General features: G+C 51.5%; 6 protein-coding genes across 15 annotated transcripts; 4 read left to right on the top strand and 2 right to left on the bottom strand.

Annotated features, from left to right (window-relative positions):
* The first annotated feature begins 2,450 nt into the window (after positions 1–2,450).
* On the top strand, positions 2,451–11,877 carry PRSS56 (serine protease 56). Its single transcript, XM_031968762.1, is given in 15 exon segments — positions 2,451–2,751; positions 3,332–3,413; positions 4,105–4,199; positions 4,584–4,637; positions 4,748–4,937; positions 7,428–7,527; positions 7,616–7,724; positions 7,727–7,753; positions 8,040–8,182; positions 8,555–8,717; positions 9,383–9,565; positions 9,750–9,902; positions 10,470–10,523; positions 11,088–11,194; positions 11,647–11,877. Coding segments are annotated over 15 exon segments (1,947 nt in total). The 3' UTR covers positions 11,833–11,877.
* Positions 11,878–13,267: 1,390 nt separating this feature from the next.
* Positions 13,268–19,764, top strand: CHRND (cholinergic receptor nicotinic delta subunit). The gene is made up of 11 exons (XM_031968139.1): positions 13,268–13,347; positions 13,536–13,681; positions 15,066–15,110; positions 15,258–15,367; positions 15,654–15,946; positions 16,471–16,671; positions 16,939–17,050; positions 17,189–17,303; positions 17,710–17,911; positions 18,169–18,284; positions 19,312–19,764. Exons 1-11 carry the CDS (start codon positions 13,296–13,298, stop codon positions 19,492–19,494), a joined length of 1,575 nt encoding a protein of 524 aa, XP_031823999.1. The 5' UTR covers positions 13,268–13,295; the 3' UTR covers positions 19,495–19,764.
* An 8,194-nt stretch (positions 19,765–27,958) lies between these two features.
* Positions 27,959–37,082, top strand: CHRNG (cholinergic receptor nicotinic gamma subunit). Its single transcript, XM_003770274.3, has 12 exons — positions 27,959–28,007; positions 28,609–28,748; positions 28,963–29,007; positions 29,247–29,356; positions 30,022–30,177; positions 30,929–31,026; positions 31,264–31,464; positions 32,387–32,501; positions 32,972–33,086; positions 34,807–35,023; positions 35,297–35,430; positions 36,100–37,082. The coding sequence occupies exons 1-12, from the start codon at positions 27,959–27,961 to the stop codon at positions 36,262–36,264; spliced, it is 1,545 nt and encodes a 514-aa protein (XP_003770322.1). The 3' UTR covers positions 36,265–37,082.
* A 3,177-nt stretch (positions 37,083–40,259) lies between these two features.
* EIF4E2 (eukaryotic translation initiation factor 4E family member 2) lies at positions 40,260–84,322 on the top strand. Of its 10 annotated transcripts, XR_004234101.1 has the most exons (10): positions 40,264–40,363; positions 41,154–41,231; positions 42,920–43,034; positions 43,512–43,646; positions 47,252–47,356; positions 48,149–48,301; positions 48,403–48,539; positions 55,262–55,341; positions 59,648–60,137; positions 83,229–84,322. XR_004234101.1 is itself a non-coding variant. In XM_031968132.1 (9 exons), the coding sequence occupies exons 2-8, from the start codon at positions 41,203–41,205 to the stop codon at positions 55,305–55,307; spliced, it is 720 nt and encodes a 239-aa protein (XP_031823992.1). In that variant the 5' UTR covers positions 40,264–40,363; positions 41,154–41,202; the 3' UTR covers positions 55,308–55,341; positions 59,648–62,253. The 10 variants fall into 10 exon arrangements, 9 of the variants coding, with proteins under 9 accessions (XP_031823994.1, XP_031823996.1, XP_031823998.1 ...); XM_031968132.1 differs by lacking the exon at positions 83,229–84,322 and having other exon boundaries at positions 59,648–62,253; XM_031968134.1 differs by lacking the exons at positions 41,154–41,231; positions 83,229–84,322 and having other exon boundaries at positions 40,260–40,363; positions 59,648–62,253.
* Positions 84,323–84,333: 11 nt separating this feature from the next.
* Positions 84,334–100,330, bottom strand: CAPN10 (calpain 10). The gene is made up of 13 exons (XM_031968127.1): positions 99,831–100,330; positions 98,740–98,936; positions 97,064–97,195; positions 93,640–93,836; positions 92,551–92,768; positions 90,837–90,978; positions 89,716–89,882; positions 89,152–89,438; positions 87,898–88,100; positions 87,555–87,810; positions 86,006–86,205; positions 85,712–85,757; positions 84,334–84,948 (listed from the first exon to the last, which is right to left on the bottom strand). The coding sequence occupies exons 2-13, from the start codon at positions 98,890–98,892 to the stop codon at positions 84,919–84,921; spliced, it is 2,031 nt and encodes a 676-aa protein (XP_031823987.1). The 5' UTR covers positions 98,893–98,936; positions 99,831–100,330; the 3' UTR covers positions 84,334–84,918.
* Positions 100,331–101,165: 835 nt separating this feature from the next.
* Positions 101,166–111,979, bottom strand: LOC100929504 (cytochrome P450 2J2-like). Its single transcript, XM_031968128.1, has 9 exons — positions 111,527–111,979; positions 110,150–110,312; positions 109,013–109,162; positions 108,068–108,228; positions 105,520–105,693; positions 105,000–105,141; positions 102,524–102,711; positions 101,544–101,685; positions 101,166–101,457 (listed from the first exon to the last, which is right to left on the bottom strand). The coding sequence occupies exons 1-9, from the start codon at positions 111,695–111,697 to the stop codon at positions 101,240–101,242; spliced, it is 1,509 nt and encodes a 502-aa protein (XP_031823988.1). The 5' UTR covers positions 111,698–111,979; the 3' UTR covers positions 101,166–101,239.
* Between the last annotated feature and the right edge of the window lie 11,702 nt (positions 111,980–123,681).

Here is a 123,681-nt window from a genome sequence, read left to right as displayed (position 1 = left end):
GTGATTCAGTTGGGGAATGGCCGAATAAGTTCTGGTCTTTGAATGCTGTGGAATATTATTGTTCTATAAGAAACGATCAATAGGATGATTTCAGAGAGGCCTGGGGAGATTTATAAGACCTGATGCTAAGTGAAATGAGAAGAATCAGGAGATCCCTGTACACAGAAACAAGATTCTGTGATGATCAATTCTGATGGACGTGGCTCTTTTCAACAATGACATGATTCAGACCAGTTCCAGTGGTTTTGTGATGAAGAGAGCCATCTGCATCTAGAGAGAGGATTGTGGGAAATGAGTGTGGATCACAAGGTAACATTCTCACTCTTTTTGTTGTTCATTTTATATTTTGTTTTCTTTCTCATTGTCTTTCCTTTTGATCTGATTTTTCTTGCGCAGTAAGAGAATTGTATAAATATGTTTATATACATTGGATTTAACATATATTTTAATATGTTTAACATATATTGGATTGCTTGCCATCTAGGGGAGGTGATGGGGGAAGGAGGGAAAATTTGGAATACAAAGCTGTGTTTTCACTGTTGAAAAATGATTCATGTATCTGTTTTGAAAATAAAAAGCTTTAGAAAATGAATGTGCGATTCAGTCATCCATTCCTGGGTGCTAGTGAACTCCCCCTAAAAAACATCTTGCACATATTTTATATTTCATTATGTGGCCCCTCCCTGTGGGACTCGCTCTCCCAAGCTGTCTCTCCTATGGGTGGGCTCTGTTTTCCAAGGGACAGCTGACTCCTTTCCTTGGGTCTCGGGGAGGTTCCAGTTCTGCTGCTCCCCAGCCCCCATCAGTGTGGTTTGCTTTATCAGTAAGTGCACTGAAATGAATCAGTTTGTAGAAAAGCTATTTCCTGAGGAGGGGTAGCCAGAATAAACTCCCACGACCCAGAACGCCCGCTCCCCTGCATAAAAAGCAGGTTCAAACTGAAAGTACAGATGGTGCACAGCAGCTGAGGAGAAGTTGGGGTTCCCCCCTCCCGGCCTGGGAGGTCCTGGCTCTGAGTAGGTCTCAGCACGTTTGCAGCAGGGCCCGACTCAGGGGGTTTGGACCAGTCTGTTTCTGAGCCGGTCCGTTTCTGAGCCAGGCCACTTCTCCTCTGAGGCTGGCGCTCCCTCTCTCCCGGGCAAAGCCCTCGGGTCACTGCCTGGGCATCCTGGGACCTGCTCTGTTACCCACACCACCTCGGCAGCTACAGAACTCACAAGTTGCCTGGACGCATATCATCACCTGGAACCAGGGAAGAACAGGCCTGAGGAAGCAGGTACCCGGGCTCCCCGAGGTTGGGGACCGGCCGGAACCGCCCCACACCCTTCCAGGCCGGGCCTCTGAATTATGAGGGGCTGCAGAGTCTGAGTCCCATAAATGGCACCTGCTATGGTCCTCCTCTCTCCAAGGGAAGGGACTTGGAGAGCACGAGGAGCTCCTACCTTCCCTGCTCAGGCTGGGAGCCCCGGAAGTCCAACGTCCTCCCCCAGGGCCTGGTAAACCAGGACTCGGTGCTCCCGTCTGCAGCTTCTGGAGCCTCTGCCCAGAGCCTTTCTTCTAGTTCACTCCCATGAGTGAGCCCCCATCCCCTGGTTACCCCGGCAGCTTTAGGCTTGCCTCCCCTGATGCCCAACAAGGGGCCGAGCTGCCCCCAAGGTCCCCCTGGGAAGGAGGGTGCCCCCTGAAACCGGACTCCCCAGGAAGAAAGGGCGGTTGGGCAGGGAGAGGGACCAGGAAGCCCCATCTGGGAGCGCGGTGGCTGCTGCCAGCTCAGGTCCTCCCAAGAGCCTTTCGTGTCCCTCTCCCCCTCAGTGCCCGGACCTGCTGCCAGCGGCCTCCCTGGCCTCCCTTCCCTGCAGTAATTACTGCGCTAATTACAGCCCTTTGATCTGGCCTTTTGAAGTGGTAACAATTGTCCGGGAAGGGGCCCGGCAATTGGGGGACTCCTGGGGCCCGGGGACACCGGGATCCGCGCCAGAGGGGCCTCCAAACCATCAACATCGCAGCTCCCGAGGGGACGTCGGGGAACCAGGCCCCTAAACGGTCAGTCAAAAAGCTCTTGGTCCGGTTCTGCCGCTTTGGGCCGCTGGACCAGGCGGGAGGCCCGGGGGACCCTGGGGCCGGGCCCGGGCCAAATTCCCTTGGCCCGAAGCTCATGAAGGGTGCCGGGGGGGCCGGTCCCCCCTCCCCCGGCCCCCCAGCTGGCCTCCATGGGCCGCTCCGGGCTGGGAAGCTGCCGGCCCCCCCCCTCCCACTCACTTCCAGGGCCACCAGCCCAACCGTTAGCCCCGCTTCCCCCCTTTGATACCCCCTTTGATGGGCCTGGGGAAACAAGGGCCCTTTTCACACAGAGCCCTGAGGACAGGACTTCAAAGGCCGGGCCTGGGGGGGAGAGGGGGCCCATCCCCACCCACTCCCTTCCCTCCCCGGCATCTTGGAGGGCCCCATTTATGACCCCGAGCCGGACTCTGGGGCTGCGGGAGAAGGGCTCGTCCTGCAGCCCTCGGTGCCAGGGCCCTTCTGGCTCTGCCAGGGCAGGCGAGTCCGGCCAGATAGCGTGGCCAGCGAGGTCGGAGTGGGGCCCGGCTGGGGGACCTGGGGAGGGGGCTGCTCATCCGCTGCTCCCCGAGCCCTCGGGCGCGATGCTGCCTGTGGTGCTGGGGCTCCTGGGCCTCCTGTCCCCCTGGGCCGCGGCCGGAGTGGGGGCCGCAGCCCCTCGCCAAGAGTGCCTGGACAGGCCCACACTTCGAGGTGAGGGGTCCCTGAGTGCGGGGGAGGGGGCTTGGAGGGAGAATCCCTGGGTGAGGGGGGTAAGTGGGAAGAAGTGGGGGGGGGGGCTGAGGAGCTCAGGTGGTTTTTCAGCCATGACCCCCCTAGGATTTTCTTGGCAAAGACTCTGGGGTGGCCATCGTCTCCTCCAGCTCCTGGCACAGAGAAGGAAACTGAGGCAAACGTGCTCGGGCTCCCACAGCCGGGTGGGGTGGGAGGGTTTGAATTCAGGTCCTTCCCAGGGCAGGCCTGGGCCTCCGGCTGCCCAGTGGGAGGTGGGGGCAGGAGTCCCGAGGGTAGGAGAAGGAGTGGGGGCCGTTCAGGGCCGAGTTCATTGAGAAACTAAGGTCAGTGCGCCCGGGGGCGGGCAAAGGCCCCTTCGATCCCGCTGTGGGAGGGGGGGCCGGGGTCCCAAAGAGAGCACAAGAAGGGAGAAGGGCCCACGCGGGCGTGTGGTGGCCCCTTGTGGAGTGTCGAGGACTGGGATCCGAGGGGGGCGTCGGTGGGGAAGGGCTGAGAAAGTTCTGGCCTGTGAGTGTCAGGGAACATTGTTCTGTAAGAGACGGGGAGGCCGGCGGCGGAGCCGAGGCCGAGGGGGGTGAGCGGGACCTGGAGGTAGCCGGGCAATGGCGAGATATACAACGGTCAGTTCTGGTGGGTGGCTCTCCGGCACTGAGAGGTGCAAGCCGGGCCCCAGGGTCTTGTGAGGGAGAGCGGCTGCCCGGAGGGGCCTGAGGGCGGCCCCAGCTCAGCGTCCTCGCCCTTTCCCCCGTTCTTCGCTCGCTTTTTGTTTTCTTTCTCAGTTTTTCCCCTTTTCGGTCTGATTTTTCTCCGCACGCAACAAGAGAACTGTGGGAACGTTCGGAAGATGGCACACGTTTGGCTTATACTGGGTCACTTGCCGTGGGGGGGGGGGGGGAGAGAAAAACCATTCAGAGCACGAGGTTTCCGAGGGTGAACGTTGAGAAGGATCCTGCGCGTGTTGAAAATAAAAGGATAAATAAAATAAAAATAAAATAAAAAATAATAAAAAATAAGAGGAAAAGAAAAGAAAGGAATTAAGGCTGGGGAGGAGGGTGGGAAGCCTGAGCCCCAGCTCTGTTCCTGCTTGGGGGGCTCGGAAGCTGGAGCTGGCTCTTCTCTGGGGTGCACGGCCGGCCCTTGGAAGAGGCCCGTGGGCAGTGGGTCTGGCACTCACTTTCTGTGGGGCCTTGGGCAGGCCCCGGCCTTCCGGCAGGCCCCGGCCTTCCCTGTGCCTGGAGGAAGGGGGGCACGGCCCTGATCTTTCCCCGTCCCCGCCTGCTAAAGGCAGGGGCTCTCCTGCAAGGCCTGAAGGAAGGCTTCCCTGGCCGTGGAGAGGGCGGCACGGGAGTATAGCCGCCGGCTCCTGGGCTGCCAGGCCTGTGCCAACCACACCCGGCCTTGCCCCGGTGAGCATCGCGCTGCCTCGCCGGCTGTCCCGGGGCTGCGGCCCTCAGGGCCCCTCCTAAGCCCGCTCTTCCCTCTGAGTCCCCTTCTCTCCTCCTGCTCTGAACAGGAGCCCAGGACAGGTCTTCACCGATCCTTGGCACCTGGTGTCCCCCCCTCCTCCCCAGCTGGACCCCTCTCTTCGGCGGAGGGATCCCCAGGGCCCTTCTCCCCTCCCTTAGCCCAAGGACAGGGTCAGAGGCCCCGGGGGAGGGGCTGGGCTGGTACAGGGGGGATCCTGCTCGGGGCCAGGAGGGATCCAGTGGTCTTGGAGACCTCAGGGATGCCAGGATCCTGAGAGCCTGGGGTTGGGCAGAGGTGATGGCCGTGCCCTCCCCCATCCCCAGGGCTTCGGAGCCAGCAGCCTCACGGCCACAACCTTCCTGGACAAGAGCAGCCAGGTGAGGGCTCCAGGGATGGGCAGGGGGCGGGAGGGAGGTGGGGGCAGCGGGACCCCCAGGCAGCGCCCACAGGGCTGGAGACCCTCCCGACCCCCTTCCCTCCCTGCCAGTGACTTGTGGCCTTCGGAGCCGCGGAGCCGCCAACGTGACGTGGGCCCGGGGCAGAATCGTGGGGGGCAAGGCGGCCCCCCCGGGCTCCTGGCCCTGGCTGGTGTCTCTGAGGATGAACGGGCAGCCCATGTGTGGGGGAGTCCTGGTGGGGGACACCTGGGTCCTCACTGCCGCTCACTGCTTCGCAAGGTGGGTCCCTGCGGGTGTGGGGGAGGGGGGAGGAACAGGCCCAGGCCCACCTCCCCAAACCTCCCCCTCCCCCCAAGCTCCCCCCCTCCCACCTCAGGGCCTTAAAAAGACCACAGCACTACGGCCTCCACTAGATGGCGGTCTTTCCCGCCCCACCTGGGCCCCCTCCTCCCAGGGACCCCCCTTGGGGAGGGACCCCAGGAGGGCCTCCCCCAAGGGAAGGGACAGGGCAGAAGGGGCCCCGGGGGAGGGCCTGGAAAACTTTTACAGGGGAACCCTGGGGCCAGGAGGAGGGTTTCCTTGGCTTAATGGGATAAGGATCCGGACCTGGGGTTGGGGAGAGGGAGGGCCCCCCACCCAGGGCCCTTGGAACCCGAGTTCCGGAAACCCCGGGCAAGGGGCCAAGGGCTTCCAGGGATCCGGGGGCGGGGAAGGGAGGGTTTCCCACGGGCCCCAGGCGCGCCCACCGGGCTGGGCCCTCCCCCCCCTTCCCCTCCCTCCCTTCCTTTCCTTGGCTGGCCCTTCCTTCTTCCCCTTTCCTTCCCCCCCTCCTTCCCTTCCTTTCCTTCCCCCCCTTTTCCTTTTCCCCCTTTCCTTCCTTCCCCTCCTCCTTCTTTCCCTTCCTTCCCCCCCCCCTTCCCCCTTCCCCTTCCCCCTTCCCCCCCCTTCCCACCCTTCCCCTTCCCCCTTCCCTCCCTTCCTTCCTTTCCTTCCCCCTTTTCCTCCCCTCCCCCTTCCCTCCCCCCTCCCCAAAATTCCCCCTTCCTTCCTTCCTTCCTTCCCTTTTCTCTCCTTTTCCCTCCCTTTAAAATTCCCTCCCCTTCTTCCCCCCCCTTTTCCAATTTTCCCCCCTTTCCCCCCCCCCCTCCACCCCCCCTTTTCCCTCCTCCCCTTTCTTCTTCCTCACCCTCTCCTTCCTTCCTCCCTTCCTTCCTTCCCTCCCTTCCCTTCCTTCCCTTCCCTTCCTTCCTTTTCCTTCCCTTCCTTCCTTCCTTCCCTCCTTTCCCTTCCCTTCCCCTTCCCCTTCCTTCCTTCCTTCCTTCCCTTCCTTCCTTCCTTCCCTTTTCCTTCCCTTCCCTTTTTCCTTCCTTCCCTTCCCTCCCTCCTTCCCTTCCTTCCTTCCCTCCCTTCCTTCCTTCCTTCCTTCCTTCCCTTTCTTCCTTCCTTCCTTCCTTCCTTCCTTCCCTTCCCTTCCTTCCTTCCCTTCCTTCCTTCCCCTTTCCTTCCTTATTCCTTCCTTTCCTTCCCTTCCTTCCTTCCTCCCTCCTCCCTCCTTATTCCTCCCTTCCTTCCTTTCCTTCCTTTCCTTCCTTCCTTCCCCTCCTCCTTCCTTCCTTCCTCCCTTTCCCTCTTTCCCCTTTCCCTTCCTCCTTCCTTCCTTCCCTCCTTCCCTATTCCTTTTCCTTCTTCCTCCTTTCCTTTTTTCTTCCTTCCTCTTCCTTCCTTTCCCCCCTTTCCTTTCCTCCTTCCTTCTTCTCCTTTTCCCTTTTCCTTTTCTTCTTCCCTTCCCTCTTCCTTCCATTTATTTCTCCTTCCTTCCTTCCCTTCCCTTCCCCTTCCTTCCTTCCTTCCCTTCCTTCCTTCCTTCCTTCCTTCCTTCCCTTCTTTCCTTCCTTCCCTTCCTTCCCTTCCTTCCTCCCTCCCTTCCTTTCCCTTCCTTCCTTCCCTTCCTTCCTTCCCCCTTCCTTCCTTTTCCCTTCCTTCCTTCCTTCCTTCCTTCCTTCCTTCCTTCCCTTCCTTCCCTCCTTCCTTCCTTCCTTTTTCCTTTTATTCCCTTCCTCCCTCTCCTTCCTTTCCTCCCTTCTTCTTCCTCATTCCTTCCTTCACCCACTTCCTTCTTCCACCTTCCCTTCCTTCCTTTATTCCACCTTTTCCTCCCTCCCTTCCTTCCCTTCCTTCCTTCCTTCCTTCCTTCCACCTTCCCTTCCATTCCTTCCTTCCTTCCATTCCACCATTTTTCCCCTTCCTTCCTTCCTTCCTTCCCTTCCTTCCTTCCTTCCCTTCCTTCCTTCCTTCCTTCCTTCCCTCCCTTCCTTCCTTCCTTCCTTCCTTCCTTCCTTCCTTCCTTCCTTTCCATTCCCTTCCCCTCCCTTCCTTCCTCCTTCCCTTCCTTCTTCCTTCCCTCCTTCTTTCTTCCTTCCCTTCCCTTCTTCCCTTCCTTCCTTCCTTCCTTCCTTCCTTCCCTTCCTTCCTTCCTTCCTTCCTTCCTTCCTTCCCTTCCTTCCTTCCCTTCCCTTCCTTCCCTTCCTTCCTTTCCTTCCTTCCTTCCCTCCCTTCCCTTCCTCCCTTCCTTCTTCCTTCCTTTCCCTTCCCTTCCTCCTCCCTCCTTCCCCTTCCTTCCCTTCCTTCCTTCCTTCCTCCCCTCCTTCCTTCCTTTCCCTCCTTCCTTCCCTCTCCCTTCCTTCCCTCCTCCTCCCTTTCTTCCTCCTTCTTCCTTTCCTTCCCTCCTTCCTCCTTTCCTTCCTCCCCCCCACCCACGTCCCTCCACAGCCATCAGAACGAGCTCCTGTGGTCAGTGGCCCTGAGCAAGGCCCCCGGGGAGGGCCAGGAGGAGGGCATCCCTGTTAACCGCATCCTGCCGCACCCCCAGGTAAGCCCCGAGCCCCCCACACACACCGCAGGCGGCCCCGGGGCCCCCAGAGCCCTGCCCCCACTGACTCCTCCCGTGTCGCTCATAGTTTGACGCCAAGACCTTCCGGAGCGACCTGGCCCTGGTGGAGCTGGGGGCCCGGGTGCCCAAGGGCAGCCCGTCTGCCCCCGGGGCCCAAAGGGCCCCGGCGAGTGGCCCATTGCTGGCTGGGGAGCCGTCTACGAAGGTGGGACAGAGGGGGGGGGGGGCCCTGAGCTGGGGGGACGGGGGGGCCCTGAACTGGGGGGGGGCCTGAGCTGGGGGGGGCCCTGAGCTGGGGGAAGCCTGAGCCTGGGGGGCAGGGGGGCGGGGAAGGCCCTGAGCTGGGGGGCGGGGGCCTGGCTGGGGGCGGGGGGCCCCTGAGCTGGGGGAGGCGGGGCTCACACTCACGCCGCCCGCTGGGAAGGGAGCGGAAGGGGGCGGGGCCCGGAGGGCGGAGCCCCCTGGCCCACGGAGTCTGTCCCTGCCCCCAGACGGGCCCGCGGCCCCGGCGGTGAGGGAGGCCAGGGTGCCGCTGCTTAGCCTGGGCGCCTGCCGGGCGGCCCTGGGCTCGGCGCTGCACCCCGGCACCATGCTCTGCGCGGGCTTCCCGGCCGGAGGAGCGGACTCCTGCCAGGTAGGGGGCGGGGCCGAGGGGCGGGGCTTCGGGCGGCCCCGCCTCAGATTCTCCCCATGACCCTCCCCTGCTCCGGGCCCGGCGCCTTCCCCGTAACTGAGGGGTGGACCAGGAGGTTCCCTTCAGCATCGGACCCCACGAACCCCAGCGAACCCCTGAGACCCTGTGATTGGGTCTCAGGACCCGCCCCCGGTGGGTCCCCGCTTGTGGAAGGGCCCGGAACCTTCTGGCCCCGCCCCCTGTGTAACGGGGGACCCAGGGAAGCCCGGTGAGGGGCGGGGCTGGGAGCCCCCGGTGGTCCCCCGCGGGGAGGAGGAGGGACGGGCCTCGCGGCGGCCCAGGGCCCCCAGCTCCTCCTCCCTGTGCCCGCAGGGTGACTCGGGGGGCCCTCTGACGTGCTCGGTGCCGGGGCCCCCCCTGAGGGAGGCCCTCTATGGCATCACCTCCTGGGGGGACGGCTGCGGGGAGCCGGGCAAGCCCGGGGTCTACACCCGCGTGGCCGCTTTCGGGGCCTGGATCCGCCAGCAGATGAGTGGTGAGCGCGGCGCCCCTCCCTCCTCCCCGGCCTTTCCTGGGGGCTTCGGCCTGGGGGTTTCCTGCACCTTCCACCTTGCGGGTGGCCAGGAATGGGACAGAGGGGAAAACCTTCACTCATTTATTAGACCCTACTGTGTGCTTAGGTGTTAAGTGCTGGGCCACAGAGACATGAGAGGAATCATTTTTCCCCCAAAAAACTTCCATTCCATTGGCGCATTGAACAAGCAGCTATTAAGCGCCTACTGTCTGCCAGGCTCTGGTAGATACGGGATACGCAGACAAGGACCCTGGTTCTAGGCCGGAAATTCAGCCTCGGGCTTTGTTCCCCTCGGCCCCTGCGGGACAAAGCCCCCCTCCCCCGGTGGGATCACGGCTAGGAGCAAAAAGGGCCTGGGAGACCGCGGAGCCCCCATTGTACAGATGTGGAAACTGACGGCGGAGAGCTGTCCGGGCTCGTTAAGTCACCGCCGGAAAACGGCCGCGGGCCCGGAGCCGGTCTCACCGGCTCCTCGGGTGCATTTAGGGGCGCGCTGCCCCCCCAGGGGATCATAGGCAGGAACCTCCGGGGCGTACAGAAAGCCGGGGGCGGGGCGAGGGCCTGGGCCGGGCCCCAAGGTGCTGGCTCCGAGGAGGGCCCGGCCCAGCCCCCTCTGCCCCCTGCAGCCCCTGCCTCCAGCCGCGAGCCCAGCTGCCGGGAGCTTCTGGCCGCCGACGCCCAGCGGGACCCTTCGGCGGAGCTGCGCCGCCTCTGCTCCTTCTACGAGCGCCCCTGCCCCGCGCGGGCCGCGTCCGGAGCCTGTGCGCGCCTGTCCCGGAACAAGTGCCGGCTGCACAGGAGGCGATGTGGTCAGCAGCCCTGGCTGCTGGGGGCGGGGCGGAGGGGCGGGGCAGAAGGGGGCGGGGTCAGAGGGAGCTGCGGGCGGGGGGACAGAGGGGGGGGGGGGGCGGGGGCAGAGGGGGTGCTGCGACCAGGCCCTCGGGGGCACCTTGGAGGCCCCCTCCCACCTGTCCCATCCTGTGTCCCCTCCAGAGCTGCGCTCCCTGGTCCAGACCCTGCTGAGCCTGCTCCGGGACGCTCAGGGCTTCTTCTCGCGCCCCTTGGGCCTGCTTCGTCTCGCCCCCGCGCCGCCTCCGCTGGGTCCCGCGCTTCCTCCGGGGGCTCCGGGGCGGGGCCAGGGCACAGGTAGCTCCGCCCCCGGCGCCGGGGGCCCCGCCTCCTTGGTCCTTTACCTTCCTTTTCTCTGGCATCTCGTCATGCGTAGGGACCCTCAGTCTTGCCTTCCCCAGGGAGTGACCGAGCCCCCCCCTCCTCCTCGCCGGGACCAGAGCCTTACCTAGGGCAGGGCCGCAGGGGCTTTACCTCAGGGCCCCGACCTGCTTCCTCTCTTTCCGAACCCCTTCCCCATCCCTTCCCAGCTTTCCCCTTTGGCCGTCCCCCTCGCAGTAGCCAAGAGACAGGACCTCAGGGTCCTGTCCCCCCGAGACGGGTGAGGAGCATCCCCTTCCCCGAATAACTTTCCTGCCTCTGGCCGTGAGCTTGGTCTGTGGGGCTCGGCCACTGAGGATGGATCTGCCCTTCCCTCCTCCCACGAGCAGCTGCCTTTTCTCTCTGCCTCTCTCTCTCCATGTCTCTCTGTCTCTCCCTCTCTCTCTCTCCCTCTCTCTCTCTCTCTCTCTCTCTCTCTCTCTCTTCCTCTGTCCTCCCCCCACTTTCGGACAAAGTCTTCCCACCATTTTTCTTCTCCCTCAGCTCCCCAAGGAGAAGCCCCCCTATCCCAGGGGGAGCCGGAGGCAGGGGTGAAAGGTAAGGGGATGGCCCCTCCTCGGCCCCCCCTGAAATCCAGCACGTCCCCCGGGATCCTTTCCCAGCAGAAAGCTGTGGGGGGGAGGAGAAAAGGGGGAGAGACATGAAGTCGGGGGAGCCTTGAGTTGGAGCCCCGGCTGAGACTCATTAACGTGTCCCTGGGCAGGCCCCTTCCCTCAGGTACCACAGGGTAGATCTCACCCTGAGCTCCCTAAACCTCAGCTTCCTTAACTGTAAAATGGGCCCATCTATGTCAGAGAGTTGTGGGAAGGAAAACCCTGGGTGATCTTAGAAATGTCAGAAAGGAAAGGGGCGGGATGGGGGGGGGAGCAGCCGAGTGAAGGGGTGGGAGACAATGGCCTCAGAGGCCCCTCCTCGGCTCTGAGCCTCTGAAGCTCGAGCCCTCGGGCTCTCTGGGTCTCCCCTTCCCCATCTGTAAAACAAGGGACTGGGCTAACCAACCCCCAGCAGCTTTCTCCGCTCCGGAGCCCGTAGAAGTGTCTCTGGGCTGGGGGAGGCGGCGTTCTGAAGGCCTTTCTAAGTTGGCCTGCCCCCCCCCCCCAGGCTGCCCTGGGCTGGAGGCTCTGAGCCAGAAACTGGCCGGGCTTCGAGGGTCCTACACCTGGATCCTGCAAGTGCCCCACGACCGGCTGGCCATGGACTTCCAGGAGGTAGGGACAGAGCCTCGGGCCCCAGGCTGCCCCTCTCCTTGCCCAGGCTGCTCCCTCCTTGCCCCAGGCTGCCCCTCTCCTTGCCCAGGCTGCTCCCTCCTTGCCCAGGCTGCCCCCTCCTTGCCCCAGGCTGCCCCTTCCTTGCCTCAGGCTGCCCCTTTCTGTGCCCAGGCTGCCCCCTCCTTGCCTCAGGCTGCCCCTCTCCTTGCCCCACACGGCCTGAGCTAGCTCAGAACTAGAGGCTGGGGGAAAACCAAGGGGAAAGAAAGTCTTCCCTTCTCTGGTGTAAGCCAGCCCCCTCCCCTCAGAGGACAGGCTCTGGTCACCCTGCCCAAGACCCCACACTAGTCCTGGGGGCCCCTCAAAAAAGAAGGGGCTAAGAGAGGGGGAGGGAGGAGAACACTGGGCAGGGGGGGGCTCTGCCTTCCTGACGTGCCCTTTGCCCCGAGCAGATCCTGGCTGACCTGGGCTCCGAGACCGAGCAGGGGCTGTTCCAGGCCCGAGTCAGGGCGGCGGTGGGGGGCCGGAGGGTGCTCTTTGCCGCCATGATCGGGCGGGAGCCGGCCACCCTGGCACGAAGCCTCCCAGGCCTTTTGGCCCAGGCCCTGAGGGCCTTCCGAGCCGTGCCCCCAGCCTAGCCGAAGGCCTCGGGCCAGGGGCCCCTGGGACTGAGCGGGGGCGAGGAGAGCAGGCCTTGGGAAGAGCCCTAAGATGGGGCAGAGATTCCAGGCCCGGGAGCCCCCCCCCCATCTTCCCAAGCTCCGGGTGCGGGGGTGCCCTGGGCCTTGGGGGGAGGCTGTGGCCCAGGGGCCTTAGCTAGCAGTGGCAGGGCTGCTATTTAAAAGCCGATTTGCGGGGGAGGGCGGGGGGGGGTGGATAGAGACATGATGCCCAGTCACCCTCCCTCACCACCACCTTCCCCCGGCAGCTTCACTATGTGGCAAGTGGGTATAACGGGTTAAATGGGGATTTGGGGGGATGACCGAGAAGGCCGGCAGACAGCCAGAAAGTGTCCCAAAACTCAGAGATGCACAGACTGTGGGCATAGTAGCGGCAGATTTCTTTTTTATTTTCCCCCTGAGGCAGTCGGGGTTCAATGACTTGCCCAGGGTCCCACAGCCAGGAAGGGTCAGTGTCTGGGGCCGGATTTGAGCTTGGGCCCTCCCGGCTCGGGGCATATTTCATCTTTTAATGCCATAATCGTTCAGGCTGCTCTGGCTCAGAGAAGGGGCCTTTTATGTGGACCAAAGGTGCCCTGTGACCCCCTCGCCTCCCCCACCCCAGATGGGAAGGGAGGACTGTGCAGTCTGAGAACTTCCATGGGAAATCCCACCCCCCTCTCCCCTGGAACCGGCCCCACCCCCCCGGGGGGCTCCCCCTGGGCTGGGAGAGCCCCCAACTCCATCCAAAAGCAGAAGGAAGCGGTCTCTGAGGAGCCGCTGGGTGGGAGCCTGGGGGGGGGGCGCCCGGCCCTCGGGCCGTGCCGGTAGTTCTGGGGGCGGGTCCCCAGGCACTCTGGTCTCTGTCGCGAGGGGGGCTCTGGGGGCAGAAGGGACGGCGCCGGGGGAAGGGCCGGTGGGAAACGGGCCACGTTTTAGCTGCAGATGGCGAGGCTCCAGGCCTTCGTGGCCAACGGGGTGTCTAGGAACATTGGCTCCTCTCCCTCCCTCCCAATAAACGATCCTACAACCTGCGTCTCTGCTCGTCTGTGTCAGGGCCGGCCCATCCCAGGCGTCTAAGGGAGTCGGGTCCCCGAGGTCGGACGGGTCGGGGGCTTGGGGCTGGCCCTTGGGGAAGGGCGCCCCCTCGAGGGGTCCCCGGGTCCCGCCCGGGCGCGCAGCTGTCCCGCATGCATGAGTGACTGCCCCAGCTGGCCTGGCCCTCTCCCCGGCCTCCGGCTCTGAGGCTAGCCCCTGCCGCCCCCCCTTCCTCCCTCTGCCCCCCCCCCCAGCCTCCCGGGTATCTGGTTGCGGCTCTAATCCCTTCCTTTCCTCTGCCCCTCCTCCCCCCGGCCCCCGCCACCTGTTGCTGGCTTCCTCCCCCCCAGTCCCTCCGCATTCGACAGTGGGGGTCAGTCCGGGGCTGTGGACGGACGGACGGAATGGGGGGCTGGATCCTGGGGCTGGGGCTGCTCGTGGCTCTGGCCACCTCCGGTAAGGACCCGGCCCCTCGCTGATCCCCGTCCCCCCAGCACTTTCCCAGCCAGGGGGGGCGGCCCCCCATCCCCCACTCCAGCCCTGACACCCCCTCCCCCCAGTCCTGCTCAAGGACCCGACCTTAGCCCCCCCCCTCCCGGGCCCCCAGCCCCCGCCCCCAGCCTCCCAGCCCCTGCCTTCCCCAGGAGCCCGGGCCCTGAACGAGGAGGAGCGGCTCATCCGCTACCTCTTTGAGGAGAAGGCTTACAACAAGAACCTGCGGCCGGTGGAGCGCCAGGGGGACAGGGTGGACATCTCCTTGGCCCTCACCCTCTCCAACCTCATCTCCTTGGTGAGTCCCGGGGGTCCCTCTCCGAGCCAGGGGCAGGGAGCGGGGGGCCCCCCAACCCCACCCGGCCACCGCCGCCCGTTGGGGGCTCTGCCGTTGGCTCCGATGGAGCGGGAGCTCCTGGGGCCCAGCCCAGGCCCGGCACCGGGGAGGGCGGAAACACTGAGCCAGAGTGGGGGAGGGAAGGGGAGGGAGAAGGGGGGGCAGGAGCTTGGGAAGAGCCAAGGAGGAGCCCTGGCTTTGGCAGCTTCTGTGACATTCGACCCGCCAGTGGCTCAAATGGATGGAACGAATAATAACAACAATAACGAAAAGATGAAATAGCGGATTAGCCCACAAGGAGAGGGGAGGGGGCAGGACGGAGACGCCTGCTCCCTGACTAGGGGGGGAGAAGTTCTTTAAGGAAAAATGTCCCCCCTTCCCGGCTCAGGCAGGAGTGGGGGCTGTGGGGGCAAAACTGTGCAGGCGCCATCAGATCCGGGCCCTTGTTATGGGGGGAGGGGAGAGGGAAAGCCCACGGGAGGGGGGGTTCGGGGAATTATGGGTCACATGACAATCAATCCTAGCCCTACGTGCTATAAGTGCCTGAACCAATGAGTCAGAAGTAAAGTCGGTGCATCCATGGATGGAGAACACGGGCTCTTGAGTCAGGCCTTAAGTTTCCCGGGCTGGTGGCTCCGGCCTTAGTTTCCCCCTCTGTAGAATGGGGGTTCTTTTCCCACAGGAGGTTCTAGTGCAAAGACTCCCTGGGTCTGGAGCCCAAAACCATGATTCGAATCCCAGGATTCCGGCTCCCCCCTCCCCCCGGGCAAGGCTGAGGGAGGCGGTTCTGGAGCTAAATTCCCCAGCAAGTGAAATGTCACCTTGGGCCGCTGTTGCTATCATCATTTCACCTGGTCTGGGGTAGAGGGGCCTGGGCGGGCAGCCCAGCCCCGGGCACTGGTGGGAAACGCAGCCAAGAGACAGGCCTGTGCCTTCTGGGCCACGTGAGTGTGCTCACACAGATCATGGCCCAGCCCTGTCCCAGGCCTCCCCCCTTGGCTCTTCCATTGCTGTAGGTTCTGAGGGCTGTGGGTGGGACCCCTGGATCATAGCCCCCGAACAATCCCCCCCGCAGTCTGGGACCGGGGACCCAGACCCCCCCTCTCAGACCCAATTAGGGGCAGAGGCCCTGGACCCAAATGTGCCCTGAGACACTGACCGGCTGCGGGACTCTGGGAGACTCATCCACCGCCAGTTATGTCCCAGAGAAGGCCTCAGACCTGGGCCCTCAGACCCGGGTCCCTCAGACCTGGGCCTCCCAGACCTGGGCCCTCAGACCTGGACCCTTCAGACCTGGGCCCTCAGACCTGGGTCCCTCAGACCTGGGCCCCTGCTCTCCTTGCAGAAAGAAGTGGACGAGACCCTCACCACCAACGTATGGATTGAGCATGTGAGTCTGACTCCTGGGGAGGTTGTAAGGGGGGGGTCCTTTCTCAAGGGGGGACCCTTTCCAGGCCCTGCCATCCCTGGGCTTTCCTGGGGAGAGGGGCAGGCCCAGGGGTGGGGGTTGGGCCTCCATGGTCCTCTGGCTCTCTAGGGCTGGATGGACAGCCGGCTCCAATGGGAGATGGCCGAGTTCGGAAACATCAGCGTCCTGCGCCTGCCTCCAGACATGCTGTGGCTCCCAGAGATCGTCCTGGAGAACAAGTTAGGCTGGAGACTCCTCCCCCTCCCCAACACTCATCTCCCCCCTCCTCGGAGCCCCCCTAGCCCTCCCCATTCTCAACTGGCCGGGGATGCAGTCAGGGAGTCCAAGGCTCCGGAGCCACCTCAGGCGCTCTGCCTTCTCAGCCCCCACAATAGCGCTTACCCCCCAGGGTCCCCATGACCTGTCCCTGTTGCCCCACCAGTGACCTCACATTTCTCCCCGTGACCTCCCTCTTGCCCCCCTCCCTCTGTGACCCCGCTCTCCTCCTCCTCTCCCCTTCCGCAGCAACGACGGCACCTTCCAGATCTCCTATTCCTGCAACATCCTCCTCTACCCCTCTGGCTGGGTCTACTGGCTGCCCCCTGCCATCTTCCAGTCGTCTTGCCCCATCTCCGTCACCTACTTCCCCTTTGATTGGCAGAACTGTTCCCTCAAGTTCAGGTTGGACCCCTGGGCCTCCGGCCTCCGACCCCGGCCCCTTTTTCTGGCCAGGAGCCTCCCTGCCCGGGAAGGAGCAGCGTGGCCCTGGGGGGCGAGGGAAGGGGGGACCGCACTCGCACACTTTGGGGGGGCCCAGAGTGCTGGGAAGGGAGCAGAAAGGGACAAGGCCCGCCCTCCCTCAGGAGAGACTCCCCACTCCCCCCCAATCCCTCTGCTCTGGGGGAAGAGTCGGCCCTGACCCCCCTCCCTTCCCGCCTCCCCGCCGCCGACTCTGGCCTAAGGGAGACCCTAGCGGCCTCACCCGGGAGTGGATTGAGGCGGCTTCACCCCGGCCCTCCTCCCCCCAGACCAGGCCCCCCTCCCCCTGCCCCCAGCCGCTCTTTGGCCCTACTTTGTCCTCCCCCAATTTGCTTCCGGCTCCCATTTCCTTCAACCTTCCCGACTCCTGTTTTCCTTCCCTCTTTTCCCTCCTGACCCGTTCCTTACCCTCCTTACCCTCTTTCCTTTCCCATTTCCCTTTTCCTCACCCCCCTTCCTCCTCCCGGCACCCCTTGCACCTTCCTCCCGCACCCCCCCCTCCCCGGCACCTCCCCTCCTCCCTGGCCCTCCTCCCCAGCACCCCCCGGCCCTCCTCCCCAGCCCGGCTCTCTGTCACTTCCAGAAAACGGGGAGTGGGAAATCATTCACCGGCCCGCCCGGAAAAACATCGACCAGAGCGTCTCCCCGGCCAGCACCAGCCACCAGGACATCACCTTCTACCTCATCATCCGCAGGAAGCCCCTGTTCTACATCATCAACATCCTGGTGCCCTGCGTGCTCATCTCCTTCATGATCAACCTGGCCTTCTACCTGCCTGCCGACAGTGAGGGAGGGGCTCCCGCCCCAGCCCCGCCCCCAGCCCTCCCCTCCCCCCCGGCCACGCCCCTCAGTTTGCCCGGAAGGAGGCTCCGATGGGCCCCGTCCTGAGCTCGCAGCCCCCGTCCCCGGTCCCGGAGGGGCCCGGGCTGGATCAGCCCTTTTATCTTCTAGATGAGGAAGCTGGGGCGCAGGGAAGTCCCTTGTGGGGTCGGGTTAAAGGTCACAGGTCAGGGGGTGGGGGGTCAGAGCCTAAGGCCAGGCTTTGTCCCAGGTGGCGAGAAGACTTCGCTGACCATCTCGGTCCTGCTGGCCCAGTCTGTCTTCCTGCTGCTCATTTCCAAGCGTCTGCCCGCGACTTCCCACGCCATCCCCCTCATTGGCAAGTGAGTGGGACCCTGCCCCCTGCCCCCTGCCCCCTGCCCTCTGCCCCCTGCCCTCCGCCCACTGCTCTTTTCCCCTCCCCCATCCTCCCCGTGGCTGAGGTCAGGGCTCGGGTTCGAGGCGGGCTCTCCCCACGGCAGGTTCCTTCTCTTCGGCATGGTCCTGGTCACCATCATCGTGCTCATCTGCGTGGTCACCCTGAACATCCACCACCGCACCCCCAGCACCCACGTGCTCTCGCAGGGGGTCAGGAAGGTGGGTCCGCGGGAGCGGTCGGAGGGGGAGACGGCCCGGTCACGTGATTGTGCGCGGCCCTGGCGCGGTGCCGGCCCCGCCCCCGGCGCGTGCCCGTCACCGCCCCCGTGCGCGCCCCCGCCCCACGCGCGCGCCCGTCACCGCCCTCGAGGAGCTTACATTCTAGGGGGGAAAATGGTGGGGGGTGAGGTTCATGGGGGGGGGGGGGGGGGGGGGGGGGGGGGGGGGGGGGGGGCCTGGAAAAATCTGAAGGCAGAGGAGGGGCCGGGAAGGCCAGGCGCGCCAGGGCCCAAGAGAAAAACGGAGGGAAATCTGCATGAAAAAAAGGGGGCATGGGAGGAGGCCCGGGCCGGGCGAGGGGCGGAGGAAGAAGAGCCGGGGGTCTGAGCCGCGCTCCCGCCCCCAGATGTTCCTGGAGACGCTGCCGCGCTTGCTGCACATGTCCCAGCCCGAGGCGGAGCCCGCGCCCGGCTCCCAGGTGCGCCGCAGCAGCTCCCTGGGCTACATCTCCAAAGCGGAGGAGTACTTCACGCTCAAGTCCCGCAGCGACCTCATGTTCGAGAAGCAGTCGGAACGCCACGGGCTGGCCAGCCGGGTCACCCCCGCACGTGAGTGTCTGTCGGGGGCGGGGCTAAACGAGGGGAGGAGCTCCGCAAGGGGCGGGGCTCTGTGAGGGGAGGGGCTCCGTGAGGGGCGGGGCTCTCCATGGGGCGGAGCTCTGTGAGGGGGAGGGGCTCCGTGAGGGGGAGGGACTCCACGAGGGGCGGGGCTCCGTGCGAGGAGGGCCTCCGTGGGGAAAGGAGAGGGACGGGCCTGCCCTTGCTCCTGGCAGCCTGGCAGAGCCCCCGGGCGCGTCTCCCTGCAGGGCAGCCCCCGGAGTCTGAAGAGTCCCAGCAGGAGCTGCTGAATGAGATCCGGCCGGCCGTGGACGGGGCCAACTTCATTGTCAACCATATAAGAGACCAGAACAACTACAACGAGGTGAGGAGGGGCCAAGTTCCCTGGGGCTGGAGAATGTGGGGGAGACGCGCTGGAGAGGCTGTGCTCTGGGCCGCCTTCCCGCCCCGCCCCCCGTTCCTCCCCCCGCTCCTCCCCTCCCCCCCCTCTGGTCACCCAGCCGCAGGGGCCGTGCTCCCGGCGCCCCAAAGGGCGGCCTCCCGACTCACCCCGGGCTGGGGAGGGGGACCCTGCGCCCCCTGCTGGGCTGGGAGCCGAATGGCCCCCCAGGCAGATGGGGCCTGGAGGGGGAGGGGAGGGCGGGAAGATCTGCCCATCAGGAGCACCGCGGCTCGGGGGTTTGCGGGGAGGCTGAGGCAGCGCCGGCCCGGCAGAGGCTGCGGGTCGGGCAGAAAAGGCCCAGGGGCGCCGGCGGCAGCTCCCTTCTGCCATCTCCTCGCAGCCCCGGGGCCGGCCATCCCCTGCTCCCACGCCCCCGTCCCAGCCCCAGAGTTAGAAGGAAACGGAGGCCGAGGGGTTAGAGGCCCGCCTGTAGCTGGGGGTCCTGTCTCCCTCCCGGAACGCGGGACTCGGGCCAGCTGCGCCCCGGGCTTGGAGCCCACCCTCCAGGCCTGGAGAGCAGGAGCAGGGGGCGTGTCATATCTGCGCTCCCCCATTCGTGGGCGACAGCCCCTCCTCTCTCTCGGGCTGGTAAAAAAGTCCTTCTGTCGGCCTTGGAGTCACTTTACTGCCTTAAGACTCCACTTCCTCATCTGTAGAATGGGTGTGTGGGCCTCTGCAGCCCCGTCCAACTCAGAAATCAGGGCCCCCGAGCTGGCCGAGGAAAGAAGGAAGCTTAAGGAGGAGCAGCGGGGAGGGTTGGCCCGGGAAGGGGAGCCTGCTCAGGGGCGCCCGAGAGGCCGAGTCCTCAGTGGCCCCTGGGGGTGCGGGTCAGGGACGCCAGGCCCGGGTCTCGGAGACGAGGCCGCTCGGGAGGCCGTGGGGACGCCGTGCTCAGCGGGTGGAATTGGAAGGGGGGTCTCAGCCCGCTGGTCCCACCGCTGTCCCCCAGGAGAAGGACAGCTGGGGCCGAGTGGCCCGGACCGTGGACCGCCTCTGCCTCTTCGTGGTGACCCCGCTGATGGCGCTGGGGACGGCCTGGATCCTCCTGCAGGGCATGTACAACCAGCCCCCGCGACATCCCTTCCCCGGGGACCCCTTCACCTACGCCGAGAAGGACAAACGCTTCCTCTAGGAGCCGCCCACCTGGTGGTCCCAGGCGGTCCCACGGCCCCTGCCTGGGGGGGAGGGGAGGGGCATACCGCCCTGAAGTACCGGAGTCGGGGAGAGGGGCAAGGGCAACATCCCGCCTCCTGCTGGGGTCCGGAAGGGCCGCCCTTCTCAAAGGGCCCAACTCAGCCCAGGGGGAGGAGGGCACGAAGGCCGCAGTCTGTCCGCTGAGGACTGAAGAGCCACTAACTGTGGCAGGCAGGGCTTCTTTAGCTAGGAAATGAAGGAAGGAAAAGAGGGAGGGAGGGAGGGGGGGGGAAGGAAGGAAGGAAGGAAGGAAGGAAGGAGGGAAGGAAGGAAGGAAGGAAGGAAGGAAGGAAGGAAGGAAGGAAGGAAAGGAAAGGAGGGAGGGGCAGTGTGAATAAATAGTCATTAAATTAAGTCCTGATTGACACACCACGTACCCAGCTCTGCTTGATTCTGGAGTGGGAGAAAGTACCATTTCTGGAGCATACGAGAGTTTGCAAATAGGTTTGCAGCCATTCTCTCATTTGGAGATAAATTAAATCATATTTCAAACCAAGAGTCAAATCAGAAAATTGCCTTTGAGTCTCTATAAGCCTTTCAATATTGGTGCTGCTGTTATACCCATTGGAAGATAAGAAGACTGAGGTTTCTGGGAGGAAAATAACGTATGCAGGTCCTCCAGGCAGGAGCTGTCCGAGGCACATTCACACTCAGGTCCTGGCGCCAGGTGCCTGGGTAGGCAGTGAAGCCTAGTGGAGAGCGCACCCCGGCTCACCTCCTGGATTTGAGGGTCCGAGCTGGGAAGCTGACCTTCCATCTCTGGGCCTGTTTCTTTCTTTGTAAAATGAGTGAGTTGGATGGGCCGGAGGCCCCTTCTAGCTCAGGAGTCCATGAGTCCACAGGATGTGGCTCCAGATCCTGGCCCTCGCTTCCAGCTGCTTCCAGCAGCCCCAGAAATAAGCTATCCTGGGGCCTCAGTTTCCTGGACTGTCATTGAGAGGGCCGGGCTAGGTGGCCTCCAAGGTTCTTGGCAGCTCTAATCTAGGCTCCGCAGCATGATCCCGATCGGGCTCCCAGCTCTCCTCATCCTCTGGGACAGGAATGAGCAGGGCTCCCAGCCTCCTCTCTTCCCTTGTTTCCCCTCCTTATATATCCCCCACACAAAACAAAGGGACGGGATTGGAGCAGGGCAATGAGGGTCGCCATGGTCTAGCATCCCCAGCTTCAGGGTCCCTACTGGTCCGGGGAGCATCTCCGCTGGTCCTCTGGGCCTTCTTCCAGCCCTTCAATGCCATTGGGCCACCCATACCCTTCCCTGGTTGAGCTCCCACTCCTGGAGGAGCCCTGTGATCGCTCCCGCCTTTCTCTGATTTGCCCATCATGGCCACTGCTCCCCTCCAGTGGTCCCCTCCTCTCATGTCCGTGGCTGACCGAGTCTAGAACCCTGCTATCAGGGAGGCGGAAGGAGCTCCAAGGCCACGCTGGGACCTCCTAGCATTAGAACAGAGAGGGCCCTTTAAAGTCCTCCAACCCCTCATCTAGAGAGCAGGAAACCCAAGCCCAGCAAAGTGGAGGATTTACCCACAGCCACAGAAAGGTGGGATTTGGATCCAGAGCCAGTGTCCTTTATTCACACTTCAAATTGTCTCCCACCCCATGCCTGAGCAAAATGTCACCAGTCATGGCTTTCTGGGCCCTTCCTGAAGCTCCTAGACTTGCATTACTCACCTCCAGCCTTCTGGGTTCTCCTGGAAGAGCTCCGTAGTCAGAGAACCCACTACGGAACCCCATTTCAACTCTTAATCTAAAGGTTGTTTTTTTTTTTTTTAACTGAAAACACACATCAGTTTCTCTGCAAATTCTGCCCGTTGCGGCTGGTTTTGCCCTCTGAGCCAGGCCTTCCTTTTGTTCATAGGGCTCTCCCAGAATCCCCAGAGCAACGAATGGTGTCTTTTTAAAGGATTTGCTTAGAATAACCAAGGGGAAGGATCAGAGTTGGAAGGAACCTTAGCATCCATTTAGTCCGACCTCTCTGTTTTTTAAGTTGAGTAAAACTAAGCCTTGAGTGGTTGAATCACACAAGATCACATCAGAGAAAGGACTTGAACCAAGTGAAAGAGGAAAATTCTGCAAAGTGGCTGTGACTGATCTAGATCCTAATCAAGGCTAGAACCACTATTCACATTGCTGCTCAGATTTTTTCCCATCCCTTGCCCCCACAATATTTTTTTTGTTTCGTTAAATATTTGGATGTAAAAAATTTTAACATTTGTTTTTCAAAATTTCAAAATTCAATCCCCTTTTCCCTGCTCCCTCCGTAAGAAGGCTAGCAATTTGATGTCACACGTGTGCAATTGCTGTTTCCATAAACGTGTTAGCCACGTTGCAGAAGAAAACAGAGACAAAAACCCCAAGAAAATTTAAATTTAAAAAAGTATGCTTCGATCGATATTCAGACTCCATTAGTTCTTTCTCTGGCAGTGGGCAGCATTTGTGATCCTCGTCCTCAGATCATCAAATTGCTCAGAATAGCAAAGTCTTCCACAGTGGATCTTTATACAGTAGCGCTGTCGTAGTGTACAATGTCCTAGTTCTGCTCACTTCCCTTCATGTATGTCTTCGTGGATTTTTCTGAAATCACCCTGCTTGTCACACCATTTCGATTTTTTTCTAGTATATTTTTGATACACATCGCTTTATGAATCATGTTGGAAGAGAAAAATCAGAGCGAAAGGAAAAAACCATGGGAGAGATTAAAAAAAAAAAAAAAGAAATGAACGCAGCATGTGTTTGTTGATTTACATTCAGTCTCCTTAGTTCTTTTTCTGGACACATGGTGTTTTCTAATCCCAAAGTCTATTGGGATTGCTTTGGATCACGGAACCATTGAGAAGAACCAAATGGCTGTCACTGTATACACTGTATTCCCGGTTCTGCTTGTTTACCTCAGCATCAGTTCATGTAAATCCTCCCAGGCCTTTCTAAAATTAGCTCAAAAAACATTTTTTATAGAACAGTAATATTCCATTACCTACATTTGCCACAGTTTATTCAGCCATTCCCCAATTGAGGGACATCCACTCCTTTTCCAATCCTTCACCACAAACCTTTTGGCACATGTGGGTCCTTTTCCCTGCCCTCCTTTATGATTTCCTTGGGATATAGACCCTGGTAGTGACTCTACTGGGTCAAAGGACATGCACAGTGTGACAGCCTTTGGGCTGAGTTCCAGATCGCTCTCCAGAATGGTTGGATCATTTCACAACTCCACCGGCAATGTATCAGTGTCCCACTTTTCCCACATCCCCTCCAACATTCATCATGATCTTTTCCTGTCATCTTAGCCGATCTGACAGGTGTGATTGTCAGATTTCTAACCACACTTGCATAAGTACAAGTGAAATACCACGAGAGTCTGTAGTGAGCCTTCATCTCCCTTTCTGCCCGCCTTATGCAGGGATCAAACTTCCAAAATACCACAGGAATTGAGTAGTTGACAGAAGTGCTCCGGGACAACCAATAGCTGGTCCCAGAGCTTGTACATTTTATTACACAAGAGGCTTTCACCCAGACAGGTGTGAATCGGTCACTGGTTGAGCGCCGGGGATTCACTGACAGTAAGGAGAGCCGACAGCTGATCCCGGGGAAAGGAGACAGGAATTTTAAGAAGCAGACAAAACTAGTGAGGGCTGGTGGTGGCCTGGGACGGGGGAGGGCTAGTTTAGGGGCAAACTTCTGTACCTCTCAATAACCCCCCCAAGGAATTCTAGACATGCTGAGGCTTAAAATGTTTAACATTAGAAAACTGTTGGTGCCAAGAGGTCCAAATTCTGGTTATCTGAAAAACTCACTTCCATAGAAATCCTTCTGATAGCAGCTAGAAATCACATTTCCACAGACTTCCCGGGTTTACCAAGCTCTATGACATCCTTGGAGGGGTGGGTCACACAGGTACTGGGTGTATTCTGCAGACAAGGAAACGGAAGCTCACAGACTTCAAATATCCAACCCACTGACAATCTATTAATAAGTGTATGGATAGACAGATAAATCACCTGCCCTGAAGTCAAGAGGACCTGAGTTCAAATCTGGCCTCAGACACTTAACACTTCCTGGCTGTGTGACCTTGGGCAAGTCACTTGATCCCAATTGCCTCAACAAAAATAAATAAATACACAAATGAACAAATAAATAAGTGTGTTGATTGTTGATCCATTGAGCAATTTGCCCCATGATGAGCCTGCTAGTAGCTGTCCCTGATAATAATTGGATAAAAGAAGTGTCACTTGTGTACACTTGTGCTGCCATGTCCAGCAAATGCCTGCTCCTCTCCTGAACATTCTAGTCTCCTGACACTGACGGGAGAGCTTTAGGACGCACAATGAGACAGGTATTTTTTGTTCAGCTAATGGGGGAATGTTTGGCGGTGGGAGGGGGGAATTGGGAGGAGAGAAAATAGATTTCCATTAATTAAAAACTTTTTTAAATTATAAAGGTGAATTACTATTCAATATTGTATTAGAAACACTAGCTTCGGCAATAAGAGTCAAGAAAGAGATTAAAGGAATCAGAATAGGCAGTGAGGAAACCAAACTATCACTCTTTGCAGATGATATGATGGTATACTCAGAGAACCCTAGAGATTCTACAAAAAAGCTATTAGAAATAATCCATAACTTTAGCAAAGTTGCAGGTTATAAAATAAATCCCCATAAATCCTCAGCATTTTTATACATCACCAACAAAATCCAACAGCAAGAGATACAAAGAGAAATTCCATTCAGAATAACTGTCGGACAGCATAAAATATTTGGGAATCTATCTACCAAAGGAAAGTCAGGAATTATATGAGCTAAATTACAAAAAACTTTCCACACAAATAAAGTCAGACTTAAACAATTGGAAAAATATCAAGTGCTCCTGGATAAGTCGAGCAAATATAATAAAGATGACAATACTCCCTAAACTAATCTATTTATTTAGTGCTATACCAATCAGACTTCCAAGAAAATATTTTAATGATCTAGAAAAAAATAACAACAAAATTCATATGGAATAATAAAAGGTCAAGAATCTCAAAAGAATGAAAAAAATCAAATGAAGGTGACCTAGCTGTCCTGACCTAAAACATATTATAAAGCAGCATTACAAAACCTTTGGTATTGGCTAAGAAATAGATTAGTTGATCAGTGGAAAGTTAGGTTCACAAGAAGAATAGTCAACTAAAATTTATATTACAAACCCAAAGATCCCTACTTTGGGATAAGAACATTATTTGTCAAAAAACTGCTGATAACTGGAAATTGTATGGGAATTAGGCATGGACCCACACTTAACACCGTAACCAAGATAAGATCAAAATGGGCCAGATTTAACAAAAGAACGAGAATTATAAAAAATTGAGAACAAGGATAGTTTATCTCCAGACTTGTGGAAAAGGGAAAGGAGTAAAGACAATAGAGACCATTATTGATCAAAAATAGAAAATTTTGATTACATCAAATTAAAAGCTTCTGTACAAACAAAACTAATGTAAAAAGATTAAAGGAAGCAAAAACTGGGAAAACATCTTCAAGTTAAAGGTTCTGATAAAGGCCTCATTTAAAATATATAGAATGACTCTAATTTATAAGAAACAAGCCATTCTCCAAGATAAATGGTCAAAGGATATGAACAGACAATTTTCAGATGATGAAATTAAAAATCATTACCACCATATGAAAAGGGGTTTCCAAATCATTATTAATCGGAAAATGCAAATTAAGAAAATTGAGATACCACCAACACCTGTTAGATTCCAGAATGAAGGAAAAGATAAATGAGTGTTGAGGGGATGTGGGAAAAACTGGGACACTGAACATTTGGTGGGGAGTGGAAAATCAACCATTCTGGAGAGCAAATGAATTATGCCAAAAGCAAACTGTGATCCCCTTTGACCCAGCAGTTTTACTGGCATACCTAAGGAGAACAAAAAGGAAAGGGACCTGTATGTGGGAAAGTTTGGGGGGCCCTGTTTGTAGGGCTGGTGGAAACGAGTGGCTCCCATCAATTGGAAGGTTGGGTAAAGTGGTATATGAATGTTATGGAATATTATTGTTCAAAGAAATGACGAAGATGAATACAAGAAGGGAGAGAATTAATGAACTGATGAAGGAAAGAAAAGAATCATTATATTCAACAACGATACTGTATGAAGATGTAATTTGATGGAAGGGATTTTTTTGACAAAGAGACTAATTCAGTTTCAATTGATTGATGGAAAAAGAGCACCCCAAAGGAAAAAAATGAAAATGAAACTGTTTGCATTTTGTTTTTCTTCCGGGTTATTTTCTACCTTCTGAATCCAACTCCTGTGCAACAAGAAAACTGTTTGATCTAACATACATTGTATCTAGGATAATGGGACATTTTTTATAGGACTGCTTGCCATCTAGGGAAGGGGTGAGGGGGGAGGGAAAATGGAAAGAATGAGTGCAAAGGGATAATGTTGTAAAAAAAAATTACCCAGGCATGGATTCTGTCAATAAAAAGTTACTATAACAAAAAAAAAACTTTATGAAAATGTAAAAAAAAATAAAGTCAAGAACTCTAAAAAAAAAAAATTATAAAGGTGAGAGGGATGCTGTAGATGGGGTATGTTACCTGTACTTTCAGATGTATTATTGTTGCAATATTAGTTTTATTTCATTATTTTACTTTATTACTCTCTAGGAATAGGACTTATATGTAAAACATTTTAAAAGTAAAATCAAAACATCAATAAGCCTTTAAAAAATTCTCCCCTCTCTGAAGAATTGTCCACTCTTGTCTTGAAAACTAAAAAGCTTTAATAATAAAAAAAAAAATAGAATTGTGATTAGCCACTGCAACAATTAATGTTCTTAACACTTTCAAAATGTCTTTGTTTTAGTTCTACATTGTTGTCGTTGGATAAATTGTTTTCATGGTTCTGTTCCCTTTTGGATAAGCTCATCCCAAGCCAATTTATTACCTATTCTGTCTTCAGAAATTGATTGATCTTCCTTCTGACTGCTTTCTCTTCCTGATTCTTCACTCTTTTTGTATCCACTTGTTTTGCTTTTGAGTTTAATAAATTTCTATACTAAAAAAAAAACAAAATTCTCCCCTCTCCCTCCTAGTCACTCATTGGTCAAGGAGAATGCAGAGACCCCATTCCCACCCCACATACTGAGCCACATCCAGGATATCCTACTATGTGCCAACATGGACAGTAGCCAGGTTGGGGATTCTTAATCAGGAGCTTTCCAAGACACAGAATCAGTCATTAGGCTTTTTTTTTTTTAATTATGCCTACATGTTTAGGTGATTTGCAAGGTGAGGGGAATATGGCAGAGAGAGCTGTACCAGTTGCCCTTAAGAAGTTTCCATTCTAACTTACATGCACACAGCCGTCCAATAGCCCACAAATGTGTGTGTGTATTATTCACCTTCCTCAAGAAGTACTGTTGGAATAGTGTCTAGAGGGTAAATTATAATAAAAATCAACCACATGTTGGTTTCTGAGCAAAAATCCATTTTAAGGAAGGAGGAAGAAGGAAGATCAGGAGAAGGAGAGTTGGGGGAGGAAACAATTGAGCATTCTAAGCAAAAAAAAAAAAAAAAAGATAAGGAAGCAAAGAGAGCCCTGCAGTGAGAAGGGGAGAACCAGTGTAGACAGTACAAAGTGTTCTAGATTTGGAGTCAAGATCAAATGCTTGGGATCTGTGTTCTCTTGGACAAGTCATTCCAGTTCCATAGACCTTAGTTCCTTCATCTAAAAAATGTAAGTGCAGAATCCATAAGGTTCCTTCTAGTACCAGACCTCACAAAACCAAGAAACAGGAGATAAGGCTGAAAAGGAAAGTTGTGGCCAATTCATCTGAGCCTTGAATACTAGGCAGAGGAAATTTGGACTTTATTCAGAAATACACACTCACACACACACATGCACACACATGCACACACACACAGACAGCCCCCTGGCCTCTGACTGGCTTCCAGTGCTCCTTCTGTGCTCGCCTGTTCCCCGAGTTCTGGAGCCACCACGGCAGCCTTTCGGTCCTTGGCATTCTCTTATGGCAATCTTTCACTCCCTCCGTCTAGGAGGTGAGTCCTTGGTTCCTGCCCCTGGAAATGGGGTGGGGGAGATAGAAAGGGGAGAGCTTGGAAATGTCTGCAGTGGGGGAAGGGGCCCTCCTCACCCTTCATCCCCCTTCCGGTAACTCTAACCTGGCATTGTGTCCCAAGCTGAACAGCTGACAATGCTGTGGCTAGACAGCTGGGCAGAGGCTTGCGTGTGTGGACGGCAGTATGAGACAAGAGGAGGGAGGGGCCTGGGATGGGGTGTAGGGTGTTGTGGGGGGGGGAAGCCAGCCAGAGGAGGCGACAGCCCAGCAGAAGCCAGGATCTGCCCCCGGAGCTGGGAAGCTGCCTCCTCTTCCCCACCCCAGTCCCTGTTCACCATGTCCTGGCTGGGAAGGCTGGAGCTGCTACTGCTGGCCGGCTGCCTGGGTACCAAAGCTGGAGGGAAGGGGGGAGGCTGGCACAGGACAAGAGGGTTAGGGTTCGAGGGCAGAGCCGGAGAACAGGTACTGGGCAGGGGGCACCCCTGCCCAGGAATCCCCTCGTCTCTTCATCCCACATGTCTACCTTGTCTTCCCTGTCTCCTTCCCCTTCTTTTCCTCTATCTTTTCTTCTTCCTCTTCCTCTTCTTTCTGCTTTTCTTCTTCCTCTTCCTCTCCTTCATCTTCCTCTTCTTTTTTCTTCCTATTCCTCTCCTTCCTCCTCTTTTTTCTCCTTCTTCCTCTCCTTCCTCTTCTTCTCCTTCTTCCTCTCCTTTCTCCTTTTTGTTCTCCCTCTTCCTCTCTTTCCTCCTCTTTTTTCTCTTTCTTCCTCTCCTTCTTTCTCCTTTTCCCCTCTTCTTCTCCTTTCCTTCTTCCTTTTTATCTCCTTCCTCCTCTTTGTTCTCCCTCTTCTTCTCCTTCCTCCTCTTTTCTTTCCTCCTCTTCTTCTCTTCCTCCTCGTGTCTCTCTTCCCTTCTCCCTCCTCTCCCTTCCCTCTCCCTCCTCCAAATCCACCCTCTCCCCTCCTGGCTCAAGACCCTTGTTTGCAGGAGTCCAAGGCTTGAACCAGGAGGAGAAGCTTCTGAATGACTTGATGAGAAATTACAACCCAAACCTGCGGCCCGCCGAGATGGACTCGGACGTGATCAATGTCAGCCTGAAGCTCACCCTCACCAACCTCATCTCCTTGGTGAGCCGGCTGGGGAGAGGAGGCCGCTGCGTTTGCCCACCATGGCCAGGGAAGACAGAGTCTTACCTGGACCCTGCTGGGGAGAGGGCGGGAAGGAGAAGGGCTCAATCTTTTGGCCTCTAAGAAAGAGAAAGGGGGGGCTCATTGGCTTCCCCATTGGAGCTGGGAGCCGGCAGGCAAAGGCAGGGTGCTAAGGGTTCCTTTATGTCCCCAGAATGAGCGGGAGGAAGCCCTCACCACCAATGTCTGGATAGAGATGGTAAGAACCCCTTGCCCGGTCCTGGGTTAGTAAGTTCCCCGTGCCCCCCTTTCCCAGCTTTGGCCCACTTGTCCCGGGAGGGCTGGGGTCCTGCCAGCCCAATGCCAGCCCGGGCACCTAGCGAGGGGCCGGGCCCCACAGAGTTGGGCCCCAGGAGCTGAGGCAGGGGGAGGGGTGGGCAGAGGCGGCACGACCCAGCTGCCCCCTGCTCCCCGGTCCCCGGCCTTTCGTTACCGTAGCAATGGTGTGATTACCGCCTGCGCTGGGACCCCAGGGACTACGAGGACGTGTGGGTGCTGAGGATCCCCTCCACCATGGTGTGGCGGCCGGATGTCGTCCTGGAGAACAAGTGAGTGGTCGGGGCAGGGGCCGGGAGGAACTGGGCCTGTTCTGGGGGGACAGCGGATCCAGCCTTTAGTCAGGGGGCTTTCGCCCAGCGCTCCCTCTGCCTCTTTGCCCTCGCCCCGATTCCCTGCTTCTGGAATTCTGGAATGCTTTGAAGGGGGCTGGGAGTGGGGGCCCGAGGGGAGGACAGTGAAGGCAGAAGGGTTAAAAGTGGCTATGGACCAGGGCGGGGGAAGGGTAGAACCGGGGCAGAGTTAGTTCTTGGGGACTTGGAGACTTCGTACTTTCCCTGCTACAATTCAGCTCTGCGCCCATTAAGTGCCTGTGCCGTGCCCAGCGCTGTCACGGGATACAGGGAACACTGAGGATGGGCCTCGGATTCTAGAAGTCACCTTTCCTGTAGAGGGCAGGGGCTAGGATGGGTGCCCATAACCCATGACTGGGTGGGGGGGTCAGGTTTGAATGAGACAGAGAGGGGCCCCTGGGCTGTCTGGGAAAGGCTGAGAAAAGAGGTTTTTATTCCAGAGCGGCTGAGAGGAGGTGACCCCTGGGCTGAGGCAGGCTGTAGGGGCCAGGAACTGGGGGTCGGGGTACAGGGAGCCCTGGGGAAGAGAGGATCCCGAGGCCAGACAGCGCCTGGGCCCTCATGCCCCCCCCGTCGTCTCACAGTGTGGACGGCGTGTTCGAAGTGGCCCTCTACTGCAACGTCCTCGTGTCCCCCAATGGCTGCATCTACTGGCTCCCGCCCGCCATCTTCCGCTCGTCCTGCCCGGTTACCGTCACCTACTTCCCCTTCGACTGGCAGAACTGCTCCCTGGTTTTCCAGTGAGAGGGCTGGGGCTAGGGCTGGGGTGGACGAGGAAGGGGGGGCAGCTGGAAAGTGGGGGCCGGGGGAGGCAAGAGTGCAGCCTGGAGGCCCAGAGGCCCAGCTCCAGGCCTGGCCGGCCTCCCACTGGCCGGCTGTCCCGGGGCGAGCTTCCCACTTGTGAAATGGGGGCAGAGGAGGGGGATCACCCGGCCTGGTCAGCCTGGCCCCTCTGGCCCTTCCAGTAGGATTGCTCCGGGCTGCTGGAGCTTTGATGGGAGCGTGGGCTGTGTGGGAGTGGCCCTTACTGGGGGGCACCTGACCTTACACAAGTCCCCATGCGTGGGTGCGCCCCTCAGACCACACTCTCTCCTGCAGAGACTGTCTCTCACTCTCTCTGTATGTCTGTCTCTGTTTCTTTCTCCCTCTGTTTCACTTGTTCTCTGTCTCTGTTTTTCCCTCTACTTCTATCTTTCTGTCTCTGTCTCTGTCTCTCTGTCTCTGTCTCTCTCTGCATCTTTCTCTGTTTCTGTCTCTGTCTCTCTGTCTCTCTATCCCTGTCTCTATTTCTGTCTCTCTCTGCATCTGTCTTTCTCTGTCTTTGTCTCTGTCTCTGTTTCTGTGTCTGTCTCTATCTCTTTGTCTCCTTCTGTGTCTGTCTCTCTGTCTCTCTGTCCATCTATCTGTCTCTCTCCTCCTTGTCCTCCTCCCCCCTTCCTTTCCTCCCCTTCCCGCCCCCTCCTCACCTGGTCTTCTTTCCCTTGGCCGAAGGTCCCAGACCTACAGCTCAAGCGAGATCGATTTGCAGCTGAGTGAAGAAGACGGCCGCACGGTGGAGTGGATCTTCATTGACCCCGAGGCCTTCACTGGTGACCGAGCCCCTCCCTCCAGTGACTGCCCCTCCGGTCCCAGCCCCCCACTTCTTGGAGCCTCCCACTGCCCCTGAGGCACTTCTGAGTGACCCCTCCTCTGGCGCTTGGGCTCCCCTCTTTGCTCCCATTTCCCCCAACCTTCCTGGGGCGGGTGGGCACTGACACAGCAGGCAGGGATAGAAGGAAGTCGGAGGGGGCCCCCAGAAGAGCCCCCTCTTCCTCTGCCATCCACAGAGAACGGGGAGTGGGCCATCAAGCACCGCCCTGCCAAGAGGCTCCTGGATCCTCCGGCCGCCCCCGGGGAGGCAGGCCACCAGCGTGTGGTCTTCTACCTGCTCATCCAGAGGAAGCCCCTCTTCTACATCATCAACATCATCGCTCCGTGTGTGCTCATCTCGTCCGTCGCCATCCTCATCTACTTCCTGCCTGCCAGAGGTGAGGCCCCGGCTCTAAGGGGCGGCTCCTGGCCTCCGGGCGGGGGACCCGGGGGAGAGAATCCAGGGACCCTCTGATCCAGGCCCCACATGTCCGAGGACACCTGCCCCGGGGGGAAGGAAGGGCTCAGCAGCCCCACATAGGTAGCCAGAGGCCCTGCATTCAAATCCCGCTTCTTCTGTCTGTGGGAGATTCTGGGCAAGTCACCTTTCATTTGTAAAACAAGGAGGTGACCCCCTAAACTGGTGCTACAAAAGCCAGAGAACCCACCTGCAAGTCAAGGTCGGACGCTCCCTAAACATTTACAAGCTCCTACTGTGTGCTAAGCTCAGCATACAAAAAGCATCCCAGCTTTTCTTTCTTGTCATCTTTTTCACCGATGTCTTGAGTTATTTCTATCTCCTGCTCTTCCTTTGGGAATTTGCATTCCCAGGGTTTAGTCCAAAACCTACTTAGCACATAATGATGATAATAAGTTTTAATCCATAGATATTTGGTGGCCACAGGGAAACCGAGACCCCGAGAGGTGAACTTGCCTCAGTTTCCTAGTCTGAATAAGGGGAATAACAGCATCCTGATTTTATAGAGTGCTTTAGCCACTAGGAGCTTGTGGATTGTGAGAGAGGAGAGCCCCCCATCCCATCCCAGGGGGCCTGGTGACTCCCATACGTGTAATAAATAAGAGAAGCAAGTTAATCCAAATGAAGCCAGGCCTGTCCTGTCTGCTGCCTCAGTCATTCCATGCTGAGGGGTCCCGTTAAGGGAACGTATTCCAAAGATGGCACAGTTTAGAACTTTGTTCCATCCTCAGCAGGCTGAGGCGACTTCTGGGAAAATCCCTGGTTGGAGGGTGAGGTTAGAAGGTGGGAAACTAAATCCCCTGTGTCAGCTGCTCTGACCTGGATCTTCTCTGGGGGGCCAGCTGGCGGGCAGAAGTGCACTGTCTCCATCAACGTACTGCTCGCCCAGACCGTCTTCCTCTTCCTGGTGGCCAAGAAGGTGCCAGAGACCTCTCAGGCTGTGCCCCTCATCAGCAAGTAAGGGTCCCCCGGCTCTGTCTTCCCTCCTGCTCCATCTTCTCAGGCAGGACTCCCTCCCCCATTTTCTGGGCTCCCCACTGTGACCTCGGAGCTCTGGGCAGGGTCTGTGAGTTGACTCCCCCTTGCCACACTATGGAAGGGAAGGGGCTGGGAATCTGGCACTCCCAGGAAGGGGCTGGGAAGGGGCTGGGATCCTGGTGCTCCTGGGAAAGGGCTGGGAATCTGGTGCTCCCAGGAAGGGGCTGGGAAGGGGCTGGGATTCTGACACTACTGGGAAGGGGTTGGGAAGGGGCTGGGATTCTGGCACTCCCAGGAAGGGGCTGGGAAGGGGCTAGGATCCTGGTGCTCCTGGGAAAGGGCTGGGATTCTGGCGCTGTCAGGAAGGGGCTGGGAAGGGGTTGAGATTCTGGCGCTCCTGGGAAGGGGCTGAGGGCCAGTCCTGACTTCTGCGCCCTCTCCTCCCTTAGGTACCTGACTTTCCTGTTGGTAGTGACCATCCTAATTGTGGTGAATGCTGTGATCGTCCTCAATGTCTCCCTCCGGTCTCCCCATACTCACTCCATGGCCCAAGGGGTGCGAAAGGTAAGGCTCTGCTCATGTCCTCGACACCTTTTTCACACTGGTCTGGACTCCCAAGGCTGAACCCACTAGTGAGCCCTAGGGAGCCTGGACCTGCTCCCTTCTTGACCGCCCCTGTTTGTCCCTCCTTAGGGAGCTCCCCCTTGCTGCCCCCCCGGGCTCGCCATAGTGGCCCAGGCCCCTCACTGACCCCGGCTCTTCACTGACCCTGGCTCCTCAGCAGCTCAAAACTCCCAAACCCAGGCGACCGGCCAGCTGCAAACTCCAGCGGCCTCTCTGTGCAGGGTCTCTCCCCCCCCCCCCCCCCCCCCCCCCCCCCCCGTCGCTCTGCGCTCCTTCCTCCAGTGGGGGCCCAGCAGCTAGTCTGGTGGCCCAACTCCCACTTGTATTCCCCTCCCCACTGGTGCTTGACCCCCACTCACCCACCCACCCAGTGGGACGTCCGGAGCCTCAGTTCCTCAGCCTGGCACTCAAAGGCCCTCAATCTGACCCCTGACCCCTGCACCGGCTCCCCGCTGCCCTCTGTGTCTGGCAAAACCAGCCCGTTCCCCGCTTCCCGCTCTTGGCCCAGCAGCTCTGCCTCTGAGAGCGCCCGGCCTGGTCCCCATCCCCAGGGGTCGCTTCTTCCTGGGCTTCTCTTCTCAACTGGTGTCCCCCAGTGGGCAGCTCGCCTCTGCTTCCGGAAGCTTTACTGGGCTTCCTGGGCCAGGCTCCCCCGATACCTCCTCATCTATATACACATTCACATTCACCCAGACACACTCACTCACTCACACAGTCACACACACTCACACACATTGACACTCACACACACTCACACAGTCTCACAGACTCACACACAGTCACACGCACACACACAAACACACACACTCATACACACACTCATGCACTCACACTCACAGACACACATACTCATAGTCTCACACACACTCACACACACATTCACACTCACTCACCCTCACCCTTTGCCATTAGAAAGCCGCTGAGAGCCCCAGACCGGCCCGGAGTCAGGTGGCCAGTCTTTGTCAGAGGCTCCATTGTAGGCCGGGCCCTGGAGGAGCTTCTGCTTCCCAACTTTTCACAAAGTCGTCCTTTCTTCTCTCCACAGTCGCATGGGAAGCCATGTTTAACTGTGTGTTGTGTCCGTTTGTTTTTTAAGTTTTGCGCTCCCAGCAGCTCCGGGTTCTGCGCTCCCAGTGGCTCTGGGACAGTTCGGTCTCACTGGGACTCAGCCCCAGGTTTCCCCTAGGAGCAGGGGGGCTGGGGGGGAGGGGAGAAGATACTGAATTAACCCTGAGTGGGGCTGAGCCACTCAGCCAGGCTGAGGCTGCCATAGGTTGCAGAGTCACTGCTGAGATGAAATGATGCAGGAAATGGGTGTATTTTGACGGGAATAACAATAACCATGCCAGCTAACGCTCACAGACTTTACATTTGGCAAAGAGCTTCACGTCAGTGATCTCATCGTGTCCTCTCAACAACCTGGGAGATAGGTGCTGTTGTTATCCTATGTTATAGGTGGGAAAACTGAGGCAGGCAGCAGCAAAGACACGTGCCCACGTGTCACGGCTGGTAGATGACTGAGGCAGGATGCAAACTCAGGCCTTCCTGGCTCCACATTCTGTGGTACCCCGGCCCCAAGCCCCAGGCCCAGATCCTCCCCCCAACCAAGACTTCCTCAGTCCGAGCTCTCAGGGAATCCTCTTCCTCTCATCTGAGCCAGGTCTTCCTTTACCTGCTGCCTCGACTGCTAAAGATGCACATGAGACCCTCGGGGTCCCTGGCCCCCAGGCGCCTCACCCGCTACTTGCAGAATGGCTCCTCTGGGGGGCCGGAGCTGGCCAGAGAGGAGGCCGCCCCGTGGATGCCCTGCAGCGAGCTGGCGTTCCAGCAGCGCTGGCAGAGGGACGGGCTGGTGAAAGCCGCACTGGAGAAGATAGGTGAGCAGGAGGGCGCCGGGCACGGGCCCTGGGGCAGGGGAGGGGTGTGCTCTTGTCTTCTGTCCAGCTTCTGGGGCAGCAGGACCAAGCGAGGGGCCCGGATGGAGCGGGGGGAGCAGCCCCTCTCCAGTGGCTCAGAGGAAAGGGGAGCAGCCGGCTTTGGGGGCACATGGCCCACTCAGAACCTCAGCGGGGGGCGTAGCGAGAAGGAAGGTGGACACCCTGCGTGGCCTGCTCCGGCCTGTGCTCAGACCTTGCCTTCCCCCTTGGCAGGGAACGGACTGGAGTCTGGGCACAGTCAGGATTTATGTGCCAGCCTGAAGCAGGCAGCCCCCGCCATCCAGGCCTGTGTGGACGCCTGCAGACACATCGCCTGGACCAGGAAACAGCAGAGACATTTCGATAATGTGAGCCGGGTGGGGGTCGGGAGGCATGGGCCGAAAGGGAGGGGCAGGAAGGAGGAGGAGGAAGATGGAGGTGAAGCTCCCAGGGCCCTCCCCACCAACTCCAACTCTCATTTATCCCTCTTGACTCGGGGCCCAGCGCTCTGTCTGCTTTGCTACTGAGCTGTGCCATTCATTCAGAAAACATTTATAAAGTACCTGCTGATGGCCAGGCGCCGGCTTGAGTCAAGGAGACTCAATTTCTTCAGTTCCAATCTGGCCACAGGCACTTCCTGGCTGTGAGACCCTGGGCATGTCACTTAACACTGCCTGCCTCGGTTTCCTCATTTGTGAAATGAGCCGGAAAAGGAACTGGTCAGTGTCTTTGTCAAGACAACCCCAAGTAGAGCCACAAAGAGTCAGACACCACTGAAAAATGACAAAGGGCCCACATTGAACAAATGAAAGAGACTGAACACATGCATTGGATGGATGGATGAATGGAAGAAAGGATAGATGGATAGAAGGATGAATGGAAGGAAGGATGGATGGAAAGATGGATGGATGCATAGAACGATGGATGGATGGATGGATGGATGGATGATGGGTAGATGGGTGGATGGAGAAGAGCATTTGAGGAGTAGGAACAAGGTAGCTTGCCTCCTTGCCCCATTTTTGTCTCCAACGCCCTAGGAGAATGAAGAGTGGATGCTGGTGGGCCGTGTTCTGGACCGAGTCTGCTTTCTGGCCATGGTCGTACTTTTCTTCTGTGGCACCTTCGGCATCTTTGTCCTGGCCCACTACAACCAGGTCCCTGCTCTCCCTTTCCCAGGAGATCCCCGTACCTATCTGCCTTAGCTGTCATAGGTGGGGGGAGAGGGGGAGGGGCCACCGATGGCCCCCTCGGCTGAGTTCTGGGCCCCCAAAGTTGGACATTGGCATTCTGCTCCTGCCATGTTTGGGTGCCCAAGGTTCGGGCACCTCTCATGCAAAAAAAGAAGGTGAAGATGTTTGTGGAGTGCTTCCACAGAGCTCTGTGATCTGGGCGCTCTGGGGAAAAGCCAAGGGAAATAAAGGTTCAGACCCAAACACCTGCTCTGTTTTGGGGGGGCTGCAGACATGTGGAAGCTCCCAGAGCAAGGGGAGGGTGGCGTGTGGCAGCTGGGGGGCACATGGCCTCTCTGGGAATGCTTTAGGCCCGGCTTTGGAGAAGGAAATCAGGAGACAGGGAATGTTCACAGTAGGTTGAAGTCTGACAGACCCCCGAGCCCAGCCCAAGAAGTCAGACCAAGCCTGAAAGTGTGAGCTGGCTGCCGGGGACCCGGGCCACATCCCGATGCAACCTGTGGAGCCGAGACCCCACTGCTGAGGACGCCTTCCTGGCCCAGCTCTGTGGGAGGGCCACGCAGGTGTCTGTTCTGAGAAAGGGGCCTCGCCTAGCCTCAGGCGAGAGGCCTCCCAGGACCTGGGGTTGAGAAGACTGGGTTCCAATACTGCCTCAGACACTGGCTGTGTGAACCTGGGCTGGTCACTTAACTCTGCTTTGCTTCATTTCCCCAGCTGTGATGGCAATAATGGTCTTTGCCTATCTCCCAGGATGAAATGGGATAATAAATTCATAAAATGCTTTGCACAGTGGCTGACACATAGTCAGTGCTATGTGAATGTTAATTAGTACTATTATGTGGGAAAGCTATTCTTAAAGCTTCTTTTTAAACTGAAAGCAAAATACAGAGAGGGGAGGAGGAGGAGGAGGAGAAAAAGGAGGAGAAGAAGGAAGAGGAGAAAGAGGAGAAAAAGGAGGAGAAGAAGGAAAAGGAGAAAGAGGAGGAGAAAAAGGAGGAAGAGGAGGGAGGAGGAAGTGGTGGAAGAAGACAAGGAGAAGGAGGAAGAAGTGGAGAAGGAAGGGGAGGAGAGGGAGAAAGAGGAGAGAGGGAGACAAGAGAGATGGGGAGGGCCTATTCTCGGGGCCTTTAGCTACAGCTGGAAGCAGAGATAAGCATTTGGCAGCATTGGGGCAGACTCTCCCTCTGGCACAAGCCACGTGGCAGGAGCAGCAGGACACTCTGGCCAGGAGGTATCAGCTTCCCTGCAGCGTCCAAGGTGGGTCTGGGCCACAAAGTTCCCACCGTGCCTACCTCTCCACGTAACATTTCTCACATGACTCCTCTCTCGGCATCATTTGTTACCCTCTTCCATTCTATTCTACTTTTCTCCTGCCGGCCTTAAAGCTTCTAATCGAGGTCATCTTATAAGCAATGATCCATCTCTAATATGATTTAATCTCAAAAATCTAATGTTGTGTCAGGTATGACTCCAACAATCCTATGAGATTTTCCCATGATCCTCCCTTCCAATTCTTTAATTTATATTTTCTCAGTTATAATCTTTTAAAACTCTAAAAACAACCACATGCAAATGAGCTGATGGACCATAGTGCCCTACAATCCTCACCTCATAGTGCTGTGCCTGAATCCATGTTAGCTATTATTATTATTGCAATAGCTATTTTAAAGGCTCCTGTTTGTTTTTTTAACCCAGAGAAAGCTCCATTAAGAGAAACATCTGCGTTTCGACAGGCCCATTTCTCCTCCCCATTTCTTCGTTCTCATCCTTAACTTCTCACTCTCTCTCACTCGGTGGCCAATTTGTTGCTAAGGCCTAGTCAGTATCACCTTTGCAACATCTCTCCAACATAATACTTCCTCCTTCTCTCCGATACTGTTGCCACTGATGCAGTATCATCTTTTCACTGCTGTCTTCTGACCGACAAGTAAATGTGAACACACCTGTGGGGGCTCCTGAGGATAGTTTTAAGTGAATGCAAATTCATAGGTGTTTAACAGCCCTGTGAGTGGGGATTTACCCCCACCTACTCTCCACCCAACAGTACAGGATTTAGAAGCCTTGGAGAACATCTATTCTATCATTTAACAAAAGAAAACAATTAAGGCTCTGATAAATGTGGAAATAAATTTGGAAGAACTGCACATGTTGAACCTATTTTGGATTATTTGCAGTCTAGGGGAGGGAGCTGGGGGAAGGGAGGGAGCAAAATTTGGAACACAAAGTTTGTAAGGATGAATATTGAAAACTACTTTTGCATATATTTTGAAAATTAAAAGCTATTATTAAAAATAAAAAAATTAAAAGAAAATTAAGGCTTAGAAAAATTAAGGGATTTGCCCATCTTTACAGAGGCAAGATTCTAACCCAGATCTAGAGCTTTCCACACTCACCATCTTTCTTCATCATCTGGCCCAGTCTTCGTCTCATCCCCACCCCTTCCTGTCATACTTAAGGACTCCAGTCTATCTGTTGCTCTCTTCTCAGGCACCCTGGCCTCCTCCTCCTAAGGCAGGTTCACACTTTCCATTTCACTTTCACCCATAACTGATCTACCTCCATGATCCAGTTCTCTGAAGTTCCTTTCTCTGACCACAACTTCCAGGTATCCACGTATATGACTCACTCTCCTTAACTCTGTTCTAGCCTCATTTTCGTTCCCTGAAGCCTTCAAACTATAATTAACCAGTTCAGCCATCCTCTGGCCTCTGCCTTCTTCTACCATCACTATTCATTCACTTCCTCTACTCCTGGTAGCATGGTGCTGAAGAGCCAGTGGAAGGTCATGCCCCCTTGCCTCCGGGTCCATTACAGATTTATGTGACCGGATCTCACCAGGGCTCTCAGGCAATCCTTCTATTTTTATCCGCTGCTCTTCTCAAACCTCCCCTTCTTTCCTCGAGCCTTATAAATCCCTCCCTGCCCAAACTTGGCCAGTAGAGGACTTGGCCTCCTCCTTAGGAATTCACACTAGCCCCGACCCTAGCACCGCCCCCCAAACCCTTTGCTGTAGGCAGCCCCTGTTTTCTCCTCCCTCCCTCCTGACTTGGAGGACTGGCTGGCTACCTCCTAACCAAAGCCAAATATTCTCCTTGGGCATCTGATCCCATCCCAGGAGCTTTCACCTTTCCTACCCTCTTCTCCTTGTAGCTTCAGTCTCCACAGAGTCCAAGCCCAAGCTCTTCACTCATCCTTCCCGTCCCCTATTTCTCTTCCCTTTAACATCTAAACTTCTAGGTGAGGTCGGAAAGTGTCATAGAGGCGATGGGGTCATAGATTTTAGAGATGGAAAGGACTTTAGACATCACAGCATTCATTAAGCATTAACCTAAGCATTTATTAAGTACCTACTGCATGCCGTACTCTATATTAAGCTTCAGGTACACCAAAAAACCGGTTCTCGAGGCGCGGATACATGTCAGGGATCTAGAGGATCAACAGGAAGTAAGAACTAGAGGAAGGCTGGAGCTGAGGGGGCCCCGGCAGGCTTCCTGGGGAAGGGGCGCTTGGGGGGGGGGGGGTGGCCAGAGTCCGGAGGTGGAGGGACTTGCCATGCCAGACAAAGCGCTTCCAGGTTGGTCCCGGAGGCGACGGTCAGACCCGAGTTCTAGGGAAATGACTTCCCCGGGGTCTCAGCTCCCCCTCAGTGAGAGGCCAGACGGCCCCCGAGGCCCCTCCGCGCTCCGGTTTTGTAAACTTGGGCTCGGTGACGCGTCACTGCTCTCCCCCCCTCAGTTTCCCCATTTGTACACTGAGGGTCGGGACTGCGGGCCCCTTCGGGACGAACGTAAGACTCCGGGGGCGCTGCCGCTTCCGTAAGGAGGAGGAGGAGGAGGGAGGACGGAGCCCACGTGGCTTGGGAGGACGGAGCGGGCCCGCCGGCTGGGCACTGCGCAGGCGCGCCGCCCGACGCAGGCCCCGCCTTCCCGAGGAGGCGCCCGCTCCGCTCCCCTCCCCCCGCGGCGGGAGCTCGCGAGCTGCACTTCCGGCGGTGCGCAGCGCCACCGGAAGTGTCCGGGGGGACCGAGGCCGAGGGACTCAGCGGAGCGGAAGTCAGTGAGTGAGACGACGGCGGCGGCGGCGGTGAGAGGATGAACAACAAGTTCGACGCGTGAGTGGCGTGGCGCGCGGCCCCAACCGCCGCCCCCGGGCCCGGCCTCAGCCGGAGCCCGCCCCCGCCGGGGCCCGCCCGGGGCCGAGGCCGGGGGCCGGAGCCCGGAGCCGGGGCCCTGGGGGGGGGGAGTGGGGGGGAGGGGACCCCCGCCCTGGGGGGAGGGGAGGACCCGGGCGGGGGAGGGAGGCGGGAGGGGAAAGCCGAGCGGGGACACCCGCCACGTTCCCTCTCCACCAATCGACGCGCATTTATTAAGCGCCTCCTGGGTGCCCGGCGGGCGGTCGTGTGGTGCAGTGGCAAGGGCGCAGGGTTTGGAGTCCGAGGACCTGGGTTCGAATCCTGGCCCTGTCACTACCCTCTGTGACCTTGGGCAAGTCCCTTCCCTTCTCTGGACCTCAGTTTCCCCTTTCTTTCTAAGCCGTGGAGTGGAACCTCCCCGAGGGCAGCCCCCGTCGCCAACAGCCGGCACTGATTGAGCGCCTGCCACGCGCCTGGCAGCCGGGGACACACCGGGAAAGCCCGGGGGCGGCCCCAAGGCCCGGCACCTAGTAGGCGCCTAATGCATGCGCGCTGGGGGGTTGGGCTGGAGGCCCTCCGGGAACTCCCATTCTGGGGGCGTGGGGGGGAGACAGACCGGCGGGTGCCCTCGCAGGCCCTCGGTTCGGAGTGCGAGGTTCTGCCCGGGCCCCTGGGACCGGCCGCGACCTTGGGGGCCTCGGAGGGAGAGAGCCCGCAAGGGCCCGGGGCCTCGTGGAGCCCTAAGCCGTGCTCTCCCCTCCTTTTACAGATGAGGAAACTGAGGCTCAGAGAGGGAAAAGGACTTGCCGAAGACATTAATGAGACCCAAACTCAGACCTCCTGACGGGTATCCTGGCTTCCTTCCTTCCCCAAAAGGCCCTCCTTGTCCCCCGTGTCACTGGGGTGGAGCGCCCGTGGGCCGGCGGGGCCTCGGGGTCCCAGGAGCAGAGGGCAGGCCCAGAGCTGAGGGGGAGGGGCCAGAGGGGCCCAAGGCTACAATGTAGCCGCCAGCATCCCTGCAGTCCTGGCTCCCCGGGGACCAAGTTGAATGTGTAGTCAAGAATCACTTCACAGGTCCCGGAGGGAAGGCTCACCCAGGGGTCATTGCCTCTGGAGCTGCTTGGCCCTCTTGAGGGAACTGCCTGGTGCCCCGGGCTAAGGAGGCCCTCGCTGGCTTCTGGGCGCCACGTTGTAGGGGAAAAGTGTAGAGCCAGAGTGGGGGGGAGACCCTGGAGGGTGGGAGGGAGTGGGGGCCAGGATCGGGAGGGGAATGGAAGCCCTGCGCTCCATTCCCGGGAGGGGAAGGGGCTTGCTTCCAGCGACTGGGAATGCTTAACCCGGGGAGAAGGCTACAGGCAGGGCTAACAGATAGGGGAGGCCCAAGGTGGGGCAGAGGTCAGCTCCACTTTCCGGCCCAGCGGGTTCCTATCAGCAGAATCTTCCCCTGAAAGCTGGGGACCCGATTGTGGGAGATGCTGCTCAGACAAGGGTAGAAGACCTGTGGTTAAGCCTGAGATTTGGGGATTCCTCAGGAATGCTCGTTGCTTGCTTCAGGATCTTCTGGGTCAGGGGTCTTTCATTAGGAAGCATGTCCAGGGTCTCTGTTCTCTCTTTATCTGTTTTTTCTGTCCAACTCTATCTAGTTCTTCTTTTTCCCATCAGCCCACACTGCTCCTGTGCCCTCTTAGAATGCTTACTGTCTGCAGCCTTCATCTGACACTCACCATGTGGTACTTGTTATGTGCATATGTCAGTCAGCAAGCATTTAGTATGTGCTTACTGTGTGCCAGGCATGGGGCAGGTGCTCCTATCCTAGGTGGGGAGACAATATATAAATCATGAGCCCCGGCGGCTGAGATACGTGCAGAATAAAGGCAAGGTCCTCCCCAGGAGAAAGCAGCAGGCAAGGCTTGCTCTGTTACTGAGCAGAAAACGGGGGTGGTTGCTTATCCAGAGGAATTGGAACTTGAATTCATCACCACCTTTTCCTCTTGCAAACTCCTGTACCGAATGACATAATCTGGAGTATGGTTGAGCATTTCTAGTATTGGTCACACTTATTAACTGCAAACCTCCCATTAGCAACAGAGCCAGGGGTGATTTCAGCGCTCCTTAAGCTGTCGGTTGGAATGTCTTTCCTTCCACACTCCCAAACATTTGTCCCGAGTCCCTTCTCCTTGAGCCAGTCATCCATCCTGCCTTCCTCCCATCGGCCTGGCCCAAGGAGACGTGCTCGACCCTTAGGTGCCGAGCTGGCAGGGGACATGCCGAGGGTTCAGCGGCCCCAGGCTGGATCCCTGCCCCCGAAAGCGCTCACCACCTTCTGACCCCTGTACTTCATGGGGACTGGCTTTCTGCTTGGCATAGAGTCCTTTCCTTGCTTTGCTTTAACTTTGGGTCATCTTCCGTATCCACACACTGAATCCAGGTGGTTTCCCTTTATCTAAGACAGTGAATCATATAAATCTGGTTTTTTTGGATGAGGAAGAGGTAGCTCAGCCATAGGAGGAACATTGTTTTGTCTTTTTTTTCCAGCTTGAAAGATGATGACAGTGGGGACCATGACCAGAATGAAGAAAACAGCACACAGAAAGACGGTGAGAAGGAAAAAAGTGAGCGAGACAAAAGTCAGAGCAGCAGCAAGAGGAAGGTGTGTTTGGAGCTATGTTCTCAGATGCATTCATCAGCAGGTTTAAGTCTTGGGAAGCTGGTGAGACGTGTTTGTTCCAAGAGTTCCAGGGCATCTCACAAATCCTCTTTTTCTGAAAAAAACAAAAACAAAAAACCAAAAAACCACCATCCCTTTATTGAAAGAAATTTTGTGCTATCTTGATAGCTGTCATGTGGGATTGAGAGAATCTTGAGAGGGGATTTCCCAGAGTTTCTCTTATAACTTGGAACAGTTCTCTTATCATAGGTCCTTGAGGTGGTGTACATTCTTCTGTTCTAGGATTTATGACTTGAATTGCCAAAAGCAGATGGTTTTTAATTATTCTAACTTTTAACTTGGCCCTTTGATTTGGGGACAGGGGAGGATTAGGAGTGCTGAGGAGTGTCCCCCAAAAGCCTCTTTTTCTGGAAAGGTATTAGTTGCCAGGGGGCTAAGTGTCTTTGCTTTGTTCCCCAGGCTGTGGTCCCTGGGCCTGCAGAACATCCGCTGCAGTACAACTACACTTTCTGGTACTCCCGGAGGACGCCGGGCCGGCCGACCAGCTCACAGAGCTACGAGCAGAACATTAAGCAGATCGGCACATTTGCCTCCGTGAGTCTTCTTTTGTTGCAAAGATTAGAAGTAGCACGCTCTCCTGGCTTACGGGCTCACGTTTGTTGTGTCCACAGACCATGAATGCAGTGGCCAACCCTTTCTCTACCATTGCCTGCTACCCGGGCTTTGGCTTCCCGGGTCACACATTGGTTTCATCAGCTCGGTGGTTTGCAGGAGTCCCTGGGTGAACAAGAAATTTCACAGATTTTTGATTCATTTAGACCTAGAAAGTTTTGGCTTTTGATTTGGGTTCCAAAATGGTTTCCTTAAACTTGTAATTTTGCACATTTTTATTGCACACACACTCTGTCCAAGATAAGGGGATATATAAGACACAATCCTGTCCTCAAGGAGCTTATAATCTGGTGGGGGTTTGGTTGGTGTTAAGTGGTGATATTCAAAGAAAAGAGGTCCTCTTCACTGCTAGGGCCTTTACTCCGGCTCCTTTAATGTGCTTGGGCTGAAAGACCTACCAGAAATCTCTTCATGAAAGAAGGGGTAAATGAAACAGTTTCTCTTAGGTAACCCTGGCCCTGGCCCTCAGAGAATGGTTGCCTCCAAAGAGAGCTCAAAAACGCACCTCACTGACTTGTTCTTTGGTGAGCCGAAAGATGCTTTGAGGAAAGAAAAGAGCGAGTTAGGCTGGGTGACGAAGAGTGGGGATGCTCAGGCTAAAGAGGGCATTTCCTCAGGGTATTTGGGGAAGGAGGGGTCTCGAGTGCTCAAGGTTCCCAGGGAAGACTTTGTCCTTAATCCTTCGTTCCCTCCTTCCCTAGGACAGGCCTCTGCCATGGCAGAGTGGGTAAATAAAGGTGTGTAAAGGGACAAATGACACTGCGTTGCCTTCTCCACTTAGGGTCTAGGAGTTACAGTGGCCCAGAATGTTCCTCCCCACAAGAGGGGGAGTGTTCAGAGGGCCTGCCCACTCTCCAACTGAGGCACTGACAGGGACATGGCTTGCCCAGTCCCACCGAATCTGGTAAAGCCCTGTCCCAGAGCTGACTTCCCAGGCCCCCTGTCTCACTCGAAACAGCAGTATCTTTTCCTAGTTTGGTTATCAGTGACTAGGGAGAGTGGATGGAGGGAGGGCTGCTGGGCCTGGCCTTTGGGAAAAGCAGGCAGGTTAAAAATCGATTAGGGTGGGTGCTGTGGAACCACAGGGAAGGACAGAGTGGGTCAGGAAGAGCAGCTCAGCCTGTTGTTGTTTCTGAGTCTTTAGGGTGAGGAGGAGGAGGATTTGGGACTGACTTGATTGGATTTTGTGGCAGGCCTCTTGCCCAGACTGCTGGGGTAGCCCTTACCCTTGTCAGCGCTGTGGTTCATCTGGAGGGACTGTCGCCTAAAGCATGTGCTGCCTGGGGCAATGACCGCCCCGACTCTGCTGTCTGTGCCTCAGCGAGCCCTCTCTCTTGGGGCCTGGGCCAGGGGCCTCCCTCCAAGCCCCAGCGTTTTTGTCATCTCTGCTGCTTATGCTTCCTCTTGCTGCCAGTTTTCTTCTTCAGGGTCCTTCTGCCTCCTTTGTGTGCCTCACAGCTTCTCCTGTAGCAGTGTGGTGGTGGTGGTGATGGTGGTGGTGGCCTTCCTTGGTGGCTTGTACCCAGTAGGCACTGAATGTTAATTATGCTAATTTTGTTCTGATCAGTAACCTTAGAAATTTTCAAACTGAAAACTTCAGCACTCCAGAGTCACCACTAGAGGGCATGTCGTGTAGTCAGCAGGGGCTAATTCGTTTGATTCAGCATCCATTTATTCCCATCTTTAAAGTGATTGCTGTATTGCTGTATTGAGGGAGCTCCAGGTATCATTAGAATGCGGGCTTATCCTTCTTGTAACATGGCCCAGGCTCAGAGGCCCTGATCTGAAGGAGGTTAGTCTTTGAAGAAAAACTTGTACCTGTGGTGAACTTGTATTAGCGTTGTGTACTTGTGTTAGCGAACACTAGACATTATATAAAGATGAGCTGAAGGGTCCCCGTTGGCGGGTCCTCTCAGAAAAGGCTCCAGGTAGGGGCAGGAAGGGGTAGGATAGGGCCTGTGCCTTTAGGTTGGTATTCCTTTGAAAAGAATCATGGGACATTGACTCTTAGGAGATGTTTAGTGCTTCATTTCCTTGGCATAGTAAAGAATTTCCATTTAAGCTCTTTTTCATTCTTGGTGGGTTTTGCTGAGAAAAGAAGAAGGAGGGGCACATTTGGAAATGAATGTTCTATAAAAAGTTGAAAGTATCAAATTCATTTACGAAAAATTGTCCTTCTAAAATCATACACATTTGCATTTTGTAGTGTCTTAGGCTCCTTGGAATCATCATGAACATTTCTTCCTCTTCCAAGAAGCTTTCGTAGAGTATTTTCACTCTCTGTATTTACTATTCTGTTCAAGAATTTGGAAATCCACATAACTGAGCATAGGGGCTTGGAGGTGAAAAAAAGAACTTCTGGTCTTTTATAGCACTGACATCAAATAGACCAGGTTTTGATTAAGAAAACCACAGATTTGTGTTACATATATTGCATAATATCTTTATTGATTCTGGAAAACATTCCCAATTAACATTTTAATTTGGTTCGGTGTATAAAAATTTGTGAGTTTGACACCTCTAGTTTTTGCCTGTTTCTTCAGCAGCTCTCTTCATTGCTCTGAGTTGTAAGAAAGGGTTCTAATTAGTACACTGAGTAACAGTCACACAGGGAAAAGGTAGGCAAATGGAGGAACCCTGTCCTTTGGACAATAAAGCTTCATATATTTACTTTGAAAGTAACCACTTAGGGGTCTGTATATGATCGCCTGAGCATTGCATGTACAGCTACCACATTCTAAATCCTTGAGAGCTCCCAACTTGGGGAGAACCAAAAATTGCATTGAGGTTGTAGAGCTGGTTGTATTTCGAGTTAAAATCTGAAAAACTTGCTTGTAGAACTTCGTATATGAAGAATGGTAATTTCATATATTGTAGAGTTTGTTTAATCTTAGGTGTTAACCGGAACTAGAAAGACGGCCTTGCTCTCTGATCATGTTTGGTGCCCGGTGAGCCTGTCCGGCAGTTTTGGCGTGGGGCTTGTCAGTAATTTCTTGACCATTCTGTTGTGTTCTGCAAAGAATAAGGTAGAGCTCGGGCCAGTGCTTTTGCCTGTTTTTGGATTGCCCCACGTTCTTGTTTTTCTCAATATACTTTTCTTTAAGTTAGAATTTCTCTAGCACCAGCTGTTTGCAGAGTGTTGCACTAACTTTTTTAAGAAAGGCTTTTCATCCTGGGAACCACTCAAATCCACTGGGAGAAAGAATACTAAGAAATACACATAAGCACAAGGCTAACAGAAAAAAGTTAGGGGTCCATAACAGCTCTGCAGTGTGTGCATAATGGGCTTGTTGGAGTGACTGGGGCAGCTGGAACCAGGTGGAAGGCAAGGTTTCATAGGGGTGAGTTTTGCTTGAGGAGGGACTGTTGAAATAAGGGAGAGAATATGAGGTCTGCCACAGATTAGGAGAGGGCACGTGCATGTTTTCTGACCAGGAAACAAAAGCATTCACTTGCTAGGTATTGGTAGGAAGTGGCCTTATGACAATCTGGCATGTTAACGTGTGCTAACTGGGGTGTCTCCACAGGTGGAGCAGTTCTGGAGGTTTTATAGCCACATGGTACGTCCCGGGGACCTGACAGGCCATAGTGACTTCCATCTCTTCAAAGAGGGGATCAAACCCATGTGGGAGGTGAGTACATTTTGTGATTTGGACATTAGGGTTAGCTTTGAGGAGTGTGGGCTTGCTTCTGGCAGCAGTGATGGGTTCTGGGGGTTTTAAAAGCTTTGTCTCAAAAGGATTTTGTTTTCTGAGAACCAGAGCTCAGTGAATACTTAATAGGATACCTTTTGAGGTAAGAAACTACCTGGTGGTGCGTTTCTTTGGGTTGGTAAATGTGGCACACACATCAAAGGAATCAAACCCCGGCCACATAGACCAGAGGCAGAGTGGGTGAGTTGGTGCTGCTCGCTTCCTGGTGGCGGAGGGACACCTTCCCCCGGGTCCTCTGCCACCACGCTCTGCAGTCTTCCCATCTGTTGCTAGGAATGCCGTCAGTGTCTCCCGTCAGTTAGGATCAGGTGACAGGAGGAGCCGGAGCAGGATGTGGGTGTTGCTAGAACACATCACATAAAAGTCCCCATGAGTAACTTGAGACTGAGCTAGTGGCCTACTCCCTTTATTCAACTCTGGATTCCAAACCTCTCAGTTTGGGACTCAGTAATTAATCCTGTTCCCTTCAAGTCTTTTTGTTTCCTGAGAAACTTTTTTAGAACAGAAGAGTGTTGGACGCAACACTGTGTGTTATGACTTGTAGTTTAGAGTGCCCGTGTTTTTACCTTTTTCTCCTGGAGAATTGAGTGCTTGGAAAGATGATGATTCTTCCTGGAGTTGGTCTGGGATCTTTACTATCTTAGGTATAAAGGCTTGGAGGCCTTTTTTTTTTTTTTTTTTTTTTTTACGTTTTCATCCTCTTTTTTATAGGATGATGCAAATAAAAATGGCGGCAAATGGATTATTCGACTCCGCAAGGGCTTAGCATCACGGTGCTGGGAGAATCTTATACTTGCCATGTTGGGAGAACAGTTCATGGTGGGCGAGGAGATATGTGGGGCAGTCGTCTCTGTCCGTTTCCAGGTAAATTGCCCTGAATTGGTCCTATCTTGCAGGGTGTGTTCACTGCCTTCGGTTTCTGTGCTGTCCTCTCTTTGCTTTGATCACGTGCTCTGTTCTTCTAGGAGGACATTATTTCAATATGGAACAAGACAGCCAGTGACCAGGCAACCACGGCCCGGATCCGGGACACGCTACGTCGAGTGCTTAACCTACCTCCCAACACCATCATGGAGTACAAAACACACACCGACAGCATCAAGTACGTGTTGTGGGGGGGCCGGGGATGTCCCTGAGCTCAGCAGAAACAGGCATGTGCCCACGTGAGCGTGATTGTGCAGGAGGCTGACGTGTGGAGAAGGGCCAGGCTTAGACACCAGTGCTGTGGGGGATTTGTGGCGGCTCTCTGTGGGCAGCCACGCAGGGAAACGTGGGCTGTGTAATAGAGATCTTTTCTTTAAACCCATTTTGTATTAACCTAGGCTTATTGTTACGTAGGCTTATCTTTTCAGTCTTTCTAATCTTTTTCCTCAAAAGGAAGACAAGGGTCTCTCTGCTTTTTCTTGCTGCTGTTTGGAGGTAGTAGATCCCTATCCTCACCCACCCTGTAGTTTTAACTCCTTAGCTTCACTCTGTTTTCATCACCCTGGGCATTTGCCTTCCTCCCAGGGTGGTGATGTCATTTCCTTTTGTATCGAGCTGAGAGTGCCAAGGACTCCGTGCAGGTGGTTCCGTGGGGCCTGAATTGGGGAGCAAAGGTCTGAGGTGGAAGGGAATCTCAGGAAATGGAGCCCTTTACACATAGGAAATCTCACTGGCCAGGGATGCCTTTTCAGAGACAGGGTATTATTCATAAGGACAGTAAAAAACCAATAAAAGCCATTAGCTCATCTCCTCTTGGGAAGGAGAGCTGACCAATAGGAGGCGAGGCTCCTGGGTGGAATGCCGCCCTTTGACCATGACTTTGCTGTATGCTTTTGGTAGGTCTCTCTGCCTGTCTGTGCTTCAGTTGCCCCATCTGTAAAATGGGGGGTAATAATACTTAACCTACCTCACAGGGTTGTTGTGAGGCTGAATTAATGTCTGTAAATTGATCTGAGTTCCTCCAATGGAGGATGCTCTGGCAGTGACAAGTATTATTATTATCACCATCATGTTATTCTACTTATTAAAGACCAATCATGAGCCCACCAGTTGTTTACAGCAGTCCAGCCTCTTGGGAAATTGTCTCCCTGGGCACTGACAGAAGATGCTGGGGGTGTGGAGCTGGGTTAAGTCAGCGGAGCCCCTGGGCCTCTAACCCCTCAGGCAGCCGGGATCCTGCCACCTACCTCAGCAGCAGACTGGGAGCCTTTTTCCTCAGACAGACCCTGACCCTGTGTCTGCCACTGTGTGTTGTATGTGCTTCTGTGCATTTCAGTGGCCTGCTTTCATTGAACGTCCCAGCAGTGGGCTAAGGTACCCAAAAGGGGAGTTGGTCATTAGCCCGAGAGCCACCAGCCAGCCGGTGCCCCCGTCCCTTGTCTTAGTCTTTCTAGATTAGCGTTGCTTTTATCTAGGTTGGTTTTTCTTACTCTTTGTTTTTAGGATATTGATAATTTGCTTCCTTTGGCCAGACTGAGTATAGACCCGCACCTGCATTTGTCTGGGCACTACTACCTGTTCTGTTCAGAGAAAGATTTTTAAAGAGAGAGGAAGGCCATGAGCTCCTCTCTCCCCTCTCTGCCTCTGCACTGTCCCAGTGCCCTGAAGCAGTCCCGCCTCTGTGCCACAGAGACATGGGTAGCAATCCTAGGGGAGCCGGCCTATTGGCAGGATATCTCAGACTTGTAGAGAAAGTGACCGGGTATATCCTGTCACTTCCGGGACAGAGGCCTGCCTCCACATGTTCCTGCCCTACAACCCTGGGGACCCAAAAAGCCCACCTTGGGACCCAGACGCCATTCTCCCTCTCCTTCCCCTCCCAATATGCCAACTTTTTGCACTTCCATTAGAATGCCAGGCAGGCTGGGCCCCCAAAGGCTCCTTTTTCATAACCTCTGGAAGACGCGGTTGAATGTGCCATGACCCTGTCCCTTACTGGATGGCACCGTCGTCGCAGCTGGCATCATCGGAGTCTCTTGTTCTGTTGGCGTGCCACCTGGAAGATACTTCTGTCCCGGACAACAGGAGTTGGAAGAGCATCTTCTGTTTTCAGTACAGGCTGACACAGCCACAGTGACAGCTGAGATCACTCAATAAATGGTGCGAAACTAGTTTGTCTCATGATCTTGCTCTTTCTGGTGCCTCAAAGAAGCGGCCTCACTCCCTGGATTAGGAGACAGCCTAGGCTTCTCCTCTGTAGTGCTGTCCCAGGGAACAATGCCGTGCCCCAGATGTGATGCCCGAGAGCGGCCGCTGCCTCCAGTCCCCAGGGCCTGAGAGAAGGAGGGCACCCTGGGAGGCTCCCAGTGAGTTAGGTCCCATCAAGCCACCCTGGAGACTCGGGTGGTGAAAGTGATGTTAGGACCCCACTTCCAGTAGATCCAGAGAGGGGGAGTCTCACGTCTTGTCTTGCTCACTTTCTCAGCTTGCCTTCACTTTAATGAATCACTTGCTTGGAGATAGGGAAGTGCAAACCCTGCTTCACTCTGTGTGCCCTTAGGTGTCTGCTGCGTCTTGGCTTTGCGTGAGCAGGATTTTCCTGCTTGACGAAAACCTTTGAGCCGCCATAGTTGGGGACCCTCCGCTTTGCTTCTTGGCCCAGCCCAGATCTTCTCTGTCTCTACTTTGTCCAGGTTGCAGCCTGGGAGGGGTGAGGAGGGCCCCCTTGCTTGAGCCCCTGGATTTTTCTTGCCTCCATCTTTGTCCCTTGTGAACTGGCTCCACGGGAGGGAGACCCCAGAGGTGGGTCCTGGCTTCTGCTTCTGCTTGTAGATAGGCTTACTGCTTTTGCTTGTTTGCTGAAGCCGAGGCAGACTTGCTTCTCTAAGCCTAAAAATAGAACTTGAGGAAGCTTCCTTCTAGTTGCTTAGCCCTTTCTTTACGGAGCTCTGGTGCCATCCCGGGGCATCCCCACAAGCACTGGATAGCCTTTCAGGCAACCCTTCAAAGCCTTCTCAACTGAACTACAAATTGAGTGTGGCCATAGTAATTAACTTTCCCAAAGTGGTCATTGTCGTTTTATTGTGCTGGCTGCTGGTCTACCCTGGCCGGGCTGGGAGGAACACTGGATGTACCCAGGCCCTGGACTCTATGACCCTGTGACATGTGTTGTTTCCATGGTTATGGTGGTTGCGGGAACCACCAGGATCTCCAAGGCCCAGTTTCTGTTTACAGGATGCAGCAGTGAATTGGAATCCTTTCTTATGCTTTCTGTGACCTTTCTCCTCTCTTTCTGCCCTCTCCTCACCTCCTCCCAAGGATCACAAAGTATATGCAGTAGTGATTAAATATCCTAAGTGAGGGCTGCTTTCCTTTTAAGTGTAGTGTGACTCGTGGTGTTGATGGACTTGGTGATCGCCTAGCAGAGTGAGACCTGGTAAGAAGGCACCAGATAATTGGGGGATTTCTTTGCCCCACATGGATGAAAATTAGAATTTACTTATGCTTTGCTCTGTTCTCTCAAATTCTTAGCCTGATGAGGCTTTGTACTTCCTAGGCCAGGTGAATTGTGCAGAAAGTGAAGAAGAGAACTGTCCAGTGTCCTGAAAGGGACCTGGTGCAAGGGCTGCCAGAAGTGGAGAAAGGAGGCTTTTGCAAGAAGGAGGAGTTTTTAGAGGATTTTTCTATTATTGGCTTTTTCTTTCCTTTATTGTGTTTGCCCTCATTTTCTTAACTATTGTTTAATCTTTCCTTCTTCCAGGCTTCTCTTCTCCCTTCTCCATGTCCTTACCACAAGCCATGTGCGGGCCTTCTGTTCTTTTCCTCTTTGACCTCATTGCTCAGGTACATTATGGTCAGCTAGAAAGAGCCCAGTGGCACATGAGACTCTTCTCCATGACTGAGCAGTCATCTTTGGTGCTCAGGAGTCAAGTACTTGATGGAACATGTATCTTAAGTTAAGCATGGGATAGCATCTGTACCCAGACTTATCTTTTACAACAGCCACGGTGCTTTATTTCTAGAAGTTGTTTCGTTACAGGTAGAACAGGCTTGTGAAGCAATACCCAGGAGACTTATTAAATTGAAATAATGCTCAATATGTCAGGCCCTTTAATTATGTGGAGGTTCTTAGCTAGCATTTTGTGCCTCTTTTCAGGCCATTGTGAACGTCAAGGGAACATTGCCACTTTGATTTGAAGAGGATTTATATTTAGCCAGCCAAAGAAGCATTATCAGAACCTTCCAGTTCTAGGGAATCAGAGCTGTTGGGGCAGGGCACAGATCTCGGGTCCATGAAGTGACTGCCAGTACAGTTCTCAATTTCAAGACAAGAAGGATGGCCCAGACTGATCTGGCCCAGACAGGGGTCAAAGGGGGATGGATGTTCTCTGGCCTCTTTGACTTTAGGGACAATAACCCAGCACATGGGGGGTGATTCCCCTTCTCTCATCTCATGTTCAGATGGACTGACTAGAGTTTCATGACAGACTTCTTAAACCTGACCCATTTCTTCATCTTCATCTCAGATCAATTCTGTATCTAGTGCTGGAATAGGCACCCGAAGGATCCATGCTGACTGCTACTCTGGGCTCAAATTTCTGACATTTCCCAGCTAGAGTAGTGCCATTGAGGATGAAGGCTGGTCTGAAAGGAGGTTTCTGATTTGGATTATTCTTTGTTTCATTCAAAATCGGCTCAGTCAGCTCAGTCTTCTCTCATTCTTTCCAGCTTTAACTTCATGATCCTGGATTCAGTTTTGGACACTGGCAACTTTGCTTTTTTTGAGCTCTGATGAGGAAAGACCCTGAGCCCTTTCTTGTTAGTGTTTAAAGACATGTTAAGACAGGGCCCTAAATCCTAGGAGAGAAGGTAGAGCAGAGTGAGTCTACAAGGGCAGTTTCTTCTCTCCTAAATTGGCAGATAATCTGGGATTGTTGAGACTTCATTTCCCTAGTAGATGTGGTCGCAGTGATGGTCTGGTCATCAGGCTTGTACTTGTTGGTGTTTAAAGTAAGCACTTTTTTGTTTGGAAGCCAGTTTGTATGATGTGCCAGAGAAGAGCAGCTAGAATCTTCACCTCTGCCTCAAAGGCCAGTGGGAGCTGCCAGTGGGAGGCATCATTGGGGTATACATTCTGAGGACAGTGGCTGGCTAGCTGGCTGGGTCTTGCTCTGCATTTTTGTTTTAATTTTCCCATATGAAGGCTCTAAAGAGCCACTTGGAGTACATTGGGAAAGAGTTGGGGTAGATATGATAGGGACGGTTCAGACTTTGGGAGCAACAGGAGAGATTCCCCTTTTTATAGATGAGGTAGTTTAAGCGTGGCACTTGTAACTTGGGAGGAGGGGGGAAGGCGTGACTATCTTTAGCCCTGGTAACAAGTTGGAGTCCTCAGGATACATTCCCAGCAATTTATAGTGGGATTTTAGTCCAAGAACCACAAAGTAAAAATTTCTCTGAACTATTGGATTGATTTTAAAATTTTTGCCCCACCCTTTGCCACTTTGAAAATCATAATAATCTGGATGTTAATAAACCTGCATGTTGGAACTTGCCTTCCTGCTTTCCCTTTAGCAAGACGGTCTGGTTATCCTCGCTTGATGAAGTAGTACATGAGGTATTGCACATTATTCTTTTGCTGTCTCCTATAATGGAACCACAGGGCCTCGGTTGTAGCAGTCAAGTTTGTTGGGAGAACACAATGGCTTGGTTTCCTCCCATTGTAATTCTCGCCCAGTTAAGTCCTGACTGGTCACTTGGGTGGAAATCCAGGTTTGCCTCCACTTTCTAATCACCCTGCCTCCCCCTAACCGTCCTCACCCTTGCCAAGGAATATGTTGCTCTGACTTAGAAATAAATGAGACTTTTGATCAAGAGTAATGCTAGTCTGCTCAAAGAATTTCAGTCATGCAACGAATCACCGGAATGGCCAGCCCAGGAGAGATGGTCAGTGGCAATGGTAGTAATGTGATAGTTTTAGCCCTTCTCCTTCAGCTGGTCTTATTAAGAGACTAGACCATGAGTGTATTGCACAAGTCTAGGTCAGTGATCCCTTTCGATTTGAACACTTGTTCTTAAGAAATCTTAATTTGATTTGGAATGGGGCAAAACGGGACTTGGCCAAAAAGCCAGGAAGTTACCTTTGAAGATAAACTTCAGCACAGAATAGGGCAGTGCTTTGGTGTTTAGGGTGGGGGGAAGCATTCACCTCCCTGCATTCAGTAGATGCTTAGTGAACGCCTTCCACGTTTGAGGTGCTGGGCTTGTATGTGGGGAATAGGAATACAGTATAGAGAAGACAGTTCCTGCCCTTGAGAAGCTCCCCATCCTTTAATCACACCGTTTCTTCCTTCACCGTGGGGGCTCAAGCTGTACTTGAAAGCTAGAACGAACTGTGTTCTCAAACAGCTTTGAATGCCGGTTAGTCCAGGTAGCTTAAACGGCAGGGCGTTCGTCACAGGGCTATTTTTATGGTTTTCCTGCCCGACTCCGCGGAGCGGGATGCAATGTTGCTTCCCTCCGAAGAGAAGCCCTGCTGGCCATCATGGGCTCCTCCTGCACCGTGTCAGACGACCAACCTGTATTAAGGGCCTCCTCTGTGCCACTGCCCTAAGCTGCTGCTTGTGGAACTCTCAGGAAGAGCACAGGGAGGGCCAGACCGACCGGCTGGAACAAATCGGGGATGACCCAGTTTCTCTCTGGAAGGGGCCGCTCAGACGCGGTGAGGTGGCCCTGGTCCCCTTGGTTTCTCCCGGCCCGAGCGCTGCCTCTGCTGGGCCCTCCGACTTTCTGAGGAGGGGTGGGCACCTCTGGTTGGGGGGTATGGGGACTGTTATCTGTTCTGTTCAAAGCTTGTGATCTGAACCGTGCTCTTATGTTTTTTTGTCTCTGGCTTGCCAGGGCCTGGGAGGAGTTTCATGGCCTGGTGAACAGCAGCGGCCGCTGATCGGACGCTCCCCCTCTCTGTCTCTCACACCAGGGTAGGGCCTCATCTGTCTTCTCTGTGACTCGGTGACATACCTCTCCCTGCCGGGCTTCTCTCGAAAGAGGGGGGCCCCATTCCTGCCCTGCTGTCCTGGGTCTCCTGATCTCATTAACCAAAACCACGGAGACCTGTCCTGTAGATGGTGCTCCCCTTGTTCTGCTGTGATCATTTTTTACCCTATGTATTTGACAGCATCCTGTGCTTTAAAGGGCAGCACCCCACTTGTTCCTGGGGGGCAGGTGAGAGGTACGTCTCCCATTTGCTTGTGTTGTGTAGGTATTGTCTTGTAGCCAGAACAATCACATCTGGGGTGTGAAAATACATGTTCCTGGTGTTTTCCTGGTTAGGGGCGGAAAGTTGATTCAGGGGAACGGACCAGAGCTCTGAGGCAGCTGTAGCTGTGGAGAGAGGGACCCACGGGGGGGGGGGGGGGGGGGAGAAGCTGAGCCTCGTTGCCGACAAGCATCACCTTGGGGAGTTCTTTGTGTTTGCCAAGACCAGCCCTTCCATGTGTGAAAGGAAGCGAGGGCATTCTAGTGATTCCAAGAGGGACACAGGCCCAAAGTGGGACTTGAATTCTCTGCACTGACTGCCTCCTCTTCCTGGGCCGGCTCACATTAAGGGTGCCTGGGAGGGAAGCGAAGCCCTTGGGAGGCTGGGTGAGGGCACCCCGGTGGCCCCTCGATAACATGCCCTTGGACTCCATTTCTTACCTGAGGGCCGAGAACATGTCAGCATTTTGCCCGTCACCTCCTAGTCCCCGAGATGTCCCAATGAAGCAAGCGTTCTTGCCCTGCCTGGCCCGCTGCATGCGAGAGCATGACTACAGAAGGGGAGCCGGGGGCCCCGAGGCTCCTGGTGGCTTTGCTGTAGGGAGCTCCAGTGGCTTAGATCCCAGATGGGAAATGCTGTTCCCTGTGCACTCTTGAAGTGCCCTGAAAGCATGTTTCCCTCTCTCCTCACATGATGCTTCCTGGTGTGAGTGTTGTTTGCTGGGCTCCTTAGCTTTCCGGTTGCTCAGTGTCCCTCTCCATCCTTTACCCCCGAGTAGTTCTTGATCCACAAACAAGTGAACGCTGGTTTTTATAGAGAAATCCTCTCTGATGGGAGAGAAGACTCCCCTTTGTCTGAGTTAGCATCTGAGCTCTGCCTCGTTTGCAGCTGGAATATGGGTTGTAGCCTGTTCCCTTTTGGCCTCGGTGCAGATACTGCGCCTTTACTGTGGCTCCTGCGGGACGCCACTGGCTCGAGCAGATGCAGGAAGGGGCCGGTACCCCTGTGGCAGGAACCCTTTCTGGGTCAGGAACCCCGGGCAGTGGTCAAGGGGGAACTTGAAGACTTGGGAGTCGGAGCTGTGGGGGCTGTTGCTTCCCTCTCCCTAGGAAAGGACCACAGTTTTTTCCAGGAAGTGAGGAAGAATCCAAGCTGGACTGATGGATGGGAGTTGGTAGCTGGAGAGCATTTCTCTGGAGGCTGGGGCACCCAGGACTGTAGTTAGCCCTTCCTGAGGTGCTCCTGAGAAGTCAGAACCGATTCAGTGGGAGCCACCTCGCTTCCAGGGCCAAGCCCTCTGGGCCCGGAGCCGAGTGGAATTCCCAGCGGTGATCCAGGTCTCTGGGAGGAGACGGAGGGAGGGTGATGAATTCTCTGTCCTGGGGCCTCCGGGGCAGGGGGTGTGCCTAGGCTAGCTCGGGGAGATTGTTCTCGGGGATTTCTTTGTCTCCCACTTGTTCCAAGTCCTGTTTGAGTGCAGGCCCTCTGCCCTCCGTGTCCCCAGAACAGTGGAGTGGGTCCTGCTGCAAGGGGCAGCCCCAGGCTGAAGAAGGCCCAAAAAAGCCCATCCTGGATGGTGGCGCTCCTGGGAACCCAAGTTAGCTTGTCCATCTTCCACGGCCTCGCCTTCCGCTCTGGGAGCTAAAGGCTTGAAAGGAAGCCTAGAGAAGTGAAGTATCAGGCCAAGGTCACATGGCCACAGACCCAGCTTCCATGTCGGCCTTCCTGTGTCTACACTGCTCGTGGGGGGAGGGGCACAGACAGCAAGGCAGAAGGGAATCCAACCCTCTCCCCCAGTGCCATGGAACGCCATGTCTGCGCATCTGCCGCCAGGTGTCTGGGTCAGGCAGGAGCACAGCGGAGCTGTAAGGGAGGGGAAGCAGACGCCCTGGCACATGCCACGTTTGGTTCTGAGCCACCCTTTAGCCTGCTGCTTCCTCAGGAAGGCCATGGAATGATCCTCCCACCTCGCTCTGTTCAGTCTGCTTCTGCCATTCAGCCATTCAGCAGCAGCACTTGTCACTCCTGCCATTCCTTCATTCCCTCTCTTCATCTGTTCAAGCATTTATTTAAAGCCTTCTGTGTGCAAAGCCTGTGTCAGATGCTAGGGATTCAGACAAAACGAGGACCTATCCCTAAGGAGTTAATATTCTACTGGAGGATACCATGCAAAAACCGAGAAGTTACTAAAAAATGATCTGAAGAAGACAGTGCACCTCCAGCTTTGGAGACCTGGAAAGGGAAGGGACAGACAGGACTAGAACAGGGGAAAGCACAGCATGCCCGAGATTTATTTCTTCTATTATAGTTAACTAGAACGTGGCCCTCCTCAAAGTCAGAAGTCTTTTGTTACGATTTCACATAAAAATGATAGATGCAGATTTTGATAAGAAAAAAAAGATGCTTTTGCTCAGAAATCTCAAAGGAGCCAATCTTGAGGGAATAGAAATAGCTTTTCTAAAAATTATCAAAAACTTGAAATTTTTTTTTCATCTTATTCTTTTACCTATAATTAAATACATTCTTTCTGGCTGGTTTTTCCCCCTGCTTTAGGTAAAGACTTGTTAAATTATTGGGAATTTGCTTCCTTTCTCTCCCACATTTTCTTTACAACCCAGCATGATCTTGACCTTAATTTTTTAATATGTGTCTGCAGGCCCCATTCCACAGACGACATCCTTTGTGATTATGAATAGACCTCTTGGAATGGCGGCTATTTCGTTTCTTTTAAAATTTCTCCGTGGCAAAATAGTGTGTAAAGTCTTTGTACATTATGTGTAAAGAGAACTGAGGTTTTCAGTTTTCACTCTGCTGAACACTTCACCTGTTGTCCCTGAGAGACTAGCTGCTTATCAGTATGACGGATACTGGCGCTCCTCCCCTACCCCTGGAGATAATCATACATTCTAAAAGGAACTGGGCCTGGCACATTCTCTTCTGCCTTTTCCCCATCTACCTGTTTGGGTAGAAACATGATTTTATTTTCTTCAGAAAATATGTCTTCAGAAAAGACACCCCTACTCTAACCCTTCCCATGTCCTCTCCTTTCTTTTCACCTTTCCTCCTTTTACGTACTGACCTATGTCAGCAGTTGGACTCTTGGGTTAGAGGTGGCAGCCAATGAAGATGTGGAACAGAGCAAGTTACTGTGCTTTAAATAACTCCTAGCAGCAGCAGCAGCAGCAGCAGCAGCAGCGTCTTTGATGGTGTTTTAGGTACTTTTACTCTCTTACCTCTTTGGCTTCAGGTAGGGTTCCATAGTGTATCCGCTTTGGTGTTAGAAGCATCAGCCACTGAACATCCATCATGGGTTCCTGGAAAGATGGCAGCAGTTGAAACATTAAGAGGGGGCAGTTAGCCCCCCAGACATTGGCGGGCAGGCAGGCAGCTGAGCCACGTTATCGCAGGGTGGGGTTATAATAGTTAATGACGCTCTTGTGAAACTACCTTAATCTGGGAGAGGAGCTCGGTGTGGGAAGCGCCCGGGCTCCAAACCTTTTGCCAACAGAAACATACCCGAAAAGACTGTGGAACAGTTACTTTTCTTTGGTCCACCTATCTCTGTCTCTGCTTCTGTGCTCAGATCTGGTCCTTTCCCTTTCTTACCAGCTCCTCTTGGCATTTTAGACACCTCTGTGTTCAGGAAGAAAAATCCATGAGAAGGCAAGCCCATCGGCTCCCAAAAAAGGCAACTTTTTTTTTGGAAATCAAACGGGGAGGACTTATTGTAATATTAGAACGAGTGCATCCAAGTTTCCAAAGTGGAGAGGCCAGACTCACTTCCTGTATTACTCTCTTCTTCCTAAGCTGCTGGGAGTTGTTGAACTGAGTTCTTTGGATGGAAAGGGGGGATGCTGGTCCCTGTGTCTCTGGGTTAGTTTAGCAGGGAGGCGCTAAGCAAGGGCCAGGGGTGGGTCACTAAGGGCCCCAAAGCTGATGGTCACAGCTTTCCCCCCCACTCTGTGTATGGATATGTGTTAGATGACCTATGTATTAAATCCTCCATTCTCTCCCACTTTCTCTTTCAGGGACAATTCAAGTTTTCGAAATACAAAAATCACATTGTGAAAGTACCCAAGCTGGCAATAATCCTTTTCTGTATGTGTGTGTCTGTCTGTCTGAAACGGATGGGAGGCCTCCAGCAGCTCCCTCCGTCTGCTCACTGAAGGGACATCCCCGATCCATGGGCTCCCCTTTTGCACTCATCCCTGGAGGAAGGATTCCACTAGACGCCCTCCGGCATCGCTGACTTTATAAAGCAGAAAGACAGAAAAGATGACTTTGTAATAGACAGACTTTTTTTTAAAAAGGGGCTCTGGGGAGAGTTGAACCTTTCATTTGCTGTGTGTGCCGTTGTCCACATGCCTTCTGGGCCCTCTCTTGCTCTCTTGTTATACTTCACAAAGGGTATTGTGAACACACGTATGTGCCAGAGCTGTTGACAGCGAGTTTATCAGTATTATGAATGTCTGTGCATCTGGGAAGAATTTCTGTTGGAGAGAGTCACCATGCTTCTCTGTAAGTGCTCCTTTCTGGCGCTGCCTTTAAATTATTGGGACGTTTTGGTTTTTTTCTCCCCCGTTCTCCCTCATCCTCACCTCTGTCCTCTAAACGTGTCAGTGGTGTGTTGGTGACTGTCCAGGGCTCCGTGTGGCCTCCTGCCAGCCTCCAGTCCTTCCCTCTCTCTTCCGAGGACACTTCCTTTCTTCTTCAGCACGGCTGCGCACGGCGCAGCCTCTGACACGGTGTCTGCTCCTGTTTTGCGGAGGTGCGGGCCCCTCTGCGCAGGAACCGGGCCCCATCTTGAGCTCTGGCTGTCGGGCTTCCCCGGGGGCAGGGCATGAGACCCTGAGAGAGAGGCCCGGGTCTGAGGGCCGGCTCTCCCCTCGTTGAGCAGGAAGGTGAGGGAGAGGACTTTGGGAGGCCAGATCTGGCTGCATTTTAAGATGTGCCGTGGGAGGATCCCGGACATCATCGGAGGTGACACATTGGCCGTTGTTGATGACAGTCTCGCCTTTCCTGCCTGTTTGCAGCTGGCCAGGAGAGCTCCTTCCCGGCAGTCCTCTGTGCTTGGTGCCCACTCTGGTAAATACCTGCTGGTCCACGGGATGCCCAGATGAAACCTTTGAAAGCTTCTGTCATCAAGCATTAAGATGGACCAGATCCTTGGTCTGAGAAGTTTGAATGACCTCTCAACTCCAGAAGGACTGAATTAGGGAAAGTAGAATGAGTCCCCAAGGCCCACCTAAGCGCTTGGATTAGGACCCTGCAGCAGCCTTCCAGTTACGCTGATCCACTTAGCTCTTGGGAGCAAAGATTAGCAGTGCCTTAAAATGAGGGCCTCTCTTGAAAGCGTTCTCTAAGCCTGGGTTGGGGGAGGTGGGGCCAAGTAGGGACCCTCAACCAACTGATCTTAGAGGAAACCGATGAGAGTGACAGGCATTTCCCCATTGGGCTTAGAATCGTTTCTTCCTCTCCAGCACCCCCAGTCACCACTGGTTTGGGGATACTTTTGTTATTTTTTTTAATCATCCTAAAGGTTTTCATTAGAACAAATGGAAAAACAAATGAAATATATAGAGAGTGTGTGCATGTATGTGTGTGTGTGTGAGAGAGAGTGAGTGTTGTTGTGCATTTCCATTCTTGGCAAAATCAGGTGTGCCTAAGGAAATTTGGGGATGATTCAGATTTGAGAAGTGGGAAGCCCGGGTCCTGGCCCTGAGCCACATGAACAGGACAGGAGAAGCCAGGGGCCGCATAGAGAGCTTCCCACTGAAACTTGGGCCCCTCAAAGGGAAGTAGCTTTGCTCTTTCCTGGGTATGGCTCGATTTGCCGTGGAAATGCCAGAGGGTGAGTCTGGGGCACCCACCGGTGTGCGTGTACACGTCTGTGTCCATGGATTTAAATCTTTTTAGGTCATGTATTTGTGGGGTTTTGTCCATATTCCTTTTAACTCATCTGCTGTTCAGACTCTTGAACCACTGATATTTTCCAGAGCTGCTCATGTCCTCCCCTTCTCCCTCTTCCCACCACTTCTCCCCACTGGCAGTATTTAAAATTTCTCCTAGCCAAAAAAAAAAAAAATTCATATATCTATATATACATATATATCTAAATGGACACAGTATTGATTAGAACAATTTCTTCCCCCTTTTAGATAAGTTTCCCCCCCATATTTCTTTGTCCTGGCTGTCCAACCAGTTTCCTTGGGAGAGCTGTGCTCTTGGCTCCATCCACCCCCTGTTGTTGCGAATGGAGAGCTGAGGCGTCTCTCACTGGAGCCAGCTTCCGCGCAGCGAGGCATGACGCGGCTATCGTTCCGTGGAAGAGCAGTCTGCCAGGGCCAGCCTAGTGAGCAGGGATGTGGTTCAGCCCCACTCCCACCCCCACTCCCCACACCTGGCACGTTGCTACTCCATTGTCCCATTGTCCCTCTTGCATTTTCTTTTTTGAGGCACCTTTCCCCTTCCCGGTTTTTTTATCCTTCAGTTTTTGGGGTGTGTTATTCCTGTGAAATCAGAAACGGTCATCATTTCTTACCCAGAGTAAAGCATATGGTTCAAGTTGTTCCCAGAAAGGGCTTGCTGGCTGTTACTAGTGGAGAATTAGTAGAGGCCATGGTAAGAGTGAGTGTCGCACCTTCAGAGCATTTGTCTGCTGCAATAATAAATGGAAAAAATGGGCAAGAACCAGGTTGTGGACTCTTTAATGCGGGAGGGGAAGTGGGAGTATTGGCTATTTGTGGGGACTGTCTGATCCAAGAGGATGCTAGCACCATTGGGAAGTTGCTGGTAGGAACTCTTCCTGGTAGCTGGGCTTACTATTGGGTGATTTCACCAGTTAGCATTAGCCTGAAGGCTGCCCACTTGTGATGGGGTAGCCCAGGTAGAATGATAAGCCCCTGGTTCTCTTTCTTTGCTGGTGGAATCCTGGCTCATATTTTGGTACTCTTGACGTGTGCCGAAGGTGGTGGCGATTCTAGTCACGCTGCTTCCCGGTTGGGGTGTGAGGAACTGTGATAGGGGCAAAATCTGCAGGAAGGAAGCGGGCTCTAGAGGAAGTCGGGCATTCCCAAGACTGAGAAGGAAGGAAGTGTGTTCTATTGGGACAAGGGCCTCAATAAGTCTAAAGAGGAATAGCAGGAGCATAGCATCAGAGGAGAGAAAAGCAGTGCTTTTGAGACATTTCCAGTTGATGATGCCCTGGGCATGAGTCTGTGATGTGCCCACTGCTGAGTCTTGTTTAAGCTCTGCAGAAACACATTTTCTTGTTAGTGAGTGTGATCTGCAGGAAGGATGGGAGAGGAGAAGGGATGCTCCCCCATTGAAGGGAGCTCTTTTTCAGGGTCCCATTTCTCAGGCTTACGATGGTCCCAGCTTCCCAGGTCTTCCCTAGGCTTGGGACCCATCAGTCTAGAAACCTGACTCCCTGACAATAGGCCTTCCTGTTTGGTGCAAAACTCTTACCAGGCAGAGTTCCGTTTTACCTCCCCCAGGAAGACTGATGATAGAGGGACTTGTTAATAGCTCTCATTGCTTTGATCTCTTCCCCTTCTGTAGTCCTGCTTTATAATGGGCACTCTTACAAGGACTGTGAAGCTGGTGGTAGTAATAACCACTTGTAAGTGAAGTAGACCGCACAAGAGTGCTGGGATGCTCCACTGAAGGCCACCCAGATGACACAGAAGCAGCATTTGAACTCGGGTCCTCTGATTCCAAATCCGGGGCTCTTTCCTTTGAAGTGACTTATCTAAGATCACAGCTATTAAATACCCAGAACTCCAACCCAGTTGCAAAGGAAAGCTCTCTTAGAATTGCCCGACATGCAGCCCACCATACTGCTAAGTGAGCCTGAACCAGATTAAAATGTCATTGAGAAATATTTAACAAAATTTTTAAAAATGTGATCTTAATTTGGTTTTCTAAGTTACTACGCACCTTCAGGAATCCTTATGTATGATTTAGTGGTCCCCATTTCTATTTGCTTTTGATACCTCTGCCTGAAAACTTGAAGGAAAAGAAACTGCAGAAATCGCCTACTTTCTTATCCCTGGGAGGTTGAAAGACAAAGCGCTAAGAGAGCAAATGTGAAAAAGGCATTTCAATACTGTTTCCACCAGGCACTATGGAAAGAGCTCTGATTCTGGTGGCTCTGAGGAGCCTGCTTTAAATTACCCTCCGGCCTTAGCTGTGTGACTCTGGGCAAGTTAGTACAACTATGATTCCAAGTCCCCAGGACTCAGTTGCTAATAGGGTTAACAACTGGATAATAAGCAGGTATTCACTAACTGAGGCAAACAACTATCAACTTTGGGTGCAGGGAAGGGTTGTCCTACAAACTCTTATCACCTTAGCACGTGTAACACATGCTGTTGCCCACAGGCAATGAATTTTCCTTGGTGACATGTTGCTTCTCCCTTGGCCCTAATCACAGAATGAGAATTTGGGGACTTTGGTGTCCATCTAGCCCAAAATATTTGGTCATGTCATCAGCCTCTTCTTGGGGAACTCCGAGGAAGGGGAACCCACCCATGGCACTCATTCCACTCTTGGATGGCTCTCACTGTGAGGAAATTGGCCCTTTTGCATTGCAGCTTTCTCCATTGCCCCTTGTTCTTACCCAACAAAATGAGGCAAATCCTTCTTCTAACCAAATTCCATATTAATTGCAGAGCAGTCATGGGAGAAAAAAATCCCGTGCCCCCAGAACTGCAGTCCAGTTCTACCCCTTGCCTTTTCCCTTGATCCAAATTAAGCAAATCTCCTTGTTCTTATTGTGTCTTCCTAGCATCTATTCTAGACTAAATGCCCCCAGTTTCTTTAATTCTCACGGCATGGACTCGTCCTTCCACATCCTGCTTACCTCCTCTGCACGCTCTCCATTTTAGCAATAATCTTAAATATTGACTCCTGGACCTGAATTAAAAGCTCTAGATGTGTTCTGATCAGGGCAGAATCAACTCCTTACTTCTGGAAGTTCTATCTCATTGTAGCCCCAAACTACACGAATGTTTCTTTATAACTGACTGGCCCTGAACTTGCAGTCCCCCTAGACTCCCAGAACTATCTAATCCCGCCTCCTCCATCCTGTCCTACTTGTACAGTTGATTTTTTTGAGCACTAGTGTCAGATTTAACATTTATGTTAATTGAATTTTCTCTTATTAGGGTTATAGATTTAGCTGGAAATCCCTTTAAGGTCAGGGGAACATCTAACTCATCTTGTTCTTCATTTGAGGAAGCAAGCCGAGTGTGCCATCTATGTATCCCTTAATCCAAATAGCCGAAACACCCCAAGGTGCTCTCCTGAAGATCACACACCCAACAGAGAATAGCAGAGGCAAAACTGGAATTTCTCTTCTCTGCCTTCACATCTAAGGCCCTTTCTCTTGAACCCTCCAGGATAATTCTGAGTCGGGTCATTCAGCCAGTTATGAATCCATCTAATTTAATTATCTCTAGTCCACATCTCTTCCTCTTTTCCCCAAGAATATCATATAAGAGACTTCATCAAAAACATTACTAAAATGGGCTTAGTCCAAAAGTGGAAATCTGCTTAGTCTGCCTTGACCCGTTCTTGATGTCATCTGTTGGCTCTTTGTAATCACCACTTCCTTTGCTAGGTGCTCATTATCTATCTTTTAAATTAGGTGTTAGAATTTTCCCAAGAATTGCAGTCCAGGTCACTGTCCCACAGATTTTAGAGCCTCTGTTCTCTTTCTCCTCTTCTCCCTGCCCCCACCACATCTACAGTCCAGTCGTATCTCTCTCATTCTCCACAGTCCTTCAGAACTCTCACAAGGGCTCAACACCTATAGTAGCTGCGGATGCCATTCATCTGAGCCAGCTGACTTGAAATTATCAAGGATAAAGAGGATTCTATATTTACAGGAGTCAGGACCATACATTGATTGCAAAGAACATTGATCAGGAATAAAGGCCCTAAGTTCAAATGCTATTTCTGATGATTACTATTTCTTCCCATCCCTGGGATTTGGTTTGTTCATCTGTATTATGAAAGAAACTGGACTGGATGGCATTTGAAGACCCTTTCAGCTCCAGATCTATAATTAATTTCCTTACTTATTTTGGGTATCCCAGTTCTCAGTTCATTGTTTTTTGTTTTTTTTCTCTCTGGTACAGAAAATGAGAAAAAATAGGAAATCATTTGACTGATAAAAACATTAAGTGATTACTCTGTGCCAGGCACATGATAAAGAGTTCCTGCCTTCAAGGAAATAACATTTTATTTATTTTTTTAAATTGTAATAAATTTATTTTTAATACACATTGCTTTATGAATCATGTTGGGAGAGATTAAAAAAAACAGAAAAAATAAGTGAATATAGCATTTCTTAATTTACATTCAATCTCCTTAGATCATTTTCTGGAAGCAGATGGTATTTTCTGTCCAAAGTCTATTGGGATTGTCTTGGATCACTGAACCACTGAAAAGAACCACGTCTTTCATAGTTGGTCATCGCACAATCTTGCTCCTATTGTGTACAATGTATTTCTGGTTCTGCTTGTTTCACTCAGCATCAGTTTGTGTAAATCTTTCCAGGCCTTTCTAAAGTCAGATTGTTCATCATTTTTATAGAACAATTATATTCCATTACCTTCATGTACCACAGCTTGTTCAACCATTCCTCAGTTGATGGGTATCCACTCATTTTCCAATTCTTTGCCACCACAAAAAGAGCTGCTACAAACATTTTTGCCCATGTGGGCCCTTTTCTCTCCTTTATGATTTCCTTGGGATACAGACCCCAGTAATGACACTGCTGGGTCAAAGGGTATGCACAGTTTATAGCCCTTTGGGCATAGTTCCAGATTGCTCTCCAGAATGGTTGGATCATTTCACAGCTCCACCAACAATGTATTTGTATCCTCCCACATTTATCATTATCTTTTCCTGTCAATTTTAGCCAATCTGAAAGGTGTGAGGTGGTGCCTCAGGGTTGTTTTAGTTTGCATTTCTTTAATCAATAGTGATTGAGAGCATTTTTTCATAGAGCGTATTTTCATATATGAAATAGAACATTTCATATAAATGGATTTAATTTCCTCATCTGAAAATTGTCTTTTCATATCTTTTGACCATTTATCAATTGGGGAATGACTTGTTTTCTTATACATTTGAGAGTTCTTTATATATTTTAGAAATGAGATCTTTATCAGAAATACTGGCTATAAAGATTTTTTCCTAGCTTTCTACTTCCCTTTTTATCCTGTTTCTGTTGGTTTTATTTGTGCAAAAACTTTTTAATTTAATGTAATCAAAGTTGTCTATTTTGCCTTTCATGACGTTCTCTAGTTCTTCTTTAGTCTTCTTTAGTCATAAATTCTTCCCTTCTCTGAAGATCTGATAGGTAAATTATTTCTTATTTTCCTAATTTGTTTGTTATTTTTTATGCCTAAATCGGGCTTACATTTTATTGGGGAGACAATACATACACCTGGGTGTACACAGAATACTAGGTGATTTCTAGGGGAAGGTGCTAGGTTCTGGGCCAATGGAGAATGACTTCCTGAAGAGTATTAACAGCTGAGCTAGGGATTTTCTGAAAGGTTCCCATTCCAGTCCAAGCAATTGGAACGTGAGAAACAAATGTGTAATAAGTGTCTGATGAAATTGGAGAGGAACGTTGGAGCCAAGTTGTCAAGGGCTTTTCGTGCCCAACAGCGGGGCAGTATTTGATTGCAGAGCCAATAGGGAGGCCATGACACGGGCAGCTGTGCCAACAACATTATGGGTTCACTATGAAGCAACTATAGCTAAACAACACAGAAGGCGCATTGTCTTCTCTTGTCTGACCTCTGAGTCTGTTCACATGTGGAGGGGGACATTGGCCTGAGGCCATTGGACTTCATGGCAGACCTATTGCAATGTCATCTCTCTTCCCTGTAGACCCTGTTGTTGGCAAATCAGTCTTAAAGTTCTGAGTCAATGGTCATGATATTTTACAGTGTGGGGAAAAGTATGACCAGGAAGTCATTGATTCCCTCTGTCATGTCATGGAGGAAGAAGCTTCATCCTCGGGGACTCGGAGTGTCCCATCATTCTTAATGTAAGGACTGGGTGAAGAGTGAGAAATGTTACTTCCTTGAGTGATCATCATCACCTCCAGGACTGGTGAAATGCTGATCTAGATTGTCTAAAAGTCAGGGAGATTCCCACAGGACCTGTTGATGCTGCCTCTCCTGCAAGATTGAAAGGGGATTCAGTGACTTCCGGAGGACTGAGCTCTACATACATCTTTGCCCTCCATCCCCTTTCTTGCCCCACCAGAAGGAAGGCAAGCACAGAAATCTAGCTGCTCAGGTGGGAGAGTTTTTCCACCCCTTTGGATGAGGCACCAAGTGTCCTAGGGAACCTTTTGTGTTGTTGTATTGTTTTGGGCGGAGTTCTTGTTTTTTCCAGCCTGCTCTGGAGCACTTTGAGGTTTGTTTGTGTGTTTGTTTTTTTTAAACATTGATGGCTTTTGTCTTAATATTATGGTCATTTCCTGTCCCACCCACCAGATTGAAACCTCCCTCATAAGGAAAAACAGCTAAACAAAAATATCAGGAAAATATGATTGTGTGTGTGTGTGTGTGTGTGTGTGTGTGTGTGTGCCCAGCATAATTATTTATCTTAAGGATTATGTGGTTGCTTTTTTTTAAAAAGTGCTTTCATTCAAATTGCAGGCTTCTAAGAAAAGGGTTTTGTCAAACTGACAGCATTTTATGTGTTGTAGAATTATCAATTTAAAGCAGGGATCCTTAATTTGGAGTTCTTATATCCACTAGGGGGTTCATAAATACATTTCAGAGGATTTGTGAACCTGAACAGAAAAAAATTCTAATTGAAATTTAGTTTGTCCTTCCTTTACAAGTGTAGGCAACAACTTATGGTTTCCGAGGGGTCTGTGACCCCAAAAGGAAACGAGCCTTTGCTCTAGAGCTCGGTGGAAACTTTGAGGCTATACAGTCCAACTCTTATTTGGCTCATGAGAACACTGAGACCCAAGGACATCTCCCTTCACCTGGACTATAATAGCCTCTTTATTGGAGTTCCTGCCTCTACTATGTCCTTTGTCAAATGCATCCTTCACCGGCCAGGGAGTTAACCCTCTAAACTTAGGCCCGACCACATCACTCATGTTTATAGAGGCTCACAAACCTTCCGGGATCTTCCTTGGCCTGATATTTAAGGCCTACCTTGAGAACCTTATTTCACTCTGCTCTCCTTTATACACTCAGTGCTTTATCTGGGTTGGACTTATCCCTCTTCTCTGAGCTTGTCCATCTCTGACTGTGTTGTCCTCTGCTGCCATAGCAGACTGCCTCCCCCTCACCTCGAATTTTCCTCCAGGTTCCCCCTTAGCTGCTAACCTCTCTCTCCGAAGCCCGGCCTGATCTGTGCATTCAGAAGAAAGGATCAACCTAGGCCTTCCTCCCTCTTCTGAGCGTCCAAGAGGAAAGACTCCAGCTGTCTTTGGGACTCTGCTGCCATGCCGACCTCTCCTTTGTCCTTAGAGTCTGAGTCACAGTTTTTTTGCCCGTGTTTTTTCTCCTCTGTTAGTACAGAATTTAAGGGCAAAGAATGTGTCATTACTCATCTCTGTGGCCGCAGTGTCTGGCATGATGCCTCCCATGTGGTTGAGACTTGGTAAATTTGTGTTGGCTTGAAACTCTGAAGGCGAGATGAAGCTCCCTGCCGGAGACCGACCATTAACTCCTTCTTAGCTCTAGAGGCAATGGCAGAACCAAAGGCAGTAATGTCCTCCGTGAGTGGCAATGAGTCGCTCACTCGCATTGCCCTTCTGAGGTGATGCTGGCGTGTGGACTCCCTGACCTTCCTCTGAGCAGTCACATGTCCCCAACCTTTTGTTGGAATCAAGGCGTACAAGGGCTGATTTTCTTCCCAACCAGCGAGGGCCACTGGCTGTTTGAATGAGGTGAGACAGTCTGGGAGGGACCCTTTTCCCAGCAGAGTTTGCAGGCAGCTCCGAGTACCCGTATGAGCATGTCGTCATCTTCCAGTGTGGAACTGGATGTGAGAAGCCAATAGAATGTCTCTAAAGGTCTTAGCACAGTGTCTGGTGCCAGGTCACTCCCTCTCCCTCAGAGATTTAGAATCAGGAGAGGCTTCAGGGGTCCCCCGCCCTCCCTCCTTATTTTTTGGCAGGGAAATAGGGGTCTGGCCACATAGCTTGGAATGTACAGGTTGAGAGAGTCAGAGCTAGAAGCAGCCTTCGAGGTCTCCAGTCCAATCCTTCATTTGCAGATAAGGATGGGACTTGCCTGAGCCTTCTGGCTCCAGAATCGGTGCTCTGGCTAGAGACCATCCAGTTTTCTGGAAGATCTGGGATTTGGGCCCAGGGCTCAGGTCTCCAGATTTATTACTCTGCCCAAGGTGTACACTGCCCTCACTCTCTATGACATCTCGAGCTGCCAGGCGCGGCTGCCAGCTCCAGCACATCCCTTTTGTTTTTGGACCTGCCGGAGTGCTGCGCTGCCATGGCTACAGCTGGAAGGAAGGGTTTGCCAGATTTTGGGAATGCTGATCTGGTAGCCACCGAGACTCACCATCATGTTTACTTTTTCCTTTTAGAGTTTTTGCCCTTATGAAAACTGTGGTTACTTTTGTAGCTCTAGTTAATGATTATTTTCCTTGTCTTTTTGTGTTAACTAATGAGAAAGTTTCTTTCTCACTGCAGTGGCACAATGAGATTCCCTGTGGATATGGGCCCAGCAACTAAAAGAAACTCAGCATCATCCCCTGAGCTCATGGGACTCCCCCGGTGCAGATGAAAACTAGCCTCCATCTAAAGCCTCCCAGTAGGGGAACTCCTGGCAGATGGGGAGGTAAGGGCAGCTTGGCTTGCCCTGGTTTCTGTGGGATTCCCTGAGGGCTGCCTGTTGACTGAATTTGTTGACTGACCCTGGGTATCCAGCTCTCCTGCACAAGCTAATGAATGACTCTGGGGATTTCTAACAAAGCACATTGGTTTTTCCCTGAGAAAGCCCTGTGTGTTCTAGCTAAATCAGTGTTGAGTGTAAACATTTCCCAACTAAGCTGTATATGATTGTCTGCTTGGCTGGGGGACTAATGTGATGGATAATTTTTTTAGATGGTGTATCTTTCTTTCTAGGATCTGGGATTTCACTACGTAGTTATCGTCTCTACCAGGGCAGATCATTCCCCTCCTCTAATTTCATAGGTGACCTTCCAGAATTGTTGTAACTGAAAGGTGGCCACTTAGAACTACCGTGATAATGACCCTCCACACTTAGCCAGGCTGGTCCACAGTTGGCATCCATACAGTCCAATCCAGTGTGGGGCCTATAAGTGAAACCTTTGCAGTTTGCTTGAGTCAGTTAGAGCTTCTGTTCCACTGTTCTAGCCTTTAAGAATCCATAGTTTTCTCCATGCCATAATGAGGCATCAGAAGGGTTAGAGATGGTAAAAACTTTCCAAGTGCTAAGAACCAAATACAGCATTTTAGTTGATCTGAGCTTGTCTCTATGGATGTCCCTCCAAGGAACAAATCACGACCTGTCCACTGCTGCTCTGAGATGATTCTTAAGCCCTCCTTTAGTTCACGCATAATGTCCCGCCCAAAGGACATTATGGGGTATTCTTAGAGCACAATTCCTCAGTTGCCCATCCTGTAGTAGATTAGCTGGTGGCAGAAAAGCACACTGGGACTCCAGCAACGTGGGCCCTAATGGTCAGTCATAGCAAAGTCAGAGTCGGGGTACCTCACAATATGGAGAAATAGAAGAGCAGGAACGAAACAACCACCAAAAAGGGAAGGTTCAGAGCACATGTGCACACACACATTCCAAAATAACCAGTCCTGCTTGTCTTTGGGGCAGAACCCGGGCCAGGACCCATCGCTTGTCTCTGTGGTGCAGGACCTGGTAGGATGCTGTGGTAGGTTGGAGTCAGGGAACCCTGGCTCCATGTTCACGTTCCAGGTCTGGCTTTATCATCATGTACCTTTGGTCAAGTACCACTCAGGCAGCTCTGCAGGACTGCCCGCTTAAGAGACACTGGCAGAATGTCCTATGAAATTCCCAGCCACCGTGTCCCACAGAAAACTTCTCTGGCCCACGCCCCCATCTCCCAGCGTTAATGCTCCCCCACCCCTCCTCCACAATTTCTTGGTATCTGTTTGGTTTGGTTTTGGCTTTTAAATAGGTGTTAATTATGTCTTTTGATTTTCTATCACCTAGATACCCCCTCGGTCTCTCTCCTTCATCCTTGCCAGAGAACAATCCCTTGTAACACAGAATTTTTTAAAAAGGAAAGGAAGAAGAAGCGAAAGAACTCTGTGAAGCCGATCCATTCATTAAGTCAATCAGACATCACATGCAGGGGAGAGGAAGGGGGCGAGGGCTTCTCACTTCTCCTCTCTGGGGCCAGGCTCATTCTCTGTAAGTTCACAGCTTTCCGTTTTGATGGTTTGCTGGTCCCGGCCTTTTCATTGCCCATCATCTGCATGGTGTTTTCTTGGCTCCGCTTTCTTTGCTTTGCATCAGTTCACACTGTTTCCATGCTTCTTTAGGCATCATCATCATACTTTGTTTCGTACAACATGATAATTTGCATTGTGTTCATGGACTGTGACCTGTCTAGCCATTCCCCAGGCAATGGGGATGTTGTTTCCCATTCTTTGCTCCCCAAAAAGTGCCGCTGTTAATGTTTTGGTGTCTTGGGAGTCTTTGTCAGTGCCCTTCTTGGGTAATATCCCAAGCTGTGGATTCTCGAGGCCAAAAGGAGTGTGTATTATGGTTACTTTGTTTTCATAATTCCAAATAGGATTGTAACAGTTCACAGTTCCACCAACTATGTGTTAGTGTGTCAGTCTCTCCACGGCTCCTGCTACATTAACTCTTCCTGCCTTTCCTCATCTTTGTCAATTTGTTAGACGTGAGGCGTGTAACAGCATTTATATATGGTTCTAATGGTTTTTAAGTCATGTTACATATATTAACCTCATTTGATTCTCACAGCAACCCTGTTGGGAAGTTACTGTTTCTAGTTCCATTTTACAGGTGAGGAAGCCGGAGAGAATTCAGTGTCTTTGCTGAGAGTCACAAAGTTAATAGGGGTGTGGGGCCCTCCAGATTCAGGCCCAGTGCTCTATCCACTCTCTGAATCACTATTTTATCTTCATTCTTCTGCACACAGGTTTTTTCCTCTCCCCTAGAAAGCTAACTACTTGGGGGCAGATTTTCATCTCTAGTGCAGTAGTACATAGTGCATAGTAGGTATTTTGAATATAAATCCAAATGCTTCTATTATATTCAAAACTACATTGCTCTCACATTTGGCTTGCTTTAAAAAAATGATGTAACATACTCTACATTTGAATTTTAATGTTGCCCTGCTCTCCTGAAGGTTCCCTTGGAACTCCCCTCCGATTTGAGTTTCCCCAGAATGTTTCAGTGACCTCTTTCTTTAATTTTTTTGGCAAGACTTTGGCTGACTTCTCTCCAATTCTTCCTACCACTTTATCTTCAGTAAAGAGAAACAAAATCTTTGTAGCCAAAATTATAGTTGAGCAGAACACATCTGCGCACTGGCCATGTCCAGCATGTCTGGTTGACACAATTGAATCCATTGGCCATCGCTTAGAGAGTGGGCGACTTATGGGCTTCCTGATTGGTTCTTGGAAGTCAAGGGTCACCAACTGCCCAGATCCGAGCCTGCAGACTCGGAAAGTCGTGGCTGTTGCTGTGTGATCCATCTCACTTCTGCTTCCTTCTCCTTTACATCAGTTCATAGAGTTTCTTTGAATCCGTTCTTTCACCATTTCTTGAGGTGCAACAATATCCCATTATGTTCATACGACATGACACGTTCAGCCATTCCTTCCCCAGGCGATAGGTGGGTGCCCTCTCTTTCTACCCCTCTGTCCCAGCAGAGAGCTGCTCTGAGTGTTTTGAGTGGATGGATCCTTTTCTTCTTGCTTTGCTGTCTTTGAACTTTAGATCTCATCGGGGTAAAGTGGGATATGCATAGTAGGATGTCTTTTCTGGACATAGTTCCAAATTGTCACCAGTGTGCTGGCTTCCCACAGCCCCTCCGGCAACGATTTGTTCTCTTTCTTTGGTTAGCTTAGATTTCTTCCTTTGAGAATTAGCTGCTTGTTTATATCCTTTCATCACTGACCTACTGGAAATGGCTCTTAATCTTCTATATTTGAGGCTGTTCCTTATATATCTTGGCTATTAGACCTTAATAAGAGAAACTTAAAGCTAGTTAAGAACCAGTCAAGTGGTTCTCTTCTACTTATAATGGTATTATTTTTCAACAAGTGTGTATTATAATGTGTTCTTAGTGTCGGGCACTGTGCTAGGCTTTGGAAATTTTTACATAAAGAAGAGAGTTTTCCTAAACAATCCAATAGTACTGAGTGAAAGGGTTACCTAAGCAACCTTATGACAAAAGATGAAGTAGCTCATCAAAGGACATGAACCAGAGGACAAGGATTTTGAAGAGAACTTTGAATAATTGGTTGAAATTAGCCATTCTCTGGCTGGCCTAGATAAAAAAAAGCAGGTCATCAGTCTTGTAGCCAGAACTCCACGTAAGCATTCCAGAGCCCAGAGTCTAGTCTCAGAATCTAGTTGGCAGAAGTGAGAAGAACGGGGCCCACCTGTGCTGGGATTATGCTCTGGCCGTGGGAAGCCCCAGAGCTGAGCCTCGGGCTGTGGCCCCGCAGCAGCACTGAGGCCCAGGTGTCAGTTAAGTGGAAAGCTGGAAATGGTGGCACCTCCACACAATGAAGCAGCACCTGGGAGGGATTGGGGAGAGAGGCCTGTGCCAGTGACTGGCAGCCGGGAGCCCTCAGCACGCTTGGGGACTAGGCTCAGGGGAGCGCTCTGAACACAGCTCCGCATTGGAAGCAGAAGAAGCTGGCGTGTGTGTTTGTTCTTCTCTCTGATACTGTATTTGTGTGAGAAGGGGAGCACTCCAGGTTTGTGGAGAAGAAACTTTGTTGCTGCGATTCCTGCTGTGGCATTTCCCTAAATTTCTTTGCTCTGAGAGAATTGTATCCCCTGCTGACTAGAAACATGGTAAACCCCTCAGTGGGGGCTCATGAGCTCTTGTTCTAGGAGGATGGATCCACAGAATGTATCAGAATCATCTCCTGGGGGATCCAACCTACGAGTCCAATCTGGGAACAGTGGCCCTGAGGGTTGTTACACATAGAAAAAAGGAGAAGAGCCTCTTCCTTCAGGGGGCTTTACATTCTACTGGTTAGAAACATGTTCACATGTCAGTAAATATGTGCAGGAAGATGGTCATCGACCAGCAACTGAAGCAATTAAGAAAAAACCCTTTCTGTGAATTAATTTTGCATATTTATTGATATCTTCTATTTTTATCTTTTCATCTCCAAATATATTTTCTCTCCTCTCCTTCCCAGGAAGCCATCCCCTTATAACAAAAAATAAAGAGGACGAGAAATCAGTTAAGTACAATGAACCAATTCTGAGTCAGAGAATACTCAGTTTCAGGAAAGGCCTCTTGTGGTCATTGAACTGAACTTTGAAGGGAGATCAAGGGGAACAAGAGCCCACTTCAGGCCTGGGGTCATCCTGTGCAAAGGCATGGAGTGTTGTAGCCAGCAGCCAGTAGGCCAGTGATAGGGAAAACGTGAGAGAAGAAAGGGGATATCTGACTGAAATCAGACTGGTTTGGGCGGAACCGGACCTTGGGGGCTTTCAGTGCTGATGGGAGGAGTTTCTGGAAGCCTCCGAGAGCTTCATCAGCAGGGCAGTGCCTGGATCAGACCTGTGTGTGAGGGGATGTCTGTGGCTTCTCTGTGCAGGAGAGGCAAGGAAGACCCAGCGAAGGACATTTGAGATGAGCCTCAGTTGACTCAAGAGCATTATGGGAGTGAGTGTGAGGGAAGGAGGAAGACTCGGACTCCCAAACCCGGCAGAACAGGGCAGTTAGGAATACATCAGGAGGAAGAGAATGAGTTAGCTTTGGACATGATGAATTTCAGGTGCCTTGGGGACATCTAGGGAAGCTGTCCCCCAGGGACCTGGAGAAAGGCACTGGAGCCTAAGAGTGAGATGAGCAATTGACATGTTTTAAGCATTTATATGGCGCCTTCTGTGTGCCAGACACCGTGCTAAGTGGTTGGCAAATAGTCTCTCCTTTGTTCTCTCAACAATCCTACAAGGTAGTGCTGTTGTTATCCCATTTTACAGCTTCATTGACATGAAGCAGCTGCCAAGGGTTCCAATGGCTAATAAGTGGCTAAGGCAGAATTTGCTCTCAGGGCTCCCTGCCTCTGTTAGGAAGATGTGGGAGTCATCTGTGTAAAGGCGACTGTTGAATCCTTGGGAGGGAGGCCCGCCTTCCCTCTCCTGCCTCTTCGAGCCCGGCCCTCCCAGCCCTCGGCCACCCTAGCGCCCAACCTTTTTCTGCCCCCTGCCCACCACATGAGAAACTGAAGTTCCTAGAGACCAAGGACTTCCTCAAATCTCTCAGCAATGGCAGGCTGGGGGTTTCTCTTTGGGCCCCAAGGGTGAGTGCTGTGTGCACTCTGCCTCCCCAGGGCCACCTTCCCCCTCTGCCAGCCCTAGGTGGGCATCTGTGCCTCTGCCCAGGATGCCCGCCTTCCCTGGTCCTGCCCCTCCAAGTCCGGCCCGCTGTGAAGCACCTACTAATCCTTCTGTGGTTCAGCATTCCAGTCCAGGGGCTCTCCCCGGGGCCTCATCCACAGAGGTCTGAGGCGTCCTCCATTTCTTCTCCCGCTCATCTCACCGATGAGGAAACTGAGGCAAGAGGGTGGAGGGACTCCCAGACAGTGTCTGAGGCCCAGCCCTCTGAGCTCCTCAGTGCCACATCTCTCGCTCTCCGGTGTCTTGAAGCCCCCCTTAAGTCTCGTAGCGGGCCCAGATCACGTCTCCCCCTGCCTGGTTCTCTCCTTCCTGGGCCTTCCCTTTCTCCTTCCTAAATTGCTTGTGCCCAGAGGCGGGCCTGCTGTCTCCCATCTCAGACTCTGAGCTCCTGCCCCCTAACACACAATAGGTGCTTAATAAATGTTTCCTGACTGACTCACTGACACAGTGCCCTCTATTGGGCCAGTGGGTCTACTTTGCCAAGGACCAGAGGTCAAAACAGTCACGGGTGGAAGGGGCACAGCTGCCCCCCACCCAGTCTGCTTTGGGGGCTTCCTGTGGGCCTTTGCCCCATGGGCAGCATGGGGCCAGTGCCTCTGCTGCCAGCCCTGCCCCAAGCTCTCGGGACCCTGGGCCTGAGCTTCGGGGCCTGGAGTTAAGGATGGCTCCATCCAGGGGCCGTGTCGCTCGTGGGCTCCCTACTCTGCTGCAGGGCTTGCTTTTTTAGTCTGTGTCCATTTTCAGTGATAGGGTTTTAGTTGGATCGAAGCGGAGTTCTCCACCGAGGCAGGAGAAAGGGGGGGGGGATCGAGGCAGGAGGGATTCTTCTGGGTCTGGGGAATCTTTTCTGGAGACTTAAAAAAAACCCAAACATTTTGCTACAGCCATTAAATATGAGCATTGCCTCCCAGGCCGCTGCTGCCTTTGCAAAAATCCTTCCTGTGTCTCTGGATCATCGGAGGTCCAGCTCCCAGCAGCTTTCCAGGGAAGGGAACCTGCTCTAGAACCTCCCCTTCCCTATAAAACTAATCATGGGCAGGGGAAAGTGTCCCAGGTGGTGTCTGATGAGAACAGGCCACTTTTCCCAGGGAGCAGGGGTTCTCTGTGGGCCCCTTCCTCCCTGTTCCGAGCCCCCAGTCCTGGCACAGCCACAGGAGACTGTTTTTCCTTGTCCCTTGTATTTGTCTGCTGGGGCTCCCAGAGGCCCCTCCCAGCATGACCCTCGGGGCCATCCCAGCAGGACAGAGCCAAGTAAGTGCGGGCCGAGTGCAGCGGTCACAATGGGAAAACTGGGCCTTGGGTTAAGAAATGAAGACCTGGGGAAAGACCCTTCACCCTCCACTGACTGAGGCAAATGGACTTATCTTGAGATGGAGTCCCCCAGCCGGCTCCTCCTCGGGCAGGGCTCCCTCCCCAACCCTTTGTCACCGCTTGGTGTTTCAGGGGCTCGGGTGGATCCCTTGTGCTATGGGTGGTGGGCAAAGGGGCCACCCCAGGAGGGGCCAGCCTAGGGGTCAGGGTGAAGCTCGCAGGTCCTGAAAGCTTTTCCCCCACCCTGGGACTCCAGCCAGCATGGAATCCCAGGCCCCAAACCCAGAGCTGGACGGACTTTGGGGCCCATGGAGTCCAGGTGAGTATCCTGATCCAGTGGTTAAGGTCCCCCAGGGAAGGAGGGGCTACCGGGCAGCCACCAGCGGGCAAGCTGTGTCGGGCAGACCGGCAACAAGAGCTAGGGGAGCTCCCCAGGGCCCCTGCCCCACATCTCCTGTGTTGCTGCTGGCTGTTCCTGCTCTCCCTGCACAAACTCAGTTTGTGGAGTCCCCCTCCCAGCCAGCACAGTGGAATCATAGGAAGAGGGAACAGTGCACGAAGGAGGGAAGGGAGTGGGTACAAGCATTGACTGGGAACATGTATGGCGCCTGGGGGTGACGGCAGGGGCCCCACGCGCAGCTGGAGAATGAGCCTTCCCAGGGACGCGGCCCTTGCCCAGATCTGCATCTCAGGAGCCCCTTTGGTGCCAAGGGGTCTCCCGGGGCCCCTCATCCTGGCAGGTGTGAACATGACCTCAGGGACGGCTGAAGGATCCGGGCCTGGGGTGTGAGGAAAGGGCTGGCTCGGACCTCCAAGGATGGCACAAGGGGAAGGGCCTGGGAGTAGGACATGCAGGGTGCGGGGTGTCCAGTCAGGAAAGCCATAAGGACCAACGGGAAGGAGCCTCCTCTACTAGCTATGGGGCTGGGATCGTGAGGGGGTGAGGAGGGGTAGGCTCTCCCACCGAGCCCCAGAAGAGACTTGGAATTGGTTCAGCCCCCATGTATTAAGCATCTGCTGCTTATCAGACCCTGCGGGGATTGATGTGGCAATGAGACTTAGCATCCTCGAGGAGCAGACACTTACTTGTTCCTCAGCTGTGACTGACTCTTCTGACCCCATTTGGGGTTTCCTTGATTGGCCCTTTCCTCCCCCAGCTCATTTTATAGATAAGGAAATGAGGCAAACAGGGTGAACTGACTTCCAAAGTCCCACAGCTGGTAAGTGGCTGAGGCCAGATGTGAACTCGAGTCTTGATGCTCTACCCACTGTGGCTCCCAGAGTATCCAAGCCGAGCCATGGAGGATTCTGGGAATCTTAAGGGACCAAAAGGAAGAGATGGGGGGCAGCCGGCGCAAAGGCACAGAGGGGATGCTCACTTTGGGGAGTGAGAAGGGAGAGCAGCTACCGAGGCGTGGGGGCCCCTGACACGAGTCACATTCCAGCAATCCTGGGCAGATTCTTGAGGAGGCCAGGCATGGAGAAAAGATGCTTTAGGGGGTACTCGCCACCTGTCTTCATGTCTTAGCAAGACAACATTTCCCCAAATTCACATGTGGTCTCGGGCACTTGCCAGGCGTGACTCTGGGCCTGTCACTTCACCCTGTTTGCCTCAGTTTATCTGTCACATGAACTGGGGGAGGAGATGGCCACCTCTCCAGTCTCTCTGCCCAGAAAATCCAAATGGGGCCAGGGAGAGATGGACATGATTGCCAAACAATTGAACAAGATTGTATCTAGAGTTCCTAGAAGCGGCTCGGAAGGGGATCCCTGGCCCCCATTTACAAGGTAAGGCTGCACGTTGGGCTTGGGACAGACTTGATTTCCCAGAATCTCAGTGTGGGAGAATTGGAAGGATCCCAGGAGCCCCCCAGTACTACCCATACAGTGAGGGAGTCCCCACCCCACAGCCGGCAGGTGGTCACCTGCAAGATATAGGGGACTTGAGGGCCTCCGAGAAATCCAACAGACACTGAAAGCCCCATCACCTGCCCTGACGGTAACTGGCCGCCCTGGGAGCTGCTCTCAGAACAGGCTGCTGACATTGGGAGAGTGAAGCCATCACCCGGCCCCACATTCCGTGCTCGGTTTGGGCTCCCAAACCCAAGTGCCATCGAGGCTGCGCTCCGCTTCCTGTCAGCCTCACCAGGGGCCTGAGCCAAAGGGCACGAGCCGTGCCCGGAGTGGCTGATGGTGTCACCCCTTCGTTTTACCAACGTGGGAAGGAAAAGGACTGGACCTCGTTTCTCAGAACTGTCCCAGGGAGGAAGTGACTGCCAGAGAGCTCTAGAGGAGTGTTCCCTGCATGTCTCCATCTCTCGGACAGGAGAGGCTGGGGGCCCTTGTCCTGGCGGAAGGCTGAGACTGGCCTCCAGCGCACCTCGCTTCTATGTGTTGAATTTCCTGGAGAATACTTCAGGGATTATTGTTAAAATGAGGACCCTGAGGCTCAGAAAGGGCACGGGTTTTGTCCAAAGTCATCCAGCCTGTAAGGGCCGAGAAAGACAGAAACCCCTCGTTCTCTGCCTTCCAATCCAGAACTACTTCCAATGGGGGGGTTCTTAAAAGGCAAACAGGCCTGCAGATGGGGGGGGGCCTGGCTTGGACTGGCTGAACTGAAGAGTGCGAATGTGTTGGGTAAGAAGGCCTGGGATCCACACTAGCCTGAGCTGAGCCCCGACCATCCTGTCCTGGCCCCTCCCCATATTCTCTGGCCGAGTCTGGATTCCCTTCTCCTAACAGCCTTGTAGACCCAAGGAACGGCAACCTGCCTTCAAAGGAACTTTTCCTCTGTCCCATCTTCAGTCCGATTAAAGCCCCGCATGGAGCCAGACACCCGTAGGGGAGAGGGTCCGACTGAGGTTGGTGCTGACTGACAGATGGAGTCGAGAGAGCCCAGTACAGGTGGATACACGGAACCACTTGCTGGGCTCCTAGTAAGTGATTCCCACAATGCACTTGCACCAGGCTTGGCTGAGAGAGGACGGGCCGTTTCCCCGCAGGCTGAGGGAGTCCCACATGTGAGTTAGGGAGGAGGTCTCTGCTACCAGGCTCTCTGGGGGCTAGATCCCCTGCTGATCTTGGACCAGCCAGGCGCCAGTCCCATTTCAAACGCCACTCATCAGCCTGGAGTTTTCTCTGGGGCATCTGGGGAGGGGAGAAGAGGGTATTAAGGAGGGAGGGAGGGCCAGCAAAACTGCTCCCCTCGGGGCGTCTCGTCCCCGGGAACAAGCACAGGGGGCCCTTGCTGTGGCTGCCTGGGAGGCCTGACCGGTCACAGGCTGTGATTGGACGGTCTAGCACGTGACGGTGACTTGAGGGTCCGCGCTCATTGGGAAACATAGGGATCAGTTATGTCAGTGTTGGCCAAAGGCTTTCACACGCTCGCCTCGTCCCGCTGACTCCAGGTCAGGCTGCCCTCCTGAGATTGGCTGAGTGGTGGGTGACCCGGGAAAGGGCTACGGGGGGGACGGTGACAGACTGGGAAGGGGCAAGGAAGGGATGCGGATTCTCAAGGCTCAGCAAACCTCACACTGTGGCTACTGCCCAGGTTGGGACAGTTCCTTCATCAGAACATGCTCCACCTTCTCAACATCTTTACTTACACGTGGCATCCAGAACTGGGCCAGATTGGGTCGGAGCCAGACAGCGGCCGGGCTTCTCCAGGTGCCCTCCTGCTCCCAGCCTTACACTGTCCCCTTCCCGCCCCCATCCAGTCCGTGGCCTGGGTTCTAGCCCTGCCGGGCAGCCTGCGCCCTTCTCTCAGCTCCTCGTCTCAGCTTGGGCAAAAGCCTCTTGAGCGCCCTGCCTGCCCTAGTTCCTCCCCTCCAATGCCCTGGCCACCCGCAGTTTGCCTTGAGCAAAAGTGACCGTCACTCCTCTCCTCAAACCCCAAGGGCTCCCTACGGGCTCTAGGATCCACTACAACTTCTTCTGATTGGCTTTAAAATCACAGGACAGCTCAGGGGCGCCGTGGAGAGAGCACCAGCCCTGAAGTCGGGAGGACCCGAGTTCGAATTTGGCTACAGACACATAACACTTCCTGGCTGGGTGACAAGTCACTTAACCCCAATTGCCTCAGCAAAAAAAAAAACAAAAACCCGCCTTTCCTGGTGACTGAAACCCAGCTTCCTGATCTTGTTCCGCTCCTTTTGAGGCGGCTGATGGTGCAGTGGGTAGAGGGCTGGAATCACATCCAGCCGCAGCACTCTCTAGCTGAGATTATTGAGACGGTGTTTATAAAATGCTTAGCAAACCCCAAAGCTCATGTAAACTTAATTTCCACACTTGGTCCTGCCCAACGTGCCCTCCATCTCTGATCTCCGGGCCTCTGCCCTACCCTGGAGCACCTGCCCTCCTCACCTCCACAGCCCAGAATCCCCCTCCTCTCAGTGCCCAGCCCGAGCCGCTCTCAGTCCTCATTCTTCTGGAGTCTGGGCAGCCTTGGAGGCCGCGGACCACCTCCCCTCCCAGTCGAGGACACCGACTTCTCTGTTGGCCTCCTTGGCTCAACCCTCCCCTCCAGGTCGCACCCTCTAACCACCCTCAGGGTCCTGGCTTGGACAGGCGCTCTTCTCGCTCTTTCTCCCCTTCGCTTCCCTGGATTTAATGACCACGTCTCTGCCGCTGGTTCTCCAGTCCACCCTTCCTACCCCGTCTCTCAGCTGACCTCCAGCTGCCTCATCACTCTATGCTCTAACCCATCCTTCAGTCACTGCTAAAATGCTTTTCCTAAAACAGGGCTTTGTCACCCCTTTTACTCAGGAAACACCAGTGGCTCCCTGTCGCCTCCAGGATCAAATACAAAATATTCCATTTGGCTCTCAAACCCCTCCATCGCCCCCCTTCTACCTTTCCAGTTTTCTCACCCCTTATTCCCCAGCACGAACTGTGACCCAGTGAGAGCCAGGAGGCTGTTCCTCAAACGAGACTCGGTGTCTCTCAGCTCTGGGCCTTTTTTGGGTGCCCCGCTCTCCCCCACATCTGAACACTTCCCCCCATTCCTACCAGTGACCTCCCTGGCTTAAATCCCTGCACAGACACCTTCCTCCATGGTTGACACGTGGCACTCTTTGCCAGAATTAGCCTGAAGATGGCCAAGGGGTCTTTAGATTCTGTATTGCATAAGTGGGATCAATATCTTGGAAAGAGGCAATAAGGTGACCAAGGGCACTCTAAAGTGAAAAACGGAAGGAAATCAATATTCAGGGGCAGCTAGGTGGCCCAGTGGATAGAATACTAGGCTTGGAATTAGGAAGACGTCTTCTTTATGAGTACAAATCCAGCCTTGGACACTTACTAGCTATGTGACTCTGGGCAAGTCCCTTAACCCTGTTTTGCCTTAGTTTCCTTGTGTGCAAAATGAGCTAGAGAAAGAAATGGCCAACTACTTCAGTATATTTGCCAAGAAAACCCCATAAAAGGTCACAAAGAGTTGGACATGACATGAGAGTTGGACAACCAAAAAAATAGTTTAAAACCATGTCAAAATAAAAGTATAATTTATTTAATTAGCACCGTCATGGCAACTTCAAATAAAACAATTTTTTTAAATTTATGTTTTTATTATAAAAATTACAATCTTAAAAATGTTTCAAATAAAAAACAGCTTCATAATACATTTCTTCCTGATGCTAGAGCATCTTTCTGCATTCACCAGGAGATGATTTCGAATATTGCAGACGTCAAGAGAGACGGTGCAATGTAGAGGACACAGTGCTGAACTCAGGAGTCTGGAGGACCGGGGTGATATGCTGACACTTCGTACCTGGCCGGCCAGGGGCCTGTCCTTGGCTTCTCTGCAGCTCCGATCAGTATGAGACGGTGTTAAGAGATGGGCTGCGATCTGCCTCTTGGTACACACCCACACCAAGGAAAGTCACAGGCCTCAACAGCAGACGGCATGAGAACTGGGTTCTCTCAGTCTCATGCTGGAAGAGACCACAGGGGCTGTCCAGTCCATCTGATTCCTGAACAGGGACCTCCCTCCTCCTCAACATCTGTGCCAGGGCCTGTGTCCAAGTGATGCCTCCGGGAAGAGGGACACCTCCTCTGGCGGGGCACCTGAGCCCTCTTGGCCAGTTTTCCCCCATAACAAGTCAAAACCAGTCTCTTCAGCTTCTGCCCAGCGCTCCCTGCCTGCAGGGCTCAGGGGCTCATTCCCGGCTGTTCCAGTTGTTCTCCAAGCATTCCAGAGGTACTATGTGGGATTTGGCCCCACAGAGAAGTCAGTACCTTGAGGGCAGGGGCCATGTTGTTGTCTTTCCCCCTCCCCCCAGTGCCTAGCAGAGTGTCCTGCCCAAACTGAGCACTCAGTGCTTGCTGAACAGGATGACTCATTTCTGAGAACTCCGGGCTCCGAGTCATTGTTCCAATAAACGGCAGAAGGCTGCAGCCTGTTCCCCATTTCGAAAATGCAGCCAGTTTTTGTGCTTCCAGATTTGTCCTCCAGAAGCTTTCCAGAAAGACCAATCCTGAGAGGGACCTTGTTTGGGCCGTGGGAGCCAAGAGTCCTGCTTCCATTTCCTGATTCGTCTTGGGTCTCAACTCCCTTTGACCATGTTGGCACCTCTTTCCCAGTCCCCAGGTACTTCTTGACGGAGAAAACCCAAGCACCGTAGCAGCGCCTCTGCCTTCTCACGGAGGCCCCGTTCTCGACCCACCTGTGGCCAGCCAGGGTCACCTCTCCCCCTCTGCTCTTCCTCTCACTCCCGTCACAGCTGACACCTGTACAGATTGTGGCCACTCCTTTCCTGCTGCCCCCATGAGCCGCCGCGGTTTTGGAGCTTCTCTTCTGAATTCATTTCCCGTTCTGGGAGAGAGCTGTGGAGCTGGAGGCTGTGGGTGCGACGACCCCCACCTGCAAGACCTTGGGGGTCTTTTCCTCTAGGGTTGTGTTTCCTCATTTGTAAATGATTTCTCTGAGCTCCTCTCCAGCAGCGCAGTAACCCCGCTATGAATTGATACAATTCTCAACCCAGCGTTCTCCCCCAGGGTCCCAGGGACTTTCCCCGCTCTGGCCATGGCAGAAAGTCCTGGCACCCCTGGGTCGGGGCTGGAAGAGAGGAGCGGGGACTCCTGGCTTCCCACACGCCTGAGGTTCTTCTGTAAGAGGTGATGTTCCAGTCAAGTACAGTGAGGTCTCTAAAATCAAAGGCTTGAAAAATTGGCAACGTGGAGCTGAGGAAATGAGGTATATCACTGTGGGCCCAGGTGCAGGGCACTGGGGAGGGGGCTTCCGGGGAGGGGCAGACGGGAGTCCGCGTGGGCCACAGCAGAGAGCACGGCACGAGGTGCCCTCCAGGGCCTCAGCCTTCGGCACCCGAATGCTCTCCTCCGGGCATTGCCAGCTACCTTTTCATCACGGCTGTGAAGGAGACCTGCAAGGGAGGGGACGCTGCTGGTCAGCACACCAAGGACTCTCCCGCTCTCCAGAGTGAGGCCCTCCAGAGAGGAACGCACCCCCGGCTGGCATCTGCAGAAGCCTTTGCCCTTGCTCAGCCCCTCCAGCTCTGCCAGAACCTTCCTGGGGCAAATGGGGGAAGGGGGGGGGGAGGCTCAAGACCTCACCCCCGCCCAAGGTGCAGAATGCAGGAAGATGAAGATGGAGACTCTGGAAACCCCTAAGAAAGCCCCACATTAAAGTGCTCCTGGAGGAAAGGGGAGAAGGGAGCCCGTGCCAGCCAGACGGCCGTGTCTGGGCAGACTGGAGCCTGGGACCGCACACACGGAGGCTGGGGCAGGCCAACCTAGGAGGCCCTGGCCCAGTGGAGCCACCAGTGCCCACGTGCCCAGGACTCAGCACCTCAGTGGCCTCTGTCACGCCTCACATGGGCGCCCCCACTGGCATTCTGGCCCAAGACAGCGGTCCAGTGCCAGGCAGTCTTGTGCCCAGACAAGTGGCCTGGCAGCGGCCCCTCTTCCCCTCCAGAATGGGCCCAGGTGGGACCGTGGGTGCTCAGGAGACTCCTAACTCCTGCAGCTCTTTCTGAAGCCCAGATTCCCCTGTGGACACCACTGAGCCCAGGAACAGGGTGGTCTCTGTGTGTGAGGCACGATCTGCAGCAAGGTCCCCCCTGGGGAGAAGACGTCCCAGCCTGTGCCAAACCCCCCTTCCCAGAAGTCCCCTGTTAGGATCCCTACCTCCTGCAGGAGCTGCCCCAGGGTTTCCTGGCTCCGAATCGGCCTCCTACATTGGGGGAAACACTGGTCAGGAGATGGCCCCCACACAAGTCAGACCCCTGGGGAGATTGCGCCGGGCCGGAGGGTGTGGGTCAGGGGAGCTCCGATGGGACCCTTGGGTGACCTGCTGAGGGCCCTCCCTCCCCGCTCTCAGAAGCTGGTTTTCCGGGGTCCTCACACAGGCTCCCACTTTCCCTGCACCCACACTTGGGGCCCTTCACCAAGCCAGGGGAGGGGCCTCAGGAGGCAGCACACCTGTCTATCTGGGTTGCTATAACGATGGTGAACTCTCCCTCGGTGTCGGGCAGGTAGGTCGAGGGCACGATCTTGTAAGTGCCCGCGGGCAGCCGGCACAGGCGACTCACTTCCTGCGCATAGCGGTGGGGCACGCAGCTGAGCAGGGGCTCCAGGTGGAGCAGGGAGGAGGCCCCCCGTGGCCAGCCGCCCTCCGGCATCTGAGGAGGGGGAGAGGAGGCGCCCTGGTCACTCCTTGGGGGAAACTCATAGCTTTTGCGGCTGCTCGTCTGGGGCCTGAAATACGCCTGGAGAAGCTGCTTCCCAGCCTGGCAGGATGGCGGGGGCAGAGGCACCGGGACGCCCACCTGCAGCCCCGCTCCTTCCTCAGTGGGCCCAGGCTCCTTTCCCGGGGCCGCCCAGAGCTCGGGCAAGAAGGCCCCTTGGTGAGCAGAGGTGGCCTAGGACTCTACACATCTGCCCCCACAAAATGCTCAGGCTCTGGGGTGGGCACTGCCAGGGACTGAGGTCTCACTTAGGTAGAAGCCCCCCCCCAGATCCGCCCTTCCCCCCCACCCCGCCTGCTGCACCCCCAGGTTAGGGAATCCTTCATGGGCCCACTGGATGGAGAGTCATCAATGGGAGGAATGTTTGCCCCCTAGATAACACAGGTGAGAGGGCACCGATTAATGGGGGATGGGGAGGTCGGGCAGCACTCGGGCCATTTCCTGCCCCTGTTCATGGCTCAGGCCCTTGGGATCTGGGGAGCTTCTAACCTCCTTGAAGGCCCTGCCTGGGTCTGTGCCCCCCAGCCTCGGAGGCCTGTTACACATGCAGGTGTGAGAAGCGCCTGCTTTGTCTCTGAGGATGCGATGACCCCAAAGCGGCCTCTTCCCCCAGCGGCTCCCTCTTGTGAGGGCTGTTTATGCCCACAGGGTTCCAAGGAAACGGGGAGCGGGCACTGGGAGGGCATCTCAGGTGGCCTTGGGAGGGGCGGGGGCAGGAGGACCCGGGCTCGGGGCCGGCTCCATCCCCACATCTGACCCACCCACTTGGAAAAACTTGGACTCACCAAGGTTGGGCGGCCGATGCCCCAGCCCAGGGGCTCGCCGGCCGCCCCCCTCAGTGCCAGGAGAAGCAGGGGAAAGTCCCAGGGGGGAAAGGTGAGGTCTCCACCAGGGTGGCCACACTCTCTGGAGCCTCCCGCCAAAAAGCCCGTTTCACTCTGGGGCCAAAGCCCGGCAGCCAGGGAGGAGGGCACAGGAAGTGACCCCCGGGGGCTCAGGTCCGGCCTGGGGGAGGGACTCGCCTAGTCCGGCACCCAGCAGCCCGGGAGCCTCACAGGTGAGCCCCTAAGCCGGCGTGGGTACCTTTCACTGGGGGACTTGGCCTGTCCCGGGTATTCACAGAAAGGCCCAAAAGCTGCTGTTGGGAAATCCCACCCATCGCAGACCCTGCTCCCCAATCCCTGGGCCCCCAAGACTGAAGGATGGCTTCTCATGGGCCGGGCCGGATGCAGAGCCCCTCCACAGAGACACCCTCCGGGGCCCCGAGAGGATGGGAAGAATACCTGGAAGATGTGGAAGCCGATGGGGTGGCACTCACTGTCCTGGCAGTGCTGGCGCAGGGTGACCCGGACGCTGTGGGGGCCCGTGCCCAGGGGGACAGAGAGAGGGAAGCAGGGGTTGCTGGGGTAGGACGGGAAGTTCCTGCTGCCCCCCGCGCTGTGCCCGCTTTGCCAGCGCCCCTTCAGCTGCACCGTCTCCCACTCCCCGGCAGCAAAGTCTTCGCAGGGGGAGGTGGCGGCTGAGGCCGGCTGGATTTCCCTGCCAGGGAGAGAGTGGCAGGGGTGGGGGAGGCGCCTCCCCGCCGCCCCCAGTTGAGGCCCCGGACATCCCCCTCTCCGGCCTCACCTGAGGGAGATCCTGCCACTGGAAAACACACGCAGCAGGAAGTGCCCGGTGGCGTCCTTCAGGAAGGTGCTGGGGACCACCAGGTAGTAGCCGGGAGAGAGGCTGCAGAGCAGGTGGACCTCCCGGTCGTAGGCGTGGCAGGCGGTGCCAGCCACCGGGGGGGCAGACAGCAGCGCGGGCAGACTGACCCGCTTCTTCTCCACCTGAGGGCAGAAGGGCAGGCTGAGCCCCCTCTGGCAGAAAGCACCCAGGCCATCAATGAACCCCACTCGGCCCTTGCCCTGAATCTCTTCTCCCCAAAAGACAGGGAGGGGGAGATGAAGGGTCAGGGCCAAGGCTCTGCTCAAAACTGCGGATAAAACCTCTGCAAAAACCCCAATGTCTGATGGCCAGAACTTGGCCCGAAGACCTGGCCCCTCCCCGTCTCCTTGCTCTCCGGAGGCTACGAGCCCCAAACTTCGGTATATGAGCTCCCCCAGCTCCCGCTAACGACGACCTCTCCTAAGAGGCCGGAGCCTCCCGTGGGGACTGCAAGAGAACCTCTCAATTCCTTCACATTCACCATGACACCTCCAGGCCCCAGGGAAGGCCCTGCCCCACCCCAGAGGGGAGGACCAAGTGTCCCCCCCCGGAATCCGGGTGTCCAGGAGAGTGCCAGGACAGGGGCATTGTGGGAATTTGGCAGAGGACACGTGGCCCGGCCAGGATGGGAGACTCCCTGAAAGGCACCTCCCCCCTCCCCTACCCCGAGGATGCTGAGGACAGCGGCTCCCACAGATTTGGAAGATTTACCCATAAATCTTGGCTCTGTAGGATCACAGAGAACTCCAAGCTTCTCCCAGCCAAGACCAGAGCACAAGCCTCGCCCGGTTCCCTGCCAGCCCCCGAGGGACAGGCCCCGGGCTCTCTGGGTCTCGGGGGGACAGTGCCGGTGAGAGAGGGGCTGCTGAAGTACCCCCCCCCACTCATTCCTTGGAGCCTCCCCTGACCATCTCCAAGAATCCCCCCTTATTTTCCGGTTTTTGCAAAGGCAACGGAGGCTGAGGGAGGGAGCTCCCAAAGCACAGCCAAACCTGGCACCCCAAAGAGCACACCCGGGGGAAACTGAGGGGGAAACTGAGGCTCTTGGGGCCAGGGGGGGCTGTGCCCCAGAAACCTGCCGGCAGGTCCCCGATGGTGACTTTTCCGTGGCTCCACTCACCCCATGGCCCTTGCTCAGCCAAAGGCTTCTGGTGACTGCCAAACGGCTGTTACCTTCCACACGTGCAGCCCCACGGCCTGGTGCTCCTTCCCCGGGAGGCCCCGCGGGCTCAGGGCGGCTCGGCCCCCTCGGCCTGGAGGCGGAGGCAGGATGCGGCCTGCCCAGTCGGCCTGGCACACCTGGGGCCTCTGCAGGAGAGCGATGCACACCTCACTGGGTTCCAAGACTCGCAGCCAGAACTTGGGGTTGCTGGGGAAACTGCTGTTGTTCCGGCAACCTCCAGCTGACTGCCCTTTGACCCAGGCCCCAGGCAGCTTCTGGGTATGACGTAACACCTTTGCTAGTACAAAAACGCACAGAACGAGTCAGTGCCAGGCCAACAGCGGGCCAGCCCCGCTCTCCCCGTGCTCAATTACAGCTGGAAGCTGCCCCACCAAGGACTCAGGAGGCCCTGCCCCTCGATGGGAGGAGGGGCTGCTCCTAGTCCTCCAGTGGCCAAGGCCCGACCTCTTGCCTCTAGTCCCGGGGAGATGAGGCCACTGTCTCCCGCTATCTCCCCAGGCCCTGGGCCTGTTCCCCTTCCCACCGGGCGGGGCTGTCCTGAGCTCACCACCCACCAGTATAGAGGCTCTGCAGGTGACCCTCCTCTGTGATGGGGTAGCTGATGGTGATCTCGTCAAACTCCCGGACAAACTCCTCCTCTTCCACCCAGAACTCCCCTTCCTGGAGCTGAGACAAGAGTTCCGAGGCATCTTCTGGCTCTAACTGGCTCCAGCCCTCGCCCCTGGAAGAAGATGCCCCGGCTGACTCCGTCTGCGTGTCCGACTGCACGAGGGGCAACAATTACCCTCCAACAGCCAGAAGGAAGAGCTTCCACCCCCCACAAAGTCCCTGAGGCTCCAGAGTCTGGCGACGGTTATGTCCCTGGGTCCCAGATCATTCCCATTTGTCTTGGACTCTTCAGAGACCCAGCCTGTCCTGCCCTGGTACACAGAAGTGGGGGCAGCTCCCCAGCCCTCCCGCCTCTCGGAGGGGTTCCCATTTCCAGTGACTTCCAAGACCCCTCTAGCCCCAGGTCTCTCGTGCGCGGGAGGACTCAGGGCCGCCAAGTCCCCCACCCTCTGCTCATCCTCTTCCTCTGCCCATGAGCCCGCCTACTTCCAGCAGAACCTGCCGGGGATCCTGGCTACACAGGCAGCTTCGGCCCAGGCCAATGCAAAGGACGGTTCCTGGGGGAGGCCGGTAACTTCCTAGCTGGGACAGCCTGGGCAAGTCCCTTTGCTTCTATCTTCCTCCTCTGAGAAATGGGCTGTTGGATCACATGGGCTTCTAGTAAAGGACTTTGCCCACCTAGACATGCTCAGCGTAGCTGCTGGCTGTGACTCTGGGCCGTCCCTGAAGGACCAGGGCCAGGATGGGGGCTGAGAGAAAGGCCGGATACCCACAGTTCCAGGGCTGACTCTGTCCCCAGCTTGGGGCCTCGGGTCAACCATTCCCACTTCTTTGGGCCCCAGTGACTTCCAACAGCAATAACACCTGCACTAATGACTTCATACAGTGTCGGCAGCAATTGATAAAAGGACAGTTAAAGGTGGACTCCTTCTTCCCCAGAGTTCTGGGGTCGCGTGGGCCACAAAGGGGCCCCAGATGGGCATCCCCAGGGCTTCTGCCCCGGGTGCCCTCCCCCACACCACCCAGGGCTGAGCCAGCTTCTGGGAGCCCCTGCCTGGCCACTCACTCCTCTCTCCAGGGCCCTCGCCAGCATCGCCGACCCCACGGGTTCAGAATCCGGAGCAAGAGCAGCTCCCTGCCCAGACGACTGCGCAGCTCCCGGACGTCCGAGATGATGAAGGCGTGAAACTCCCCCAGTTCACTGGCCCCTGCACGAAGAACCACATTGGTGACGGCCCCAGCCGGGGAGGGCCGGCCCTGAGGGCGCCACCCTTGGCACTGGCGACGGCTCTGGTGGGACACGCCGCGGGCACCAGGAAAGGCTCACTCGGGGGAGCGCCCGGGCCAAAGCAGACGTCTCCAATGAGACTCTGTTAAAAGGCAGAAATTGCCTCCTGTACCATAGAAATGCTCTCCTCTCTCCCCATGTGACCCTCACAGGCTGCTTTGCCCAAGCCTTGAAGAATGAGGGCGGGGCTACAGTTCCAAGGGGTCCCTCTCCTTGTCTGCTGTTTAGTTCATTAATTGTGTCCAAATCTCCACAACCCCATTTGGGGCAGTTGCCATTTCCTTCCCCAGTTCATTTGGCGGGGACAGAAGGGCAGCAGGGGTTGTGACTTGCCTAGGATCCCACGTCTGAGGCCAGATTTGAATCGGGAAGGGGAAGCTTCCTGACTCCAGGCCTGGTGCTCTGGGACCTGGGATGCTCCGGCTGCCCCAAGGGCTCCCTAACCTCCTGCCATTTCCCAGAGGCTCCTTTCCCGGGAGTAAAGCCCTCTGTTTCCTCGTCAGCAGCTACATCCTCTAGCCAAAAATCCAGCAAAAGACTGCAGGGGGACTTCCAGTCAATGGTCAGACATAGACATGGGAGTTCCCACGTGGGTTAAAACATGGAAAGGAAGACAAAGGGGGATGTCAAGGTCAACTCAAAGACCACGAACATCCTGGACATGCTTGCGCTGGGGAGAGATTCCTGAAAATGGGTGTGGTGCCGGCAGCATGAGAGGAAGGCTCCCTGAACTCGAGAAGGCTCAGTCTGGCTCCAGTTTAGAAACTGAGACTACAAATACACACATGTCTCTCTTTGACAGTTTACAAATTGGACCTCGGTGCCTGGGAAGGCACTGACGTGAACAGTCCAATAAGAGGACCCTAAGGGGCAGGGAGAGGAGGAAGAGGAAATGAGAAGGGAGCAACTGGTGGCAGTGAAAACCCTGAGCAAAACGGGCCCCTCAGCTCGGAGAAACAGGATCGGGAGCCGAGAGCCTGAAGAGGCCCAGAAATGTGCCGGTGAAGGGTTTTCCAGAGGGGCGGGTGCGAGCAAGTGTGTTTGGGGGTGGGAGTGGGGCAGGGCCGGTGGGGGAGCAGAGCCTGTAGGCCGAAGAAGACCACGTTAGAAGGAAGAACATCCCACCTGGGGGGAGGGAGCTGTGCCAATTCACTAAGAAATGAGGCTTATGGGGCCTGCACAGATGCTCTGGGTTCCCCAAGTGGAGAGTCCAAGTTTATTCTCTGAACCGATTCTATGTGCCAGATGACACGTCTAAAGTTGCCCAGCACCGGAGGAGACCCCTGGGCCCGGGCCAGGCCTTTCAAGTCCTCAAGATCCCTCATTTCTGGTTTCTAGGAACAGCAGCAAAAAAAGTGAGATCAGGGACCCAGGATCAGATGAGGGAACCCAGCCTGGGGGAAGCCTTGGCTTAGGCTGAGAAGCCTCCTTCCTCCTAAAGTCAGGCCTGGAGGCTGAGGGGCCCACCTGCAGAGTCCCAGCCAGCCCTTACCTCCCCTGGAGCTGAGCACTGAGCAGCTTATCACACACTGGTCCTTGAGACCCAGCAGCTTCCGGAAGGTCGTGGGCTCCAGGCTGCTGGGACTCCTGGCCGTGTCCCGGGGTCCTCCTGGGTCCCTCAGGCTCCATCTTTCTGCCAGGCCTCCAGTTAGATCCACCAAGGCGTCCGCCACCTGCCCCGCCCACAGCTGTTCATAGGACCCGTAGAACCTGGGAGAACAGCAGCACAGCAATGTTGCTGGGCATCGTAGTCCCAGATTAACCCCCGACTACCTGAGCAGGCCGTCCTCCCTCCTCACCCCTCACCCCACTCAGCACTTCTCCCCTCCCTCATCTGGCTTCCTCCTCACCTCTGAGGTCATTAAGTCAAAAAAGTGCTGGGGATCATCTACTGATGCTTCCTGTTTCCCTCCAGATACATCTTTCCTAATGCTGACGAGCACCGCCCACTTCCTACTTGCCCAGTTTCCATCGAGACCCCAGGGAGCAAGCCCGCCTGATATGGGAACGGTGTCCGAATGCTGGTTTCTGACCCTGCCCGCAGTGAATAGGAGGCTGCTTTGGCTGAGTTACTCACAAATGAGAAAGTATAACCTGAAAGTGCTATAAAAGCCTCAGCTCTCCTCATTATTACCATGGGGCAGAGGCTCGGCTTTCCTGTTTGACAAAGTGTCCGGCCTAGGGATTCAGTCATTCCGGTCAATAAGGACCCACAATAACGAGAAATGAGCACAAGGAAAATTTCCTGCCAGCAGATCCCTTTCAGATCAATACTGCTGTTCAAAAAGCAAGCGGAGAGCTGATGTGGTTTGGAAAAATTAAAAAGGCGGAGGAAAGCAGGCCCTTTCTCTGGGGAGTTATGTCCTGAAATCTACCCCCCAAACAGATGGGGATAAAAGACGCAGAAATAAATCTCTTTGCTGCTCCTTCGGAGTTAACCCCAAACATCAGCTCCGATCCCCAGGATGCAGCTAACCCCACCACGCAGAAGAGAGGGGCACCCATCAGAAGCAGCCCAGAGAGGCTCCGGCCTCTGCTCCCCCACCCCTTGCAATGGAGTCCTGCCTGCTGGCACACCTACTTGGCATACACCTTTTCCAGCAAGGGAAGCCAGAACACATCCTCTGTCTGACACTGGGAAAAGCACAGTCGCCCCCCAAGGCAGGGCAGGCGGTCATCCACAGTCACCTCGACCCACTGTCCAAACTGCCACACCCGGCAGGTGAAACAGCCGCGATAGGCTAGATCCGGCCAGCTGGGCTGTCCTGGTGGAATCACCTATCAGGGAGAGAGGGAGTCGGTGAGAAGTCATAATAGAGAAAACAGGGAAATGTCCTGGAAATAGCAACAGCCTGGCCACATACTAACCCTTTATTCCAAGCCCACTTTTTTAGGGCTAAGAAAGATGAATCAGTCATCATTTAGAACACTGTTAGTGTCTGGAACTGGGATTTCATCAAAATGGGAAGTCCCAGTGTGGAAAACTCCCTCCAGTGATGCAGATTGTCCACTAGTCTCAAGCTTATGATCTTAAAGCTGTCTGGGATATTTGGAAGTTCCTTTAATATGCTGGGCAAATGAAGATGACTTTTCAGTTAAAGATTTCAGGTCACCAACAGTCAGAGTTACAAAGAGAAATTCCATTTAAAGTAACTACTGATGGTATAAAATGCTTAGGAATCTATCTGCCAAGGGAAAATCAGAAACTTTATGAGCAAAACTACAAAATACTTTCCACACAAATTAAGTCAGATCTAACCAACTGGAAAAATATTAAATGCTCTTGGATAGGGCGAGCAAATATAATAAAGATGACAATACTCCCTAAACTAATCTATTTGTTTAGCGCTATACCAATCAGACTCCCAAAAAACTATTTTAATGACCTAGAAAAAAATAACAAAGTTCATATGGAAAAACAAAAGGTCAAGAATTTCAAGGGTATTAATGGGAAAAAAAATCAAATGAAGGTGGCCTAGCTGTACCTGATCTAAAACTATAAAGCAGCAGTTACCAAAACCATTTGCTAAGAAATAGATTAGTTGATCAGTGGACAAAACAGGTTAGTATCAAAGGACAAAACAGTCAATAACCTTAACACTATAGTGTTTGACAAACCCAAAGACCCCAGCTTTTGGGATAAGAACTCACTATTTGACAAAAATTGCTGGGAAAATTGGAACCTAGTATGGCAAAAACTAGGCATCGACCCACATTTAACACCATACACCAAGATAAGGTCAAAATGGGTTCATGACCTAGGCATAAAGAATGAGATTATAAATAAATTAGAGGAACACAGGATAGTTTACTCTCGGACCTGTGAAAGAGGAAGGAATATATGACCAAAGAAGAACTAGAGATCATTACTGATAACAAAATAGAAAATTTTGATTATATCAAATTGAAAAGTTTGTACAAACAAAACTAATGCAGGCAAGATTAGAAGGGAAGCAATAAACTGGGAAAACATTTTTACAGTCAAAGGTTCTGATAAAGGCCTCATTTCCAAAATATATAGAAAATGGATTCTATAAGAAATCAAGCCATTCTCCAGTTGATAAATGGTCAAAGGATATGAATAGACAATTTTCCGATGAAGAAACTGAAACTATTTCTACCCATATGAAAAGATGCTCCAAGTCATTATTAATCAGAGAAATGCACATTAAGACAACTCTTGAGATACCACTACACACCTGTCAGATTGGCTAGAATGACAGGGAAAGATAATGCGGAATGTTGGAGGGGATGTGGGAAAATGGGGACACTGATACATTGTTGGTGGAATTGTGAATACATCCAACCATTCTGGAGAGTGATTTGGAACTATGCTCAAAAAGTTATCAAACACTGCATACCCTTTGATCCAGCAGTGTTACTACTGGGCTTATACCCCAAAGAGATACTAAAGGAGGGAAAGGGACCTGTATGCACATGAATGTTTGTGGCAGCCCTCTTTGTAGTGGCTAGAAACTGGAAACTGAGTGGATGCCCATCAATTGGAGAACAGCTGAATAAATTGTGGTATATGAATGTTATGGAATATTATTGTTCAGTAAGAAATGATCAGCAGGAGGATTCCAGAGAGGCCTGGAGAGACTTACAGGACCTGATCCTGAGTGAAGTGAGCAGGGCCAGGAGATCATTCTATACTTCAACAACAATACTATATGAGGATCAATTCTGATGGATGTAGCCATCCTCAGCAATAAGATCAACCAAATCAGTTCCAACGGAGCAGTAATGAACTGAACCAGCTACGCCCAGAGAAAGAACTCTGGGAGATGACTAAAAACCATTACATTGAATTCCTAATCCCTCTATTTTTGCCTACTTGCATTTTTGATTTCCTTCACAGGCTAATTGTACACTATTTCAGAGTCTGATTCTTTTTGTACAGCAAAATAACGGTTTGGTCATGTATACTTATTGTGTATCTAATTTATATTTTAATATATTTAACATGTATTGGTCATTCTGCCATCTAGGGGAGGGGATGGGGGGAAGGAGGGGGAAAATTGGAACAAAAGGTTTGGCAATTGTCAATGTTGTAAGATTACCCATGCATATAACTTGTAAATAAAAAGCTATTAAAAATAAATATGCATATATAACCAGAAAAATAAAACTTAAAAAAATAGAAAAAAAAAAAAAAGATTTCAGGTCAGATCGAACTGAGAGTCGTCCTATCACCTTCCAGTCTAAAATAAGCCTCTAACTTAGACTGAGATCAAACACAATTTTCATTAACTTCTAAACAGGTTTTCAGACTCTGATGGGCAAGTCGCTCTGAACTGCTGCACACCAACTGCATCACTGAACAGACTGCTCGCTGTCACAGAAACAGTGGTCAATGCCGGGCCCAACATTCTGTCAAGTGACTCGGGCAACAATGTGATCCAATATCTAGAGTGGCGGTGGGGAGGGACAGGATCACTTTCATTGGACATTGTTAAAAATGTAAAACACAGAAAGACAAACCTCTGTGGTGCCCCTGAAATCCTCAGAAACCTATCTGTGCCTGCAGCATTGAGCCAGCTAGGCCTTTGGACAATTTCCTCCACGGTCATCCACAATCCCCTGGACATGTTAGGAGATGCAACCATGGCAACAGGCAGGGACATTTTCCCTAGGAGAATTTTTCTAAAATTTTTCAAAAACACTTTCAAATTCATTAACCATAAATCCCTGAGGGCACTAGAGGGCTTGGTAGATATCAGAATGGCACAAAAAGCAACTGGATCCAGGTAAGCCAGTGAGCAAAGTGCATTCCCTTCAGCTGGCAGTCAGTCTGCTCTCTATTTTTAAACTCACCCTGACTGATACCACTTGGCAGATCCTCCCACTTCCATCCTGAGCAAAAACTTCAATGGCCTCTCCCGCCCTGCTCCCTGCCAGTGCTCCCTCACTAGCTTTCTCAAGGGCTGTCTGGTGGCAGCGGAGGACAGAGGAAAGAAGCCTGTGCTTGTCAGCCTCAGCAAGGACAGGGGGAGGCCCCTTACCTGATCCAAGAGATGTTTGTTCTTCTGGAGAGCTACACAGGCACAGAGAAACCAGCAGTCTCCCAGAATCCCTTGCTTTATCTGGCCTTCCTGTGGGTTATCTGGGAACAATCGGGGAGTAGAGCAAATTTCCTACAATAAAGAAAATCTTCCCAGTTAGAGCATAATGAGGTAGCAGGGTTACAAGTCAAATATTCCAAAGCATCCCCTGTCCTAGCTGGCACACTAAAGAAACTGATTTCTGACCTCCAGATGCTCACAGTACAGCAGTGACATATTAATGAGGTACATTACGAGGTACATATTAATGATCATTAGAGAATCCCATAGAAAACACTAGACCCAATACAAAGCGATGAAGGACAAATGACATGAAGATGTGCTCAAAGGCCCAACTAAGTGAAAGCACGGCCTGAATCCAAAGGCTGAGAAATGAGGCCACGTGGAGGATGCCAGTGTCCCGACAACTTGCTCTCTGCTGGTGAGGTACACCGAGGCAAGTGTCAATGGAAACAACTACATTGTTGTCCCAGGGCCCTTCACCCTTACTAGATGCCCAGAGGAAGGAAGGACATTCCACACCTTGAGGAACACTGCACAGAATCACAAGCTTAGACCTTCCCTATGCTCTATAAATAAGCAGTATTGATGTAGGGGACAGAGTACTGGGCTTGAAGTCTTCCCAAATTCAAATCTGGCCTCAGACACTTAATGGCTGGGTGACTGTGTTTGCCTCGGTTTCCTCATCTATAAAACGGACTAGAAAAGGAAATGGCAAATCATTGTAGTATCTTTGCCAAGAAAATCCCAAATGGGGTCATGAAGAGTTGGATGAGACTTAAATGACTGAATAAATCTACTGTCAGGCATTTGTTGGGAAGACATTGAAAGCAGGGGATGCCTTTCTCTCCTCTCTTTTCATCACCAACATTTAGCACAGTAGCTCATACCATGGTGCTCAATGAATACTTCTTAACTTGAACTTGGGAGAGAAAACATATTATGGCAATTGTAATGTCTGTGAAGCCTGACACTATCATATATGATCTTTTATTCTGCCAACAACCTGAGAAACATGTTATCTAAATCCCAGTATCTTTGGAGAGGACTATCTAGACCGACTTAGATCTGAGCGGGGTTCCTTTTTACCAGAACCTCTGCCTGACCTGAAGGCTTGACCTGAAGGCTTTCGGGGAGGGCTCCCCACACAGATGCAGCCCAGCCCTCTTTGGGATTCCATTACTGGGAAACTGTATGGGAATTTTCATCCTAGGCATGAATTAAGAACATCACCCAACAAGCCGGGCCCGGGCCCAGCACCGTTCCACTAGAAAACGGAAGCTTTTGACCATCTGGAATTTTGTGGCACTTCTCTGTGCTGGATTCCTCAAATATAAACAGAGGTTCTACAAACCTATTTGTGAGGCCTTCCCGATGCAGGGGGATGTTCACAGTGACTGTTTCTAATCAAAATATTAATGAAAGTACCCGTTAGCACAGTGTCTCGGACTGAACATTAACAGGCTCTGTAACTGTGCTAAACTGGATCGGGGCAGTGTGCGTGAAATACAAACTAATGTCTTCCTCCCCTAAGAAAGGCTGGAGAAAGACCATCCAGACCCTGAAAAAAGGCTCTATTGTGGACAGTGGTCAGCTTGTTAACCCGCCCACGTCACCTGTGGGCGCAGCCAGGTGATATCTTCTCGGAACTGCGCCAGGGGAGTGGAAAAGGTACAAAAGAGGGAAGAATCACAGGCAGGGAACGCGGCATCCTTGAAGAAGTCTCTCTCAGCAGGGGACTCGGCTCCATCTGCCGGCATTTTCAGCATCACAAAGGGGCCGCAGCTGCCAGAACTTCGTCTCCCACCTCAAACTGCAACACAAAAGTAGGACAGGTTTGCTGAGGAGAAAGACCGGGGCCTAAATGGCAGCATTGGGGCCTTTTAAGTTAAAGAATGGAGCCCGGCAGCCCTCGGTATTCCTACTGTGGGGCTTTCCCCTGTGATCCAAGGAACCAGGGGCCCTTCGAAAACCCAGATCTGCCCCCCCTCATGACAGCCCAGGAAACGGAGGCTCTGGAGGGGGCTTGAGTTAACTGACAGGCGGGGACTCCAGGTGTGGTTCCCAGGGCAGGGGGGGGGGGGGGGGGGGGGAAGGGGGGGGGGGGGGGAGTGGGGGGAAGGGGGAGGGGGGGGGGGGTCCCAGGGGACGGCACTGACCGCAGCAACAGCGGCCACACCCTTGCCCGCAAGGCCCAGGTGGGGGGATGGGTCCTGCCCAGGTTGGGGGGGGCATTGGAGAGGGGGCTGAGGAAAACAGTGGGAGAGGGAAGAAGCCACAGCTGACCTGGAGGAAAGGAAAAAGGTGAGAAAGAGCAGAAGGGGGGGAGACAGGAGGGGTCCGAAGCAGGCAAGAGAAGGGGGAGGGGGAGGGAAGAGGAGGGATCTGGGAAACGGAGGGAGAAGGGGCAGGGGGCAGGGGGAGGGGCACGGGGGGTTCTAGATATGTTGGAAACAGAGGAGGGGGAGCAGGGAAAGGGGGTGGTCTGAGGTACTGGCGGGGAAGGGGAGAGTCTGAGATGTTGGAGGGGGAGGGGACGGAGTGCGGGGGAGGAGTACGAAAAGGGGGTCTAAATACCATCAGCCCGAGGAGGAAAGGGGGAGGGGAGCAGGGGGCGGGGCTGACGGAAGGGGGAGGGGCCGAACCCCCCAGTAATTTCAACAGTCGCAGTCCAGCCAGTGACGCCCCCCGCCGGCTCTTAGCTCACCTCCGCCCGGCCCCGGCTCCCCGGCCCACTCCTCCTCCCTCCGGCTCCTGGAGCCGCGGCCGCCGCCCCGAGCCCGGACGGACCGTCACTCGCCTCCTGTCACTTCCCTCCTGTCACTCCGTCTCCACAGCAACGGCCCGCCTCCCGCACCGCAGCCAATCAGGCTTTTCAGGGGTGTCACGAGACACGCCCGACCAATGGCGAGCCGCTTCCCCGGCCGGCCCGGGCCCTCCGCGCAGCCGCAGACGTCGCCGCCTCCAGCCCGGGGCGCTGCGCCCTCTGCCGGGGCCCGCGCAGGCCGGGAAAGGGGCGGCTCTTCCACCGGCGCCTTCTCCCTGAGCCCCAGTTTCTCCATGTGTCGGGGCGCTCCCCGGAAGGCGCCGCTGCCACTTCCTGCCCCGGGCGGCGCGGCTGCTTCCCGAGCCCCCACCAGGGGGCTCCCGGGCCCGCGCGGCGCTGGGCAGTTGGCGAGGGCTCCTTAGGGAGTGGGGCCGCTGGGGGCGGGGCCGGTGCCCGGCGCGCTCGTCACAGGGGCGGGGCCGCCCTTCCCAGGCTCCTAACGGGAGGCGGGCGGGGGTCAGCGGGGAGGACCAAGCGCGCGTTTTTTAAAAGTCGGAACAAAGGCCGAAGCTCCGGAAGCGACCGTCGGGTTTATTACGTATCTTGTGAGAAGCGAAGGTGCAGGTTCACCAAGAGCGGCCCTGGGGAGGCCGGCGAGACCCCCGCCCCTCCCCCTTCCCCTCCCCCTCCCTGCCCCCTCCCCCTCCCTGCCCCCCACCCCCGGAAGCGTCTCCCGCGGAGGGCGTTCGGGGTGTTTTGTGGGTTTTCTGTTTCCCTCTTTCCCAGCTTTATTTTTTAAAGAAGGATCCTCAGTTAGGCAGCCGGGGCCGGGGAGGGGGCGCGGGAGGCCTTTTTCGGGGATGACCCCTCACAGAAGTGCGGCTCCGTTACCCCGCCCGGCTCTTTCCCTGTCAGAAGCAGAAGGAGGGACCCGCAGCTTTCCCAACTTGGGGCGAACTTCCTTTGGGAGTGACAAGTCCGGGCCGAGGCCCTCGGATCGTCTGGGACTTTGGGAAGGGAAGCCGGGCTGTGCTGACGAAGCAAAGACTGAAGCGGCTTTTGCCTCTCCCAGAGTCTCCTACGGGCCCCGGACGAAGCCAAGAAGGCCCCGCGTCCTTCCTGAAGCCCGGCATGTCCGCAGTGATACGCATGAAGCCTCCAAAGCCTCCTGGGACGCTGCAGTCGGCAGCTCTCCGGCCTTCCTGAGGCAGCTCCAGGGACTCTGGGAAAAGCACTGGCTCTGCCCCCCCCCCTCCCCTCCCCCCATTTCTCCCATCCTAACTGCAGAAGTTTAGTGAGCCACGAGAAGAAACAGAAACCACGGAGGAGACCGGGGGAAGCGCAGGAGCTTAAAGCCCGTCTTCTCTGCCGCATCCCCCGGACCAGCCTCGGCGAGGGCGGGCACAGATCTTGTAGGGCTGGGGCTGCAACGTGCCCCAGAAAATGTAATCTCGCTCATTCCCAGAGGCTCCTTCAGGAAACCGCAGCTGAAACTCCCGGAGCAGATTGGTGAACACCAGGAAGAGCTCGGCCTTGGCCAGCAGCTCCCCCAAGCACACCCGGGGACCTGGAAGAAGAATAGGACCATCAATGCCACCTGGGGTGTCCACCCCCCTCTCCACCGCCCATGCTCGTGCGGCCCTCGGCCGTTACCTGCAGAGAAGGGCAAGAAAGCCTCATTGATCACAAAGTTTCCTTTTGGGTCCAAGAAGTGCTCAGGATTGAACTGCCAGGGGGTCTCCCAGTGCTTGGGGTCAAACAATACCGAGGCCAGGTTCGGTAAGATGATTGTGCCCTACAGAAAGGGAGAAAGGACCGAGGCTGCTGACTGGAGTGGGAATGGGCGGGCTCAGTGAAAACAAACTAGAAGCAGTGCTCCTTGACCCCATTTGGAGATTCTCTTGGCAAAGATCCTGGAATATTTTTTCATCTCCTTCTGTAGCTCATTGACAGATAAGAAAATTGAGACAAACAGGAAGAAGTGACTGACCCAGGATCACACAACTTGTAAGTGTCTGGAACTGGCATTCGCTATGACTCCTCTTTTCCGTGAACATTATGTGTATTATGTGGAACAATATTTTTGTTAGTGATGGTGATGGTGATGGTGAACAAACTCACACTTGTTCAGGCAGTAAGAATAGCTCAGTCTTTGAATATGCTCTGGAGACCAAAGGGAATATTTCAGCCTACTGAAAAGTTGGGGCTTGACCCCATTCCCAACACACACACACACACACACACACACACACTCTTTAGACAAAGAAGAACCCGTTTGGGCCGAGTTCTACACACAAACACCTGTGCCCTGGGTGATGTCACATATCTGAAGTCAGCAGGAGATATCTGGTGAAGGAGCCCTGGCCCTAGTGGAAGAAATGGAACTTGAGCCGAACCGTGAATTACTCCCTAGTCACGGGCCTGCACCTGGCCCGGTGCCGTGCGCATCACAGATGCTTCATCAGTATATCGTGGCTCAGGTAGAACTGATGGGGAAAGAAGAGAAAGCTCCTCAGGGACCATGGACATCATGGAGAGGAGGTGGCCAGATCCCGTCTCACTGGAATGGGATGGGGTAGGGGAAGGGGAACAGTAGATTATTAGTGCTCCGTGGACAGGGCCAGCCCTTGTACCTTGTGGATGGAAAATCCCTGCACAGTGGTGGCCGTCACACACTTGCGCACAGCACCCACGGAGATGACACTACAAAAACGTTGTACTTCATGGAGGACGGCGTTGGTGTAAGGCAAGTGCTTCCGATCGTCAAAGCTGATCACCTGGGATGGACTGAGGACTGTGTCCAACTCCTCCTGAACCTTTTCTGCAGAGAGATTCTCTGGATCATTTGGGGACCAATCTTTTGGGATTTGATGCTCTTGGAGCTTGTCTTACTCCACAGGAGATGGGATTCTCCTGTATATAAGAAGCATCTACTTTGGGACAGCTAGGTGGTACAATAGATTGAGCACCAGCCCCGAAGCCTGAAGGACCTGAGTTCAAATCTGGCTTCAGACACTTAACACTTCCTGGCTGTGTGATCCTGGGCAAGTCACTTAACCCCAATTGCCTCAGCCAAAAAAAACCCCAAAACATCTACTTCAAGGTAACCCAAGATACACTCAGTCCTACCATGTCATTGCATTCAGTCATATGCTGAACACCGCTGAGCAGGACCATGCTCTGGGCTATGAGGAGAAACAAGAGCAGACTGCTTGCCTTATTATTTCCAAAGCTCATTCACTGACAGCAGTGAAAGGTCACTACCATCCCTCTGGCCCATAGTCCAATGCCAGGAATCTGCAGAGGGCCCTATCCTCTATCATTCCTTTTGTTCTTCTAAAATAGGCCACAAGGGCACAAGATGTTGACATGATCTCTTGAACCTCTCACTATAAAGATAAGGAAATTCAGATTCAGAAAATTGGTGACCTCAAACTCATCTACACTAATCTAAACTAATTTGCCTCCTTACTAATAACAACTTTCTTTCTTTAGTGCTTTCTGACCACCTTGAGCACAGGTAATCCAAATATGTTTTCCCTATCCTATACTGGGGAAACTGAGTTCTAGTGACCCAAGTCATCAACACTAGTTGGTTATTCTGCAAATAGCAATAAAATCGTCAGTAGCTGTTTAGAAAGTACTTTCTTTATAATAATTCTTGGGGTAAGGCAGATAACATAATATTTCCCCATCTTATGGATGGAGAAACTGGGAGTCAGAGAGGATAGGGCTTACTGAAGGTCCCATAATTCTGAGTAGTAAATGCCAGAGCTAGAGGTTTCATGCAAACCTTCAGTCTCTAAGCCTAGAGTGCTGCACTGAATCATACTGGATTTCTGGTAAATGATAGCCAGGAGTAGTCCCATTTTTTTTCCTGAGGCAATTGGGGTTAAGTGACTTGTCCAGGGTCACACAGCTAGGAAGTCTTAAGTGTACGAGGCCAGATTTGAACTCAGGTCTTCCTGACTTCAGAGCTGGTGCTCTATCTACTGCACCACTTAGCTGCCCCCATGATTTTTTTTTTTATGTGAAATTCTTCTGTACATACTTCCACAATTATGCTGCACAAGAAAAATCAGAGCAAAAAAGAAAAGAAAATGGAAGCAAACAAGCAAAAAAAGTGACAATGCTATGTTGTGAACCACACTCATTTCCCACAGTTCTCTCTCTGGGTACAGAATCATCACAAGACCATTGGAACTGATCTGAATCGCCTCATTGTTGAAGAGAGCCACATCCATTAGAATTGATCTATAATATTGCTATTGTTGTGTACAATGTTCTCCTGGTTCCACTCATGTCACTTAGCATCAGTTCATGTAGGTCTCTCCAAGCCTCTCTGAAATCATCCTGCTGATCATTTCTTACAGAACAATAATATTCCATAACCTTCATATACCACCACTTATTCAGCCATTCCCCAGCTGATGAGCAGCCACTCAATTTCCAGTTCCTTGTCACTAAAAAAGAGCTATTACAAACATTTTTGTACACATCCCTTTCCCTCCTTTATGACCTCTTTGGGATATAAGCCCAGTAGAGACGCAATTGGATCAAATGGTATTCACAGCTTGGTAGCCTTTTGAGTATAGTTCCAAATTGCTCTTCAGAATGGTTTGATTAGTTCACTAACAATGTATCTGTGTCCCAGTTTCCCCAAATCTCCAATATTCTTCATTATCTTTTCTTGTCATCTTAGCCAATCTGAGAGGTATATAATGATATCTCAGGGTTGTCTTAATTTGCATTTCTCTGATCAATAATGATTTACAGCATTTTTTCATATGACTAGAAATGGTTTTAATTTCATCTGAAAATTATCTGTTCATATCCTTTGACCAGTTATCAATTGGAAAATTAACTCCATGCTTTCACTTGGGAGGATGGGGAGGGGGATATCATAAGAACAAAAATCAGCCTCAGATTCCCCAGGAATGGCTGATGAACCATTGAGTTATACAGGACCGTTCATCTACCCATCTGGAACTGCCAGTCCTGGGGGGATGGCTACTTTATCCAGGGATGAACTCTGGCAAGATATGAGAAAGCCTTCCTTAGAGACCTCATGGCCTGTGTTGAGCTTCCCTTTCCCCAGTGTGTCCTCACCCTGAACATCTCTATGATGGATCATATAGAGTAGTGCCCAGCGCAGGGTAGTGGCTGTAGTTTCAGTGCCCCCAAGGAGGAGATCAATGGTTACTTGGATCAAATTCTCTTCATTGAATGTGGACAGAGGGTCATCCTTTTTCTGTAAAAAAAAAAAAAAAAAAAAAACTAGACAGGATTAATGAGTGGATACTCCTGACTCTCTAGCCCTCCTTTGTTCTGAGCGCCCACTGGCACATCCAAACTTCCATGGGTGATCAGAATTCTCAGGAAGTTCTCAATTCTGTCATCCTTGGAGCCCAAGTCTATAGGACTTCAGCTCTGGCCCAAGACAGAGAAAAATCAAAGGAAGCAAAGAAGTAATATGGTCCTTCTATGGGGCCTGAGGAGCTCTGAAAGCTTTCCTAAAGAACAGAGAACATGGTATCAGATTGACTTCTAGGGAAAGCAATTCTCTCTGAGTATACAAGAAGAAAGCTGAATCTTAAAGGTGGCCCAGAATTCCTGACATGGTTCTTACCTTAGTAATCTGAGCCAAATAGCAGCTGATAAAGTCATCTGTGTCTTTGGGCACCCTTTGTTTGTGACTCTGGATCTCCTGGAAGATGAGATTCTTCACGATCTTCTGATACTGAAAGATCTTGTGGTGAGGTCCAGGGAGTTGGCGCAGTAGCCATGGAAAGAGATCATACAACTGCATAAAAAGACCCACATTTAATATAAGAATTTGTGGAACTTATTAGATTCAACATACTGAAAACAACCTGGAAAAGCTTAGAGTTTCTAGAAGTTTATGAGAATAAATTAAAATGACAATGAGTCTGCAGTGGAAAATGAGTGGAAGGAGAGTTTCAAAAAGGGACAGAGAAGTTCCTATTAAAGCAGCAGGTTATTTAATTCCCGGGCTTTGATGAGGATGTTGGTTCCATCACTAACTAGCCATTGATCTGAGGCAAATCACTTAATTTTCCTGAAACTTCATGTCCTGATCTATTAAATTGGCTTAATTATACCTACCCAACTTATCTTGCAGGATTGTTGAGGTCAACACTTTATAAATCATAAAGTATTAACCTAAGTGTGACCATTATTGTTATACGGTGAGATATGGCTATGTTTTCCTACCCCAGATGACCAGTCCAGAGGACTGGTCAGTGAGGTACCTGGAGGTACTGTTGGACCTACAATGGGAGAAATATTTGAGGAAAGAGAGAGGCCAAAATGGGAACCATGATTGAGTCAGCCTATGTCTTCCCTTAAGCTAATCTCTTGAGATAAGACTTTAGAATCATGATATGAGAATCTTTGAGCATGAGGTGCTGAGGTTGATTGGTTGTGATCTTTCATTCTTGAAGAGGACCAAATAAGTTGGAATCAAGAACAGTATGTCTGATTATGGTTGATCAGACCAATATGAGTTTGGAATGCTCTACATAGGTTGGGCACAAAGTCTAGGTGAACAGCTTGAGGTAAGATGCTTTGGATAAGTCCCTGAGATATATGAGTCTTTGGGCTCGAAACAATTCTTGGGAGCAAACAAGGCATGTATTCAGAGCTAAGACAGAAGTAGAAAGCAGAATAGAAGCAGAGTGCCTAGAAGATGTATCCAGAGATAGAGCTTCATTCAGTATCTGGTCTAGCCATGGAAACTTCTAAGTGACTAATGAATACCTTTGTGTTTATTAGATCCAGAGTCACAAAGAGTGGAAGATTTGAACCATAACACATGGCCTGTGTTTCTTTCAACTCTGGCATTTGAGGTTGTCTGAACCCAAAGTGGGAGGTTTGAATCTGAGTACCGGGATTGTGGCTCTATCCGCAATTTGTGTCCAAAAGGACAGGAAGTTCAATTGGAATACATCAAGAAGAGGGGAAGCTAGTTGGGGTGGTGGATAGAGCACCAGCCCTGAAGTCAGGAGGACCTGAGTTCAAATCCAGCCTCAGACTCTTAACACTTCCTAGCTGTATTACTCTGGACAAGTCACTTAACCCCAATTACCTCAGCAAAAAAAGAAAAAAGAGGAGAGAGAGAGAAAAGAATAGAATAGAAAAGAAATACAGCAAGAATGTGACAATAGACAGAAATTCAGGAGGAATAAACATTAATCCAAAAATTTGCCTGGATAAAACCCAAGGGATTAAGCCCTTTGACTAAAGCCCTTTGAGCATAAGGTTAGAAAATTTAGGGTTAGAAAGGAAAGGTTGCTAGTCTCTGAATGCCAGAAGAACTTGGCATTATCACCCATCCCAGAGTGCCCTCTAGTGTTGCGTAAAGTCAGATCTCTGTTGGGTCACTAACACTTGGTCCTTATTACTGAACAAGATCAGGAAACTAGTCAACAGAACCCCCTAGTGGTTAAATTACTTTTAGCAGTATGCAGATGAGTGGCACTCAAAGTTGGGGACACAAACATTGACCTAAATTTAAGATTTTCCTTTAGTCCCCTAAGGTACAATCAGTGCATTTGTGCCATTTTTCAACGGGAAGCGATTATAACATATGTGTGGCTGGGGAATATGTAGAATAACTACTAGTTACATATGCCAGGACTATTGATATAGTCTCTCAGTCTCTGTACTTCCATTTTCTCCCTTCTCTAATATTCCTGCAAAGTAATCTTCTTAAAGCACAGATATGCCATCGTACTTCCCAGCTCAGTTTTCAACGGCTTCCTGTTGTCTGTATGCTAAAATACAAATCCCCAACTTAGCTGTTAAAGCCCTTCAAAGACTGGTTCTGGACTACGTTTCCATTCTTATTTCACTCTGTGCTCCTTAGTTGGTTCTACATTGCAGATAACCCTTCCAATACATGGAGGAAGTAGGAGATAGCTCTTCTAGGAAAAAAAAAATGGGAAAATTTTTCCTGGGAAAAAATGATTTGTCTAAACTTTTCTGCCACAACTGTTTGGTCAGATGCTGCTTATGTGTGTGTCCTTTGGGTCTCAATAGCTACTTAACTGACTGAGCAGACAGGCTTCACAGGTTGCTTCCTGTAGATCATTACCCAAGAAGGCATCAAAATCCCTGAACAAATGACTGACAGCACGACCCCAACCCCAGCTTACCCGCCGCCAGATGGTAGTGATAAAGGCCAGCCCAAAGCCAATTGCTTTCATCATTTCTTGGAAGAAGGGATCCCCATGGGAGAAGCGACGGCCAAACACTAGAGCACAGATCACATTGGATGCTGCCCAGACAATGGGAATATGGGGGTCGAAGGATTTGCCTTTGAGAGAGAAAGGATGAGATATAAAAGCCAGTGGCAATAGAGGTTCTAGCTACACCTGTCAGTATTGCAGGTTGATCTGAAGAGAGATAATGATTTTTTTTTTGTCTTTCCCTTCCCCTCTCCTTCCCTTCCTTTCCCTTTCCTCTGTTTTTCTTGTCTTTCCTTCTCTCTCCTCTTCCTCTTTCCCTTCTTCCTCCCTCTCTTTTTCCTTTCCCTTTCCTTCCCTTCCCTTCTCCCCTTGGCCTGGCTCTGTCTTAATTTGTAACTACAATTGCTTGTACTACTAACTCACCAACTTATTACCCCTCTCCACACATACATCTGAGCTGCATGTTGGAAAGGTAGTGTGGTATAATAAAAAACAATTAAATTTGGAATGAGAAAAGACCTGAGTTCAAATTCTGGCATCAGCACTGACAAGCTATATAGCTTTAAGCAAGTGATTTTGCCTCTTTAGGTCTCAAATTCCTCACCTTTAAAATCATAGAGAGGTATCAGTATGGATTAAGAACTGACTTTGGAGTTGGGATTATACCTTATAATGGCAATATGAGCATCCAAGAGGATAAAGGAAGAGTAGATTCTCATCTACATTGGAAAAGAAGATTTTTAAAGAAAGTCTCTGCCTAGTTTGGTTAAAAAAAAAATCAAACCACTCAGTTCCCAGGGCTGTAGCAGAATCCAGTGAGAGGTCTGTAAAAACTGCTTTGTAAACCTGAAGATGATAAATGTCAGCCATTAGTATTGCTGCCTGCTTCCACCTCAACTTCCCATTTCCTACCATTTTCTCTGCGAAAGATCTCCACCAGGTTCTGTGCCTCCTCCTGCAGTTGCTGCTCCAGGGCTTTCTTGCCCATCCCCAGGCTGCGTAGGGTGGTCAGGCCAAAGCGTCTCTGCTGTAGCCAGGTGTGACCACTGGAGGAGATGATCCCTGATGCCAATGGAAAAAGGAAGTTTTAGTGGAAAACATTCTACTCCTGCTTTACCAGGACCCACGGTTATACTCCCTATACCATGCGATGACAGAGTTCGCCCAGTTCAATGATAGTCTTTTTGACGCTGTTACTGGATCTTTTGTCCAATGTGGGAAAAGAAGTATAAAATTTTAAAAAACAGAGGACAGAAGCTGGTAGTAAGGTGGTCACGAGGGATCCTCCTTATATCACAGCCCTCTTTTGGCCATTCCCTCTGCCTCGCTGCTTCCTCTGACCCAAGATCACAGGCTGGAAGACTTAAATCTCTGAGATCTGAAACTGCTTCCTTGGGCTCCATGTGGCCTTTTTTTAGAAATGCATTGCATAGTCTGCTTTATCCAGCAGGTTCTACCCAAACTTGACATTCCACCCTGGCCATCTTGCCTTTTTCCCTACTCTCTTGCATGTATCCTCTTCCCAAACCAACCTGGTCTGAAACCATAAACAAATCAATATTTTTCAATGCAATTGAAAAGTGTGTGGCCGCCGTCACCATCCTCTCTATTTCTCAAACCAAAACTTTCTTCCCTGGCCACCAGTCCCCTTTATGTAATATTTCCCCCTATTGAGAACATTAGTTTTTTTAAGAGCTACCTTGCTTTTCTTTTTGTATCTCAGGACTTGGCACAATGCTTGTCACAGAGGGAGCATGTAGTAGATGCTTATTTTTATTCATTCACCCATTCATTGAAACGCTCAGCCTGGGTCCAGCAGGAGCTCATTGTAATATCTAGAAATAATATCTAGAAAACCACCTGGTCTCTCCCTTCTGTTTTCCTCCAAGTTTCTCTATTCACACCTCCCAAAATGGAGCTAGAGTAAAGGCAGATCTAAAGGCTGAAGATTTACTGAGTTTCCTTAGCAAGCCCCTGGCATAGCCCCACTTGTCATCCACAATTAGGCCTTCATCACGACCTCACTGTTGGTCGCAAGGAGAGTGTTACCTTTGTCTCCAAACAGGTCCTCAAAGAGGGGGGTAATTGGCCGGTCAGCAAAGTCCTCTGAATGAGTGATTAAGGCATCCTTCACAGCCTGGAAACCATTCAGTACAACTACTGGCGTTGACCCCACCCACACAGTGAAGATGCTCCCATGTTTCCTGGCCATCTGCAGAGGGAAGATGTGACTCTGGTTTGGGGGGAATCAAATGAGCTGGGTCTAAAATCTTGCCCTGCTGCTTAGTTCATGATCTGGGACAATCATTTCTTAGTTTACTCTTCTATAAAATGAGCAGATTGGAGTTGTAAGGGTTTGGCTGTGAAAAGAGAAAGTTTGATTGGCTTCTTCTCCTTTCTGAGTGGGATAGATTATACTTTTAGCAGGAAGTCACGTATCCAGGAGACCATGTCATGGCTGGGTCCAATGCCAGCTTCGTCCTAACTTAGGCAAACTCCTGACCGGAGAAGAGGACCTTCAAGGCTACCTTAATGGAATCTCCTCTAGGAATCCATGTCTCCAGGATACACAGGCAGGCAGGGTGGTATAATTGCCTATTGCCTATGTCAAATCCTACTTCTAATGCGTAGGATCCATGTGACTTTGGGCTAGTCATATAGCCTCCGTGTATCTCAGTTTTCTTATCTGTAAAGTAAGGGGGTTGGAGACTGATAGTCTTGTAGTTCTTCCAGATCTAAATCTATGATTCTTGATAATGGACAACTTTTGCTTAGTCATTTCCAATTCTTAGGAAAATTACCCTTCTATCAAACTGCAATTTTACTTTACAACTCCAAACCATTGCTCCTGCTTTGCCTTTTAGAAACTAAGGGGAACAACCTCCATGCCTCCTCTTCCCCATGACCAACACCCAACATTTGCTCCTTCCCATCCACAATCCTTACCGGCAGGAGAATGGGCTGGCAAACTACCGTGGAAGCACAATTGGGGTGAACCAAGAACCAGAAAGGAGGTGCCATTTGTAGCAGGACATTAGCAGGTGTTTGGACCTCAGGACAGATGGGGATCAGCCTCTGAGATGGGACCCACTCCCTTTCAAAAAAGCTCCTCGGATATAGCAGACAGCTAACGACCGATTATTTTAGCAGGTTCCCCCATGCAATTAATATTCCCATTTATGCATCTGCTGAAGTTCAGAAGTCTGGGCAGCAGAAGTCAATAAGCACCATCTCAGAGGATTCCCTCCCAGTCTAGAACTCCAATGATGAGATTTGGGAGAAAGCTGAGCTCTTCCCTTGGGTTCCCCTTTTCTGCTCCCCTCTGAGAACTCCCCTTCCTTGGAAAGTTGTTTTCTTCCATTGTCCTGTGAATGGGAGTTGGAGGGGGCCAGGCAAACAAACTTTGAATCATCAAGGAAGCCCTACCTGACTGAGCTTCTCAGGATGAAGCTGGAAATTCAACTGCAGCAGATTTCCAAGGATGGGGAGGGGGCACGGGCCAGGAGGGAACTGGTTTCGAGCCAGGTAGAAACTGAGCATTTTCAGGAGCAGGAGGGACGCGGCCAGCAGGGCCAGACCACTGACCAGTGAGAACATGTGGCTTCCGTGACTCTGCCTCAACTTGGCCTCCCAAAGTCTGCCCTCTGCTCTCTCTCACCTCCTCTGCTCTTCCCTTTTACTCCCCTTTTCTTTATTAGCCTGTTTGTTTTTCCTATTCTCTATATCCTCCTCTTTCCTCAACTATGTTTTTTCGTTTCTCCTCTCTCCTCACTTCTATTTTCATTAAGTTCCCACCTTTCTCTCCTCTTCTTTGCCCTGTTTTTATTCTTCTTTTCTCCCTTCTCTATATTCTAATACATTTATGTTCTTTTCCTCTTCCCTGTTGTCTTCTCTATTTTCCTCTCTTGGTCTCTCTTCCCTTCTCCCTTCCTCTATTTAGTTCTATTCCCCTATTTCCCCTTCGCTTTGTCTTTACTTATTCTTTTCTATTCTGTTCTCATCTGGAATATTTTCTCTTTTCTCTTTTTGTCTTTCCTTTCCTTTCCTCTCTTTTCCTTTCCTTTCTGTCTCCTGTACAATCACACTAAATTTCCCTTCCTCTCTCTCTCCTTTTATATCAAGAACACCGGGCACTGTGTATTCTAAACAAGGAAAAGCCTCAGGGGTGTTGTCTTAGTAAGGTGGAGTGATCTCATTTTAGTCCCTGTATCTGGGCCCACACCCTGGCCCCTCAGCAGAAGCTTAACCTGACATAGACAGACATGGCCTCACCCTAAGGGAGGAGAACCGCTCACCCATGTCCCCAACCCCTCAGAGAGCCAACATTATCTTTGGATTGCCTCTGACAATCAATGGCTCCATGAGTCAAGGAACTGACTCCCAGCCCCTTCCCCATTTCTCTTGACCCTAGACCCAGACAGTCAACTGTTGTTATAGCTCCAGCTAGCAGTCACCTATAGAAAAACCTCAGTTCCATGGAGAGTGACTCCAACAGTCCTCTCTCTAGCCTCAAGAAGCAACAACCTCCTAATGGGTATCCCCACCTCTATTCCCCTCTCCAGGCCATACTTTTTACTACTCCCAGACAAAGTGCTGAAAGGCTGGCCAGTAGCCTCATGGGGCTACTAAAGCCAAAGTCAATGGATCATCCCAGGAGCCAGTTCTCTTCATTGTGCTCCCCAGTCTAGATCCAGAGTAGCCCTGGGTATAAGATGGACCATGGGAGAGCTATTCATCTGGCTCAATTTAAATTCACCTTTTTGGCAGGAGAATCAATTCGAAAGCATATCTAACAATTCCTTGACCTTTCTAACACTATTAATCACCCCCTTCTCCTGGATGCTTTCTGAGTTTTCATGGAGCTCTCCTGGTTCTTATATGTCTGACTGCTCCTTCTTTTGAGGGATGCCTGGACCATTGAGGGTGTTAGATAGATGTTGATTGGCCATCACTCACGTCCCACCCCATATGCTTTTGTGTACAGCACAGCTCTGCTTGGGACCCTCTTCTCTACTCTTTCTCTTCATTCTCTCTTGGGGATCTCAGGGACTCCTTTCAGTCCAGTTATTATCTATATGCCCAACCCCCAATCCTTTTGTTAGCTCCAGTCCATCCTTGCTAATTGCCTGCTGGACAATTCCACCTGAACAGCCCATGGGTACCTCAAACTCATTATTCATGAAACAGAACTCATTATCTTCTTCATGAAATCTACCCTTCTTTCCAACTTTCCTCTTTCTATTAAAGATACCGTCATCTTCCAGGCACCAACGTGTGTAGTCTCGGGAGGATCCTTACTCTTCCTTCTCCTTCATTCCTATATCTAGTCAGTTAAAAGTTAAAAGTTTAACATGGTACTAATAGCCATTATCCCGATTCTAGCCAGCAGGAAGGAGCCAGAGCTCACATGGTCTCACATTGCCCCCCAAATGATCGCGTACAACTATTCCATTGTACAGCTGTGAAGAACTCTTTAGCGTTCTGGGGAAAGAATCCCCTTCCATTTCTTAGAGTCAACTCTATACTGGACAATTTTCTACTAGATCCCTAGATGATTATAAATCCGACCAATCAGAAATCAGCTCTCAAGCTCTTATTTATTCTACTTTGTAAACTCCTAAACTCTGCTTCCTTGAACTTGCTGCTTCCTGAGCCTTCAAGACATACTCTTGATATAATGGAATTTTGCCCATGGAAAGGGAGAGACACGCTTGAATGTTGCCTCCAGTTCTTTTACTCTTGGGAGAAACAACAATAACAATGAATGATACTCAAATCAAATAAGCAGATGCAAATCCACCATTCTTCTTGACCCCAGCAGTCCCCTAGCCATCCAGAAGTTACTTCCAATCCAGACAATCAAGAGGTTTCCCACTGTGCTTATTATCCCCTTGACTGTTCCTTCTGAAATTGGGCAGAGAACCATAAGCAATACAACCTGGTTTCCACTCAGTGATTAACTCATGCAGCCATCTGGGCCAGTCCTGGGGTGAGATACAGGAACTGGGACTTGGTGCCTCTCATAGCAAGAGCATGAATTCAGTGTATATTGGAAAATAGAGGCTCCCATCGTGGGCTGTCTTAGTCTCCGTGGACAGGTCACGTACGGTCATCACACCACTTCCTCTGCTAAATGTCCTCCCTTCCTTCTCTTCTGTATTGTCAAAGTCTCTCTGCACCTCATGGCAGGAAGAAGGGCAGAGTGAAAGGGAGATCTCACATATTAGTCGATCTTAATTCTCAGTTTCACCCTAGTCTTCTATGGACACTTTATGGAAATCTAGATCTAGGAAAAGAATTTATACAATGCCATCATGCAAAAGGATGAACATAAAATGAAAGTTTGGATGACCAAAGTTGACCTCAAAGAAGGGGAAATCTTTCTGCTGTTTCCTTAGAGATCCATGGTGCATTAATTCAGACCAAGCTCAGTATGTTTTGTTTAAATCTGCTTTGGGTGGAGGTACATGGAAGGATCTTTTTTTTTTTTCCTGATTATATAAGTGTTTGATAATATTCCTTGTGATGATCCTTACTCAGTTTTTGCTTGACAATATGTTGTCTCCTCCCTATGCTCAGCAAGTGCTTTTCCATTGTTCTTTGAGTGAGAACTTCAATCCTGGGAAGCCTTTGAATTCTATGACTTGAAGCCACTTTGGAATATCAGAAGAATCTCTTTTTTTAAAAAAATGGGTCACTTTTTTCTCAGAGAAGCTTGGGGTGATGAAAATTGCTGTAAAATTTCCCCAGAGCAATCCAGCTGACTCTCCTCCTCTTGTTTCACTTTGGACCAAGTTCATCACTGATGTGCAGCATCTATCCAAGGTATATGTGCGGAGGGGATAGCTTTGCAGATTGTCACTCCATCTGTACATTTTATTTGAGACAACAAACATGCTTCATCCAAGCGTGGATTGTTTTTCCAGCATGGATAGCAGAAGGTGCTATTGCATAAACACACACATACAGGCACATGCACATACACATATGCACTACATGTTTTTTGATTTGAATTATCACATGTTACTATGTGTTTTTAGTTTTATATGTAAGATTGAAATCCCTCTAACGTCATAGTGGGACCAGTGATAACAATCAAACTTCATTCCACTCCGTAGCCCAATACAGTGCTTGATACACAGGAGGCACTTGATTAAAAAAAAAAAAAGAAATTGAATTTCCTATATTGGACTTTGATGTGATCATCCTTGGTCCTTTCATTCCTCCTGCTTTATCACCACCTAAAATGAGACTTGAAAGATCTAGAAAATGAGACCAGATTAGATATAGTCCCTGATCTCAAAGTACTATAGAAGGAAGTTATGGACACATAAATATGACCTGAGCACATTCCTGGATGAAATAAAGAGATTGACAGTGAGAAGAGACCATTGGATTTGGCAAAGAGATCATTGGTAGCTCTGGAGAGATTGATCACGATGAAGTGGTGAGGTTGAAAACCAGATTGCAAAAGGTTGCGTGAGTTATAAAGAAAAAATAAAGACTTTTTCCCATTTGTTAGAATTGAACTCTCATCTAGTCCCAACCTGCTCAGCTCCTCCTTCTTTCCCTCTCTTCTTCCCTCACCCAAGAGTCAACATCATGCAACTGGATAGGACAGGGGCCCTGCAGGCTTCCATGGGGACTTTTCTTCTAACAGGGGACACACCTCATTACTGAGGCCAGAAATTTCCCAAGTAACCCAAGAATTTCTTGGGGATTCCAAAGTCCTTTAGAGATTTAAAATTTAGGTAGCCCTTTCCCACCTTTTAACTTTGGGCACAGACTAAGCTCTTAAGAATGTTTGTTGATTGGTTGATTAAGTTCACCATTAAATATATAACTACAAAGAATTTCTAATTGGGGCAACTGAATAGAGCTGAGATTGAAGTCAGGAAGAGTCATCTTCAGGAGTTCCAATCTGGCCTCAGACACTTACTAGCTATTTGATCCTATTCAACCCTTTTTGCCTCAGGTTCTTCATCTGTAAAATGGACTAGAGAAAGAAATGGTATCTTTTTATTTTTAAAATTTTTCTAATTATTTGTTTTATTTTTTCTGCTTATACATATATATTGACTTTTTAAATACACATTTTTTCCATGAATCATGTTGTGAAAAAAAAATCAGAACAAAAGGAGAAAAAAACTACGAGAGAAAACAGAAAAAAGAGTAAACATAGCATGTGTTGATTTACATTCATTCTCCATAATGCTTTTTCTGGATGCAGATGAAGTATTCTATTATAAAATTTATTGGGATTGCCTTGGATCACTGAACTACTGAGAACAACCAAGCCTTTCATAGTTGATCATCACACAATTTTGCTATTAATGTGTACGATCTATTCTTAGTTCTTCTTCTTTCACTCAGCATCAGTTCACGTAAATCTTTCCAGGCTTTTCAAAAAAGAGCTTGTTCATCTTTTTTATAGAAAAATAATATTCCATTACTTTCATATACCATAATTTATTCAGCCAATCCCCAACTGATGGGCATTTTCCAATTCTTTGCCACCACAAAAAGCTGCTACAAATATTTTTGCACATGTGGGTCCTTTTCCCTCTTTTATGATTTCCTTGGGGCACAGACCCAGTAGAGACACTACTGAGTCAAAGGATGTGCACAGTTTTGTAGCCCTTTGGCCATAATTCCAAATTGCTCTCCAGAATGTTTGTATCAGTTCACAACTCCATCAACAATGTATTAGTCCCAGTTTTCCCATATCCCCTCCAATATTTATCATTATTGTTTCCTGTCATTTTAGCTAGTCTGAGAGGTATGAGGTGATACCTCAGAGTTGTTTAATTTGCATTTCTCTAATCAATAATGATTTAGAGCATTTTTCATATGACATAGATGGCTTTAGTTTCATGATCTGAAAATTGTCTGTTTATATCCTTTGACCACTTACCAACTGGGGAATGACTTGTACTCTTATACATTTGACATAGTTCTTTATATGTTTTAGAAAAGAGACCTTTATCAGAAATGCTGCTATAATTTTTTTTCTCTAGCTTTGTACTTCCCATTGGTTTTGTTTCTGCAAAACCTTTTTAATTTAATGTAATCAAAGTTGACCATTTTGTATTTTATAATGTTCTCTAGTTCTTCTTTGGTCATAAAGTCCTCCCTTCTCCAATGATCTGATAGGCAAACTATCCCTTGCTCTCCTAATTTGTGTATGGTATCACCCTTTATGCCCAAATCATGTACCCAATTTGACTTTATTTTGGTATGGGGTATGAGATGTAAGTCTGCATGGAGTTTCTGACATATTATTTTCCAGTTTCCCCAGCAATTTTTGTGAGCTAGGAGTTCTTATCCCAGAAGTGGGGATCTTTGGGTTTTCAAACACTAGATTACTATAATCGTTGATTAATATCTAACCAGTATTCACTGATCCATCACTTTATTTCTTAGCCAGCACCAAATGGCTTTGATGACTGCTACTTTATAATAGAGTTTTAGGTGTGGTACTGCTAGGCCACCATCCTTTGTAATTTTTTCCATTAATCCTTTGATATTCTTGCTTTTTTGTTCTTCCAGATGAGCTTTGTTATTATTTTTCCTACCTCTATAAAATACATTTTTGGTAGTTTGATTGATATGTTACTGAACAAGTAGATGAATTTAGGTAGAATTGTCATTTTTATGATATTAGCTCAATTTATCCATAAGCAAATGATGTTCTTCCAATTGTTTAGAGCTGATTTTATTTTTGTGAGAAGTATTTTGTAATTGTGCTCATACAGTTCCTGGGTTTGTCTTGGCAGGTAGACACCCAACTATTTTATTTTGTCTAATTATTTTACGTGGGATTTCTCAACCTCTTGCTGCTGGGCTTTGTCAGTAATATAAAGAAATGCTGATGATTTGTGTGGATTTCTTTTATATCCTGCAACTTTGCTATCACTGTGAATTGTTTCAAGTAAGGTTTTGGATTATTTTCTAGGAATCTCTAAGTATATCATCATATCTTCAAAGAGTGACAATTTTATCTCCTCATTGCCTATTCTAATTCTTTTAATTTCTTTTTCTTATTGCAAAAGTCAACATTTCTAATACAATATTGAATAATAGTGGTGATAATGGATATCCTTGTTTCACCCCTGACCTTTTTGGGAATTTATCCAGCTTCTTTCCATTACAAATAATGCTTGCTAATGGTTTTAGAGAGATGCTGATTATTATTTTAACAGAAAATCCCTTTATCCCTATACTCTCTAGTGTTTTCTATAGGGATGGGTGCTGTATTTTGTCAAAAGCTTTTTCTACATCTATTGAGATTATCATATGATTTCTGTTTATTTTGTTATTGATATAGTCGATTATGGCAATAGTTTTCCTGATATTAAACCAGTCCTGAATTCCTGGCATAAATCCCACTTGGTCATAGTGTAGTCTGCTGATAAGTTATTGTAATCTTTTTGCTAATATTTTATTTAAAATTTTTGCATTGATATTCACTAAGGAGACTGATTTGTAATTTTCTTTTTCTGTTTTGTTTCTTCCTGGTTTAGGTTATCAGTACCATATTTGTGTCATAGAAGGAATTTGGCAGGACTCCTTTACCTACTTTTCCAAATAGTTTACTTAGTATTAGAATTAATTGTTCTTTAAATGTTTGGTAGAATTCACAAGTAAATCCCTCTGGCCTTGGGAGTTCATTGATAGCTTGTTCAATTTCTTTTTCTAAAATGGGACTGTTTAGGTTATTTATTTCCTTTTCTGTTAATCTGAGCAATTTATATACTTTTTTGGAAAATATTCATCCATTTTGATTAGATTGTCAGATTTTCTGGCATACATTCTTGTCATTTTTGATGCTGATGACTTGGATTTTTTTATTTCCTTTTTCTAATCAAATTAACCAAGGTTTTTTTTTTTTTTTCCACAAAACCAACTCTTAAATTTATTAATTAGTTCTTAGTTTCAATTTTATTTATCTCTCCTTTGAGTTTCAGAATTTCTAATTTGGTATTTAAGTGGGGATTTTAAAATTTGTTCTTTTTCTAGCTTTTTTAGTTTCGTGACCAATTCATTGAGCTCCTCTTTCTCTAATTGTTTTTACATAACTATTTAGATATAAAACCTCCCCCAAGAACTACTTTGGCTGTATCCCATAGGTTTTTATGCTACCTCATTATTGCCATTCTCTTGAATGAAATTATTGAGAGTTTCTGTGATTTGCCACAAAAACCCCAAATGGATCATGAAGAATTGGACTGATATAGTCGAACAACAAAAATTCTCAACTCCTCTTGGAGCTGGAAGGAATCTTAGAGGCCAGCTTAACCCAAGTCCTTTACTTATAAACAGGGTTCTAGAAAGACAAAGGTGTTTGCATAAATTAAGAGAGAACAAAGGATTGAACATGATTTCAGATCAAGTATTGTTTTCCTATTTCTCCTTCTCCAAAATAAAACTTCAACATGGCAGCTTTGTGGTACAGTGGATAGAGCATTGGACCTGGCTTTAGTTATACTCTGGGCAAGTCACAACCTGTTTGCCTCATTGTCCTCATCTGTAAAATGGGAGTCATAATAGCACTTACCTCCTAAAGTTTCTGTGAGCATAAAATGAGATATTTGTAAAACACTTTGTTATAGAAATGCTGATTTATTATTATTATGTGCATGTCATTCTCCCAATAGACAAAACCAAAGAAATGGATTTCATTGTACCTACTCTTCTGCTTCTTTGCACAGTCCCTAGGCCAGTAAGAGCTCACTCCTTGACATCAGCCTAGAGTTCCCTTTGAACAGAGAGACTCCAGTGTGGGGGAGCCACTGATCTGAGGCTGCCCCCTTCCCCCGCCCAGGTCTCTTCCTTAATTTCCCATGCCTCCTGCCAAGTCAGCATACCGTGACAATGTTATTAGGTCTGTACCACAGGGGCAAAGCCAAGTAGGGCAGAGCCTGGCAAGGATTTCAGATTTTGTAAGATTTAGTAATGAAGTCCCTGACAAGTAAGATGCTTCATTAAGCTTGTTAATTAAAAGTTTCATTTAATCCTCCATTCAGGATGTCCATCAGTTGGAGAATGGTTGAATAAATTGTGGTATATGAAAATTATGGAATATTACTGTTCTGTAAGAAATGACCAACAGGATGATTTCAGAAAGGCCTGGAGAGACTTACATGAACTGATGCTGAATGAAATGAGCAGGACCAGGAGATCATTATATACTTCAACAACAATACTATATGATGACCAGTTCTGATGGATCAGGCCATCCTCAGCAACAAGATCAACCAAATCATTTCTAATGGAGCAGTAATGAACTGAACCAGCTATACCCAGAAAAAGAACTCTGGGAGATGACTAAAAACCATTACATTGAATTCCCAATCCCTATATTTATGCACACCTGCATTTTTGATTTCCTTCACAAGCTAATTGTACAATAATTCAGAGTCTGATTCTTTTTCTACAGCAAAATAACGTTTTGGTCGGGTATACTTATTGTGTATCTAATTTATATTTTAATATATTTAACATCTACTGGTCATCCTGCCATCTAGGGGAGTGGGTGGGGGGGGTTAGAGGTGAAAAATTGGAACAAGAGGTTTGGCAATTGTTAATGCTGTAAAGTTACCCATGTTTATATCCTGTAAATAAAAGGCTATTAAATAAAAAAAAATTAAAAAAAAATTAATCCTCCATTCATAGTATTAGAACACCTAGAATTAGAAGTATCTGAGTTTAACCTCCCTGTTTTATAGATCAGGAAACTGAGGCTCTAAGCTATGAAGTCATGGCCCAAGTTCACACAGATAGAAAAAGCAGAGTTCAGCTCCTCTTATCTCCAGACTCTTTTTTTTTGCCATGATTGAACTAACTTCCCTAAGATCCTTTCTCAATATTTCCTCTTGATTGAAGAATCCTCTGGGTTTTTGGAAACTGTGCCACAGAGCATACATCTAGCAGGTCCAACAAGCTGGAAAGGCTTCCAGGTCAAACTCAGGAACAAACAGAAATGAGCCTTTACCTGCCCTCTGAAGGTCATTCATCTGTTTGGTAAGTTCCGGCCACGACCATTTATGAGGAGCCCAACATGCTCACTTAACACCTAGTTCAATATTTTTGTTTTGGTTTGGTTTTTGGTAGGTACATATTTATTTTTAAATTTTTTGTAAAGTTCTTGGTTTGGTTTTCTGGAGGTCTTAGGAACAGCCTTCATTTCAGTTCAGTAATCACCACAAGAACAGCCAGGTGTTAATGTCCAAAAGTCTTTATTGTCTCTTTCAAAGTCTTATCTCCTTTTCTGGGGCCCGGTTAGTTCTTTTCAAGGCCTTCCAGAGTCTTGATTTCAGTGGAGAAGAGCAGGAGGCCAGGCCAGCCACCAGAGCCTGACCAAAGATGGAATTGAATCTTTTTCTCCTTCCCCCCTGGCTTATATGCCGTATTTGAAATATAAACCAATCATTATATCACTAGGAAACCATTATTTATTGTAAGATTAAGTCAATCATACTGAACTTAGAGAACTATTAAGCACCATGCTAAACTAAATAACCATTGTCTTTATCAATTCCACTGACTTAGCATCTTGTAAGAACCCTTGTTTCAGAGTTCTGGCCCATACCATCTCCCGCTTTCCTTTGTTTTAGAACATAAGGTGGTCACACTCTCCCTGACTTTTCAAGGAGGTGAGAACTCCAAAAAGGAGGTAATCATGCCTTCCCTGACTGCTCAGAAAAAGGGTGAAAACCCCATAAAAGGAGGTGATCATGTCCTCTCTGACATCTCAGGAAGAGAGATAAAAACCAAAGGAAAATGAGGAATCAAACCAAATAAGCAGGTTTCTGAAGTGTCCTTCTTGAAACAGGTATACATAAATCTGTCATTATGGGAGGTATTACACATAATTACATAATTTGCATAAGCACCTACTAATACAAGTTAGTAGTGATATAACAAATAACATGAATCAACATGAGGAATTATACATGTCCATAAGTCCTAGAAATAGTCCAAAAAAAAAAAATAGTCCATTGGTTCCTGTGTGTAGGGAATGCAATGATTCCTGCAGATTTTGAAGTCCTGCATCAGTCTTATCAACAATTTTTCATCTCAGGAAATCCAATGATTCTTGCTGGGTTTGAAGTTCTTTAACAGTCTCATTATCAGCCATGCTCTTCCAGTGTCAGATGTTTTTTAGGTCTTCTCCTTTGTTTCAAGGTTTTTCTCTGTTTCTGTCTCTCTCCGATGGACAAGGTAAATACGGCTCATTGGTACCTATCAGATTCCTTCTCCATCTGTAGAGATACAAGCAAACCCTTTCTCCCAACCAGTTAACCTATCTAGTCCCTTCCATTCGCCACTTTCTAGATCTTTCCTCATCACCTGGAGATTATATTGAAGCTGCTTGCACTGGACACTGCCCTTCTGTTGGGTTAAAAAGCCTGTATTCTCCCCAATTGTAATCCCTTTTTTTCCCACCTTATTGCTTCTCTGCTGATTGATCATATCAGAGTGCTGAACTTCTAAAGACTCTCTGGGTGTAATCTTGGCTGCCATCATGCCCCACCTGTTTTTTGTTTGAGGACTTGGAGCTGGGCCCCACCTCTCATTTCCCGGGGTCAATCTACATTCTGAGGCCCAGTGGATGCCATTGTTGCACAGGGTTTGGGGTCTTGTTCTCCCACCCTATTTTCTCACTCTGTCTCTTTGCCTACATTGAGCTTTCAGATGCCCTACTTTACCACACTGAAAGCATCGGCAAGTTTCTCTGGAAGTCCCTTGCCAAGAAGGACCCCATCTTCCCATGTTCTGCATTATAGTCTGAGTATAAAAGGCATTTGTTGCCACCGTGGCACAGCGTCTTATGATCTCTTCTAAAGGAGCATCTTTATGTAGTCCTCATATAATTCTTCTACAAACCTCATTAACATTTGCCTTAGCCAGTTGTCTTATCATAATTCCTGTAGCTGCATTTTCTCCATGATTCTTGTGACAGCTGTCTGCTGACATCCCACAAAATCAGCAAAGGGTTCATTTGGACCTTGCTCTAGTTTTGTGAAGGCTTCCCCTCCATCTTTTCCTTGGAGAGAGCCCTATGCTTTCATAGCAGCAGCAGTAATTTGCTCATATGCTATCAAAAGGTAATTAATCTGTGCTAAAGTGTCTGCATTCTGACCTTTACCTGCTAGTTGGTCAAAGGTGATTTGTATATTGACTCCAGTTTGCCTATATCATTGGGCTCGTATCCTACAGAGTTCACTATACTCCAAAAGCCACAACAAGTTTTGGCCAGATTCTAAGCATGTCCTTGCTATAGATTTCCAGTCACTTAGGGGTTAAGATTTCATAAGCCAAATGCTCTAATACCATCTTAATATAAAACAATATAGCTCCATAAAGAGTACAACCCTTTTAAAAATCTTTGCATTTATTTTTAAATCAGATATATCCTGTCCTTCTTTTTTAGCTTTAATTAGTGCCTTTTGTAATCTTGTCGTGGGGGTGGACAAAGCTCCTGCATGAGTAGTGCTGAAAGTGTCACTGCCCCTCCCCCTACTTCTTCTCCCTCCTTTCTTGAAAGGTTAATTGAGGGGGGTAGTTCAGGGTACGGG

Source organism: Sarcophilus harrisii, chromosome 4, assembly GCF_902635505.1.
Source record: "Sarcophilus harrisii chromosome 4, mSarHar1.11, whole genome shotgun sequence".
Taxonomy (NCBI): Eukaryota; Metazoa; Chordata; class Mammalia; order Dasyuromorphia; family Dasyuridae; genus Sarcophilus; species Sarcophilus harrisii.
The sequence above is the reverse complement of the archived record's forward strand: the minus strand, read 5'-3'. Positions and strand labels throughout refer to the sequence as shown.

What these genes read in the sequence shown, in the direction of transcription:
- CAPN10 (XM_031968127.1), bottom strand. Translation starts at nt 98,892, where the DNA reads ATGCTGAAAATGCCGGCAGATGGAGCCGAGTCCCCTGCTGAGAGAGAC. An exon ending in ACAAACATCTCTTGGATCAG is followed by an intron (nt 93,837 to 97,063) that starts GTAAGGGGCCTC and finishes TCTCCCTGATAG; the next exon opens with GTGATTCCACCAGGACAGCC. An exon ending in TGGGGCAGCTCCTGCAGGAG is followed by an intron (nt 84,949 to 85,711) that starts GTAGGGATCCTA and finishes CCTCCCTTGCAG; the next exon opens with GTCTCCTTCACAGCCGTGAT.
- CHRNG (XM_003770274.3), top strand. Translation starts at nt 27,959, where the DNA reads ATGTCCTGGCTGGGAAGGCTGGAGCTGCTACTGCTGGCCGGCTGCCTG. An exon ending in TCACCAACCTCATCTCCTTG is followed by an intron (nt 28,749 to 28,962) that starts GTGAGCCGGCTG and finishes TTATGTCCCCAG; the next exon opens with AATGAGCGGGAGGAAGCCCT. An exon ending in TGGCCCAAGGGGTGCGAAAG is followed by an intron (nt 33,087 to 34,806) that starts GTAAGGCTCTGC and finishes CATCTGAGCCAG; the next exon opens with GTCTTCCTTTACCTGCTGCC.
- LOC100929504 (XM_031968128.1), bottom strand. Translation starts at nt 111,697, where the DNA reads ATGTTCTCACTGGTCAGTGGTCTGGCCCTGCTGGCCGCGTCCCTCCTG. An exon ending in GATCTTTCGCAGAGAAAATG is followed by an intron (nt 108,229 to 109,012) that starts GTAGGAAATGGG and finishes TCTCTCTCAAAG; the next exon opens with GCAAATCCTTCGACCCCCAT. An exon ending in ATTTGGCTCAGATTACTAAG is followed by an intron (nt 105,142 to 105,519) that starts GTAAGAACCATG and finishes TTTTTTTTACAG; the next exon opens with AAAAAGGATGACCCTCTGTC.
- EIF4E2 (XM_031968129.1), top strand. Translation starts at nt 41,203, where the DNA reads ATGAGACCCAAACTCAGACCTCCTGACGG. An exon ending in AAACTCAGACCTCCTGACGG is followed by an intron (nt 41,232 to 42,919) that starts GTATCCTGGCTT and finishes TTTTTTTTCCAG; the next exon opens with CTTGAAAGATGATGACAGTG. An exon ending in TCGTCTCTGTCCGTTTCCAG is followed by an intron (nt 48,302 to 48,402) that starts GTAAATTGCCCT and finishes CTGTTCTTCTAG; the next exon opens with GAGGACATTATTTCAATATG.
- CHRND (XM_031968139.1), top strand. Translation starts at nt 13,296, where the DNA reads ATGGGGGGCTGGATCCTGGGGCTGGGGCTGCTCGTGGCTCTGGCCACC. An exon ending in ACACTTTGGGGGGGCCCAGA is followed by an intron (nt 15,947 to 16,470) that starts GTGCTGGGAAGG and finishes TGTCACTTCCAG; the next exon opens with AAAACGGGGAGTGGGAAATC. An exon ending in GCCATCCCCCTCATTGGCAA is followed by an intron (nt 17,051 to 17,188) that starts GTGAGTGGGACC and finishes TCCCCACGGCAG; the next exon opens with GTTCCTTCTCTTCGGCATGG.